At 43.9% G+C, this 141,981-nt stretch overlaps 4 protein-coding genes and 1 long non-coding RNA gene across 14 annotated transcripts; 2 read left to right on the forward strand and 3 right to left on the reverse strand.

The window, feature by feature from the left end:
- Positions 1 to 10,620: 10,620 nt before the first annotated feature.
- On the reverse strand, positions 10,621 to 46,123 carry SLC37A1 (solute carrier family 37 member 1). 6 transcript variants are annotated; one of them, XM_085586680.1, is made up of 21 exons: positions 45,961 to 46,123; positions 45,058 to 45,137; positions 41,554 to 41,819; positions 39,770 to 39,851; positions 38,814 to 38,934; positions 36,805 to 36,883; positions 35,859 to 35,994; positions 34,294 to 34,370; positions 32,331 to 32,497; positions 30,987 to 31,024; positions 26,546 to 26,629; positions 22,642 to 22,773; positions 20,999 to 21,089; positions 20,043 to 20,105; positions 19,115 to 19,200; positions 18,445 to 18,493; positions 17,553 to 17,626; positions 16,684 to 16,762; positions 15,621 to 15,718; positions 13,790 to 13,842; positions 10,621 to 13,150 (listed from the first exon to the last, which is right to left on the reverse strand). In XM_085586680.1, exons 3-21 carry the CDS (start codon positions 41,607 to 41,609, stop codon positions 13,135 to 13,137), a joined length of 1,581 nt encoding a protein of 526 aa, XP_085442806.1. In that variant the 5' UTR covers positions 41,610 to 41,819; positions 45,058 to 45,137; positions 45,961 to 46,123; the 3' UTR covers positions 10,621 to 13,134. The 6 variants fall into 6 exon arrangements, with proteins under 6 accessions (XP_085442806.1, XP_085442792.1, XP_077637818.2 ...); XM_085586666.1 differs by having other exon boundaries at positions 41,554 to 41,824; XM_077781692.2 differs by having other exon boundaries at positions 41,554 to 41,840; positions 45,961 to 46,100.
- Positions 46,124 to 56,792: 10,669 nt separating this feature from the next.
- Positions 56,793 to 64,218, forward strand: RSPH1 (radial spoke head component 1). Of its 2 annotated transcripts, XM_021540334.3 has the most exons (9): positions 56,793 to 56,866; positions 58,036 to 58,149; positions 58,263 to 58,368; positions 59,305 to 59,395; positions 59,631 to 59,766; positions 60,050 to 60,121; positions 61,594 to 61,723; positions 62,182 to 62,298; positions 64,031 to 64,218. In XM_021540334.3, exons 1-9 carry the CDS (start codon positions 56,816 to 56,818, stop codon positions 64,051 to 64,053), a joined length of 840 nt encoding a protein of 279 aa, XP_021396009.3. In that variant the 5' UTR covers positions 56,793 to 56,815; the 3' UTR covers positions 64,054 to 64,218. The 2 variants fall into 2 exon arrangements, with proteins under 2 accessions (XP_021396009.3, XP_085442837.1); XM_085586711.1 differs by lacking the exon at positions 64,031 to 64,218 and having other exon boundaries at positions 62,182 to 62,546.
- Positions 64,219 to 65,865: 1,647 nt separating this feature from the next.
- LOC146768832 (uncharacterized) lies at positions 65,866 to 66,266 on the reverse strand. The gene is made up of 2 exons (XR_014957126.1): positions 66,133 to 66,266; positions 65,866 to 66,004 (listed from the first exon to the last, which is right to left on the reverse strand). It is a non-coding gene; the product is annotated as an uncharacterized LOC146768832 (long non-coding RNA).
- Positions 66,267 to 77,381: 11,115 nt separating this feature from the next.
- Positions 77,382 to 98,826, reverse strand: UBASH3A (ubiquitin associated and SH3 domain containing A). Of its 3 annotated transcripts, XM_021540331.4 has the most exons (14): positions 98,574 to 98,826; positions 93,408 to 93,461; positions 91,897 to 92,083; positions 90,288 to 90,486; positions 89,437 to 89,606; positions 87,890 to 88,098; positions 86,996 to 87,122; positions 84,831 to 84,939; positions 83,701 to 83,823; positions 82,845 to 82,937; positions 80,834 to 80,978; positions 78,779 to 78,885; positions 78,162 to 78,268; positions 77,382 to 77,519 (listed from the first exon to the last, which is right to left on the reverse strand). In XM_021540331.4, the coding sequence occupies exons 1-14, from the start codon at positions 98,684 to 98,686 to the stop codon at positions 77,382 to 77,384; spliced, it is 1,881 nt and encodes a 626-aa protein (XP_021396006.3). In that variant the 5' UTR covers positions 98,687 to 98,826. The 3 variants fall into 3 exon arrangements, with proteins under 3 accessions (XP_021396006.3, XP_085442870.1, XP_085442877.1); XM_085586744.1 differs by lacking the exon at positions 77,382 to 77,519 and having other exon boundaries at positions 77,537 to 78,268; XM_085586751.1 differs by lacking the exon at positions 77,382 to 77,519 and having other exon boundaries at positions 77,538 to 78,268; positions 84,831 to 84,936.
- Positions 98,827 to 98,832: 6 nt separating this feature from the next.
- Positions 98,833 to 118,907, forward strand: TMPRSS3 (transmembrane serine protease 3). Of its 2 annotated transcripts, XM_085586780.1 has the most exons (13): positions 98,833 to 100,641; positions 101,942 to 102,086; positions 103,754 to 103,864; positions 104,745 to 104,861; positions 106,245 to 106,368; positions 107,370 to 107,495; positions 108,164 to 108,207; positions 108,942 to 109,107; positions 111,909 to 112,078; positions 113,446 to 113,541; positions 114,681 to 114,823; positions 115,967 to 116,119; positions 118,770 to 118,907. In XM_085586780.1, the coding sequence occupies exons 1-13, from the start codon at positions 100,624 to 100,626 to the stop codon at positions 118,788 to 118,790; spliced, it is 1,434 nt and encodes a 477-aa protein (XP_085442906.1). In that variant the 5' UTR covers positions 98,833 to 100,623; the 3' UTR covers positions 118,791 to 118,907. The 2 variants fall into 2 exon arrangements, with proteins under 2 accessions (XP_085442906.1, XP_085442898.1); XM_085586772.1 differs by lacking the exon at positions 118,770 to 118,907 and having other exon boundaries at positions 115,967 to 117,100.
- Positions 118,908 to 141,981: the final 23,074 nt, after the last annotated feature.

Here is a 141,981-nt window from a genome sequence, read left to right on the forward strand (position 1 = left end):
CAGCTTTCTAATAATATTTACATGTTTCTACTGGAGTTCTCATGCACTGTTCATGTCAATAATGATTGTTTTGCATTCCTCTTTGTGGGAGGAAAGAATTGATGGACTGTTGGTTTGACCAGTGTGGTTGGAGAGGTGGTAATTTCCAATCCACCATCACTTTTGGAATTCTATATATTGCAAGGTCAGAAATAAAATCGGCTCTTTTTCTCTCTTGAACTCACCAAGCTTCCATGCACTCATTTCGTGTCCAATAGTGACATCTAATCCCTCAGATTACTCCACAGGTGATCCCCATGGCTATTTCTGAGCAACAGCTTCTCCCACTTCAACAGCCCTCCCACACCAACCCCACTGCTTCTGTACACCAGTCAGGACCTCTGTGACCACCATTCCATACCCTGCTCTGCTAAGCACTGCCTTAATCCTGCTTTGCTCAGTGACTTGATTGACCCAGCAGGTTCCTGAGGAAGATGGCCACGATGACAAAAATGCAGCCATTTGGAAAGAGACAACAAGAACAGTCTCTGTGGGGGATGCACATGGGACATTTGGGATTGTAGAGGACAATCTGAGCTCTCCCACTGTGATCACCCACTCCAGGAGTGGTCAGGCAACATCACTGGTGCATTTCAGGATTTGATCACACTTCACTGAGATATCTAATGATCAGAGTGTCACACTGGTGAGAATCTACTTCTCAACATTTTTTGAAAAAAAAATGTGACTGGCTTCTCCAGCCAGCAAAAGGCCAAGCTCTGAAATCCAGGTGATGGTCCTAGTCCTGCCTCTCCACTGTCCTTGTCCTATCTACTCTCCCTGTGTGTTTAAAATTGTGTTTGTTAAGCTCCAGCACACATCCCCTTCTCCCTAATTACATTAATACTTCTTGGAAAAACTGCTTTGCTGTAAAACTGCTGACTGTTGCTCTTTTCAAGAACTTCATGTAGAAGTGAATCTTCAAAAGCTGAGCACTCAGGAATTATGACAAAAGCCTGATGGAATCACAGGCTCAGTTCAAGCCCATGCCTGAAAGGAGAGGAAAGATAACATTCATCAAAGAGAGTGTGCAGCTCCAGAGATCACTGCCTTGAGTTGGTTTAACCTTCCAGAGTCTCCTTATTTCAGTATACCCTGGGCAATGTGCAGCAAAAATTATTGGGAAGCATTATCCTATCCCAAAAAATCCTTCAAATCGAAGCAGTGCAGTGCCTGACAATGATTTTCCATCATTTACCTTAGAGGAATGGTTTGCCCAGCTCAGGGCAGTAGCAGGCTCTTGTGCTCCTGACCACATCAAGTGTTTCCCAGCTCTGCTTTGCCTCCCCTGTACACTTCCCTGTGTACACTCCAGCCCTGGAATGTGCCTTCTGGAGAGCTGCAGAGTCAAGCCTTGGCCACAGGGACCTGGCAGTGCCCCAGCCAGGTGTCACTCACCCCAGGGGTGCTCCCAAGGGGTGAAAAAGGCACTTCTGTCTCCCAGCCCTGGCGTCAGCCCCGTGTGGTGCTGCAGAGGCAGCTTTATTGGGGTTTCCAAGGAGTAACCAGAGGATGCTCAGATCCCACATTGCCCTGTGGAGGCACAGCTCAGCCAGGCTGGCTTTACATGGGCTGAGATCTCCCCCTGCTGCAAACCCTGCTCGGAGGGCGAGGGAGAAGCTTTAAGGATGAAAAGGGGCTGCTCAAGTCCCTCCATGCAGGCCTGGGGTGGGGTGGCACCATTCCTGTCCCCTCCCATCTGTGTCCTTCTCGATGTGCTGACACAACCCTCAGCCTCTCTCAAATCTGGTTTTCTTGCTGCAGTCAAGAAATTCAGTGCCCCTTGCAACCCGCTCTGTGCACATCCAGACCAGGGATCTTCAGAGGGATTGAAACCGGGTGAAAAGAGCCAGAAAACGTAAAACTTCCAGTGAAAGATTTCGTACTTTGAAAAAAGTTTGCCTAGAATTTAAAACAGAGAATAACATTTCTGTGAAATCAACTTTTTTCCATACCAGTTCCATATCTAAGCCTTCAAGTACTTTCTTTGCCTATTAATCCCTTCTGCTGCAGGTCCCTTGTGTCTGTCTGTCTCCGTGCCCCCACAGGGCCCTGTCCTGCTGCTTTACCTCTCCATGCTCCAACCTGCCAAAATTCCAGATTGCTCCCACAGCTCCTCTTCTCCCTACTTCACTCCCTCTTTTCATCCTCTTTGGTGTTTTGCCATTTTTGCTTCTCGGTGTTTTTTCCCCACAGACCTGAAGTCGTGCAGGAATTAACTTTCTGGTTTATGCTGTTAACAGCCAAATGATGGCTGTGGCAGTGGGAGCTCCTCCATGCAGAGCACCACTGACCTTTCCAGCCCAGCTCTCCCTCCTCTCCATAAACCCACAAAAAGAACGTGGTGTGCTGCACATGGAAATTTTACCTCACCTCTTTGCACATTTCTTTTACATCCTGCCAGATTTCCACAGGCCCAGTCCTGGAAGTGATCATATTGAACGTTAATTAGAGAATGACTGATTATTAACATTGGGACCTTTATAGGATTTGTCTGAACACCCTGAAAGTGGTGTTTGGCCCCTCCCCACTCAGCAGCAGAGCTCTCCACCTCACCCCTGCCTCCAGCCCCGTTTTTGGGTCCTGTTGCTCACCCCAGCCCCATCCCCAGTCCACGCAGTACAGCCACACTCACCGTCATCCTGGTTTCCATGGCAAACCCCCAGGAATGTGGGCTGGAAGGGAGCTGTGACATCTGACGTGGCTGGTCCGGGGCACTGGGGTGCAGAAGCAGAGCTCTGTGGGCGGGAGATGTGGGATTACTCACCCAGGAACCAGCTTTGCTCTTCCATCCAGCAGCGTTGGCCACCGCCGTGATAATACTGCCTTCACTCTCTTTGCAGCTGGAGGGAAAATTCTGGTGCCTACCAGTAATTCTTGCTGTGTCTCAACACTCAGAGGCAGTTATAATAAGCTCAAATCTTGTGGAAGTGAGAACAGCCATCCCTGGTACCTCACAAATATCTGTGTGTGTTGTACTGGCTTGGAGAAGAGCAGACTCAAGCCATGGGCAATCCTTCCATTTTATAAAGCGCTTGTCCAACACAACATCTGACATTTCTTGGCTTTTCTCTTTTGTCTATTGAGGGAAAAAAAAACCACCTTTTCCTCCTGCTCTGTGTTAGCAGTTTTTTCATTGATCTGTTTTCTACAACACTTGCAATACCTGGCAGGTGCCAGACTGGTTTCCTGATGGTCTCCCAGTGGTGCAGACCTGCTGCCTTTCCCTGCTGGGTGTGGAGGGAGCTCACTCTCCACAAGAATTTCCTTGCACTGTAGCAGGGGCACCAGGTCCTTGGCACAGCCCACTCTCCATCCTGATTCCACTTTCCATCACCTCCAGGAGCCACAGGACCTCAGGAACCTCCATGGCCCGTGCCATGCTGTGCCTGCAGAGCCCTGGCTGCTCTCCTTTCCATTGCAACCTCTCTGCTTGGCTTTCAGCCTCCCTGCCCTCTCTGCTTTCCATCTCCTACCTCTGTTTCCCACTGCCACCTCCTCAGTCCAGCTCTCTGTTCCTAGGCTTTCATTTAAAGTAGGAGAGAGCCAAGAATCCTGTCCCAGGCAGCTCTGCAGGATGTGCAGGGCAAAGCACACACACACACAAACACATACACAAACACAAACATGCACACACACACACACACACACAAACACACACATACACACACACACACGGCCCCAGCTGGCTGCTAATGACCCTGCTGCATCCCTGGAGCAGAGCTGCTGGGAAAGCCCAGCTCTCAGAGCTGTGTTTTCATAAGGTTATGGAAGAAATTAAGAGACCCAAATGGAACTTTCAAGAGCTGATGAGAAAAAAAAAGCAATGAAATTAAGTGTGCCTGGAGTTACCCAGTAGATCATTTAGAGGGTTGATGGCCAAGAAGTGGAAAAATCAATTCCCTCCACTGGGCAAGGCTGGCTCAAGCTCTTGGCAGCGAAGTCTGAGCAGGGGCTGCAGCCCATGATCCCAGACTGGAGGGAAGGGATAGATGGCTCGACTTGAAGAAAGCTGCCTGGCATTTCATGTGGTGCAGGAAAGTGAAGCTTCTTCAGATGCCTGTTTTTGAGAGGCTGCCATGTGAGCAGCTCGGAGCTGTGCAGTGACTCACTGTAAATCAGCTCCTCCAGCTCCCTGACAAGCAGATCTCAGACATCCCAAAGTCTTGGCAAGCCAAAGATTAACCCCAAGGCTGAGGGCTGCTGGTCCTGGTGCCAGCCTGATGCAATCTGTCCCAAAATTCACAGATCTGGGGACAGGGGGTGTCTGGGCCAGAGATCTGGCATGGGTAGAGCACGAGGTGATCTTTGCTGCGAGCCTGGGAGCCTCCTTTTCTGCTGATCAGCCCCTCCAATATCAGCACAGCAGCAGGAATGTCTGCAAAGGGTTCCACTGCTTTTCAGTGGGTGGGAGATTGTCCCTCAGCTGCATCACTTCAGAGCCAGTCATGTGGAATTCCTGGAGGGTCAAGCAGACTTTGCACAATTCTTTGCAGTACATTAAAAATTAGATTTTCCATGTTAACATTTTCAAAATACCAGTCTTCATGAATAGCTAGATAATCTCTCAGGCATAGGACATTTTTTTCTGTGAGGTAGGCATTTTCTCATTTTTGTTCTGTTTGTGCAGGGCTGTTTCCATTAACTGGCAGAAGAACATTTTCTCAATAGAAGAGATGAAAGAGTCTCTCAGCTTTCAGGGAGGGAGGCCAAAAAACCGTCACAGAATCCATGTGAAAAAGATGACAAAAGCCTCCAGGAGCACTGAAACTGTCTAATCTGTTCTGCCAGAACATTTGAAGCCAACATGAAATGGGGACATTTTAAACTAAATTCTCAAAATTACGAGTACTTGAGAGTCACTTTTCCTGGTAGTCACACAACTCTTCAGAACATTCCTACCATCTCCAAAAATCACAGGTCATGACCAAAGGAACTAAAAAGATTGGATGACAAATCATTACGAGTCTGCCTTCAAATAACACATTTGTGGCTCTTCTTTTTGGTTGTCTCCTCTTCACTGAGCCGGACTGTTCATCCATGTCAGGTACATAAGATTCCCTTTAGAACTTTGAGAGCCAGAAACTCTCACTGAAGGAAATTGAACTGAGATTTTCATGCAATAAGACAATCCAATTTCCTGAGGAAACAGTAAACATCATGGATTAATGGTATGGTCAGGAGAGAGGGCAGTGCTGAAGTAATGCAGAAAATGAAAGGGAAGTAGCTTATGGGGGGAGGGAGTGCCTCATACAGAACTTGAATTTTATTTTTGGATTACTTTTCATTCTGCTTTCTCCAGACTCCATTTGATTGGACACATCCCAGATTTTCACCCCATGCCTCCCTTTCCCTCCTGCACCCTTTAGTGAGAAGCTTCTTCCAGAGGGGCTTTGTTAGAGGCTGGACCCTCTCCAGTCCCAACACAGCTGAAGCCATGACTCCTTCCTGGTCCTTCATCCTCCTCTTTCTCCTTTTCCTTCATCTTTGAATGGATTTCACTGGATTTACACAAATTTATTTTTCCCCCCTAAATCCTATCCCCCTCACCTTCAGCTGCTTCCCCACAACCTGGACGCTGGATGGGAAGGCTTTCCTCTGCTTGGACCTTAGCCCCTGCCTAGAAGATTCCAGTAGGCAGGAAGGAGGTTTCAGACAAGAAACTGAGATCAGGAGCAAGGAACTGAGATCAAGGACGTACAGAAATAAACACACAGAAATAAAGTGAAAACCCAGGAGCCCTCCACTAAAAGGGGCACAGCGTTGTGCCCAGCTCTTTTCTTCAGCCCACCTTTTTCCTGCACTTTTGCTCATTTGTTTTCCCCTGCTGCTGTTTCACCATCACCATCATCTCCTCTGGCCAGTGCTCTGCTCCCCACTCTCTGCCTGGCTGTCTTCACTGCCAGGAAGGGGCTCCACACCTTTCCCCTGCCCCACTTCATCCAAGGGGTGCAATCTCCCTTCAATTTGCCATCCAGCCTTGTGCCAGCAGCAGCACCAGCTCTCTGCCTCCCTCTGCCCAGGGAATTGTGCCCAGGGGCAGCAGCAAAGCCCCAGAAGCAGAATCAATCACTCAGCAGCCAAGCAGGATTCCTGCAGAGGAACTCAACCCTGCTTCCTTTGGAGCATGTGCCTGATGCTGGCACTAGGGAGAGAGCCAAAGGCAACACACCACTTTGTTTCTCTTACTAAAATGCTGCTTTTGGTCTGTTTTATTTCTCCACACTGCTCTCCCAGCCGAGCACATCACATTCCTGGGGTGAGTGACTGAGGCTGGGGTGTGTTTGGAGGAGCTGCAGTTCAGTGAAGTGCCTGGGTTGTGTGCTGCTCTGGGAGAGTCTCTGTAAAGCTTGAAGGCATAACCTGCACCATGACCAGGCTTCCTTCCCCCTCAGACACACACACACACACTCTGAGACTGGTGGTGGCTCCATGAATTAAATATTGCCAGCGTGTTACAGCATCGCCTTGCAACAAACATCACCATTAGCATTGCTGAATATTAATTTTAGGAATTCCCACCGAGTCCTCTGCAAGGATACACAAACCTCCAGCAAGATTATGACGTTGGGAGATATCCCAACATTACCCAAGAGGAGCTCCACACTCTCCTCGTTGTCCTTGGGATTCAGTTTTTCCCCAGTGCTGCCCCTGCTGCTCCCTGGGTGCATCCACTCCGTGATCCCTTGGGATCCTGCTGGCTTCACAAACCAGCTCTGCCTCTCCCTCCAAAGCTTTAAACCAAATCAAATCCTGCTGGGACACAAAACCCATCACTCAGAATCATTTTCTGAAAGCAAGCTTCCCTTGGCATCCCAGTCCAGCCTCCAGCACAAGCAAGAGCTGCTGCAAGGCAGTTCAGATATCTGCACAGGCAGAGCCCAGCAAAGACTGCTCCAAAACAACCCAGGATTTGATTCTGGGTGAATCAAACTGTAATTCACAAAGTAATTGCTTGGGCAAACTTGCTTGAAAACAGACTCACGCCACAGAATACTAAACTTGCACGGAAGGCACACAGCACTACATCTTTTTTTTTTCCCCTCAAAAATAAGACCAGCAAGGCAGTTTATCATGGGGGTGTTTTTTGCTGCTGTTCCAAGCAGAATCCATTTAAGTGGACAATTCCAGTTCTGCTTGAAAAACAGACAGCAAAAACAATGCAGAAAGCAGCTCCTGATGCTTACAGACATGCATAAAGTGAATGTACCAGAGCTGCTAATCATACCTTTTGACTGCATTTATGGGTCTGGGAAGCCTAAAAAAACCCTGTGTATGGGAACCAGTCTGCATTTTGGAATAACATTTCCCTTTTGATGACACAGAGGAATGACATTTAGATGCTGCTTTGACAGATGCATTATTTCATTAGAGGATTTCAAGCAGACAAACAGGGGAGCTTTGTTTTCCCTGTTACTGTAAGGCTTACATCACCTGCAACCTTGCTACCAGGAGGTCTCATTTCAAATGACAGTGAATATTGTTCTGAGAAATGCATGTGTTTGTTCTGCTTCAGATGTTCACAGGATTTCATCCATTCTAGCTCAATTTCTAGGTGCTTTCCTGGTCATGGATTTCACCCTCCTCAGAAGGTTATTTGGTGACACCTGGGGTAAGTTTAGAGCTTCATGATATGCCTGACAGGGATTTGTATAGGAATTTTATCTAATTTAGCTCTAACATGGGTATCTGTCCTAAACCAAACATCCTTGGGCTTCTCTGCCTGCACCCCAGATTTGTCAGTCACCCTGGCTCTGCCTTTCTGGGCTGGGGACATCTATTTTGAGAACTGCCACTGTGAAAATCAGAGCAAGGAAACCCAAAGGTTTCTATTTTTCTCTGCTTTCAGCAACTGCACAGATTTATAGGCAGACACACAAACCAGCTGTGATAGTGGATTTCCCTTGGTGCCAAGCAAGTGAGCAAAATTTGGAAGAAAGAGTATGCTTCTGAGATTTTTTTTTTTACCTCTTTTGTTCTTTTTTACCATATTGTCTTCCTTTCAAGTAACTGAAAAGCTGCAGCTAGAGGGAGAGGGGGAGCAAGATTTATTAAGACTTTAAACAGCAACGGCTAAATGGAATCCCATTGTTACCTCTCAGTATAAAACTAAACCTGCAGATTCTGTCACAGAAGGACACAACATTCAGCTGCTTCTAAACAGAGGATCTGAGCAATTTAAGAATAAAATCCAGAACCTGCTGTACTTACTAAGCTGAAGCCTCATGTGGCCTGTGGTGGAACTGGGTGACTCAGACTCGAATAGAATACTCTGTCCTCACAGCAGAAATAACAGCAGCGTGCTTGGTGGAAGATACAAAGGGAACTCACCCCTTCCAAAGGTTTTGCCTGTGTCACTCAGCTGTGAGGGGCTGCCCACACCAACCACCCTTCACATCACAGCGAGGAGAGGGGAGAGCTCAGACATTATGGATGACTTTGTTTCAACATACAAACTCAGGTTGCTGCTTCCAGTTCTGGCCCCAAGGCTGGAGGCAGCTGCTGGTTTTGAATGACCCATGAAATTCAGACCACCTGTTCAGGGTTTAGGTACCAGATAAACTGAGAATAACTCCAGCCTTGTAACAGCATTCCGAAGTTCATTCCTACATGGCAGCACTTGTGAAGTCGGTTTAGTGCACTCCTCTGCTGAAACAAACAACTGGACCAAAGGGAATATTGTGGAAACGTGGGTATTTGTCAGCTGCTTTGTAAGAGAAGGAGGGAGAGAAACCCTACCCCAACATCATCCTGAGGTGAAGAAAACATCCTTAAAATCCTCAATATTAAGTACAGCATCAAGAGACTTGGCACAGATTTTTGTAGCTGATCTCCCGAGGCAGGAGTTGAACAGGATCCTGAAATATGCTGAAGAAAGTTTGGCTCTTATATTCCCAGTTTACAGAGCAGTCAGTGCTTCACTGCAGCCAAAGGGGAACTGGTAGACAAAGAAATTGCAGAGGGAAAAAAAACCAAACCAAAACAAAAAAAAAAAAAATGCCCCAAGTATCAACTAATCATCTCCTTATTCCAAACTGGAAAATAACCAAAAGAGGGGAGACAAAGGAGGAAACAACACTTTATAACCACCCAGTTTATTAAACTCTTGGGCAGTGAGACATAACCCATCATTTCAGGTCACTGGACATGAGGCTGAGTTATACCAGCAGTTAAACCCTCCCCTTCCCTCTCCCAGCCACAAGGATGACAGCCACATTTTTAACTCAGCATGGCAGCAAATGCAGTTCAAGGTCCCCAGAGCAACAGACACAAGCCCCAGGAGTGTCTGCAGTCCCTGCAGGCTGGGACAGCAGGGCAGGACATGTCCCCACCATCCCCTGCAGGCTGGGACAGCAGGACATGTCCCCACCATCCCCTGGCTGCCTCAGCAGACAGCAAAACAAAACCCAGCCAGCCTTGCTCCAAGGTGAAAAGGGCTTAGGTCAGCAATCAGAACATCCTGTCAAGAGGTTGGGACAAACCCTGACAATCTAATCTAACATTTACATAATACACAGGCCATTAATTTAGTTCAGACCAGAGAAGGCCACCACTGCCGATACTGGGCCTTGTCATTTGATGGAATTGTGATCAATCTTCCCCAAATTAATTCTGTATGAAATCCACCAGCCTCCAACAGCTCTAAACACCCTCTGGTTTAATTTACACCATCTTACACCTGCCTAATCCAGAGCAGCACAAAGCACCCCAGGCATCAATTGCTGCAGAAACCTTCCAGCAGCAACCAAAGAACCTGAGCCTAAACACGAGTTCAGCCAGAGTCTGAGGCAGCAGACACTGGCACAGCACACGTGGAAAATTCCCTGTTATTCTAAGGGTGTTATGCCAGAAGCACATGCAATCATCTCCTTAAAGGAATGGCAGAATCCCTTCAGGAATTTCCCTCACTAGGAAAACACTAGGATTAAGTCTTGGTGCACAGAGTGGCTCTGTAGAATTTACAGGAGTCTCAAAGCAAATTATGAACATAACACTGCTGTCCTTGCTACTTATCTTCTTCCCACCCTATAAACCCTTCCTACACACAGAGAAAACCCCCCCTGCAGTGTGACCAGCAACACCAGGGCTCTGATGAAAGATTTTCACAAGAGAGGATCCTGATGGGATCAGGCAGAACAGAAATTGGAATTTGAGTCTCCCTTCTTTCATAAGGCACCCCAGCTATAATTTGCCTATTCCTAGGAGGCACCTTGGGCACATTTTGATCAGAATTTCTGTAACCAGAAGTTGTTTTCCTTTCCAATCAGTTTTTCCCCAGTGCACCTGTGGTTTGGACATTGTCAGGCAGAGGCACAAAAAACCCCCTCAAACATTTTAACAGAATCAAGACAATAAATGTTGGAGATGATCAGTGCTAGAAAGGATGAAGCTTTTCCATGTCAATTCCATATACACTGAAGAGAAGCAAAGCAGACAACAAAGAAAGTCACCTTAAAAGTCACCACAGGAGCCCCCCTCAGCCCCTGACTCAGGCAAATGTCCCAGCAGGGATGTCTGTCCTTCCAACCAATAAATGGAGCATTTCTTCATGGAGATGGTAAAAGATAAAGTACCCAACACTTCTCTGTTTAGAAGATAATCTATTTTTAATCAACACAGGATGGTGAATGGATAAGATTCATAATAATCAGCATTAAGAAAACCAACAAAACCAACCCTACAGTCACATTTAAATTTGGCTGTACCTACTGGTCACTCACATTTTTACATACAAAATTTTGTCAGTCTTGCCCATTTCCAGCTATAAACACCTGATACTAACAAAACACAGTTTATTCACTATTTGGGGGACTTTGTTTTTTTAAAAGAGAAAAACAAATCTTTTTGTCCAATAAATTTCTAGCTTGGAGGAACTGAAATGTAATCTGTCATTACCCCGTTCCCAAGTCACTGCAGTGCAAAAGCCATTCAAATAAATAAATAAATAACAGCAGCCCCAACAAGTAAAACCCAAAACACACTTAAATATCTTCAGAAATACAATCCAAAGCTTTTTAACATCAGACTTCAGCCCACAGGGCACAGCTTCTCAAAATCTGAGCACAGCAGAGTTTGAACTGTTTCAGCAAACTAGTATAAAGCTCTACATGTGTTTTTGGGGAAGGGGACTGGAATCCCCAGCTGAAGTGGTCCTCCATCCATCTCTCCCTCCCCATGCAGGCACTGGAGTTGTGCCAGGACAGCTGTTTTGGGGTTGCAATGTTATTTTTGCCCCATCAGGGGCTGTTTCAGCAGTGCCCCAGGTTCAGCCTGGTTGAGAGAGAAGCAGTTTGGCATTCCAGGAGCAGTTTCCCACTCCAGGAGGATAGAAGTCCTTTCAAGTAACATTGCTGCATAATTCTGTCACATTTAACCACAGCCCAAGCACAGATAATTTTGAGTTCAGCTGTTGAGAATCTCCCCTGGTTTACTCAAAATGTGTGAGGTCAACCTTCCATCCAGGTAAGGGCAGGCACAGGACCCTCCTAGAGCTCCCTGCAAGGACTTGGCACCTTCCCTAAGTCCCTGTGGGGTCATCCCTGCACCTCTGCTCAACAAAGCAGCTAAAAACGAGCCCATTCTGACCCTGCTCAGGTCAAGCATGAAGCACATGCTGGATCAAACCAGTGAAGCAACTCAAAGACTGAGGAGGTATAAAACAGCCCTGGAAATTCAGTGTTAGCAGCAGCTGATGGGACATTCCTGAATATTTTGCAGGGCTTTTAAAGTGTTTTGCTAATCAAGTGTAAAGACTCTTGCACTGTCTCACAAAACTTAAGAGCATAGAGCAAGACAAAGGCCTAGAGCTTTAATAAATACAGATAACACACAGTTTAAATTACCTAATCTTTGTGATCTAAGTATAAACACCCCATACAAAAAAAGATTTATTTTCACTTTGTAGATCTTGAAAAAAAAAATCACAGAAACATTCTGTTTGCAAAGGAGACAGCAGTACAAAGAAATGATATGTTCTGAAGACATTAAACCATCTATTTTCTGGGTAGCACTAGGTACCCAAATGTTCTCTTACAAACTACCACCCACACAGGTAATTTTTCTTTGATATTCTGGCTCCAAATCTGAAACCCAGAGCCACTGGAGAGAGATTCCTGGATATGAAGGCCCAGATCTGACAATGACTTCCACATGCCCACAGCAACACTGGAACCCAACACAGACCCCTGTGCCAGTGGGCACCAAAGCAGCTCCCCTGCTGCTGAACACAGGACAGCTCACAGCTCTCTGCCACTCCAAAAAATACCTTCATGTCAGCCCAGCCCAGCAGAGCAGCACAATTCCATGATGTTTGCACAACCAGTTTATAATGCCTTGAAAAATAATTAGAGCCCCCACTGGAAATTCTGACTCATAAACTGCTTTTTGTTGCTTAGGACTCCTTTTTGTTTTGCATAATCCTAATGGAGGACTAACATCCATCCAGAGGATCTGTGAAAACTGCTAACTGCAGTACACAGCAAGAGTAAATTCCATTTTATAACCTACCAAAAGCTGGCTGCTGTCCTTGTGAAGTAGCACTGTAGCTAAAAACTAATAATACAGCCAGGTGATTATTGTCTGAGCAGCTTCAAATCCTAATAGCAGCACATCTTAGTAACCAGCTGATATTGTCCTCTATAAAGTGATGCTCTCAGTGTACACAAGATGACATAAGAGACACATTGCTCACTGACCCTGGGACAGTCACACACAGACTGTTAAAATTTCAACTTCCTCCTGCTCTAGCTTTGCCTTGATTGTTGGCAAATACACAGTTCATGGTTTCAATTAAAAACAACCTATCAAAAGAAATAAAAAAGGCACTTGGTATTCCTCTTTGGCTCAGTTGAGGCGTGCTGCTGAAACCTTCCCCAAGTCCCCATCCCTTCTCTGATGAACAGTGGCCATCCTGAGGTACTTATTCATGTGCAAAAATCAGAGCTTCAGGGATTCACCATGTCTCAGTCTGCTCCCAGCAAACCTGCAAGGCTCTTCACCACACAGAGACTCTTTAAATACAGAATAAGGTGTCCCGTGGAGTTTTCAGGGAGCAGCTCCATCCACTGGCACACTCCTCATCCCAGCTCTGGTAGCTCAGTGCTCTTTGAACCTGGGGAAGAAAAGAACCAGGCAGGAAAGGCTGAGGTGTGGGGCAGAACAGACACCAAAAGGCAGCATCCAGCCCCTGCTGTGCATTTTTCTATCCTCTCCATTTTACTTCTCCAAAATTCTACAATCAAGTGGCTCAATTTAGATTTTGTGTATGGATTCAGTGGATTTGTTTTTCTCAATTCGAAATACTGTAAATTCAGAGTCACCCTTTTCATTAAGGACAACTTTTGGAAAAAGTTACATTTTAAACTATTATTAAACACAGGGCAGGCAATTCCTCACTTGTACAATGAAACCCATGGAGGATTAAATATTTGGGAAGAGAAACCCCACAAACAAGAGACTGTGAGAGAGGTGTGTTTTCAGATATTTTTTTAAAGATGTTCTAAAGGAAAACCTCCATGGTTTGAAAACATCAAACTGAGGTTACTCTTTTAAAGCAGAATTAAACCAGACAGAAATAGATCTACATAAACCTTAACATGTCCAGTCTACATTTAGGTGTTATGGGACAAAGGTTGGAATTGATCTTGGAGGTCTTTTCCACCCTTAATGATCATTTATGGCTATATATGGAAGGCTTAGAAATGTGTTTTCAAGGTGTTATTAAAGAGCAGCAGCTACAGAAACCACTTACAGGGTGTGATCTGCATGACACTGAAGTTCCTTCTGGATAAGACGGAGTAAGAGCTGCAAAAACAATCACAAAATCTCCTTTAGTATCATCCAGATAAACAAGGAGCAGAATTATTCATTGTTATTTGGAGAGTTTCTCATTTGAAACATTACCCTGTAATGCTGAACTTGTTTAAAAAAAAATAAGATTTACAGATGCTCAGTAATGTTTGGCAGAGGAGCTTTCACAATAAGCAGACAAGAGGAAAATAATTTCCTTTTTGCATCTGAGAGATCAATTTCTTCCTAAAAACCACAAGGGTTTTCTGGTTTTACTTTACCAGCAAATGTGTAAAGAAACCAGCAGAGGGACCCCGAGGCTTCAAGAAAACGTGTCAGAAAGAAATTTTGGAGAGTGGAAGTATTTTAGCTGCTATTTACAAAAACAATTGTGTGTGAAAAGCTTTAATCCCACAATTAGTCAAGGTGAGTACAGACAGTCACATCTGCTTGTCTGTGCAGCATCAGGGATTTCAAGTGCACTTTAAAAGGGTTATTGAGATAGCAGCAGGAAGGTGATTTTACAGATACAATTTGATGGTTCTCATGTACATTAAAGACACAATTGGAGCTTTCGGGGTTCCTCACCATTTCAGGTTATGCTGTCCTCAGAATCTCACCATTATAAATATAAGTTTGCTCACTGCTGCAAAGTATGAATGTTTTGAGGAGTTAAAGATTTTCAGAAGCAGCCAAGAATGACAGAACTGAATGCCACATAAGAGGATAAAGCCCCCTCCAGGTATCCTTGGAGAAATAACATTTGAACCCAGGTATACATATGCTGCACTGCAAAAACCAGGAAAAACAGAACAATTATGCAAAAGGGGATTTATTGCAACTGCAGAGTCAAACCTCTCAAAACCAGAGCTTTGCAGAGGTGTTTTAATTAATTCCTCAAAGAAATGTGTTGGTTTTTTTTTTTCCATTTTAATCAATAACTGTAAGAGAAAAACAATGAGAACTTTATCTAGGAAAAATATGACAACCTCACTCTGCAGCATGAAACACCAAATATTGAAACAAGCTGCTGACTACCAGCAGCAACACACTTCAGCTATTAACTTACCTAATTTATTTAATTTCCAGAGAATTACTCCTAAACGTGAAAAAATTACTTTTAAAGTTGGTGTTTAAATTGAATTTAGGAAAAAAAAAAAAAAAAGGCCCAGTTGTAACTCAAGGGCTTTCTGATTTTCTAGTGTCAGGAAGGGAATGGTCTGACACTCTCAGCTCCTCTGTGGGAGCCCAGAGCTTTGGACCAAGCCACCACCTGTGTGCTCTTTCCCCAAACATCTGCTCCTATTGCCAGTTCTTCATCTAACTCAGTACAGCTGTTTCAAGGCCCATCTGGAAAATGTGATGTATTAACTTTTAACAGCTTCATTATCAGGGTGATTTTGGTGATACAGCAATGCAGGAAAACTTTTGTTATGGCTTTGACAAACTGGCTTTAAAGGAAACAGAAGTGATTCTTCTGTGAGTGGACTGTGAGGCAATTTCTAGGTCTAAATGTGAAGGTTTACTTGCAATTATGCCTGCTCTAAGCTGCTCAGCCAGCAATCAACAGCTGGGTATTTGCTCAGGAATTGAAGCTCATCAGAACTGATCTGCACTTTTGATTAAAATTAGATGAGAATTTCAAAACAAGCACATTTGCTGTTAGACTGAAAATCTCCTACACCACTGGAAGTCCAATACAACATAGAATATTGAAATGGCAAAAGGACAATTTGCACTTTGGGATAGTTTAGCACAGAGGAAATACACATAATCTAAACTTTTAGACTTACTAGCAAGGCACATGCATCTGCCACCATGAGCATGTAAAACACATTGTTCCAACCAGAAGGGGAAATAAGGCCAGCCAGGAGAGGCCCCAAAGCTGCACCTAAAACATAATACTGGCATTATATTTTGGTATTTTATATTACATACTGTGAGAACTGTGCAATGTAAGATTCACTGTACTGAAATGTAATTATTCTGAATTAGAATACCCATTTTTCCACCTAGTTAACTCAGTATTACCTGATGGATTAAAAAGTCCCAGTAAGTGCAAAACATTACTGGTACACATGGGAAACTGGAAGACTTAGATGTGTGACAAACATCTGCCTTTGGCTCAACAAAATGCTCATCCTGCATTAAGATGAATTTTACTCCTTTATCCCTTCTACATGGAGGCCATAAATAAAATATTCCTGAGCCCAGGATATCCCAGTGCCATCTCCTCTTGCTGTCTGTGCCCAGTATTAGTTGATTCCTAGAGAGGTTGCCTGGAACAGAGGCTGGACAGCATTAAAGGAATAAATTAGGGATTTATTAAAAAGGCTTTCAAAGGATACACCTTGGGCAGTACAAGAGCTACACCCAAGATGGTCACAAGTTTTCACACTTCTGTAAAAGTTTTGATCCATTTCCATATTGGGGTTAATTGTCCAATTACAGCTTCAGGTTATGAGGTCCCATCCTCCCAGTTTGCTCTCCTCAATTTGCTGCTGTTTCCAATTTTTGGGCCTGAAGCTGCAAAGGTTCTTGGGATGGAAAAGGATTGTTTTGTGTAAATAAACGGTGAGGAGAATTTGCTAACACTTTATAGGAAGTTCAGAGCTCTATACTAATGCAGTAGAGAATCTGGAAAATATGAAAGTTAAAGCATAAGGCATCACAGTGATCCCCCGCCCCTTCCTCCCACCCTCAGGGGTGGAACCACTGGAGGTTTCAGGTGACGTTTGGGCTATTCCCCATTTCCAAAACTGTTCCAAGTCCTGGTAAAATGTGACCTGAAGAGCCCATTTTTTGGAAAATGCTTTGTTTTAACCTGTTAAAGCTGGGGCAGGTGCCTTGGCTTACCCACAGATCCCGTGCCGTCGATGATCGCTGTCACTGTGGACAAGGCCCTGGCGTTCCCTTTGAGGCTTTTATGGGTACCCTGGAGGGACAGAGATAACTCAGAGCCAGTCTGGGCTGAGCTCTGAAGGAGTCCTGATGGCACCCTCCATCTGATGGCACCCTCCATCTCCCACCTCTCCACATGGGATCTGTGCTGGGGAGATGCCTCAAGCACCTTGCCAAGGATGAAATGCCAAGGATGAAATGCCAAGGATGAAATGGGCATTGCCTGGTGGTCACTTCGGTCTTGCCAACATCTCCAGGCCAAGGACAGGGCTCCAGAGAATGTTTGGAGATTTCTACCCTGCTCCTTTGTCCTTCTGAAGTCTCCATGCTGAGCAATGTTGATCTTTCACAAGGCATTTGTGACTTGGCTGGCCTGATCCTGCTGGAACTGCTGGCAGCTTAAGTACCTGGACTTTTTATTTTCACTTGTGCTAAAGTCTGTGCCAGATATAACTTTCTGATGGGAATTAAATCACCAGCTCATGTCTCACATAGGTACAGCTTCTCCAATCATTTAAAAATGCAAAATATAAAAGGGGACAAGGCACTTGTACAGAGGCCTGGCTTTGCATGCAACCTTCAGATTCAATCTGGGCTGTCACCCAGTCTTGTGAGTGGTCAAGAATAATTTAGATGCCTCTCACAAGCATGGCAGTCACTCACACTAAAACACAAATTCTAAAACAAATCTCAGTGGCTGAGTTCAGCATTGCCTTTTTCCTGCTTGTTCTGCTCTGGGACAAGGCAGCCCCTTCCCTGGTGACCCAGCAGAAGTCAAAGGCCTCTCTCTGGAGGCCAAATGTCACAGGGAAAGCCAAACTCACCAAGTCAGCAGAGACAGCAGTGGTGATCAGGGCATAAGGGCCATTCACCAGGGCTCCACTGATAAGCAGCATCACTGTTCCAAGTTAAAATAAAAAAGGAAAAAGTAAGTTGCATGAGAAACTGTTTACCATAATGACAGGAGACATCACAGCCCATGGCTCCCAAGTGGTTTAATCCTTCCTTGGCTCCCCTGAACTCAATACAGAGTTGGGGAAGGAAGAAAACCAACATCCATTCCTCTCTCTTTTTGATGCTCACTCCATGATGTGAATTCTCAAACATACCAGAAGATGGGGCTGAGACAAAAAGCTCTTCCCAGGGTCTTTACTGATCCTGGGAGGTCTCAGAAAAGGGAATCTTTGACCAAACTGACCATGAGTGCAGGGGTTGCTCAGAAGATAGACCCACAAGTCCCTTCTCTCCTTGTACAGCAGCAGGGGATGATAAAAGTGAAGGAGGCCTCCAGGCAGGTGAGACACCACTGCCAGCACTCCTACTTCATTTCTGGTTTGAGGTCACACACAGAAAGCCACAGGTGAATTCTGCCTATTCAAGTAAAGTTAATGCTGCTGTCGAAAGGACTACAGGCAATATTTAAATATGTCTGACATTTGGCACAAAGGATATAAAAAAGCCTGTGCTGACACAACAAGCTCCAGGAAGACTAATGCTATTAATTAGATCTGCTCTCTTGCCACCCCTTACTCATCCCCTGCCTTTCCACTTCAACCTGTAAAAAGCCTGAAAGACCAAATTTAAAGAATTTCCTTCCATACTTTCTCCTCTAAGGAAAAGATAAAATAGAAAACAAAGGAAAAAAAGGAAAGAGCATTGAAGATCATAAATGCAAAGTTCATGGAAAGCTAGGCAGAATAATTTAAAAATACTCACCTACAGTAGCCTCAAGGCCCATTTTACTGACTGCAGAGAACATGTATAGCTGTAAAGAGAATAAATAAACACTCAGAATACCAACATATGGATTAATCCTGGGTTCCCCATTTGCCCCATGTTAACTACAAGATATCTTAGCTGGAATTGCATGAAAGTTCCAGGTTTTACTAAACCCTTTCAGGCCACAGTAGAATGACTTTGATTGGACACAGAAGGGAGATAAGGAGTAGGATCCCATTCCTCCATGTCCTTCCAGAAGGGCTGTGTTATGGGACCACTCAATTTTAAACTCTGCAACTGCAGCTTCAACACAGCACAGAATACAACTGATGAAAAAAATCAAATAAAAATGTCTCTCTCATGTCCATCTGCTGGTCATCCAACAGTTAGAAACTTCAGCCTTTGAGCAGCTAAAATTCTGACTAACAGCTGAACATCAACTTTTACAAGAGAGTGAAACTTTCCATATATTCTGTAACAAAAAATTTATTAGACTTGTTTATTAAGCAAGCTTGTTAGCTTGTTTAGCCCCAGTATCTATACTTGCTCAACTTTTCATGCCAATTTTTAACCTGGCCTGGGCTCTTCACATGCAGGCTGGGAGCTGCTGCCTGCAGAAGTGTCCAGGGAATGGTGTCCCAGCTGTGGGAGAGGGGCAGGCTCTTACTGTGGGTGCTGCAAGCAGCAACATCATCCCGCAGGTTGATGCCCTCTTCTCCAGCCTGTCTGAAATCAGACCTGCTAAGATCCCACCTGAAAGAACACACAGAGGTGTGAGGAAAATATTCAGTGTGTGTTTTGCACAAAACACACACCGCATTTAATTTAATGCAACTGAACCAAATGGAGTTTACTGCATAGTTACACAATTCACACAGACATCCTCGTGAACCCAACCAGTTTTGACCTGAAGACAACAAAAGCAGACGTGTTCTTCCTCATTATTTATTTCAAATATCCAAGGCAAAAAGCCTTTTACCAGGTGCCACATGGCCCTACTGCTGGAGCTCTGGTATCCACTCACTGGTCTCTTAATTCCTCACATTCAATAGAAAACTTGGTTCTCCGTCCATGTCCCACTGCAACCAGGGAAACGAACTAGACTGGCTGCACTGGCATGAAAATTTATTCAGTGGTCACCCTGAAAATTATAAAGGAATAGCCTAGTCCTTATTATTATGAACTCCCAGTTTTATCACATACAGTTATAGAAGGCATCAAGAAAAAAACAAACCAAAACGCCTGTGGCCATTAACCTTTGATCCCAGGAAATCCACACCCCTGAACAAACACAGACAGTTCTCTAAGTTAGACTGACAAAAAAAAGTATTTTGATGGGTGGTGACCAAGACTCACGGGCCAGAGCTGATGGAGATAAAAGATTCCATCATTTGTCTATTCTGATCTGTACTGGACAGCAGCACTGGCTGTGAAAGTATTTTACTAGATTTTCATATTTCAACTCAGTTCAGTACCTTTACTGCTACTCTTCTTCAGTAGAAATAATGAATATGAACTATAAAATATGTAAGCTGTGTATACCAGAGCCTTTCCTGAACTGGTGTGATCAGGAGTGAAATAACATTAAAACTTACCAAAGATCCCACCCACATCAAACAACGTAGAAAGGTCCCCAGCTCTTTTGGCATCAAGATGCTCTGGTGAGAGAAGCAAAACAGTTGTCTCATTTCTGGACTATAAAACATGGAAATCTCAGCAGTTTTGAAATGCCAGGGCAAAGGCATCTTACAGCAGAATTCTTTATTCAGATAATCCACAATAATGTGATAAAAGAAGTAAGAACAAAAAGTAGGTGTTCAGCAATACAGAATGCAATTACTCTCACTGGAAGAGACATTTTACCACCTTTATAATCACAGAATTACAGAATAGTCTGGGTTGGAAGGGATCTTCAAAGTTCATCTAGCCCAGCCCCTGTGCCGTGAGCAGGGACATCTGCAATGAGATCAGGTTGCTCAGAGCTCCATCCAGCCTGAGCTTGAACACTCCCAGGGATGGGGCATCCACAGGTTCCATGGGCAACCTCTTGTAGCATCTCACCACCCTCATTGCAAAAGATTTCCCTTTTATATCTAATCTAAATCTACCCTCTTTTACTCTAAAATCATTACCCCTCCTCCTGTCACAACAGACCTTGCTAAAAAGTTGTTCAATCTTGCACTCTAAAGTCAAAACATCAGTACTGAACAGATAAACTCATTTACATTATTTTGTATATGTTTTGATAGGACACTTCAATCTTGAAAAATATTGTTAGAAAGTAAAACTTTTTGATTTGTTTGCAAGAGCCAAAGAGACAGCATTTATGCCTGGAATTGCTGAAGATAAGCCAGACACTTCTGTTTGTTTTGAAAATGCCCTCTCATAACACTGGATTCATAAACCTGCTTGGTGACTTACAATTCCCCTGCTACTGCAGCAGAAAAAGCCTCTTTCAGAAGCAGTAATGTTTATTTTCTTATTTATTCCAAGCTCATATTTGCAGGGACTCTGCAGCCACAATTCTGTACCCCTTTCCTGTAATACTCACCTACATTAGTGATGTAGAGGGGAAGCCAGAAGAGGAAAGTGTAGCTCACCAGCTTTGCAAACAGGAGGCAAAGGGAGAACTCCACAACTCCCTGAGAGAACAATAAAAAAGGGAGTTAGTAACACAGCTATTTGTTTTCACAGACCATGATGAAAATGGTTTCAAGGAAGCATTTAGGCTTTTCTTTTTCTCTCATGAATTCCCAGGAAGCATTTTTCCCCTAAGAGCACAAAGCTTGCACTCTGAGCAGACTGTGGTATTTTACTTACATGCTTCCTTTCAATTGTACTGAACTGCCTGAAGAGAGAACACTAAAATGGTACTGAATAACCTGAGCAGAAGACACAGAAATGAATGTGAAAGATTTGACACTGTTTGGGAACACCTGCATCACTTATTTCCCTTAAATAAAGTTGTTATATAGCATTATAAGAGGTTTGGAGCGTGTTTCAGAGAAACTGGCATCTTTTTGTGCTCTTTATGTCCTTCCTTCAGATGGGTTCAAGATTCTTCCCTTATAGTTCAGCTCCAAAAAAAGCCAGTAAACCAGTCTGATACAGTTCAGATCAGAATGTGCTAAGAGCACATCACAGACTGAGCAATGACCTCTTTAAAGCTCCAGCTTGCTCCACCCTCCTTCCTGCTGAGCACATAAAAGTGCATTTACTGCACAGAGCTGCAACTGCCAGATTAGCCCATCTTCATTCTCTTCACCATCTGATAACTTCTTGTTTGAAAACAGATTTCTTAAATCCGTGCTGTGGAGGGCTGCAGTTACCCTGAGGAACAGCACACACACTCCACATGCAGCTGTGACCCTTCCCAACAACAGGGAGAATAAATCCCACAGGGTTTCAGAGATCCCAGGTGGCAGCAGCAGCAATTTTTCACCCACTACTTCACTTTCCTACAGCAAAAGCAGTAGAGGACCAAACTGAACATGATGAGAAGATGCAGGAATACAGTGGTTGGGTGCAGGAAGTTTTTTTACTCTACACATGGTCCAAATCAATCTGCAAATAATCCTACTTCTGCTTTCAGCCTTCAGGTTGAGAGGAAAATCAAAAATGACAGGTTCTGACCTTGAGGAAACTTCCTTTTTTTTTTTTTTACCAGCAGTCCAAATGTTTGGGCTGCCTGAAACTTCTCAGACAAGAGATTTTAAGATTAAAGCTTTTTAAAACAATGCTGAGGAGTGTAAAAAGGGGAGCCACAGCAGGAATTTCTGACACACAGAAGTGCTTATGAAGTCAGTTTGGTTTTCCACCCTTAACAACTATGTGTCATTAGGTTCAGTCAACATTTAGAACAGACTTTAGGACAGAATAAACTGTTTCAGTCAGAAGAACATACAGCAACCACCCTGTCCCACTGCCAGAGCCCTTCAGGGCTGACACAAGTTGAAGCATGCTGATAAAGCCATTATCCAAATGCCTCTTGAACATTATCAGAGAGGAAGCTGCATGGAGCAGTGAGGTCCCCTCTCAGCCTCCTTTCCTCCAAATTAATCAAGCCCAAAGTCCCCTGCATGTTAAGACCTGTGATGCAAAGTTAACACCCACTACTGCTGCACCTACAACTTCATGGAAATATGAATTCTGAGGCAAAACTTCATTCTGAAGAGGAGCAGCACAGGCACTCACAGGAATCCTCAGGGCCCCAAGGAAGCTGATGGCTGATGTCCCATGCCTGCCTTCCCCAGTGGCCACAGTGCTGGAGCTCAGTGACATGCTGCAGTTCTCACTGTCAGTGAGTAAATGCTGCATCTCTGCATCCTGCAATGTGCCCCAGCAACAGGGAAAAGAAAGAACAAAGAAACAAAGTACATATCAAGAAATCAAACAGCTCCAAAATAATTTTAAAAACAAATGCCTAATTTGTCACAGAAAGTTAGAGCTTTTAAAAATGTCTTGGTGTGGACAGCCAGAGCATACAGAGAGAGCAGAGACTATATTCAGGATATCAGGTGGTATCTGTCTTTGTGCATACAGTCCATAATACAGCCAAGTTTCTGTTCTATTGAAGAACAATTTCAAGTTGCAAAACCCCCACATATTAAGAGTACGCTCAATGGAATAAAACAGTTTCCAATCTTCTTTCACCCCACCACATAAATGTGGTCTAATTAAAGCTGAGTCCTACAACATTGTGTACAAGAAATTTCTACAAGGATACATTTCTGTATAAAATCATGTATTATTTTCTTTCTGTACAAATACTAAGCCAGTTTTTCAGGTTCTCTAACATCATCTTATGGACTGATCTAAATACAGGCCATCTTTCCACATGAATTATGGACAGCAAGTGCTTTATGTTAAGCATTCACTTATTTTTTTTTTTCAAATCTGTTCCATTTGAGCACTGCAATCCTCAAATTATAAAAGCCTGGAGTTCACCAGCATTGCCCAAGTTGTGAATTCCAAGTTCTTTTCTAGTACTAGGAAGGATTTTATCCCAAGAATTCCACTGGCTGCTAAGAATACTTGTGGAGCAAGCTACCAGTGAACAAGAACAAGCCATCCCAGTGTAACTAGGAGGGTTTATGTTATTTTTAATCCTCTACCAGACTGAAGTGAACTCTCAGAATAGAATGGAAATTTACATCTTACAGCTGTACACAGAAAAAAAAAATCAGGTATAAATAGACCCCAGTAATTCTTTTCCAACTTGGAAAAAGGATGAGATGCAGCTATCCTCCCTTTCAGCTGCTTGCTTGCTGAGAGGCTTTACCAAGCTGTGCACTTCTCCTATTTATGTATTCCACACACTGTCTTCCTTCTCCTAATTCTTCAGCATCTGAACAAAGCCTCAATGAAGAATTAAGCTTCAAATATATATCTGACTGTAGGCTAGAAAGGATATAACAGCAGGCTGTTCCATTTCCACTGCTTATTGCAAAGATGAAAACTTGGATTAATATTTGCTAAGATGATGGGGGAAGAAAAAAAAAAGTGCTGGAAAAATTAAATCCTGCTATTTTACATTCAGTGATTCTAAATAAATTCAGTTTTTAAATAACATAATTTAGAAGAGGGCACCAGGGAACCATCTGGACACCTGAGCCCAGACACTCAGCACAGTTTTAGAAGCTGCCATGCAGCATCCAAAATTCTAGGCATGATTGTTAGATGGGATGCAGGACTTAGAGGAGTCCAGTGTCTGGGCTCAGGTGATAAAGCATTAACCAGAAGACAGAAAATACATCTAGGGACCTTTGACATGGCCCTGCAAACCTTTCTCATGGCTCAGGAGCCACTCCATCAGCATAAAAAACATTTACCTTCAGAATTACTGAAGCAACTTCAAAACTTGAACTATTTTAACAGCACCAATTCAAACTGTAAGTTATTAATTTTTTTAAAATATGAGAGAGAGGAGAAAAAGAGGGGAAAAAAGAAGGGTTTTAACAGTGAAGCTCCCCACTAGATTCTAGATGGTGTCTGAGTATCTCCTGACACAGGAAACCCAGCCAGGACTGTCTGAGGCAATTCCGCTCATTTCTCAGACAAGAAGCTCTCAATCTGTTTTAGAGGAGTGGGTAAATATTGCAGCAGAGGTGACCAAAGTCCAAATAACTTATATAAACTCATGCTGGAAACTTTTGTTGATGATTTCGGGGGTTTTTATGCTGCATACAGCTGAAGGATAAATAAACTCAGCAGTTTGTGCTTGGCAGAGATTACTTGTACAGCCTTGCCAGCTTGTCTCAGAGCATGATTAGGCATATGGCACATTCTTGATCTCTGGGGAAAGATTCATTATCCCACAATTTTGTGTCATTTTTAAGAGGCCAACCTAACATAAGCAGCAACGAAGGCACAGAGGTATTCAGGTCACGCAGCCAAAAACACATTTTGCTTTCAATCACTGCAGATCCTGAGCATTTGCTTCCTTTTTAATTGCAGAGGTCAATGAAAACCCAGTAAAAGCTGCCATTTCAGTGTGCTTGGAGACCAACCCATAAATGCAAAACATCTGCTGTTTGTGGAGGCTCAAAAGGTGACTGTGAAAATCAGCTCCCAGTAACTGCACCACAACAGGGGAAGATGTTCAGCTTGGCTCTGACAGGAAAAACTTGTTCTTCTGTCACTGGCAGAAAATCAGAAAGCCCCAAAGAGTGATAAAGAAGGGGTTTTAATGATTTTTTTTTTTTCTTTTTAAGCCTTGTTGAGACTCTCTATTACAAACATACCCTAGCTGGCAGGGTGGAGAGAGAAGGGGGGATATTCCCAGGATTGCCAGCAATTCCCCCAGCTCACTGTCTGTGCTGTCCCTCTGCCCTGCTCCCAAGGGACACCAGTCAGTGGGACAGGGGTACATTTTCCTCACCCTTTGCAAGGCAGACCATTCACAAGGTGGCAGCAGCAGAGATAAAAAGGAAATCTCTGCCGATTTCTGTGGTTTTTTAGCTCTGTCATCATGATTTAGAACCACAGATCGGTTGAGGTTGGAAAAGACTTGAAGATCATCCAATTCCAACCCCTTTCCACAATCCCAGGTTGCTCCAAGCCCCATCCAGCCTGGCCTTGGGCACTTCCAGGGATGGGACAGCCACAGCTTCTCTGGGCCACTCGTTCCAGTGCCTCACCACCCTTTCTTCCACACATTTAAAAGAATTTCTTCCCAAAAATCCATCCTGTCTAAAAACACCTGCTGATATTTTTACATCTCCTCTTACTTTCCAACTGGCTGTGAAATAGCACTGACAAATGGTTTCTGGGCTGGAGATTGTTGTTTGACATCTCTAAACTAAAATAATAAACTCAGTACAGAGGGGGTTTAAGGTGTATTGAAATGCTTCCTTAACAAAAATTTCAAAACTTTTTGACCAACACTGATTATTCCACCCTGTGAATGCTCATTATTATTCACCAGGCAAAGGATAAAGAGAACAGGAAGTTTCTATTTTCCTGGAAAAGTCTGAAAGGAGTTAAAAAAAAAGTTATCCTCTCAGGATGCAATGTGCCAAGTGTACTGAGTGCAAACACGAAATTTCAAATGGGAATTTTCAGTTCATGTCCATCACAAGACAAAATGGTATTTTGCCAACAAAATGGGCAAGTCCAGAATTCATTTTCTAGTGAGAAATAGCAGCCCTTATGGTTATGAGTTTTAAGCAAGATTTTTGTGAATCATTGTGTATATTTAGAAATCTCCATCTCCACATATAATCTTGTTAAGTACAGACAGCTTTTGAAAGGAAAAGGGAGAGAAGTGAGACTGTAAGGACGGGTCACAATATACATAATTTAAATATTTCAAGTGGGCTGCCTTTAAAGTATTTTGCAGTGCATTATTTTTGATGGAATGGTGTCAAGATCACAAAATACCCACAAAATTGAGCTAGCACTGCCATCTCACACAGCTTAGTTTACATTATTTATGGCAGTTAAGGCTTAGTTCCCTCCTCTGAAGTTACATTTGTGTGTGAAGATGGAAGCAGATTTCAGCATCATAAAAAGAGGAATCATCTTTACAAACTGCAGATGTTTCATGTGAGCCTTAAGAAGTCTTCCATGCTATTTTGAGCAGTATTTTATATTTTACCTGAGGTTTGCCATTTTCCTTAGCATTTAAGGTTGGCATCTGGATTCTGCACCGAGAGGCACCATTCAGGAAGGTTTTAGAACTCTAAAAAAAGAAAACAAATGCCATATTTCATATTTTTGCCTTTTTTTTTTTTTAAGGATCACATTATTGTCAATCATCTCTCTGGAACAAGTTTTTGTGCATTGTAACATGAACATGACCCCAACTGCAGCATCTTTAGTTTGATGACCGTGTGGTTTGAGTTTTTCAAGTGCTTACACAGACCTATGGCAATGGACATAAAATGCACTCACAAATTGATCTGAAGGCTTATTTCACACTGGTTTTAGACAGAAGAAGCTCAATTCAGAGCACAGTCATGCCCCTCTCAACATCTTTAGCTGCTTTTTCCTCTACTCAACTTACTGACATTGCAAACTCAGTTTTTGCTTTTAAGCAACAACTACAGAAGTTGGTTTGTTTCATGAAAACATTGATTTTTCACTTTCCTAATCCCTTTAAGAGAAAAGTTCATCCCTTTATCTTATATTCTATAACACTGTATTCTTTTAGCCCATTAATGCACTGAGTTCTTGTGGACAGGAGTATTGATAAGGAGTCCACCAAGTTCCAGAAGAAAAAATGAGACAAAAAGCTATACTTTAGATACCAGATGGAATTGCTTTTTATCCTTATTTATTAACAAGTACATTCCTTTGTCAGTTCACACCAAAATTCACCGGAAAACACCATTGGAATTCACTGCATTCACTGGAAAATGCCATTCTGAGATCTTTAGTCTAGAAAGATTTACCAGGGACATTCAGGTTTGTCTGCTGAATTAAATATATACAACTCTAAAGTAGGTTTGCAGTCAGGTATGGACAACCTATTGCTAAATCCAGAAGAATCACTGTGTATTCCTCAGGGATGAGATGTTGAAGTGTCTAATCACACATTGCACACCACATTGAAAAAAAAAACCAAAAAACAAGATAGAACAATAAAACCCCTACAATGACTAAGTAATTCTTCCTCCCCCCCCCAAAAAAAAAAAAATATGTATTTCAGTATTTTTTACACAAATTGCAATTCATAAATCAATTCCTTCTAAGAAGAAAATACACTTGTGAGGATTAACTGTGGTAATTCTGCAGCTCAGGACAGAGCTGAGGCACAAGCAGTTTTGGACATGCATTCCTCCAAGTAAACCAACAACACTCGAGCCTCCAGGGTCTGACAGAACAGATTTTTAAGTTTTACCTTACAGAAAATCTGGCTTTTGTCAAAAATGGGATTTACAAGAATCCACAGGGAAGAAAATCCATCACCTAGAGACAAGTCATCTACATTTTTAATCAGCAGCTCAGCAGAGAAAAAATGAATGACTTTTTCATTTGACCGTCAAAAATTAAAATTTACTATGGTAAGGAGAAAATGTCTAGGGAAAAGGACTAGACTGAGAGGCTGCACATTTAATACTTAGGCTTCTTCCTCTTTTTCAGGAGATAAAAACTGCAGCCAGGTAATTTTTAAATGCACAAGCACTTTGCAACAGTAGTTCAAGGGAGGGAAGTTTTCTGGGAATGCAAAGTGGAGACAAAGGAAGTTCTTAGAGTACAAAGACAGGTTTGTATGAACATGATGTAACTATGGGAGAAAAAAAAGGCACAGGGAGGAAAGATGAGAAGCAATAAAACCCACTCTAAATCACATTTCCCAAAAGGGGAAAAAAAAAGTTAAATCTCCTCTTCAACTTTCATAAAGGAAGTGCAGCAATTTTGAAGAACACCCACTGACTTCTTACTTGTATTTGTCATAGGTACAGCCCTTCAGAGAGTCAAGATTAAGCCTCCAGTGCCAGCATTTAGAAGCACTTTATTGTCCTCAATTATTTATTTGGAAACAAATTTCAGATGGGTAAATCAGAGCCAAGGTGAATCGAGGCAAATGAAGCAAAGCCCAGGAAACCAGAGAATAAAGAGAAAGAACCACACGCTCAAGGCTCTGTGCCTGACTCTCCATCTGTGGTTTTGGACAGCTCAATGAAATCAGATTACTCACCACTACAAACTCTGTGGAAATATTGGCCTCACCACCATGCTGCAAATAAACACGAGACCAAATTCATCCAAGGCTGACATCACACAGAGAGGACTGTGATCTCTCAATCTTAATAGAAACCCTAAGTCCTTCCCTCGTGCTGAGCATTTATTTTAGTGCTGCTTAAATTTAACTGGCCTCATTCTTCCACAAGGAGATTTAGTTTTTAGCACCAGCCAGCAGAGCTGCCTGCACCTGCCCAGGACATTTGGCCAAAATTTCCTGCCACAGCCCTATGATAAAAGCAAGTGTGCATGTTTAATGCATAAAAAAAAAAAAAATATTTCTAATTATTTGCAAAAGCACATAAAGTTGTGCAGGTTGTTACCAGAATGACTGAAGGAAAAAAAAAAAAAAAAAAAAGGACAGCAAGTATTTTACAGCTGACAAGTTCTATACCTTGTACAACGCAGATCAATTTTTTTTCTCTATTTTACTACATCAACCTCCCTTCAATTAGCACTCACTTTTCTTTACAGTCAGAAGCTGTCATCACCACATCTACATCTGGACATCTTGAACTCCTACCTAATTAATTTCCTTAATTTCTAAGGCCACCTGTCTGTGGTGAACAGAAGGTGTGAGCCCCTTCCACAAGGGTTTAGAATCCTTGTAGACCATTCAGGAGTGAAGTATTTGGGCAGCTCCAACGACATAAAGCTCCCCAGGACAAGGCAAACCTCAATCTGAGAAGGTTCCAAGGCAAGTGGGGAAGCCCTGTGATAAACTCCTCCCAGATGTCCAGATATGAAATGGGAATAGGGAAGGAAGAAATGATGCCTTTTGTTCTGCAGAGCAAGGTTTCCAGGGAAACAGGAGGTCAAATGCATCTCACACAGTGAGAGTGAGCCTGGGGCAGTGACCCTGCTGCTGCTGCTGCTCTAGTGAAGACTGAGTCAAATGCTCCTCCTTTTCTGCAACTGGGGAAATTTGCTCCTAAAATACTATTTTTTTTGTTAAAAGTATCATGATAAGTAGATATTCCAAGTCAGAATTTTCCACACTAGCTCACTGAGACATATGGGCAACATATGTCAGAGCTCTTTAAGTGTAGTTGAAACAAATATTTATTTCTATAAATCTTAGCTGGATATTCTGTAAAAACAATGCTCTGAACTACATAAAAGCTAAGTAAAATGGGACTCTTTAACAGCAGGCAATGAGAGTCACTTAAAATACTCTCATATTTGACAGAAGTTACTTGTAAGAAATGAAAGAGAAAACAAAAAAGCAAAATACAGAGCATAGTGTGAGCCCACCTTGCTCACAGAAATAGAACAAGAACAGGAGTTCCACAAACCATCAAAAGCATTCAGAAGCTTTATCAGAAGTGCTTCATATGAAGATAAAAAAACATTAACTGGAAAAGAAAAGAGAACACAAACTAGAAAAGTTGCCTTCAGCTCCTGTTCAAGAGCATTTAAAATGTAAAATACCATTGATTTAAAAACATTAGGTGGTAAAAATAGAGCAATCAACCCTGTACAATCTACCTGTGAGACCGGAAAAGAAAATGCACAGTTCACCTGAATCCACACGTACAGACAATTTCCATGTGGGATTCCCTTGGGACTTTGACCAACAACCCTGATTTGTCCTCAGACATGGGAAACCTCATGGCCTGCTCTGCCAATCCCCTCTACTATTCCAAAAAAATACTTGGAAATGTGGCAGACATGATTGCCCAAGGGTTCCTCGGAGCCCGGAGCAAGAACTGCTCCAGATTTTGGCTGCAGTAGAGACAAACAGAGAGCAGAGTCTCAGGGAGCATGAAACAAGATCCTGTGAGCACAATCCTGAACAGAACTGGGCCAGGAATGACAATTCTGTCATGAGAAGTTACACACAGCTGGTCTTCCTAATGCTCTCCTCATTGCCTTTCCCTGCTTTTTACTTTTCTCCAATTCTATTTGGATTGCCTTCCTCTTCTTGGGTTCACAGCTTTACAAGGCAGAAAAGGAATCATCTCACACAGTAACTCGGGATTTCCTAGGGAAATCTTTCCACCACTGACACCACTTTCTAAAATATTTAATTCTGAGCACCAAAAAAAAAAAAAACAAAAAAACAAACAAACAAAAAAAAAACAAATCAAAAAACAAAATATGAACAGTTTTTACTTGATTTACTGTAGGATCAAGTGTTCCAAAACAAATTAATTCACTTCTTGATTAATTTAGAGAGCAAATAAGCTCCTGGTGGTTTACCAGTGAAGCACAGAAGACCAATCATTGCCTCAAGCACAGTTAAAACAGGCTGGCACAAAGAGCCACACACATAATCTGATTCACAGAACCATCTTAATAAACATGCCTATTAGGAGGCAAAAACCAAAAAAGAAAACATATTTACTTACACTGGACGGTGTGCAGGAGCAACTGACATCTTTAGGATCTGAAATAAAATACCACACATAGCTAAGAGTGAAAAAAAGCCTAAGAAATCTCTTAAAACACTTTTAAATAGTGTCACTTACTGACAATAAACTGACAGTAGAGATAAGAAGTGCTACTCTGGCTGTCCAGCTAGTTCAGAATTCTTGTTGTATCTGCCAAAATTAACCTCCAGAGACAGGACAGTTACAGTAAAACAAACATTCACATCTCTGAGTCTGCACAGGGACGGGATGGGGCATTCCTCTTCAATTTCTAATTTAAAGTGTCAAAAGCTGCTCCCTCAGCTGATGGCCCAGAGGAGGATGGGGTGCGGGAATGGCAGCACAGGAGGTGTCCTGCAGCCACCTGGGACTTTCTGCCACTGAAGGTCACACTGAAAGCATTTCCCAGCACAGGGGCTGCTGACAGGACAGGGGCTGAATTCTGGAGTGTCACTGTGTCAGGGGACCAGAGCAGGAACAGCTGAGGGGGCTCAGCCTGGAGAAAAGGGGGCTCAGGGGTGTTTTATTGCTGTCTGTAATTCCCTGCCAGGAGGGGTCAGCCGGGGGGTCGGGCTCTGCTCCAGGGAACAGGGACAGGAGGAGAGGGAACAGCCTCAGGCTGAGCCAGGGCAGGTTCAGCTGGGATAGCAGCAGGAAATTCTTCACTGAAAGGTTTCTTAAATAATGCCCAGGAAGGTTTGGAGCCCCCATGGTGGTGTCCAAGGAAAGCCTGAACATGGCACTCAGTGCTCTGGGCTGGTGACAAGGTGGGGAGCAGTCAAAGCAGGACCTGATGACCTTGGAGGGCTTTTCCAACCTCAATGATTCTAACTGGATAAGCTCTTTGAAGGCTCTTCTCTACCAATCAATCACTAAGTAATTCTTCCTCCCCCCCAGAAAATCAAGAATATGTATTTCAGTATTTTTTACACAAATTGCCCTTCATCAATCAATTCCTTCTAAGAGGAAAATATACTTGTGAGGATTAACTGTGGTAATTCTGCAGTTCAGTACAGAGCTGAGGCACAAGTAGTTTTGGACATGCATTCCTCAAAACAAACCAACAACACTTGAGCCTCCAGGGTCTGACAGAACAGATTTTTAAGTTTTATCTTACAGAAAATCTGGTTCTTGTCAAAAATGGGATTTACAAGAATCCACAGGGAAGAAAATCCATCACCTAGAGACAAGTCATCTACATTTTCAATCAGCAGCTCAGCAGAGAAAAAATGAATGACTTTTTCTACCAATGTTCTGGGAAGAAGCTCTCTAAGCACGGGCACAGCTTGAGGAGTAGGAGCTCTCCATGGCTGAAGCACTCACGTTCAATAAGGAGCAGGAAACAAACAACCCCCATGACAGCCACGATGACCCCAGGCACCACAAAGGAGAGACCCCAGCACGTGGACACCCAGTAAGCAGCAATCAAGGATCCCAAGATGTTCCCCACTGAAGTGTGTGAATTCCAGACTCCCATGATCAAACCTCTCCTGCATTAAAAACAAACAAACAAAACACACAAACCCACAAATATTCATCTTCAGAGTTAATCTCTTGAGAAAAGTGTATCAAAATGGTCCTGCAGCTGTGGTGTCAGTGAAATGTATCATATGGTTCTTTAACTGATCATTTATTTATGCTACTATCTCTACCTGGCAATTTCAAGGCACCTAAATATTAATAAAACTGTTGTAAATACTCTGTGCATGACAGAATTTATCCTGCACTTACTGGCATTTAAAAACACCACCAGGGCTTGCATATTTCTGGACAGTTTCTTTGTTTAAAACAAATATGCTGATGTTGTGTAGCATGTGGACACCAAGTCTGATGCTTTTGGGAATAAAAATCCTCCTGCAAACACATTGCACCGATAATCTCATGCTTGCAGCACATGTCAGACTCTTCATGCAGAAGAAAATAAACTGTAGAGGATATAGAGGATATGTGGAGCAAATTCAGTATTTTCTGATCCCATTCTGGACTAGAAGATGACACCTGCACCAGCTTGGCTAAAACACACATCAGGTTCCCACACTAGTGTGGAAATCCCACACTAGAGCTGCTGCACATCAGCTCCCTCTGAGGTAAAGCACAAAAATCCCACTGAAGTCATGACAGCAGGGATAATTTTTTTCCCCTTTTAAGTAATGGGAAAACTGCCTTGCCCTCAGCAGGATTTTACCTGGAGCAGCCTAACTTGAACAAACCCAAATCTTTTCCATGGCCTGAAGACAAAATCTACGAGTTCTGCTCATGCTTCGTGGAATTAGAGCAGAATGCAAACAAGGACCAGGTCACTGACATTTAAACCAGAGCCCTACTCACCAGCCCACTGTGTGGCATCCTAAAAGTAAAGGATGTTGCTTTTGCACAAAGCAAAGCCTGAATAAATGTATTTATTTTGCACAGACTCCCCAGTCTTGTTCAATATTAAATGACAGCTACCATTCTCTGCATTTCCTAATGGAAAATTAGTTTGAGGATACATCTTTTTAACTATCCTGTGGTTTCTATAAAAATCAAACACTGAATTTCAGTACATCCTTCTCTGGAATTAACAATAATAGTCTACATATACAAGGGATGGTATCACAGTAGCATTATTATATGCTACATGCATCAACCGTTACCACAGACAGTGGGTTTGGCATGTAACTCTTGCAAAATTTATGGAAAATTACTTTATGGTGTGACAAAATAAACATCATGAGTGGTCACTGTGCAGGATTAAGATAAAAAACAAAAACAAAAACAAAAAACAAGCCAAGCAGATGATTTAAAGAAGGTGATAAAAAATAGGTTAAATCAGTTGTCATATATATTTTGTCTTCTAAAATAAGTTTTCAAGTTTATGTAAGTGTGTTAGAAAAAAAAGACATTACACAAAGGTATTTTTTACAGTTATGCCCTGGCAACTGTTTTGAAACACAAATGAAAACACAGGAAATTTCACATTAAAATGGCATAATAACAGCCTTTACTAAGAGTAGTTTTAGACTGTTTACATTTACAATAATTATTCTAATACAATTCTGAAATAATTAATCTGAAAAAGAGCTATCACAGAACAGTGTTTTGACATGAGGGAGACAGTTTCAAACCTATATATAAATTTAGCAGCATAACTAAGGAAGCTTCTCTCAAAATTCTAACTGCTTTGCTTCATTAAAAAAAAACCAAACAAAATACCATAGAAGCCTAAGAAAGATATTTAAACAGATTATAATATCACAGCTCAGAATTAATTGATCTGTACTTCCAAACCTTTGGATTATGTATTTACCTTCCTTTTCCAAACCAGTTGCCAATACACGTAACGACACTCGGCCAGCCAGTGGTCTGCACCAGCCCATTGGCTATCTGAAAGTATATTAAAAAACAATAAATAAAGTTTTCCTGTCATAAACCAGGTTCCTACACAATTCCTGCTGAGTGCTGCATTGAGAAAAGGAAGTCTATACAAATGCAATGAATTTAGAAATTTAGTGGGGTTTTGAAAGCATTTCTTTTCCCCTCAAGAATAAACAAGTTACAAAATTTTTGCAGAGATTCTTCTCTCTACTTACATCTTTATAATTAGTTTATGATTTAAATCACAGAATACTGTAATTCAGTCACATATTCACCAAAAATCACACTGCTCTGAGCTGAAAAGACAAGTGAATTCCCCACACTCAAGCAGCAGCATAACACTTATCTCAACTTGAGCATATGGCAAAGCATGTTTGCAATCAAATAAAGCAGAAAAAAAGACAACTTTAGGGGAGACTGGATAACTTTAAAATGCTTAACAGACATCTGTAAATAAACTGAGAGGAGGAATTTAATTTAATATAGTCAGGATGAAGTAAGAACTATTTCAGTCTCCACATTGTACAGAACATTAACTCATCTCAACTCCTGAACAGCTCCCTGTCTACAATTGCACCATAACACAAACATCACAATACAAAACCTCACATGCACAATGAGCATTTGAACATGCAACAAAAACCAACCTCACTCAACCCAACAAAAACCAATGGGGCTGGTGGTGCGAGACCCCCCCCCCCACCCTGGAGTTATAGGGCTCACTGACCACATCCCACAGGGCAGAGACTGTTCAACCCTAGAGGAAGCATTTCCTGTCCTGGAAAACCCCTGATTCCAGAGATTAATTGGTGACAATTAATCAGTGCTGTGCCAGGTTAGTATCTCTCCATGTCACCTTGCTCACTGCCAAGCAGATGTGCCAGAGGGGAGAGTGTTACTGCAACAACACAGAAAGCAGCAGTGCAAGGTGCAGACCTGAACAAAATGGCCCCAGTGCCAACCCTACCCTGCTCCTGACCTAAATTCCATTTTGGCCAATGGTAAAAATTCTTATGACACCTGATCAGAGCTCTGAAAAATCTCCCCCAGTGAACCTCGTTACATAAGCTGCCTGTTCCCAGCCACACCAGTGTGGGAGACTGCTCATTATTAGCAGTGTAAATGGAATTTTCCTGCAGAGAAAGCCAGGATGTGTCACTCAGGTCTTGGCAGAGTGACAGAAGTAAACACCGCTTGTTTCAAAACTCACCGGCATTTAAGCTTGCAAAGATCTGATTGCTGATTTGACACAGATTGAAACATATTAATTTGCTTTCAAAGATTTCTTTCACTAAAAAAAAAAAAACCCACCATTTTTCAAAAATGAAGCCTGGGGGTACCCACTCTGTCACTTCTGCCTGTCATCAACAAGATATCCCAGCATTTACATCCTCCCACCCAACAACTCATCACTGAGTGCAAGTGAAAAACCCCCAGTATTACCCTAAAGAGCAGCATGGGAGGAACTCTGAGTGTCCAAATGAACACTGTGCCTACCTGGGCCATGATGTAAAACCACAGATTATGCACATTATAGAAATAACCCAATCCAAACATTGCAGTGAAGAGTCCACTAGCGAGCATCCCCCCTGTCAGATAGTAGCGGATGGGCAGCCGCTCTCCGATGAGTCCACTTGGAACAGGGGAGGAAACAGAGAGAAAAGCCATCATTAAAAATGAGATCACACCCCAAAAGCCCTCACAAATAAAGGATATTTTGTGTTGTTTAACTCTGGTTGAGGAGAACCTCCGCTGGTAACTTCTGCTTGCCTTAGCAGCAGCAAAACAGCCATTTTTAGCACTTGATAGAGGGAAAAAAACCATAACAAAACACTTCAAGTTCATTAATTGCTAAGTTCTGACATCTGCACAAGCATCTTTCAGGAAGATACTCATCTGGAGCACATTCAAAGTCACTTACTTACAGAGTCATTTTCCAAATTATGTGTCTCCAGCCATTGAAAGTGAGACTTGTCTCCCTTGCTAACAACTCGAGTCATGAAGGTTCTGGCTTAGTCAATAAAAAAAAGCATCTCCAAACAGCAGCTAAGACTGCACACTTCAGGATGGGTTTGGTATTATTTTTAGGAGTTGTCTGCTCCCATTCTTTGACCAAAAAAGCCAGGACAATCATTTTAACCCAATCAGTGCAATTTAGAGACTGACTGGAGATTCATTGACTGATTCATTAACATTCTAGATGAAAAAAAAACAGGCTAGACTTCAACCTGGAAAATACTCCTGCACGAGGCAGTCAAGATTGGTGCAGGTAAAAATCTTTCAGTGTATCAGAGATTGATACCACTGGGGCTCAGAATCATGCTGGGTTTTTTGCCCTCAGCAATCAACTTCTCACTCTCCATCAGAACCTCTGCAGCAGGAAAGCACAGTATCACAAAAGTCAAACAACCATAATTAAACATCAAAGAGAGTGGGGTTTTACCTTAAATACATCCCAACTGCATATGCACACAAAAATGAGTAATCCAGTGCTCCCAGCAGCTGTTTGTAGTTGCTCTTATCTAAAAAATTTTCAAAACAAATCATCACTTTAATTACTTCCTAACCATTTTTACATATAACAAGAAAAAAGTTAATGAATGTGCACTGACATTCAATTTTCAATAGGCATATTTAGACTTCAGCAAACATTCTGCCAATGTTTTATTTAACAAAAAAAATATACCCTTTGGCCTCCAACATATTAGGAAAATATTGGTAAGTCCATCCTAAACTCTACCTTATTTAAAACAGCATTTTGGAAGAGAAGAAACATCAGTTATTAGCAAGGTGCCCTTTTCTTAAAAGGCCTTAGGCAAAAGAAAATTCAAAATCCAATTTAACAGGCTTGATTAGAAGTGGTAAGATGAGTTGCAAAAGCATGAGGTCTTAATTGTCAAAATGTCTAAAAAAAATCCACCATCATAGAGACTTTTAAACAATAAGCTTTATATATTTTAAAAAATATTAAGTTATTTAAATATTTAAAATATTAAGTTTTTTTTTTAAAGCCTTTTGCATCTCATTTTCCAACTATTCACAAAAAAAACAGAGCTCTGTGCTTTGTGAATAGTTGGAAAATGAGATGCAAAAGGCTTTAAAAAAAAAACTTAATATTTTAAATTGCTCTGCCCTGCAGAGCAAACAACCATAATCACACCTAAATGGGAACTGCAGACAGGACAGGGAGCAAAGGGGCTCCACCCTGATGGAAACACCAAGTCAGCTCTCAAGAGACTTGAGCTCATACCCAGGCAGCTTGTGCATTTATTTTGCAATAAATTGCCACAACTGCTATTGGCTTTGAGCAAGAAGTCACAGATATTAAAGCAAATTCCTTTCTCCAGTGTTTTTCTGGCAAAACTCACAGCTTTGCCAGAAAAATACCTGAAAGAACAAGTCTAAGAGCCATTCCAAAGGGGTAGCTTGGCAATAAAGGCCATGGAAAAAGGAGGAAATTTAGGCTGAGAAGTCTCCATTAAAAAGTCAATCAATATTTCAGACAACCAAACTCAATCTCCCCTTGGTCAAAGGACAAGAAACATTCTCCAGGTTTAAATGCATCCCACATGGGGGATTGAATGTTTTCAGTAGACCCTGCAGCAGGACTTCATATATTGGATTTTGTCCACAGAAACCCAGAAACCCCAGAGCTCAGATCTTTAATTATCTTTGAAGAGAGCAGGACTTTTTTTTTTTTTTTTAATTGCTAATTAAAAACTAATTAGAATGTATGGCTACACAGACTGGGGTGGACTGGCACATTGACAGAATGGGCTAATCTGTTTCACTGTTTCTGGTAGCAATAAAAGTGTCAAGGAATGATTCAAAGTCTCATTTAAAGTCAAATACAATTAAATTGAAATTTAGTTGTCCAGTAGGCAAATATTTTTTTCTATTCAAGTGAAAGGCCAGGTTCATAAACTATCCAGTAAGTTGTTAAGTCTCTCCTGCAATGAAGTCTCCCCTTTTTCTTTATTAAAATTGAGAAATATATTCCTTCAGGCAGATAAGGACTCTGCGAAGTTCTAATTTAGATAAGCACCAAGTAATTTCACTTAAAAGATTGATTGAATTAAACAAGCAGAAAATTATAATAATTGATTTTATTCTTCTGGGAAGAATAAAATACCCTTTTTTCCTAAGCATGCAGGCTAAAGACAAAACCCATTTTCTGAGTGAAAACGGATCTACTGAAACCATCTCTTAGATATAACAAGTAAAATAATATCACTTGTTTAAGTGACTTTAAGTAGCAAAAAAATGTAAGGCAAGTCACAACTTCACTTTCTGTGGAGAAATCAGTGAGGACATGGAAAAGAAAACACCCCTTCCATGCACATCCCTCACATGTGGAGAAATTGCTAATCATGAATAATTAATAATCGAATTATGAGTATCAGATCATTACTAGGAAAGAAAGATGCAAAGCCAAAGAAAGCCAAGCCTTACCAAATGGCTCCCATCCACACTGAGAGGCATTAAATGGCTTTTTGACAGGCTGGATCTGGGCAGCATATTCTTTGTAGGAGTCAAGTTCAACTTGACTTGCACAATGCTTATGCAGCTCTCCCTGAAACAGAAAGGACATTTGAAAATGGAAAATTCACTTGCAAGCTGGGGACTGATAACTCTCCTACAGCAAGAAATTTAACAATTCTGGACTTATATGTACCTATGTCAAACCTACCAAAATCAGTAAAATTGCTGGCCCTTATTAACTGCTTGGTATTTTACTGGGTGAAGCCACCATTACATGGTTAGAAAAAACATTCTACAGTGAACTGGTGTTTCTGACAGTGAAAATCTTTGAACTTGAGCAGTAACAGTGGGCAAATACTTAATGTAACAAGTAACATCAAGTACTTTGCCCACTGCTACTACTCAGTTTTATGCAATGCAGCACTGGGGGATTTGGTTTGTGTTTGGCAAGTTATAAACACTGAAGATTAAAGTTACAAACCCAGAACTGGAGAATTTGTGTCATCAGCTTCACTGGGAACAGCCACAAGGGTACAGAAAATGATGACCATGATGCTGAGCAGTACTGGGAACACTCTTGTAAATGCCACTGGAATGTTAACTCATCAGTTAAGAGCAACTTTTCTCAACCATAAGAATGCAAACCTCTCAAATATCTCTAATTAGATTCATTCACTTTAATTATATGTAGACACAGCTACTTCCAGCCCAAAACCCAGACTTACAGGCAATATTCTAGGTGTGGTCTCACTAAAGTTTATCAAGCAAATATCACTGTGTGCCAGCTTTATCAGTCTCTCATCTTGAAGGTATTTCAAGTTAAAGGTTAACCCTGTCTTTCACAACAGGAAATACTGAAAAAGACAACAACATCCGTGTCTGACAGAAGCAGGAGGATGTTTAAACAAGGACACCACCTCTCTTACCTTCACTATACTGATAGGCTTCCTTGATAGATGGAAGCTGGCATACAGCAGGAAAGTGAGAGAGAAAATGAAAGCTCTATACCTATGACAGAAAAGAAAAAAAAAATTGGAAATTATTTTATTTAGATTTTCTTTTAGCACGAAGTCACACAAAACCATTACACAAGTCATTGATAATATTGGAATAGTGGAAGACAAACTTTTTGAGTTCTCCAGCAGCCTGAAGACCCACCCTTCCAGTTATGCTGCTTCCCATCTGCTCTGATGTGGCCTTGAGAGGAGCCTGGTGGTACATGGGAAAAGGCAGGACAACGTGGCAGTGCCCTGAGCACACAGAGCTGACCTGCCTGGTGTGCAACCCTCCTCTGGGGGATATTAAATGTCAGCTCAAAATTATTAAACATCAGCTCAACACACAGAGTCAGATTCCACACCTCCCTGTCTTGCTGGGTTGGGTGGTATTGCTGGGACATAAGTGTTGGCTCTCTTAATTATCAGTTTGGAGAATTCCTTCTTTTCTTGCTGCTTTCAGGATTTTACTTTTGCCTTCCTCTAACAACAGAAATCAGTCATTTCCAGAGAGGGACAATGGGACTGACACTGCAGCACATGAACAGAATTGAGCAGCTTTGGGATTGGGAAGGAATTCTCCTTTGTGCCTCACTGGGATCCTTGGGTCTTTCTCTACAGTTCAGCTGAATTAAAAAGGCATCTTAATTTCACTGTCAGTGCAAGCATTAAACAAAGATAATAATCTGATCTATTCTAGTCCCTACCTGTGGTTTCAGTTGTTTAAGGAGAGCATTTTGTGGATTTGTGTTTTTAGAAGTACCTAAAGTGTGTCTCCTGGCTCCTTCTAGCCTTAATCTTAAAATTAACATCTGTAAATGTAAGTACATATGTATACATAAATATCTGATATCACACTGCCTAATACAGTCCCTGATTTTTAATTAACCTTTTCCAATAATCTTTTGCCCTATGAACTTTTACATAACCAGGGTTCCGTTTTATAATTCTGGCATATTCACAGGAAAGAAAGTCATTCCCCGAAAAGAGTTATTCACCCTCATGACTGAAAAGATCCTCACAAGGGATGAAACTGCAATTTGTTCCTGCTGCCCAACTAGTGAAAATGTCATAAAATGGCTCAGATGGAAAGTGCTCCATCTTCCATTTGTGGTGGGTTTTTTTTTGGGTTTTTTTTTTGTTTTGTTTTGTTTTTTTTTTGTTATTCACACACAATTGACTCAGTATTCTGTCTTGGGAACCACATGAACTGATGCCATAAAACTTCCAGGATTACTTTTCCTAATGCAAGGAGGATTTAATTTTTGTTAGGTTTTGCTAGGTTTTTTTTTGCTGTTTTTTATGTTCTTTTTAATAATGCAGTAGTGAGAACTAAAACTGTAATTCTACAAGTCTGTATCACACATCATATTACTGGGGAGAAAATACACTCTGGCAAAGAAAAGGAAGCTAATCTTGGGCACTCTTCCCACCTAGGATCTTGAAAATGCAATTTATTCTTTCAAATACATACCTTGCACAGAAAAGGACAAAAGGCTTTATTTTCTAGAATGCCTGACTAATAAGGGTTTGCCTGGATTTCCCAGCAAATTATCTCACTTTATAAATGTCAGCAATATTTATTTATCATACAACTGACTGTCTGCTCTTCCTCTATGCATTAAGCAATGAAAAAGCAAAAATTCTGAGCAAGGCAACAGTTACAGATTCACACTGTCCACAGCAAGGATCACCACCACCACTTCCAAACTTACCACTGATCTCGTGAGAATGAAGTGATGAAACGGATCCCAGGAGGAAGCTGAGCCATCGACACTACAGCTGCTACCAGACTTCAGGGGACACAATTATGGACGTGTGGCAGAGTTATTTGTTCTTCTGGAAGTGTAAAAAAGATCCCCCAAAGCCTTTGGATTCCACAAGTGTGGAATATCTGCTGCTGGGCTGATCTCCTTGCAGGTTTTTTTTTTTTCCTTCTACCTTCAGTCACGACGTGGCAAATCCTTCAGTCTGTTTACTGCTGATCTTCAAATAAGAGAAGCTGGTAAGTAAATAGTCTGGTTGAGTTATTTGGATTATTTTCTAATCATGACATTTGAATCAGCAATTATCCACTTTAGAGGTAAGTAAATTCACTAAATTTCACATCAAAAATGCAGTGGAGAATTTTAAGCCTATATAAATTGCAGCCTTCTCTGACTGTTTTATAATTTACTTTTAGAGCTGGGCATGGTAAAAAGCAGTGAAGACACAAAGGAAAGATGCACTCAGAACTTGATCCAAAGGCAGCTTATATCAGAACACTCAGCTTTTGTCCCAGAATGACTACAAACAGGCAACTCCCCAGCTCACAAAGATCTGTTTGAGCACATCAGAAACATTCATGAGCTTGCCATTTGCTGAGAAACGGCTGTAGTGTTTCCAGCCTGGAATGAGAGACTCCTCCAGCTTGAGAGTGGGTGCTCCTAAACAATGCTGCCAGCAAGGCTTGACCAGCTCTCCCTCTTCCATTCCCCTGGCGCAGTATCAGCACTGCACAAAGCTCCACATCGTCAGAAAGCCTTGGAAAAGGAAAAACCAGGTTTTTTCCCCACTTGAGCTCCCTACACCAGCACAAGGGAGAAGGCAGGACCGTGTGTGTCCTCAGAATACAGAGAAGAGCGAGATTGCGGTGGTTTGGTTTAAATTCTCACAAAGTTCCTCCTGTTTGTTCCAACGTGGGCTGAAGCCCCTTTACAACGAAACCCTCCCGGTTTATTCCAGATGCTGGAACAGGAGCTGGCTGCACTGGCAGCTGCCAAGTCAAGTGGCAAAAGGAGCCGTAGGCAAAAGGTGTGACTGAAAGTCAGGCACACAATCCCAGCAGGATCCAGGGACACTCCAGGACACACAACCCTCCTGGCAGCCCTCTTCAGTGCCAGCACAAGCCACTGCCATGCTCCTGATGGGAAGCTGGTAGGATTCAGGATGAGCTCTCCTGGTAAATAACAGGAGGTGAGCCAAAGCAAGAAAGCAGAACTGCCAAACCCACGTTTGGTGTTCACCTGGGAATTTTAGGGGCTGCCCAGGGCAGGTGAAGGTGTGAGACTCTCCTCTCATCTTCACTGCCCCATCTTACTACAGAAATCAAAACTGCATGTCCTCAGCCAGGTAAGTGACAACAAACAGGATCTGCCAGATCCAAGCTGGCAACATGAAAGCTTCACCACCTACACAGGCTTTATCCCCAGGAATAGAGGAACACTACCCCCTCTTTATATAACCGAGTATCCCACCAAAAGATCAAGGCTCTGCTCCTTGATGCTAACACATTTTTGTCATACCTCTATTTTTTCTACAATATCCTGGTTCAGCTTGCCACCTTTCTACCCTAAAAGTGAATTGACTTGCTAATCTCGTTTGGCATGTTCCACCCCCTCCCTGGCCCTGAATCAGATTGTGCAATTAATCAAACCCCATAATTATTCCCGCCCAACACAAGTTTCCTATCTCCTCTCTGAGGTTGCTGAGGTGAGAGAAAGTGCAACCCTACTCCCTCCTCCCAACTCCAGATAAAGATCCCTGGCTCCCTTGTGTCAGACCTTGTAGTCCTACAGCCATGGTTCAGGTGCCTGATCCATCAGAAATCCTGCCCTGAAGTACAGATGATCCAATAAAGAATATTAACTCATTCCATGGCCACAAAATGGCCACACACAATAAATCCAAGGCAGCAGGGGCATAAAGACAAGGATTAAAAACTGGCATTGCCCCTTACAGTCACAGGTGGCTAGTTAGGTCAGATTTCAAAATTCCAATTTCAAAACAATTATTTCTCATCAGTAATCTGTGTTTGGTTGAAATGAGACACATATAGCTCCAAGTGGGAGAAAAAAGTAAGGAGAAAAAGAGGTTGGCAGAAATAGCTCACAGCAGGAATTAATTTTGCCTCCAGCAGTAACAGATTCATTTCAGGGTGATCCCAAACCCCATTTATCCTCTCTTACAGTCCACTCCAAACATCAAAATGATTTCACCAACCACACCAAACGAGGTGACAGAAATACCAAGTGGGAAAAAAAAAACCTGAGAAGCCAGTAAAGAACAAACACCTGAGGTCAAATACCTCCTTAAACAGTTCTCTTAAAAAAGACTAGGGCAGGGCAATTATCATTATAGCAAAGCAATTGTTTAGCAGGTTACTATTTAACAGCTCTAGTGCAAACAGGAAAAGACTTCACACATCTTACAAAAGGTTTCAGTGCTCAATGGCCACGCCAGGCTGCACATCTGTGCACAGATCATACACCACCTCCCAGCAGTGTAGCCTCAGGATAAATCCCATCACAAGGATCCCAGCCACCCCCAGCAAAGATGACTGGACTATCAGCAGCACAGAGAGAACTGCAGCCTAACTCTATTTGACAGGGGTTGATTTCATTTTATGTACTGCAGGCAGAAACACCCGAGTTCTCATTTACATCTCAATAACTTGTTTCTGTCTCCACATATTTCTAAGTTCCTCTGACACTCACATGCATTTTAATAAACACAAAAAATATCCTCCAGATGATGCCTTAAGTTTTAGCTTTCATATTTTCCAGATTCTGTACTGCATTAGTATAGAACTCTGAACTTCATATAAAGTGTTAGCAAGTGTTTTGAAAAAAAAAAATTAAAATCCTTTTCCAGCCCAAGAACCATTGCAGCTTCAGGCCCAAAAAGTACAAACAATGGCAAATTGAGGAGAGCAATCTGGGAGATGCGAGTTCATAACCTGAAGCTGTAATTAGACAACTAACCACAATATGGAAATGGACCAAAACTTATAAAAGTGTGAAAAGTAGTGACCTGTCCTCCGTCTTGGATGTAGCCTTGGCCAGGCTCTTGAACTGCCCAAGGTGTTTCCTTTGAAAGCCTTTTTAATAAATCTCTACTTTATTCTTTTAATGCTGTCTAGTCTCCGTTTTAGGTGATAGAAGGTTGGAAATTTCACCTTTTACTGTAGATAAAAGCAGATTTTAACCAAGCTATACTTCAGAAATCACACTAAAAGGCTACAGCACATAACCAGTAGTTTATCAATACAATTTTTTATATTTCAGTTTTACTGCTGAAGCCCAAGGACAACGTCCCATCCAATCACTCAAACTTGTTTTACACTCTTTCGTTTTCAGCAACTATTTCTGCCGACAGCGAAACCAACCCCTCCACTTCCTCCTTGCCGTACCACATTGTACAAAGCCATGTTCTCGTATTTACTTTGAAACCATATTTACCTTCCAAACTTGGTATTGCTCCTTGTCTGCAGTGGCTGAAGCATACCTTCCTCCCTGTTTCAGGGAAGCGGCTTTTTCCCCTGCAAACACGGCAAAGGCGGGATCAGAGGCGCTGGACAGGCAGAGGGAAGGTCCTGCCCGGCACAGCGCAGCTCCCCCGGGGCTGAGATGAATTTTTGTGTCTGCAGAAACCAAACCAAACCAAACCAAACCAAACCAAACCAAACCCTCCCCGGGCTGTCCCTGAGGGCTCACAACGCCTTCGCACACAGGCGCAACAAATGCAAATTGTGCTTAATACCCGGCAGCTCTGCACCTGAGCCTGAAGCCGCCAAATCCATCACTCCGGCGCTTTAAATAGCCGCGTTCCTTCTATTTAAGTGGGGAAAGGGTTCAGCCACAGAGGAGCGAGCCGCAGGACCGAGCAGGCGGCTCCGGCCATCCCAAAGGTCAAGGGCAGCGGAGCCCAGCCGGGGACGGGGCAGGCACCGCCTTCCCCGGGACCCGCCGGCAGGGCTGGGCTGGGCAGGGCTGGGCTCTGCCCCGGGACCCACCGGCAGGGCAGGGCTGGGCTGGGCTCTGCCCCGGGTCCTACCGGCAGGGCAGGGCTGGGCTCTGCCCCGGGACCCACCGGCATCCCCGCGGTGCCACCCCCGGAACCGAGCAGCGCCTCCCAAACGACCCTCCCCGTCCAGCAGGATGGGGGCTCCGGGGAGAAACAAACGGGAGGGAAGGAGACAAAAGCAGGCGGAGCGGCGGTGGCCGGCAGGGTGACGGCTCGCCCGGCCCCTCAGCCGCCGCTCCCGGCCCGGCGCTCCCGAGCGGCCCCGCGGCCGAGGAGCCGCCCCCGCTCCGCCCCCGCCGCGGGCTCGGCAGGTGCGCCGGGCCGCCCGCACAGCCTACCCGGGCTGCTGCTGCCGCTGCCGCCTCCTGCTTCCCTCCGCTTCCTCCTGCTTCCCTCTCGCTGCCAGCCTGCCGAGCCGAGCCGAGCGGCCGGGCCGGGCGCGGCTGCGGATCGCCGCCCGAGCTGCGCGGCGGGGCCCGGCGGCCTCGGCCCCTCCCCGCCGCGGGAGGAGCCTGCGAGGGCAGCCTTGGCTTTGGGAAGGGCAGTGCCCGGGCAGGGAGCTGCTCCTGCGCCTCTCTTCGGACCCGGGGAAGCGCCTCTGCGGTGCTGTGTGCAGCTCTGGGCTCCTAAAGACAAGAGAGATGTGGAGCTCCTGTAGCGGGTCCAGCGGAGGCCACGAAGATGAAGGGGCTGGAGCATCTCTGTGTGTAGTAAAAGCTGTGGGAGCAGAGCTTGTTCAGTCTCGAAGATGAAGGGACTGGAGCATCTCTGTGTTGAGTAAAAGCTGTGGGAGCAGAGGTTGTTCAGCCTCGAAGATGAAGGGGCTGGAGCATCTCTGTGTTGAGTAAAAGGTGTGGGAGCAGAGGTTGTTCAGCCTCGAAGATGAAGGGACTGGAGCATCTCTGTGTTTAGTAAAAGGTGTGGGAGCAGGGGTTGTTCAGTCTTGAAGATGAAGGGACTGGAGCATCTCTGTGTTGAGTAAAAGCTGTGGGAGCAGAGCTTGTTCAGCCTCGAAGGTGAAGGGACTGGAGTATCTCTGTGTTGAGAAAAAGCTGTGGGAGCAGGGGTTGTTCAGCCTATAAGGAGACAACTGAGAGGACACCTCGTTAATGTGTATAAATAGCTAAAGAAGTGTTCCAAGACGATGGATCCAGGCTCTGTTTTGTTGATGCTGAGCAACAGGACAAGAGGAATGGGCAGAAACTGATGCCCAGGAAGTTCCACCTGAATAGTGACCAAGCACTGGGACAGATTGTCCAGAGAGGGTGTGGACTCTCCCTTACTGGAGATACTCCAGAACTATCTGGACACATTCCCGTGCCATGTCCACCAGGGTGGTTGGACCTGTGAGTCACTGTGGTCCCTTCCAGCCTGACCATTCTGTGATTGTGAACTGCTGCCCCTACTCTGGCAGGGCCCCAGCTCACCTCTGTCCTGCCAGAGAGGGAAACGATGTTCCCTTGTATCTGCTGTCCCCATCTGTCACCCCGGGAGCCTCTTCCACTGCAGGTGCTCCAGGGTGGTGGCTGGACCCATCTGCACTGCCCAGCACTGCCAGTGGGATCCCCAGGCAGGCAGCCCCCAGCCTGGCAGGTGTGCACAGCTGCTTCCCTGTCGGACACACATGAAGGTATTTCTGGTACCAAACATTCACAGATCATCTGAAAGCCAAGGGAAACGTTCAGCAGGACTTCATTAAAGAAGAAAATGCATTTACTTTAGTTGACTCCTGGTTTCATGATCCTGCAGTGTTTCAGAAACCCTATATCAAAGGTCAGTTTATTTATATAAATGCACACTTCCTGCTGCCAGTGTATTTATTCATCATGGCCACCTGACCAGAGCAAAAAACCCTGTGCTATTTCCTTCATCCAAGACTGAAAAGCTGCTGAAGTTATCTCACTCAGGTTTAAGTTTATCTGTGTAAGTCTGTCCCTTGTAGAGCACCACATGCCTGACAAGTGACTCCCTTAAGGCGCTCACTGAAGTGTCCAATGTTGTTCTCTTTTGCTCTCACCTTGCACTGCCTCTGCTGGGAATATCAATAAAAGAAACTCTGACTCCCAGTGTGATGTTCCTTGGGCCCCACATGTCAAACATTTAGCCACATGCTCAGCTTTGCTCCATGATCCCAGGGCATCTTTCCTTCACCTTCTCCCAGGCAGTAAAGGAACCCTTCACCCTTACTTTCACATTTGCAGAATCAGGGTTTCAGAGTGTTACCTGAACCATTGCAAATGCAGGTGGGTGCTGTAAAATCTGCTGCTTTAAAGCTTGTTGGTGACAAATGTTGATTCCGTCTTTCTTGCTGAGACTTGCAAGTAGTAAATCAGAGATTTAAAAAAAAAAATTTCCAAATGCTACAAATGTCCTACTTGGAAAGTTAATGCACTGCTTTTGATTATCAGCAGTCTTACCTTCTGAGGAGATGATTTGCATGAATCATGTGGCTGCACTTCTGCACCAACACCAGAAGAAACCCAGGCACTGTCTAGTCAGACACACACACAAGAAAAAATATTTGTCTTCTTACAGCAAAAAAGGTCAGACCCATCACAGTGCATCTGTATACATGGTTAGCCATCCCAAATTATCATAACAGCTATTCATCATCATGTCAAATCCTCATTCTTAAAAAAATCTCTGTTGCCTTGGCCCTTTTAAAATTCCTTAAAGAATTTAACCTTGCTTGAGTATCTTACTGTTCTGTTAACAAGCAGCTTGCAAAAAGCACGAGCTAAAGAGCCCCAGAAAACCCTGATATTTTTCATACTTAAAGTAGAAACTGCATCTCCCATTCAAATAAATGTTTCCTGTAATCCATTCCCTTGGCATCACTGAAACCTGCTGGCTGCCAGACTTGGCACAGCTGCTGTCTCTGCTATGCCAGCGTGGGTCACCAGCAGCTCCACTTGCCAGAAGCCATGAAATAAGTAGGAATACAGGGAGAGGCAGCAGCAGGAGCTCGTGCTGCTGCTTGCACAACAACCTCACAGAGGGGCCAGAGGTCGGGCAGAGATAAAAGGAGATCTACGTGGTTAAAAAAACAGAACACATACCCACAAGGTTTAAAATAACATGTGTAATGTAGAGCCTCACAGAAAATACAAACAGGAATCACTCTTAGCAAATTGCTTTCCAGAAGGAAGCACAAATGAAGGGTTTGGTCCAGAAAATTGTTGTGATGGGTAGAAAGCGTGGCAGTGGTTTGGCTTTTTAAGCCTGGCAACGTTCGTACCAGAGGAAATAGAAAAGGATGAGTTCTTGTCTGCAAAAGCAAACAGAAGTAAAGATGTATGAGTTGGCAGATGCTTTCATGTGCTTGTGATGGTGCTTCTCTCAGAAGAGATAATCTAATTTCCCAGTTGGCAGTAAAATTTTACTTTCACAAGTGGTGCTCTTAACTCCTCAAGTCCAGACAAAGCAAAATGCTTTGAAGTAAGTGGATGCTAGTGTCATCTTTCCTTCACTGAACAGGTCATGCTGGCTGAGCAGAGGTCTGGATGCCAACTCTTGCATCCCTTAGCTGATTAAAAGATTTATTTTCTTTACAGCAAATTGCATAAAAAATACCTTTTATTATTCATAATTGCACAGTTGGAAAAGATTATGTTTGGCCAGAGTGATCACTTCGTCTTAGGGGAATAAAAAAATTCATAACTTATTTACATAATAATGGGTTGTTAAATAATATTTGACTATCTAAGAATTGATATTTACTTAGACTTTATTCCCGACAAGTAGCAGGGTTCTGAGAACTGGTATAATCATAGTTTTTGGTTGCCTTTATTAGTTTTACAGGCTTTGTTTTCCCAACAGAGCAGCTGGAATATTGTATAAGCAGTTGACATCAGCACTGGGTGCAATTCAGATATAACCTGCCATTGAGCTTTGGCAGAAAAAAAAAAAAAATATATCCAAAGGAGCCAAAAAAAGAGAGGCTTTGAAGGCTGTGCCTGTATGTTTGGGAGTAGATGGGCACTTGGAGGGGCTGGAACCTGTCGAGCTGAGTTAGCACATTACATCCTGCCTGTTGAGAAAACAGTGCTGGCTCAGTGCCACACTAACATAACCACAGAATTTCCACAGTGGTACTTTCATTGCTTGTATCTTGCCAGAAATCCAGGAAGCACCAGCTGGTAGCTTTGGGAAAAGACACCAGCAGACAAGAGCAGTGGGCCAGGCTTTTCCCCAGGCAGAGCAGGGCAGTACCTGAGTACTAAAGATGACTTACAAAGAAAACACCCTGCAACCTGTGGAACACGGGCAGAGAGGGGCAGTAAAACTGTATGTACAAATGCCTACATAAAGATAGATACTGGTCAGCCTGGAGGAGACAGAAATAACAGCATTTATCTGAAACCTGTGAGTTGTCTGTCAGACTCTGACCTTCCCAAGGCTTTCCAGAGGGCTGGAGAGTGGGATGGTTAAACCACCTCATGCTGTCAAAGGAAGGATCTGTTTAAAAAGGGGCTGTAGCAGCAGTGGTGTTTTTTGGGGATCTGCTGAAGGCAGCCCTGGGCAGAGCTTGTGGCCTGGGATCCGTGGCTCCTGTAGCAGGGATGGAGGTTCCCTGGAGCAGCTCTCACACCTTCAGCCACCTGCTCACAGAAAAATGAACAGGAATGTTCTGAGAATGAAGAATTTAAAACAAAACCAACCAAATAACAAAAACACAACCAAAGCCAAAACACAAACCAAGCTGTATTGTTATAGATGGAATCTGTGAAACATCAAGTAGACCATTGTCTGTTAAAAAATGTGAATCTATTTTGAGGAACTTATCTTGTAGAATTTTATTTTGCTTCCTGCAGGAAATGGGATAGTTTTTCTTGTTATTTTGCCCTTATTTCTACTCTTAAATTTCCTGAAGAACTGGGTGGAAGTGCAAGATACGGCTACAAAAGCAATTGCTGGGGAATAAACAGTGAATTAGGCAGTAGGCTGCTGGCAGATTTCCCTTCTCCTTGCTTGCAGACTTGATCACTGATGGGTACTTAGATGAGGAGGGAGCACTGAGGCATATTGTAGCAGAAATCAAATATCAGAGCCATGGTAAAATAGAAAGCAGACCAGAACAGAGCTTGCACTAAAGCAATTGCCTTGCAAGTCATGAATAAGAAGAGGATGTTCAAAGGTATTCAAGCTGACAGGAATGAGGAGACAGCAGATTAGTCCCATCTACCTCAATCATTTCATTATTGTCTATTGAATTAATTCTGAATTATCAGATTAGGACTTCAGGGGGTATAGACAAAAGGATTGGGCTGCTTGAGCTTTATGTCATTACTAGCTCTGCCTGAATAAAGAAGATTAGGCTTGGGGTTTTATTTAATGTAAAAAAAAAAAAAAAAGAAAAAAGAAAAACAACCAAAAACACTTCCAGAGAAAAATAGAGAAAATTGTAATATTGATGCTGCTTTATTTTTATACTGACCATAAGGCTTTTTTTTCCTCTCATAAATGCCAACTGCTTTCTTGGTATCACTAGTAACATTGACTGTTGTCAAAGTCTTGAGAAAAGACATCAGCAACAATTTCCTAAATGGAACCAAAGGGACCTCTGTACATCCTCACTGCACTTTAGTGGAAAGGAAAACCCCTTAGGTAAAAGGAGAAAACCTGACAGTTTTCCCAGATGTCTGAAGAATGGAATGCAGCCTGTACTTCAAATTGAGCAGTGAGGTCAGAGAAATGGGAGGCAGGATGTAAATACAACACTTTCCCTTGGATAATCTGCAGGAGGGAAATGAAAGGTCATATTTAGCCAAGAGACTAAAAAAGCATTATCTGTATTTCAAGAATGGCTTTCACACAAACTTAGGTTTTTGAATAGTCCTGCCTTCAGGATATGCAATGTTAATTGTATTTAGAGGAGGCAGTTGTAAACTGAGTGGCTAGAAAGGTCATTTGCTTGTTCTTCTGACTTTGTTATGAGCACAAAAAGAGGCTATCTACTTGGCATACACACAGAGTAAGCAGATTTCATTTTGCCTGTAAAGAGCTTAAAAAGAGCTATGTGGTGAGAAGTTCCCATTTTGCAAAGGATTTTGACATTTCAAAATCTTGCTTAATTCTCAATTGGATTAAAAAAAACAGTATATGGAAGTTAGTGACAGTAAATTCCACTTTGTCCACTGTTTGTTCCCATTATCTCAGAAAATATTGAAAGTGTGCCCGATGATATTGCAGAATATTAAAAAGACCTGAAATGTATATTCCCAAACAAGAACTCCCCTTAGGATATTATTTCAATTTCATAATCCCACATTTTTCCTCCAAAAGGCTGTTGAAAACAATCTGGTTTATATTTAAGTGTCAGGAGGAACAGATCTCATTTCATTAGGTTTTTCCTGACAGTTCCTGTTGACACTTTGTTAATATCTGTTACCAGCCACGCATTACATTTTTATAGGGAGAAAGATGGAAATTACTGTCTTCTAACAGAGAAAAAATATTTCCTTGAAGATTTCTGTTCTTTAAGTCTTGTCAAAAGACATTATCCTGCCCAGGTCTATCTTACCAAAAGGGTCACCTGCATCTCTAATTGAGCCCAGAGCAAAACTCAAACTGACTTCAGTGCCAAGGACTGACCCTCCCAGAGTCACCAACTCTGTCAGGAGTAGTTGAGTAATGTGTGAAGTGAGGAAACCAACCTGTGAGTCAGGCAAATGATCACTCATCCTGGTAATTTTGATGGCAGAAGATGAAAAGGCAGCTCCCTAAAGCCCCACTGCTGGCAGGGTGGAGAAAAGCTGGAGCAGAGGCGCTGCCCCTGGAAGAAGGAAGCATGGTAGGACAGGGGCAGAGAAGTGAGCTCCTGGAGGGCAGGAATTCCCAAATGTACCAATTGGGAATTAAGCAGCATGCTGCCTTTACCACATCAGAGGCTGTGTGTGCACCCTGCTGTGGCAAGCACATTTCTCTCCCTCTCAGGATCTTTCATAGAGGTGCACAGAAAGAAGTGAAAGAGAAAACAATTTCTATTTCTGCTCCTTGTGTTTCCTATGTGGAATGTGTTTGGAGAATTGTTTACCTGGGCTGATTGTTTGCATTCTGGTGAGGATTGTTTGAGCCTGATGGCCAATCCAATCCTCCTGTGGCTGGACTCTCAGAGAGGGTCATGAGTTGTGTTAGGGTTAGAGAAAATAGTATGTAGTTTTAGTATCTTCCTTTTTATATAGTATATTAATGTATCTTAGCATAGCTATAGTAAAGAAATCATTCAGCCTTCTGAATTGAGTCAGACATAGTCATTTCTTCCCATTGGGTTTGCCTGCATTTACAATACCCTGCTGTATTTTTATCACCCCTTTGAAGCAGGACACTGAGTGTAACACAGAGGTCAACATATAGTCCTGTAGTTTTGAATGTCCATTGTGTGTTTTCAGAGCTTGGTCAGTGCTGGAAGGAAATGTTCAGGTTGTTTCACAGGCCTGGCACAGCAGAATTTTCCCTGCAAAACCCCTGAACTGCAAAAGTCTCCCCCTCCTAAGAGAGACTAAAGCCCAAGGAGTAACAGGAACATAACTGGCCTTAAAAGTACTTTTTGGCCATTTCTCTCTGCAGAGGAGCTGAAAAACAAAAGAGGAGCTTAAAATCAAAGTGAGGACCTGCAAGGCAGGATAAAAGGGCATCCAGGGCTTTCCTCTCCCATGGGAGGCACCTTCTGATATCATCATTCCAGCAGCCTTTTCCTTCCCCCTGTTTTTAAGCACCTCTGGCAGCAATGGCTTTGGGTTTTAGTGGAGCTCTGACTCCCTGTGGGGCTTCTGTCAAACTCAAACCAGGAGCTTCCTCAGGGCTACTCACAGCTGTGGCATTTTCTGCTGTCCCTGCCAGGGTGACTGGCAGGCAGTGCTGGCAGCTGCCAGCTCAGCCAGCAGCAAGGGCAGAGCAGGTAATGAGCACAAATTACCCTCTCAGGACTTTGGACAAAGGAAATTTGTCTACAAGATCAGCAGGACCTTAGGAATATTGGTTCTCTGACAGAAAAGGGAAAAGAACAGGAAAATAAGGATGATAGCAGACCTCCTTTCAGTGATGTACCTGAAGCTTAATTTTAATCTGACGTTGAAATACATCCAAATTCAACTAGAAGGCAAGAAACGACAAAATAAATTCTTCATGTCATTGATTATATAGAAGCTGTAGATGTCCTCACAAGACAATTTCTAGGTATAGAAAACTTTAAATGATGCCTCCCTCATTTAAGTAAAATGATCCTGTTGTGAAAACATTCTATCTGCCACTTCTGGGTGCTGAGCAGTTTAACTTGTATAAAGAAAGAGTTCTTAGTGCTTCTCCAGAAAAGTGAGCTGCTTCAGACCCTTTTCCTTCTTCAGAACTCTGAAACAATAAGCAAGAGCAGTTAATTATTATTATTAGTGGTCATCCAGGGGAGTGGCTCTGATGTCTTGTCACTGATATCTTGTCACTGCTTCCTGTTTGTGTCACAGCCGTTCCCTGAGCCACATCACCTTCCAGGCCAAAAGACACGTCTGGTTATTGTTGTCATCGAGTTTAGCAGGGAGCACCTCCCTATGCACTCCCAACATTAATTCCCTTGTCACTCTGAGCCTCAGTGGCTGCTTAGAATTAATTTACCATGACAGACCAAGTGAGCACTTTTGTAATTAGAGACGTTGCCTTATCATAGATAAAAGAATTTAGCCAATCTTAGGTGCAAGGGAGAAACAGAGGCCTCATCAAGATGTGCACTCATGTCAGCTCTGCAGGAGATGAGCAGAGCAGTAGTTTGCATATTCTGCAATTGCTTATTAACAGTACATTATGCAAATTAGGCTTCCCTAGTCAAATGCTGGGAGTGTGCAGGAAAGAGAAATAACCATCCAGTTTGGAGTCAATAAGTGTGTAATGTTCTGACAGCTAACAAAATTTAATTTCAGCATTGTTAACTGCTTCAAAGGCAAAGTGCTCTCAAATGAGTAACTGGACATTAACTCAAAAGCTGGAATGTTTCCTATGAACACAGAGGTATTTAGCAATAGTCTCTTCCTTTTCATCTTTACCCAACTGAAGACAAAAAGATTTGCCACAGAAGTGATAACTTTTTAATACGTTATTTAAATACTGGCTATTTAGATTCCTACCTATGAAAAGGAAGAAACCCACCTGAATATGGCGTATCTTTATATAGTGATGACCCTGTTTTTCTTCTGGTTTTTGTGGTGGAGCTGTGATTTAGGGCATAGGGTGACCACCACCCATTTTCCAGCCACTTACCAATCCTGTCTACCTCAGAAGCATCACCTGCTTTGCCCAGTGCTTGTCTAGCTCACTGCTTTTCACTAAGCATATCCTTCCTTGCCTGGCTCCTCTTGTGAATCCTTGGCCATTAAATTACTATGCAAAGTGATGGTAAGGTGGTTTTCCTGACTCCTGTATGAGAGAAAACAAAAAGTGTATCGTGGCAAGCACATTCTTCTCTCTCTCAGGACTTTTTCATAGAGGAGCTCAGAGGGAAGAAAGAGAAAACTGTTTCTATTTCTAGTTCTTGTTTTTCCTATGTGGAATGTGTTTGGAGAATTGTTTACCTGGGTTGATTGCTTGGTTGGATTCTGATGAAGGTTGTTTGAGCCTGATGGCCAATCCAATCTACCTGTGGCTGGACTCTCGGGACAGCATCATGAGTTGTGAGGGAGTTATATATGGTAGTTAGAAAAAGTAGGTATGGTGTTTTAGTATCTCCTTTAAATAAGTATATTAATGTACTATAGTATAGTTATAATAAAGAAATCATTCAGCCTTCTGAACTGGAGTCAGACATCATAATTTCTTCCCACCGGGTTCACCTGCATTTAAAATAGTATACTGGTAATTTGTGAACATCAGTAAACCCACTCAAAAATGAAAGAACCTAGGTGGAGGAATGGGTTTAAAATCTGAAATGTTGTCTTCAGGCCAGACCAGCTGAACTGCTGGGAGCTCTCAGAAGGCTGAGGGGGTCTCAGGTCACATCCCAGATGTCTCCAGTTTCAACACACAAAAGGCACTGGCTGGGAAAAGCTGACGGGGAGAGGCAGAGGGTTGGAGTGAGCTCTGGAGATCACCCAGTCCAACTCCCTGCCAAGGCAGGGTCACCCAGAGCAGTGACACAGGAACACATCCAGGTGGGTCTGGAATGTCTCCAGAGTGCTCTCCCTGGCCACCTCCATGGAAAGAAATTCTTCCCCATGTTGAGGTGGGACTTCTTGTGGTTTATTTCATGGCCATTACTCCTCATCCTGATGCTGGGCACCACTGAACAGAGTCTAGCACTATTTTGAAATGAGCCTGTGCAGCAGTAGTGGGAAATGTTGAGAAGATTTTTAACCTGTGATACAGTTAATGGTTGATGGGCAAACTCTGGGTGATGTCCATGTGTTAGAAAAAGCAATTAAGAGTTTAGGGCTTAACATACTTTGTGCTCTCAGACCTGGAGAAGGAAGTTAGCAAAGCCTGGGAGGGCAATTTCACAGAATCACAAAATCACAGAATAATGAGGTTGGAAGAGACCTCTAAGATTATCAAGTCCAACCTATGCCCTAACAGCTCGACTAGACTATAGCACCAAGTGCCATGTCCAATCTCTTTTTAAACACATCCAGAGGTGGTGATTTGGCCACTTCCCTGGGAAGACAATTACAGTACTTTATTATTCTTCTGGTGAAAATTTTTTTCCTAATATCAAACCTATACCTTCCCTGACATAGCTTGAGGCTGTGTCCTCTTGTTCTGTCAGCTATTGCCCGGTGGAAGAGACCAACCCCACCTATCCACAATTTACTGCTGAGAACTGAGCAGAATTTATAAAGCACATTACATAAAGCAGAGATGCCTTATCTAGGAAAAAGATAATAAAAAGACTGCAAAATGCAAACTAATTAGCATGAGAAGCGAGAAATCAATACGGAATAGAAGACAGAATGCTAATTAATGAGGAGAACGATGTGAATTGTAAGCTAATTAACATTAATCGCATTGCTGAAATAAATAGATAAGCCCTTTGATGACTGGCATGCATGTTGCGGGGAGCCATCCCCGCGCTCCTTTAACCCTGAGTCATTAATGCCGCTTTTAAGAAACAGCGGGGAGTGGGTTTGTATTTCCCGGAGCCGGGGCGCGGGCCGGCCGCGCTGGGGCGGCCCCGCCGCGCCCCGCCGTTGTCACAGCGACGGCGGCGCCGCCGCCATGTCGGACCTGGGCTCCGAGGACGCCGGCGAGGCCGCGGAAGGCATCGGGGTCCGCGGGGAGCGGGACGGGGAGAAAGGGGAAGGGAGAAAGGGGAAGGGAAAAGGGAAAGGGAGAAAGGGGAAGGGAAAGGGAAAAAGGAAAAGGGGAAGGGAAAGGGGAGGGGGAAGGGAAAAAGGGAAAGGGAAAAAGGGAAAGGGAAAAAGGGAAAGGGGAAGGGAAAAAGGGAAAGGGAAAAAGGGAAAGGGGAAGGGAAAAAGGGAAAGGGAAAAAGGGAAAGGGAAAGGGGAAGGGAAAAAGGGGAAGAGGAAGGGGAAGGGAAAGGGAAAGGGGAAGGGAAAGGAACCAGCCCCGCTCAGTGCCCGCCGGGCCGGGCAGAGTTGCCGGGGCAGCCCCGGCATGGAGCGCGGCTGTGCCAATGCAGGTGCCGCTGCAGGTGTCACTGCAGGTGCCATTGCAGGTCTCACTGCAGGTATCGCTGCAGGTGCTGCTGAAGGCGCCGCTGCAGGTGCCATTGCAGGTCTCGCTGCAGGTGCCGCTGCAGGTGTCACTGCAGGTGTTGCTGCAGGCGTCGCTGCAGGTGCCACTGCAGGTCTCACTCCAGGTCTCACTGCAGGTGTCGCTGCAGGCGTCACTGCAGGTATCGCTGCAGGTGCCGCTGCAGGTACTGTTGCACGTGCCACTGCAGGCGCCACTGCAGGTATCGCTTCAGGTGTCACTGCAGGTGCAATTGCAGGTATCACTGCAGGCGCCGCTGCAGGTATCGCTGCAGGTGCCGCTGCACGTGCCATTGCAGGTGTCGCTGCAGGTGCCATTGCAGGTGTCGCTGCAGGTGCCGTTGCAGGTGTCACTGCAGGTGCAATTGCAGGTGTCGCTGCAGGCGCCGCTGCAGGTGTCGCTGCAGTTATCACTGCAGGTATCGCTGCAGGTGCAATTGCAGGTGTCGCTGCAGGCGCCGCTGCAGGTGTCACTGCAGTTATCGCTGCAGGTGTCACTGCAGGTGCAATTGCAGGTGTCGCTGCAGGCGCCGCTGCAGGTGCCGCCGCAGGCTGCTGGCAGGGCCGGGAGCAGCGCATCCACGCCTTGCACCGTGTGCCGGGCGGGCTGGGGGTGCCGGGGCCTGGGGGCGAGCTGGAGCAGCTCTCCCCCAGCACCGGCTTTTCCCTCTGTGTGTTCGGGGTCTGGCGGCCCTTTGACGCCTTTCCCTCCGCCCTCGGCAGGAGTACGAAGGCGGTCGCGACGACGAAGGGCAGCGGCACGGCTTTGGGAAGGCGCGGCTGCCCAATGGTGACACCTACGAAGGGGAATACGAGCATGGGTTGAGGAGTGGACAGGTGAGGCACCGAGCCTGGCCGTGGTTCTGCTTCTGCAGTTGTGCTCTTTGGGCTCTGTGTTGAAACAAGCGTGAGAACTGACGGGTATTTCATCTGTACCGAATGTGTTTCAGGGGACCTACAGGTTTAAAAACGGCGCTCTCTACACCGGGAACTACCTTCAAAACAAAAAGCATGGCAAAGGTGTCTTTTTTTATCCAGATGGATCAAAATATGAAGGTAAAGCAATGAACACAACTGTAGTCAAAAGGACACATTCCCCCGTCGCTCCTCCTACCCCCGCAAATGAAAAGAGAGAGTGAATTCAAGAATGACTTATTTTAAGAATATGCAAGATATTTTCCAAAATACATTGCTACAAGATGTTTTCCTCTTATTCCCTTTTTAGTAACAGTACTGAGAAGCCTGGGGTTTATTTATGGGATTTTATGTTAGGACATTTATTATTAATAATAATAGGCTTCTTAATAGAGCCCTTATTTAGGGATTGGGACACCTGAGTTCCCCTGCTTGCTGGAGAGTACCTGAGAAAATCAGAATCTATCAGTTAAGTTTCAAAGGACACTATTTCACGCCTCATTTCTAAGCTAGGAAAGAAAAGACATTCACATTGTGACGGCGAAAAAAGCAGCCCAATCTTGCCTTGCAGGAACATATGCACTGAGTTTTTTGGGGGTTTTTGAAAATTATTATAAGTTTGATTAGAAGAATAATTAAAATAGAAACCATCTTGCAGCCTTCTGAATAGATGTGCCCCAATAGTGACAGGACAGCTTCAGCAAATGAGTCAATTTCAAGTAGCTCCTCTTTAAATTTGTGTGGAAATGTCACATTATCTAATGCAACTCTAATACATTACCCAATTCAAAGATAGGACTGGGTTTTGATGTGCTCGTAATGGTAACAGAGAGTGATAATGGAGACATAATTATGGAAAAATGGAAAGGGAGGTCAGGCATAAATACATGTGGAAAGGAACAGACTGATGAAAAAAGGGCAAGGGACTCTAGAGTAAGGAGTAGTGAGGAGTCCCAGCAGTGCCATAGCTTTCTTTTCCTTCTCTAATACTTATATGATAATGTTACAAACTGGCCACGGTATCCCACAGTGAAATAAAGCAACTCTCACACTGCTTTTATCCTTTTGTCCTTGAAGGAGACTGGGTGGATGACCAGAGACAGGGCTATGGAGAATATCTGTATGCAAATGGAGACACCTATACTGGAGAATGGGCTAACAACAAGAGGTTTGTTTCATTCTCACAGGGATGTTTCAGGTCACCCAATGGCATTAAAATGCAAACATTATTTTCAGAGCATGTCTGACTGCAGCAAATGAGGTCCAGGGGTGACCTTGGCAATTTAGTGCAGCTTGAGTAGTTTCAGCTACTTAATTAATACAGTTTTAATACCTTAATTATAACAACAGCCTAAATTATTAATATTCACTGGTATAAAACAAAATTACTATTTTCTCCCTAGGCATGGGCAAGGCACATATGTCTATAAAGACACAGGATCTAAGTATGTTGGTTGTTGGGTAAATGGAATCCAGGATGGACCAGCTGAACTTGTCCACCTAAACCACAGATTTAAGGGCAGGTTTCTCAATGGAAAGGTAAGTGTGCTTTCTATTAATCTGAATTGCCTTAGTATGACCTATTTCCAATTAAAATAAGAAGCTAGGCTTCTGGTCTTTTGTAGTATTTCCTATACCCTAAGTGTAACACATGAAACTGAATTAATCTATAAACACAATGCCAAGTTTCTTTGCAACGTTGCTTTCAAACTGCAGTGTTACTGACTATTGTATGGGATTTGTAGTAAAGGATATTTTACATTTCTGTGCTTAGAATGGATTAGCTGTTCAGTTCTCCTGATGTTTTTTTGTTTTTATGCAGCCTTTAGGTCGTGGCAAATTCATCTTTGATATTGGATGTGAGCAGCATGGTGAATACATACAACCAGTGGAGGTAAAAGAAATAGTGCAAGAGCACTCAGCAAATCAAATCTTTTGTGGAGGAATATATAAAATGCCTTCCAGACAGTGATGTTAAAGTAGATCTTATGAGTCAAAAAGGGTGAAAACTCATGCATTCTTAAGAACTAAATCATGTTTCATTTTGCTTTTCTAAAAATGTTTTCTACTGTGTAAGCTTTGAAAAGTACAAGGTGTGATTTTGCACTGCTTGCAGACATGAATCCTTTCCACTTAAAAAGAATCAGGATCTTCTCAAAACATTTGAAGCTTCAAATCACAGAGGAATATAGATATCTTTGTATACACATTTTGTATACACAATTGTATACTCTATTGGATTTTCTTCTGAACACCAGAAAATAATAAGCAATATTTTTTGTGTTTCTGTATTACTTGGTGCTACGATACAAATGGTTATTTTCAGCAGGGTCATGTTTGGGAAATATGTCCTATTGTTGTTCTGGTCATGTTAGGAGCTTAATATCCACAGCTTCTAATAATTGTAGGAAGTGGTTGGGATCAAAGCCTGTTTTCACTTCTCTTTGCATGAATATTTTGAAACATATGTGTTTAATATGGTGCAAAAATAGCTACAGAAGTAAGAAATATATTTTAATATTACTGTTTGATTTTTTTATTTCCACATTTTAGCTTAGAGTTTGCTACCTCTGTTGTCTGACACATTAGTTCCTGTTATACACTCTTTGAAAACTCTGATGCAGCAATTATTCTGAAGAATAAAATAACAATAATCAAAATCCTATCAGTTGTGATAGAGATATGCAATGCTTGGAGACTGTTTTGCTTTTTCTGGCTAAAAGCAGGTGATCCTCAAATTAAGTATTGGATTCCTTGGAGGATCCAGAGTAATGTGTGTTTCCTTAGTTCAGCTGGGAATTCTTAGATGACTTTTTAAAGCAAGGGACAGTCCTGTCACTAAAGTAAGATTAAATTTTGTCCTTTTGCTTTAGCTGAAGTAATTACAGAACAAAGCCAATTAAAAAAAAAAGATAATAAAATAACTAATAATACAGACAATTATTAAATTATTGACTTCTTCATATTTGTAGAAAAAAACATGATTTTTTAAATTTAAAAAATATTTTCACATTTCAAAACCATTAGCCCTGTGCACCACCTTACTCCTTCCTAGATCCTCTCAAATGTCCTCCCTAGGCAAAGATTGAGGCAGAAACAGCTGTTTTTTTCATTCTGCTTCTGTGTGAGACAGACAGTGCATCTCCCAGACAGAGCATCAGGTATCAATCATCAGTGATGGCCAACAGACTTGATCAGGATTCAAAGTGTAGTTCTTGTCCAAGATTTGCAGCTGCTGAAGTTCCTCCACCTGTAAATACTTTCACTGCTATTTTGATCCCAGATGAGGAAGTTTTAGTAGACTAACCCATCATCTTAGTTACTGTCTTTAGGGTGAGATACTGGATTTCATGAATTCTCTTCTAGGAAAAAGAGGAGGATGAAGAAGATGAACCCCCGCTACCTCTTGAACCAATATGGAAAGTATCTGAAATTACCAAATTAACACCCTGGTCTCCCCATGATGAGGAGTTACTAATCCCCAGAGAAGCAGCAGGTACAGTAGCTGAAGAGGAGAAAATTCCATCAGTTATAGGTTTATTCTGGAAACAGCTGAAACCTCCATGATTTGAGTATGGTGACCATTGTTTTACAGGTTTAATGTCATGTGATGTGAGAGGGGTTTTGAGTTTTGTTTTGGTTTTTGTATGATTTTCCATGTATTGAATGTTTGGAACTTCAGAGTCCATTCATAAACTGCACAATATGTATGTATCTGTTTTATTTCACATAGCATGAGATATAGCTGTCTTGGGAAGCCTGTGAGTTATTTGACTCTATATCATGGCTTGTTATACAAACTTGATTATAAACAGAGAAGATTTTGTGGGATTTCTCATGTGAACAACAACTGCAGCCTTTAGTAGGAGTTAGGAGCTATTACATGAAAACAAAGACTGAATGCAAATTTCTAAAATTGGTTTTCTTTGCTATTTCTAATTTCTTATATTTCAGTCACTGAGGAGGGTGAAGATCACCCAGCAAGCGATGCAGGAGGGGAAGGTGAGGAAAGGATAGAGGAAGGTGAGGGAAGGGCAGAGGAAGAAGTAAATCAAGATCAGGAGGATCAAGGTGAGAAATGGGGCATGCATGCTCATTCTTTAACTAGCAATCAGGGTTTGAAATTGTGGATGTCAATCAGCTGAAGCCATGATGTTGATGGGAGACCATGGGCAGTCCTCTGGAGAAGTAAACTATGAGAAGTTAAATTCATATACCACTACAGAACAAGCTAAAAGTGATACTTCTGTGCATATACATTTGACAACACTTGCAGAGCTGAATTTGTAAGAGATTGAATTTCCGAACTATTTTTTTTTTAACAAAAATGAGAGAAAATACGATCCTGAGAAGTTTAGGGAGTTCTGAGCACTTCACTTTTCTCTCAAGAATAAAACTGTGTATTCTTAATTCACACAATTGTAGTTCAAAAGCAGGCAAAACAAATATGAAGAAACACATTTTTGGTGTTTTTATGCATTCTGGTTTGACTAGTCTCTGGTTGGTTTGTTTCTCCTACAAACCAAGGAGATTTGAAATTCAGGTTCTCAGGTTTTCTTCCAGGCAGTTCAGAAGCCTGTTTTAAATACACAGTTACAAGAAGCAACAGGGATGAATCCATGGTTACTCATATTTAGCTTATAGGCCTTCAACCAATTGTGTACTTTGTATTTATTCTTAAAATTTACAAGCTTGCCTATCTGATATTAAAATATCAGATAAATTTATCCATTTTTAATCAGCCCATTTTACAATAAATCCAAGCCAACTACTGTATTTAGGGATTATAAAATATCTTAAACCATATGAAAATGCCTTGAAGTATGCATACTTCCTAAACATGTAGGTCAGCTCTTGTAGTTTTCAGTTTTATTTGCTTTTAATTTTCAGCTCTGAAGGTGTTCTCCAGCTTCAGGGCAGAACAAGCCTCTAGCTGACCTGGTGTGTAGGACTGACATCTTACAGGGTCTCTGGGCTTGGGTCAAATCCATCAGAAATATCAGTAGTTTATAGCTCTGCTTTGGATTTGGCAAATTGCATTGAGCCTGGTTTTTCTCAAAGACCCTTGGACTCAACCATTTGGACTGAACTTGATTCTAATAAATTTTCTGGCCCACCACAACAAAGCAGTTCTGGCTTTCCCAGTGGCTTTTCTAGTGTGTTTTTGAGAACAAATGAGCCCAGGTGTCTGTCTGATATAGCACAGAGGCAGATGCCAATGCCTGAAAACACAGCAAAGTGATTGATTCGAAGTTCCCTCCAAATCTTTACTTCCAGAATCAAGGAGTTGGATGATTTTAAACATTTTTCAGCATAGGTCTCCATCCATAATTAATGAGGCAACATATTGTGCCTCTTGTCATTAGGTTTAGCAAGATTAAGTTATAGGATAAGGGAATGATTTGAAGAAAATATGCGTCCTGTGAAGAGCAGATATAACCAAATCTGTTTTCTTTGCAGCCTGGTACTCCCTGCCCCTTTACCATCATTCTTTTTCCACACAGAAATCCCCTCTTTTTTCTTCTGCATTCGTTATGACATCATCTAACCAGGAGGCATTTTTTGGCTGTTCAGAGTTCAATATGGGCTGGCTGGCAGTCGGTGTGGATGTACTGAGTCTGTCTGCCAGCTGACAAACAATGTAAACAACTTCAATTCAAGTATTGGCATTGCAAGGCAGTGGGTGAAGAGGACTGAGGTGGACAGCAGAGTTCTAGAGTTATCTTTTAGATTATTGGGATTACTTTCCAGTGTTTTGTAATCAAATGCATCTCTGTGCCCTGTCTTTCCTTCTACTCCACAGAAATTACTGATTTCGGAGGATGAACCAGAGGAAACAGAGGAGTTTGGTATAACTAAAGGAAAAGACCCAAAAAATGAAATTTCAAAGTAGATGATTTAGTGTGATAAGCCTGCAATATTTTTATTTGTAAAAGGGTGTGTTAAGGTGCTTTGAATAAACATTTCTGTCAGTGTTCTGTTTGGAATGTATACCTTTTGACCTTTTATAATCACAGATTCTCACAGCAACTTCCTTTATTCCATGTAGCCAGTAATGAGGTGTCAAATCCAGTGTGGAAGTATTCTGGATTCATGAAGCCATGAAGCTGTGTCCTCACAACTTAATCTTCTACTCCTGGTGGTTGCTGTCTTTCTTGAACCCTGCCTCTGGGCACAGACATTTGGGAGTCTTGCTGGTGAGGACAAAGGCAGCACTGGACTTCCCAGCTCTCTCATTTCCCTGTCACTAGGGCACAATTCCAGGCCTACAAAAAGGTTTTCCTTGTTGATTTTGCTGTTGTCCTTGCATCTGTAGAAGCTCTTCTTGTTGCCCTAAATCTTTCCTTGCCAGTTGGAGCTCCAATTGAATTTTTTAATCCTAACACACTGGTGCAATGTTTTTAAATTCTTCCTTTTTAGGCTGGTTTTCCTTCTGCTTTCTGTATACTACTTGTTTGTTTTGGTTTGGTTTGATTTTGGTGTGTTGCAGCTCAGTCCAAAGATACTTCTTTACCACATCCCTTTCTTAAGCTGTTTCAAGACACTCAACTGATCAGGATGAGGGGGTGGCTCTGTAACGAATTCCTGCACTGTGCCACATCATCATAATGATCATCAGTGATCCACAAGCTCTTAGCAAAAAAATGTTGTCCATATACAGAATAGTTTCATGCAACTTCTTCACATGGAGGAAATTTTACCTTTTTGTTTTTATTAATGAACCCTTAATTCTTTGGAGAGCTGTGGTTATGTGAGCTGTCCCACTGTGTTTTTTTCCCGAGGATGTCACTGTTCTGCATATGAAACAGTTCCTAGTTCCTTCTTTTCCCAGTTTTATACATATACTCTAAGACAGGCTCCCTTTTGAGTTGTTTTATCTTCATGATAGATATGTTGTTACCATCATCCTGCTCCATTTATGTAGCAATCCTCAATTTAATTAATTCCTTAGTGTAAGCAGTTCTTATCATCCTCCAAGATACCAAGTCTCTCCACATCAGATTCTCAAACCTGCTGGAAAACACACTTTTACTTTGCTGCTCAAAGAGAGAGCCAGGGTGATTAAAGCAGAAGCAGGACCACCGTGCTCCTGTAGCTACTGAGGTAAAAGAGGCAGCGAAGGCAGCAATTCACCTGCCCTGCTCAGCTTTCCATCCCCTGCAAACCTGCTGAGGGAGAGCTGGATCCACTGTCTGTGTCGTGGAGGAACACATGCAAGAGCCCTGGGGACTCTCTCAGGAGGAAGCAGCTCCTGGGATGTCTCTGTGCTAGAACACGACAGAGATGGAAGAGGACAAAGCGAACCCCAAATTGCATCCACCCAGCCCCTTGCCCAGCTGGCCGAACACCAGGCCCTCAGCAGCCACTTGGTGAGGGCAGTGGGTGGCTCAGTCCTGCCCCTGCCAGGGACTGAGGGGGAGAGGGCCATTATCAGCATGGAGAAAAAGCGGGACTCTGATGTGGATCATGAGCTTTCCCAACGGGGAGATGTTAGGAGGCACCAAGAGATCTCTGACTGGGAGGAGTCTCTTGAGTGAGAGCTCTGCGAAGGAGAAGTCAGTAGCTGTGGAGAACTCTCTGTCGCTGTTGAGGCAGGACGGGGATAATGAAGACTCCAAGTCAGAAGCCTAGAAGAACTGAACTCAAATCCTTTATTTCAAATACATCACTCTTTTTATAGAGCACATCTTGCAGACCAATTTCATTGGTCTTAAAGTAAAAACATCTCATCCCATTGGAGCACAGTGTCTGAATGATGCACGGTGGCAGAATATATCTATAAACAATGTGAACAACAAGAGAGATAGTGAATTATTTACATTCCTTTCAAACTCTTTCCCAAGCCCAGCCTGGTAGAAAACTCTCCTTTTCTCTCTGACTGAACTGAGAATATCCATAACTCACCAACTGCAATGAGGAGAGCAGGAGCTGTCCCAAGGAGAAGCCCTTAGCCACCAAGAATTTTCCATGGGGAAGAATGCATGGAGCAAGGGCCTGTCCCAAGGAGCAGTCGGAAGCTCCCCAGAACCGTCTGACTGGGAGGACTCTGTTGGCCAAGGGCTTTCCAAAGAGGAAGACTCCGCTGGCCAGGAGATGTCCCAAGGCAATGGTAGCAGACCCTCAGTGCAGTCCAGCTGGGACAATGATGGTGACAAAGAGGCTGCTCAGGACAATTGGGAACATGTGAGTGTCCACAGCAATGGGGTCAAGGCCTTGCTGCAGAGAAGGACACGGCACAAACTGAGCTTCTTGGAGCTGAGTGAAGAAGAAGATGGGGAGCAAAGACTGGGAGTTTTTGCAGAAGACGGGCTCCCAGTGCCTGTCCCTCAGAGGCCTGGGTTGAGCACAGGGCTTCTCCTGTCTTCTAGGAGCAGGTGCCAGAGGAAGGGACAGAGAGCCAAAACAATGAAAGTTTGGTTTAAGAAATAGTAGTAGTAAGAAAAGAAAATCCACCCAAAAAACCCACCAAAATTCCCCCCAATAAACAAAACAAAACAGCGACACCACACAAGAGGAGGTAGCAGGAAGAAAAGGGCAGCTTGCATTCCGCCTTCAATAGGACACAGGGCAGGGGGAGGAAAGGTTTTGTGATCACTGTAGCTATTCCCACAGGGATGTGAAGGCTGATGCCAGAACCCCAAGTGTCACTTTAAGGGGTGCCTTCCTGCAGTTGTTGGGTACTGAGGGGAAGTGTGGTAATTTTATTCATTGGGATTTGTAATTCTGCCACAAGCCAGATGAGTAGGCCTCCTGGATACAAAGATTATGCGATCTTTCTTTCTGGGGGTAGAAAGCCAGGCCCATTGGTAGCCAAAGCCCAGTGCCCACAGGTGACATTAGCAGGGTTCTTTACTGCGTGAAAAGATGTGAGGGGCTGTTCACGTAATTCTGTAGTTGTTGCTTAGTGTGCAAACAGCATCACTCAGTAACACTGAGAGAAGGGGAAACCTTTTGTTATATGAAAACCTACAAAAACTGTGAATTTGGCACTGGTGTCTTTGGCAAGCTGGTGAATGCCTCTTCTGGCCCAGTGTCCCTAAGGAAAGTCCCCTCACAGGGGCCTGGGCACAGCAGGGGCTACAAGTGCCAGGTCTGTGGCTGCTCCGTGCTGCTTCCACTGCGGCCGCCTGTTGAAGGGATGTCGGGTGTGGCCCTTTGTGACACAGGTGTGCGTGCCAGGGCCCGTGGTGATGCAGGACATGATGGCACCCAGAGGCCTTTGTGACATGGCAGAGCCCTGGGGAGCCCAGAGGTGTCTCTAAGGGGCGCAGAGCCCTGGGGTGCCCAGTCCCAGGAGAGCCGCCCTGTCCGGAGGAAGCCGCTCCCTGGAGAGCCTCTGTGGCAGAGCACGATGGAGACGCTCACAGAGGAGGTGAACCCCAGCTCCCCCCCTGCCATGGAGTACCCAGGCCTGTACACAGAGCCCCGGGTGATGGCCAGCCATGGAGGGAGAGGAGATGGAGGGAACCGGGATGGGGCTGGAGAGCAGCTGCCTGGAGGACAGAGCCCTGGAGGCACTGATGTGCCAAGGCAGCCTCCTCCTTCCCCCGCAGCCGGGGCACAGAGCCAGGGCCCGGCTCCGCACAGCCCCGGCTGCTCCCCCTGCCCTGGCTGCTCCTCCAGCGCCTGCCCTGGGTGGCTGGAAACCCTCAGGGAGCCAGAGCAGGGGGCAGTAGGGGGGGCAGAGCTGCCAGGGCCACAGACTGTGGAGTGGGACTTGGCTGGAGAGGAGAGAGAGTGGGAACCCTACTTGGGCCACGAACTGCCCCAGTGGGGAAAGGAGAGTGTACAAGAGCTGGACCAGTGGGAATATGAGAGATACCAGGGGCTGCCCCAGTGGAGAGACGTGAGAGTCCAAGAACCATTCCCTTGGGAATGTAAGAGACACAAGGAGCCTTCCCAATGGGAAAATGAGAGTGTCCAAGAGCTGGACCAATGGGAATATGAAAGATACCAGGAGTCTTCCCAGTGGAGAAATGAGAATGACCAAAAGCTCTATGAATGGGAATATGAAAGATACCAGGAGTCTTCCCAGTGGAGAAATGAGAATGACCAAAAGCTCTATGAATGGGAATATGAAGAGTCTTCCCAGTGGGGAGATGTGAGTGTCCATGAACTGTTCCCATTGGAATATGAGTGCCACAAGAAGCCTTCCCAATGGGGAGATGAAAGTGACCAAAAGCTTTACCAGTGGGAATATGAGAGATACCATGATCTTTCCCTATGGGAAGGCTCCATTGACCACGGGCTGTGTGAGAAGGAAGTCAGACAAGACACAGAGCTGTCCCAAAGGGGACACAGGAGAGACGTAGAGAAGTTACAGAAGGGTTGGGAAGAGATCACCATCTGCACCATTTGGATCAACCCCAAGTACCCGCAGCTCCTGCAGGACCCTGATGCTGCTCCCCAGGACTCGGCCATGGCAGCAGCTCCTCCTGCCTTGGCTGGGCAGGTGAAGGCAGCAGGGGCACAGAGCCAGGGCCCTGCCCCGCGCAGCCCCTGCTGCCCCCCAGGCCCCTCAGCTCCCCAGCCAGCAGCCCAGGCCCTCGGGGAGCAGCCGGCTCCGGCCCAGAAACGCCCGTCCCGCTTCAGGCGGGCGCTGCGGGCGCTGCGGGCGCTGCTCTGCTGGCCCTGCCGGAGGGCACGGCCGGACAATCGGTGCCCGCTGCCAGCGCCAGGCTGCACCCCGCAGGTGACGGCTGGCTGTGGTGTCCAGCTGTCGGGGACATCAGTTCCCTGGCGGGAGAATGGCCTGGCTGAGGATTAGGGCTTGAGAGGCAGCAGCGATGGCAGAGCCCACGGGCAGGTGCACAAAGCCTGGGGAGAAGGAGCTCCTGCTCAGAGGGGACACCAAGGATGCAGGAGTGACAGCCACAAGGATACTTGGCACAACTTCCCAAATCAGGACAAAACCCATAAAGCCAAATCAGCAACTCTGCTGAAATCAGCTCCAGCTGGGGAAAAGATACTTCTGGCCCAGGGGAGACAGCAACCACTGACTCCTGGCCCAGTGACCCCAGAAACCCAGCTAGAAAAGAGAAGAGGCAGACTGAGCACAGAGAAGGACTAGATAACATAAGAAGCAAAAGAATCTTTAAACCAATCAAAGAAAAGTATCAATACTGAGATATTAATGCTAAGACCTTAATATTAATTATTAAGGTATTGCAAATTAATATTATTCAATAATAAAAGATTACTTAAGTATTTAATAGATACCAAACCAAAATACTATTATAAAATACAAATATAAATATTGTGTAATATTTAATATTTATAATGTTTATATATAATAAATATTGATAAATAATAGTTTGAATGTTGTAAGATAGTGTCATATATGCAATACATGATATAGAACATTAGTTACATATAATATAAATATAACATCTAAGTATTTAGATATGATGCTATAAAAAAAGTGAAAATAATTTAAACAAAAAATAATATATGAATTTAATAAGAGAGCCATATAACTGGTAGCCAATGAACATGAATGGATTTGTTTGCTAAAAAGTATAAATAGTGAAAAGTTTTGATAGCTGCTGTGCTGGCTTTGTGGATTTGTCCCCCCTGCACCTCCTTCTGTGCAGAACTGTAAATAAAGGAAACAGCTGAACTCTGTGTGGAGATTGGCTCCTTGCACACGGGGTGAAAGAATCCATTTTGGGACAGCAGCTTTGCCATGGACACATTGATAAAAGATGCTGCTTTTCCAGCCAGGCTCAGCTGTGCCTGGCCCATCTCGGGAGCCGGACGGGCGCAGGAAAAGCAGCAGAGATCTGAAACGGCGGCTGCGCGGTCGCTGTGGCCGAGACAATCCCACATCAGCCCCGAGAGCCTCTCTGGGAAGGAGCAACAAATCCCAGAGGGCAACTCTGCGAGCCGGCTCGAATCCCTGTGCTGAGAATTGTCCTCCAGGTGTCTGGGGAATCTGCTGGGGCTGTTTGGGCCAGCTGTGTCGTGTTCCCAGTGAACACCTGGCAAGCTGAATTCTCCACAAGGACAAGGGCAGCTGATTTCGAGGTGTCCATTTGTTCCTTAAAAAATCATTTGTTGGGGTCATCATCCTGGTTGGGTGGCCAAGAGCATCCTCCCACAATGATAATGTACAATATTCTTCTAACAGATGTCCAGAAGTATGGTCACTTCAGGTAAAGAAATGTCACTTTTGGATAAAGTGATTTTGATGCAATATTCCATGCTGAATTGGCATATGAGAGATGTTATAGACTTTACTTTCTCTTCATCATCTCTAGAACATCCATTACTTTGAAGGCTCAGGATGTTAGATTTACTACAGATAAACATCCCAAATGAGAAACCAAGTGGGCTTTCTTCTTCACAACCAAACATGGACCCAGCTCAGCTATGGAGAGGGCACATGGTCCTGTGGCTGCCCTTATTGCTGTGATCCTGAGAGGCAGAACTACAGAGCACACCACAACTTCCTCCCTTTCTCCTTTCTCTTCCCGCCATCCTCTTACTCTATCGTAAAAGTGACCCCAACGCCTGGGAAGAATGAACTCTGAACTCCATGATTTCAGAAGGCTAATTAATTAATTTATTAAACTACATTATACTATAACTATATTACACTATATTACACAAACAAGAATTATCCCTAACTAACTAACTAGAAAACCTGTGACTCTCTCCTGAGAGTCCCAACATAGCTGTGGATCCAACAGGTCAATGAAACCAAACAACCATCACCAGAATACAATCGAGCCATCGGCTTGGGTAAACAATCTCCATTCCACGTGGACACAAACCAAGCAGTGAATGAAATAAGAATTGTTTTGATTCTCTTTTCTCTGCTTCTCTCACAGCTTCTCTCAGGAGAAACCCTGAGAAAGCTAAGTCTCTCTCTGTTTTCAGAGGGCATGTGAATACCACACCACCAACCCCTTGGATAGATGATTTTAGAATATATTAGAACCTCTGCTCTCTCTGTTGAGGGATGTTTTTAAGTTAACTGCTGATAAACACAACATCCGTTTACTGGATATGATTACATGAAACAGTTGAATCTTTCAGGGCAGGAGCACCTTTACATTTCCTGCTTTCTGTACAAATCAAAAACCAACCAATCATTGACTTTTTGAAACAACCCAAAAACCTGAACTCGACCAGAGCCATTGCCATGTAAATATCTGTAGTTTGATGCAATTCTCCAGACAGTGTTGTAAAGCTGTCAGATGTACAAACTGAATTTCTTACTGCTAGGGAGTTAATTAAAATTCTGTTTGTGAAGCTTGTGATTCTGCTTCATTTGTTTGTCCTTCGGTCCTTCCCCAGGGCTCTCTGGTGCCATCACCAACAGCAGCTCTGGGCATTCCCACACCTCCAGTGCATCCAAAGCTCCCAGCAGTGTCCTGCAGGCTCACACACAGCCCTCACACTGACACACTGTGAACTTAGGTCTGAGCAAGGACAAGGGACATTTCTGCTGCTGTCAGAAATCATCAACTTCAGTAACTTCCCTCAAGGGTATCCTCCTCTGATGCCGTTGAGGCAGGACAATATGAAAGGAATCCAGATCAGAAGGTGAGAGAATAGAATTCTGATTTATTTCAAATACATCTCTCTTTTATAGAGAGTATTGTGGAGACCCATTATATTGGTCCTAAAGTAAAAACATCTCACCCTATTGGTGTGCAGTGAATGATGCACAGTGGCAGAACTTATCTATAAACAATGTGAACAACAAGACAGATAAAGAATTATTTACATTCTTTCTCTACTGCTTCCCAGGCTTCTGCCTGGTTAGAAACCTTCATTTTCTCCCTGATTGAACTGAGAATATCCACACCTCCTCCACTGCTCCACCCAGCACAGCCCCTGACATCCCTGTACCCCACGTTCAGGCTCCCACCTCTGTCGAGTTCCAGCTGATATCCCATTTTCCCTCCTTAAAAGGGAGTAGTCTGCACACCTCTTCCTGCAATTCCTTGGACATGGCACCAGGATCACCACACACATCCCCCAGGGAAGGAGCCCACAGCCTTGGGAGAGGCTTGAACACAAAGCCCCCTGCCCAAACCCCTCTAGGCTGTCACCAACGTGGTGCCAAGGGAAATTTCTCCAGGGTGCTGGAGATCAGGCCCAGTGGTTCTTCACCCACTGCTTGGAGGAGGGTTTCTGCCATTGCCCAGCACCCACACAAATTACCAGCAGCTCTGCTTGTCTGCTCCCATCTCCCAGTGGAAGAGGCATCCATACAGAGCAGACAAAGCCCAGCGGTCCCTATCAGCAGGCAGATAATTACTTAACATGCAGCTAATGCAGCTTTTTGAAATCAAAAATAAAAATATATAAAAATTTTTTTAATGCAGCTTTTTGAAATCACAAACCTGTCAATCAGGAAGTGGCTGGTAGGACACAGAAGCTGCAGAACCCTCCTAGAAGCTTCCAGAATCAAGTGGAAAGACATAAATAGTAAATTAAAAGTACAGAGAGAGGCAGAGCTGCGCAAAGTATTGTACAAGCACTGAATTCCACTGACAGATGGCTTTTTCTCTTTCTGCAGGTGAATAAAGCTGCTCTGAAACTTTTTTCCCCTGATAATTTGTAAGCAATACCTTAATTATTACGTATACCTGTCTGGTTTTAATTTTCTCTCTCATACTGCAGCAATTTTGGTATCAATATTAATGGGCCTGGAGCCTGAGGTAGAGAATTGCCAGCTAGTAGCAGTTGGATTTTGAAGTGAAACAACCAGGTTGGGCCCATTTGGGATGAGATATTTTACTGGTATTGCTGAAACAGGACTTACATTTCCTAGTTCTTCACCTCAGAGCAAGAAATCAGTATTAAATGTTTAGCTTAGCAGAAAGAGGAAAAACATTTCAACAATTTCCATTTCTCTACAACTCAGAATTCCAGCAAAAATGTATCTGAAAGTTTGAAAGTTAGTAATAAAAATGGATTAAGAGAAATTTGAGATAGGGAAAACAGTCCTATGAAATAGAGTTTATTATGTCCTTGCAATTTTTTTCTGTTGTCAGAAATATCACAGAGATAAAATTCCCATGCAATCTTTTTTATCCTATCTTACATTTTGTTTGCAAGTCTGGTCACACTGATGTCCCCCAGTGCTTGCCCAAGTGAACATTTTTAGATGAATTATCTTTTCCTATTTTTTGCTTTTTTTTTTGATGAAGAGTTGTGCTGCATTTCCATTATTACTGTAGCTAGATCAAAGCTAACTTGGTCTGCTAATGTTGTTCTTTTTATAAGAAAATTAAGATAATTAGTTTACTTGCTACTTTTGTCACAGTCTACTGTAAATGTGAGGAATATCTGCCCAACATAATTCCAAACTCGTTCCCATTTTAGCATCATCTTCAAGTCAAGCTGAGTTCAGGCTTGGATAGTTTAAATTACTTTTTCCCCTGCAGCACTGTTTGTTAGTACATGAGTGACCTCCAGTGGTATTCTTGAAAAAAATAAAAAGCCTCCTGCTTGGAATGCAATCAAGGAAAGCTGAGAACATCCAGAAATCTCCAGTGTGTTACAGGTTGCTCCTGAGAACATAACTTTCTCCTTTTGGAGATCTCCAGTAAGTAAAAAGAAGCAAAAAAATCCACTCAACTGTTTTATTACTCATCTGTGACTTAAAACTGTGCAAAAAATAGAAATATCTACTTCTCTGACTCAGCAGAATGGTTTCTTTGCACCAGTATTAATGCTGGCACAAGGGAAAAAGCTTTGGAAAAATCAGGAGCAGAACATTCATAGCATGTTTTATCTCATTTTTCAGAAGAATTTGTCTCAAGTGTCTTTCCAAGCTCCTCTGCCTATAAGTAGTCCCAAACAATACAATTTTTTGATGCTAATATCCTTTCAAAGGGTATGGAAGAAGCATTACTGTTAAAAAATATTGCTGCACTTCCTCCTCATCCCTCATCACAGCAGACTTTATTTAGCCATATAAAGCTGAGGTTGTTTTCCCACAAGGGGTCACCATAGATTAGCCTCACTGCAGGTCTTCATCAACAGAATTTATGTTCTCACATTTTAAGATACAAAAAAAACATTCAGATTTCCAAGGCAGTACTAAAAGCATCTATTGAAGCACATAACTTTGTAATAAAATTGATCCAGTGAAAGAAAACTGCAATGGAGTAAAGCAACAGCTAATTTTAGAAGTTGCATAAAAAACCCAAACCAAACAAAGAAACAAAACCAAAAAACCCAACCAAATAAAAATCACAAAAAATTTCCCAAGAAACTGGAAAATAATTTCCTATTTCTTTTGCTTACCACAAAAATAACTTGGAATACTCTGAGGATATTTTCTTCATTTCACCTGTGTTTAGTGATTAGTCTCATGCTGTGTACACATCACATTAGGAATTCTCTCTCTCTCCCAGGCACCAGATTGTACAACCAAGGAACCTTGCATGTTAAGGACCTCATTACAGCTCTGATTTTAAAAAGTGTTTAGAGTTAAATCTGTGCTCATGGGGTTCCAGGAAATCCAAAAGCAGGGTCCTTGTGAATAGAAGAGCTTGTCCTTGCCCTTCCATTATTAAGACAGATAGTGTCAATGGGTTCCCGAGTGTGCTGCCTGTTCTTTCTGTTCATGTTCTTCCTGTTCAATTGACTCAAACAGCAGACATGGAGAGGTCTTTATAACTTTAGTACAGTATCTTGTGACTAAGCATTTGTCCTCACCACAAAAGAAAACTTAAGTTCCCAAACCCTCTTTTAAACATGCTCTGAACTTTAATTCATTGCTTTCACTGAAGTAAAATTCATTGGAGTGCGTCTGTATAGAGAATAAAAGAAAAGCACAGTGGGATTCTGGTTTGAGTGTGTTAGGAATCTGCCTGTTAAGTATATTTAGCTTGTCAATAGTGTTGTCCATGCACTGTGGGTATCTGATTAGATGCCAAGATTGGGTAGAGCAGAAAAATCCATCTCCTGTAAGAGACAGACAGACAGACACTTCCCCCAGCCACATCGTTCTCCCCTCCTGTCACCTCCCTCTAGGAAGCTGCACACACTTATTAAGGATAGGAACTGGGTGGATAATAACAGGATTAAGGTGCCATTAATTGGCTTTCAGCAGCATTATTTCTGCAGACTAGAAGGACTGAAAAGCAAAAAGATGTTTCAATGTTATGTTATACGCAGTGGCAGCAGCATAGGAAAGCAGTTAAAGAAATGAAAAGATGCTGTTAAAGAAATGAGATGATGCTGTTCTTACAGGTTATTTTTCACAACAGACACACCCTGACAATACATGTGATTCCAGGGTGAAGGGAGAGATCTCACTTGGTATTTTATTTTGGTATTTTAAAGGAAGACACAGGTTCTTAAACAAAACTGGTGTTTGCAGCCCAATCTAGGATTAATGTATACATAATGTATAATGTATGGAAAAACCCCTTGTTATCTCTAGAAAGGTAGAAGAAAATTTCTAATTAAATATTTTATTATCACCAATACATTAGAAATGACCAGTCTTTCAAGTGGCTTTGCTGATTTTCTTGGGTAATACAGCTCTTTGTCAGCCAGACCCGTGAGTCACTGTCCTCCCTGCTGACCACAGAGGAGCCCAGCCAACATCTTCAGAGCTCAAAGCAAAATCATCCCTCACCACACCTGCCTCTCTTGGCTGACAGCAAGTGTGTGCTGAGACGTGGAGAAATAGCCAAGCCACAGTCCATTCAGTATTGCAGTGGCATCCTGCTTCCCCTGATTAAGAAAAGGTTGTGGCAACATTTGGTGTTTTTCTCTTTTTCTAGGACTGCAGCTGTAGTCACGCATCTCCTGAGCTTGAGTGCTGTGCCCTTGCTCATTAAAGAGCTCCAGTCTTAGCCCTGGGAACTTTGACTTTCACTGTAAAATTGCAGCACTGTCAGAAACCTGAGAGCTCAAGCATCTCCATCAGAGCTGGGAAGTCAGAATGAATCATTGCAGCTGCACAGCTGAGATAACAAAATCTCTACACCCACAGATAAAGGTGCCTGTCAGGCACTTCTCAGCCCCAAAGCTGGAATGTTGGGTGGGCTCCTCTGCATGCCCCGATGGCTAATGACATGCAGGGACATGTCACATAGGAGCAGGTAGTGAGGAGTGAAAATGAAAGCATTTTTTAGTTATGCTCTGAAAGAAATATTTTCATTTTTTCCTTTCATGGAAAGAAACATTGTACTTTCCTGGAGGCAGTTATCTGATAAGCAGAAAGGAAAAGCAGGAGAAAAACAGACAGTGGAAAGGCATGTTCCTGTTTGCGCATAAAATTTCAGGGCTACATTCTGTTAATTAAACACAACACCTAGAGAAGAGCTGCAGACACCTTCCAGATGACCCACTGGGAAGGTGGGTCACCATTAATAAATTCAGCACAAAGTAAAGCTGTGGTTCTGCAAGTGCCACCTCAGGAAGGGTTCAGAGTTAAAGCTGCTCATGTCACGGTTTTGTCACCAGTACAGTAACACAGGGCATCTTTCTTTGTCCCAGAAACAATTGGTTCATTTCCCTTCAAACATAAATAATTTAGACCCTTTGGCAATATGCATCACTTGAGAATTGCTGGATGAGGAGCTGATGTGATAGAAAATGGACTCCCTTCATAGAAGAGGTGAATAAAGAGTCAGTGTGGTATTTGCTCTCACAGAACTGATGGAGTGAACAGGAAATACAGTGGCTTTAGCTAGAACTGGTCTCCTTTTCTGGTAGGAGTTGACTTTTTTCAGTCTCAGTTTTTCTGTTGTCTGAAAATATCAAAGTGACTAAAGAAGATAAAAAAAAGGGAATTCTTGCCGGATGTAGTTCAGTCTTAAAAATACAGCATTGTTTACTTCAGTGCCTCTTGGAGTGGAGTTTATAATCAAGTAGTTAAATATCCATATTTATTAAACATTTTTATGCTCAGGAGAGGTTAAAAAGTGCTTACCTCACCACCACCAGAAGTGTTATTTCTCACTTGAACACCACTTCTTAAGTTCATTCTTCTCAGTCACCAAAATAAAAACAAAATCCAGGCACACCAAACTCAGAAGTGTTTTTCTGTGCTTTGACAGCTCAGAGAGGGCATTTCCCACCTCTCTGTGTCTTCTGGATGAATTGCTGGACTGTGATGAATCATAACCTGCCTTTGTCTCCTTTTTGAGAACTGCAAAGGCAGAGATGACCTTTTAATCTTCCATGATAGTATTTCTCCAGTTAAATGCTGCGTTTGCTCCATGAGTTAATGTCTTCACTGGTGGGTTGACCATCTGCCATTTGTTCTCCTCTTTCTGTTCTTCGCAGAAACACATGCCCAGGGAAGGGATCTGAGAAGGAAGTTACCAGCAGGGTCATTGCTTTGACTTGAAGGAGGGGCTTTGCTACAGAAAAGAGCAGCCCTGATATTCTGTCACTTCTGAAATGAACTGAAACCAGGCTGGAAGCCTGAGGGGTGAAAGCTGAACTTGTAAAGTACAGTAAAGAATTTCTTCCTAGCATCCAATCTAAACCTACTCTCTGTCAGTTTGAAGTCATTGTCCCTTGTCCTGCAACTCTAGGCTCTTATGAAGTTTCTCTCCATTTTTCTTGCAGGCTCCATTCAGGTACTGGAAGGCTGCAATTAGGTCACCCCAAAGCCTTATTTTCCCACTTTGAAAGGAAGGAGACCAGCTCCCAGTGGAGAGGTTTCCAAAAGTGCCTCTTGTCTGTAGGTTTTATGTGGTATTGACTTTCCAGATGAAAATCTTCTCCAAAGATTTAGCTGCCAGTCACATTCAAAGCCCCCAGAATAAAATTGTTCTCTTTACCTCCAGAGCTTTGCTAAAACTGTGTGAGGCTCCCTCTGGAACGAGAGAGCTGATGTCACTGGTGCTGGCATGCTGGTACACGTCTTGCTGCATAGGCACTCTCCTTATTAAAAACATAAAGAAACAGCCCGAAGGCTTCCTGATGGAATAAAATCCTCTTACCTTCTGCACCGTCTGGGCAAAGTCTCTGCTGTCCCTGCTGGGGAGCCCTGTGAGCGCTCGGGTGAGAGGTGCCAAGGAGGAGCCGTGGCCCACGATGAGGATGATGCCTGGCACAGCAGGAAAAGCAAAGAACCATGGTAAGTGAAGCTGCAGCACTGCCACGTTCCCTATCAGATAGAGATGAGGTGGCTTTGGGGCTGTTCATCTTTGCAGACCTTTTTGATAATGTGGCAGAGCGTGTTGTGATGGGCAGAAAGTATCTGGTGTGTTGAGCATGCCAGCTACTGAGAAAAGGCACTTCTGAGGGAAAGAGAAAAAAGCTTTCCAGAAAAGCATATTATCTTTTGCTGAGCTCCATCCTGATGTAGAAAGATGAAGAAAAGGATATACTTTTGCAATTTAGTACTCTACTGTCTCAGTTTTACTGTACTTTTTTCATTTCTATTCCATAAATTGCATTTATGTTACTTCGGTGTAGCCCAGGACAAGCACTGAGTCTGCCTTAAGCTCTGTGCAGTGCCAACAGCTCACATTAAATGTGTTTCTGCTGGCAAATCTCTGCCAGTTCCTGTTACTGCAAGGGTCTGACAGTATATTTAAAGACCTGACAGCTCTACCTTTGCAGGGGCAGGCACTGATGATCTGTTTTATGACCACAGAGCTTCTGCTGACATAGTCTTCATAACTTTCTGATGGCACCAGAGAAGAGAGCGGGAAGTTACTCCTGACAATAAAATCACAAATGTATGTTAATTTAGAACACACTCTTAGCAGCATTGAATGACTGTACCAGAGAAAAGGCACTTAGTTAAAAGTTTTATCTACTGTTTTGGCTGACATGCTGTTACCTCTGCTTGTCTGAAGCATTAACTTCTCTCTGAGAAATTTATATTAAATTTCATGGCTAAGTCTCATAGCTCATAAAGCACCAGATGCAGGGAAAACCAGGCTTCAATAAAACTTGTAGTTTACAGTGGAGATTATTTAAAGCAGGATTTGTGCCTAAGAAAAGCTTTGAGCAATTCTGCCAGCAAGGACCACTGCCCAGTCATGAGCTGCAGAGCTGGGTCTTCCAATCCTGACTGAGTTCAAACATAGGAGAGACAATAATGATGTGAATGCTTGCAAGATTTGGTACCTCAGCATTAATCTCCTCAATAAACCAAGCAAATAAAAATCTGCAATGAACGAGGCTTACCTGCGTTGCTGGGCAAATGGATAGTAAAGACTTCCACTGCTAGAGTTTAATAAAGAAGGTGTTTCCAGGGATAATAATCACAATGCATCACTCCAAAATACCTGAGCACTTCTTCTGAGACCAGGCATTCTTCTTTCTTTTATACACCAAGGCTTTTTAGGCACACAAAAAAACTAAGAGCCAAACCTTCCCACTGCTGTGAATCAGGGCAGCCTCAGAGGTTTGGTGGGGCTTGGGTGATAGACAGCTTTTGCAGTGGTTGGATTGGTAAAACCAGACCCTGCTGTTCCACTAGCTCAGTAGTCAAATGAACCTTGTCAATGAATTTTGTTGTGCTGACGCTTAATTTTCGCTTAATTTTATATCTGGTTTTTACTGATACCCTTTGCTGGTGATTCTTTAAGTGATCTCAAACAGTCATTCATAACACCTGACACCCAAGGATATTTTAGCCCTGCAACTGATGGGAAGAAACTGGAATTCTATGTGCAAGTTTATAGTTTATCCACCCTGGTTTTGCCTGGACTTGAGCGAGCTATGAGGGGCCTAAACACTGTAGTTAACATTGCCTTAGAGATTCACCTCTGAGCCTCCCACTGCTGTGCATTTGCACACTTTCTTTTGAGTCCAAGTGATTTTGTACCAAAAAACCTCTAGAGAGTACAGGCTGTTAGTGAAGAAAGACCTGTGCTCTAAAAAAAGAAGGATTTTGGAGACTTTATGCAGTCTCAAAGAGACATCCTTGGCTGTAAGGAATGCGTTAAGACAAGAGATGTTTCCTTTCCCCCTTTCTTGAATACATGGGAAATCCCAGAGACAGCTGAGCAATTTCCTGGATCTGGCTGTGCACTGCAAACACTGAGCAGCCTGGTTTGTGAGCAAGATGAGGAGCTAGACTGAATTGGAGGTTTATCATTTCCTGCCAGGCTGTGGTTTGCAAGTGCTCAGAAAAGGCATCGACCCTCACCCCACCAAGTTATGAGGGCTCCAAAAAGTCCTTGCTGAGCACAGTACTAATCTTTGAGCAACTTAAAGTGATGTCAGAAACATCAATTAAAGCGAAATGCTCTTATCTTGCCTGTCCTCAAAACCTCTTGCTGCTGCCCTGCAGACCCTCAGCCAAGGGCTGACAGACCTTATATAATGTCACATGTCTTTGTCACTGAAAATCAGGTTATTCTTCACATTATAAAGTGTTTTTCACATGAACCAAAGGTAAAAGCAAAGCTCCTGGGACCTGACATTAATGCTCATGTCAAGGCAACACCAGAGGAGGGTTGGTGCCATGCACAAGACATTTGTGCTAGTGCACCCATGTGCTGGTGACAGCATAACTTATTTTTATATCCTATTTTGATCTGAATTTGATCAGAATCACCCCAAGTTTGCAGTGTTTGTAATGATTTGTGACACATAAAAGGACAAGATAGCTCAGGGAAAAACCTCACAGCTTTATCAAACACAGAGCAATTACCTGTAACTTGTATCTATGTCGTAAGATGCCTCCACCAGTTCTGCTACAGTCATGAAGTTAGGGATTGCTCTGCTTGCTTCCCACTTGGTCCATTCAAACAGTCCTGGTTCCACCCTGATTCTGATTTTTTGATTTAATTTAAGCCCTGCAAGAACAAGAAATAGATCTTAGGAGAAAGGTACACTCAAAGTACAACCCTCAGGCTATACATTCTGCCTTGTTTGCTGTTGTAGTTTCATTAGTGAAAATTAATTACTTATTATCAACCAATTAATTAAAGGAAGCCACCATTATATTCTTGTATGATTAACAGAAAGGGACTACAAATAATTATCATCATCATTATAATGATCATAAATTTTGAAGCTCTCTTGTGATGCTCTGCTAGAAGGAAAAAACTCAGTTTGCAATGTTGCAATTTGAATAAACTTCAGACAGGAAATATTTTTACCATTTTTATATAGCATTTTCCTCCATGTTCCTCAGTGGAGCAGTAAATTATCCAAATTGTCCAGTATTAGAAATGGAATTCTTTTATAGAAAGAAACATTGTTTTTTGAATATTCTCAAGAGAGGTTACTGAGTGGCAGTGAATGCATTCTGATGTAAACATGGTAATAAACTGTGAACTTGCTGAAAGGAACAGGAGATGAAAACAGAAGAGAGGGAGAGGAAAGGAAGAAAACGATGTTCTGCAATATGAAGGATTAAAATATTTTGGTTCATAAAAGGAGTCATGGAAGCAGTCTTCCCTGATTCACCTTCAGATCCTTCAGAGCTCTGGAAACATCTGATACTTGGGTCAAAATATTTTCTGGAAGAGGTGTCAGTGATGATTTGATGAGCAGCTACTCATGTTGAATTCCAGCAGATATGAAACACCTCTGTTTTACATAACATTAGATTCCATTCTAACCTGGAAGGCCCAGAGTTACTGTGATATATCCCACAGAATGCACACACACCAGCAGGTCACAGAATCACAGAATAATGAGGTTGGAAGAGACCTCTAAGATCATCAAGGCCAACCTATGCCCCAACACCTCAACTAGACTATAGCACCAAGTGCCAAGTCCAGTCTTTTTTTAAACACATCCAGAGATGGTGATTCCACCATCTCCCTGGGAAGGCAATTTCATTACTTTATTATTCTTTCAGTGAATTTTTTTTCCTAATATCTAACCTGTACCTTCCCTGACATAGCTTGAGGCTGTGTCCTCTGGTTCTGTCAGTGCTGCCTGGTGGAAGAGACCGACCCCACCTGTCTGCAACCTCCCTTCAGGGAGTTTTAGAGAGCAATAAGGTCACCTCTGAGCTTCCTCTTCTCCAGGCTAAACAACCCCAGCTCCTTCAAACATTCCTCACAGGGTTTGTGTTCCCACCCCTCACCAGCCTTGTTGCCTCCTCTGGATGTGCTCAAGCATCTCAATGTCCTTCCCAAACTGAGGAACCAGAACTGGACACAGCACTCGAGGTGTGCCCTCACCTGTGCTGAGTACAGGGGAAGAATGACCTCCCTGCTCCTGCTGGTCACACAATTCCTGATCCAGGCCAGGATGCCACTGGTCTTCTTGGCCACCAAGGCACACTGCTGGCTCCTATTCAACCAGCAGTCAACCAGCACCCCCAGGTCCCTTTCTGCCTGAACACTGTCCAGCCACCCTGTCCCCAGCTTGTAACGTTGTAGGGGATTTTTTGTGGCCATTCTAACCTGGAAGGCCCAGAATTACTCTGATATATCCCACAGAATGCACACACACCAGCAGGTCCATTCTCACTAAGAAGGCCCAGAGTTACTCTGATATATCCCACAGAATGTACACACACCAGCAGGTTTGTTGCTGCCTGCATTACCAGCAGTCAAAACCACTTTGTCTTGCCTGCTTAAAGAAAACCACAGACAACCACAGAGTTGTGCATCTTCCTCATTGCTCATGTCAGATGCTTCACAGAAGTTTGGTGGAGATGTTTGCAGTGTGGCAGAAGCAGCTGGCAGGTTTTGCTGCCTTACCCTGCAGTATGTGCTGAGCTGTCTGCACGCAGCGCAGGGCAGGGGACGAGTACATGTAGCTGACTGTCACCTCCTGGTCCAGCAGAGCTTCCCCTGGATGGCAACAGCAAAATGTGACAGGTGAGAAATTACTACAAAACACTTTCTGCAAAAAAAAAAACCCTCAGAGCTTTGCAATGTCATCAACATGGCCTATATTGACAGTCCCTTTCTATCAATTTTCTTCCCACTATCTGCTGATTGAGCTCATTAGAAAGCTCATTCTAGTGGAAACATCAATTCTAAAATGAGCGTTGGAAGATAATTACAGAAGATTCACCCCAAATTTGCAAAGAGCAGTTATAGGCATATGGCTGTCTCCATATATCTGAACATCAGAAACAAGTAATTGCAGCAGACCAGCACTGTCACAGTCAAGCATCTTGCTCAGGGAGCACAACCAACTTCATCTGGAGAGTGAATAGAGTCAGCCTAGCCCACACCACCCATCCTCCTGCAGCAAGGTGCCCACACTGCTGACCATGGAGCTGCTTCCTCTGGCCAGCCCCTTCACTCCTCACTGTCCACTCAGGGACAACTGCATAAGACATTCATCCCTTGCAGACAAGCAGCAGGGCACAGGTAGAGCTCTGCTTCTTCCAGGAGCTGGCAGAGGAGGTCTCAAAGACAAGCAACAAGCTGTGTTCTCTATTTTACGATTTAGTAAGATCTTCCAGTGGTTGCCCATGGAGAATTGTGGCCACAGTGAATGCTGGCAGGAAATTTTTTCTGCTGCAAGGCCAGCATGAGCTTTGGTAGATGATGACAGGCTGCTTCCCAAACCCTTACATTTGCAGGAGGAGAATATCCAGCTTACCTATAAGCCTTGACTGGAAAATACCACAGCAAGATAAAGGAGGATCACATTCAAACTGCTTCATGTTGTCTTTCTGCCTTGGCAGGGAGGAGGGAAAGTTCAGATCTGCTCTGTAGTATTTCCCTGAAACAAAGCAGGACATTTTGCTGTGGCACAAGGGAGGCAGCAGCTGTGTTGTATTTGTTTTACAGTCAGTGTCACACTGATGAAAAGCAGCCAGTGCTGTTACCTTAAAGGGGTCATGTTTTAAGGTCACAACACTGGGAAATCATCTGTTCTAAGAGAACAGCCCCTCTTCTTCCAGCTCAGAAGGAGCAAATGGGGAGGAGGAGGAAAAGATCAGGAAATCAGGAGAATTTAGCTTTGCAGGACTCAAGAGAAACAAAAATCAACTTCCTATCTATATTCTTTTACAGTTGCCAAAATGACTGAAAAAATACCCATTTCCACTGAATCAAAATTAAATCAATGCATTGATTATGCAGCTATATGGTACCACTCTCCTCATCTGCTATGAATTCCATGGGGAATCTTCAGCATAGCAAGGCAGACTTTCAGCATAAAGCTCTCACTTGTGAAATCCCACCTTCTTGTTCCCCTCCTTCCTCCTGACACACATTTCCCTATTTTGGGTCAGTTTTCTTCACCTGAAAACATACCTTTTCCTTTTTATTTTTTGAGAGAAAGAGAGGAAATTCAGTTTTTAATTTATGTCAGTGCTGACATTTCATTTCCACAGGTTGGACTAGTGATGTAGTGGGACTCTGATCAAGAGCCTGTGATTCTGACTCAGGCCCGGAAAGGTGGAGGGGTCTGACAACCATCACCTCACGTAATGAGAGATGATGAGGGTGCTCCTGGGATTTGTTCATGTACCAGTGAGCCACCCTTCCATCAGCAGTAAAAGAGCTTTGTTTATCTGCAGAATTTAGGGAGCATAAAGATGAAGGACTTTAGGACATTGTGACCTGGTTATGTGCAGGTTGAAGCAGCACTGTGACTGACTTGCATTGTTATCACTTCTTTGTGCCAGCATTGACATTTACACAAAGATTGACTCTCTTCTACCATTACTGGGGTTAATTGGGTTTGGTCCTGGTTTTTGAAGATCCTCCTGTTACCTTACTCACCATCTGCAGTCAGGCACTGCTGAAGCCAAGATTTGCCAAAGACCTGATCCACTCTTTCCCCGTGGCACATCACCAGCACCCCTCTCCTCAGGGCAGTGTTCTGAGACTGCTGGGAAAAGGGAGTTTCATAAGGATGTTACCTACAACCTGCAGGAAAAGCCTGGATTCCTGGAGAAGAGACAGCATGATAGGTGCCTGTCCTTAGGACAGTGACAAGCCTGACTGGTTCTCCACTGAAGGCAAATGAAAGACAATCATAAAATCATTAAGTCTGAAAAAGACCTTTGGGATTATTGAGTCCAACCTTTGACTGACCAGCACGTTGTCAACTCAACCACAGCACTGAGTGCCACATCCAGTTGTTCCTTGTACACTTCTAGGTTTGGTAACTCAACACCTCTCTGGAGGTCTGTTCAATGCTTGACCATCCTTTCAGTGAAAAATTCTTCTTGATATCCGGCCTGAACCTCCCCTGGTGTGGCTTAAGGCCACTTCTTCTTGTCCTATCACAGGTCACATCCCTAACCTTCATGGGCTGCATGTTCTAATTCTGTGTTAGCACAAGTGAAAGGCAGTGCTGGTAACAGATCTTTTAACCTCAGTGTGGGAAGGAATCATAACTTTAATTTATATCATATGGGTGATATAAACAAAAGCCAGAAAATTAGCTAAGATCTGACTGCCAATGCCCTTTTTAACACCAAACTTCTCCTTCTTTTCCTAGTGAAAATACTACTTCTATGTTTTCATAACTGTGTGGCCAAATCAACAGTGGAACCCAGACCTACAGGGCCACTTTTTAAACTTAGACTGCATGGACTTAAAAATAAATTTGAAGTAGTTTGGGGTTAGTCTACAATGAACATTAAATACAAATGAGAAGAAGATAAGAAGAAACAAGGCAAAGGTTTTAAAACTTTAAAACAGTGTTACTGCTGCAGCACTGAATTAAGTGCTCTGCATCTTCTGCAACAGAAAGGGAACTCTTAAGAAGTTGTTTGAGGTTGATATTCATGCATTCTGTTAAACACTTGCAGTTCAGCCATGAAACACCCATCAGCTGCCACAAGATCAGAATACAGACCCAAGGTTTTGTGCTCTTCCTCCTCTCCTTGAGAGGAACCCAGAGGCCAGGGAAACTCTAGACTGGAGATGTGCCCTTCTGCAAAACACATTTCTCAGGCCAAGCCTTGGCTCTGCCACAAATCTAACCTGGATAAGAGAGGCCAAGAGGCAGAGGAAGGACGTGTGACTTGTTCAGAAAGTTCTTACAGTCATATACATGGTGTCCTGGAGGCCCCAGGATGGAAGTTCCCTCAAGGTGTCCTCATTGTCTCTGATGTCAGCACAAGCCAGCCTGGGGTTATTGCCCAGCAGGAAGAGAGGCCAGCAAGCTAAAGGGGTTTCTGAGGCATGTCTGTGCTGAAAATGCATTTTGGCATCTCTGACAGAGGCAGAAAGGCAAAGCAGGTGCAAATGTGCTGTAGGAAAAAATCAGAGTTCTTATTTGTTTTGCTCTTCCTACCAGAAGACCAGTGGACATGGAAAAAAATGATAGATTCTGGACCTGGGTGAAAAATGTGATACTACCAGTGCTGTTAACCACTCCAGATAGCTTATCTGTGCAGTTATCTTCACCAGCTAAATCTCTAAAAATAGAAAAAACTGAACATTTAAATGTCATCTGGGGCCATGGAAGCCTCCAAGATGACATCCACAGAATCCAGACATAAGAGCAGCCATGAACAGTGAGCCTAATTCTGATTTATTTACTCTGCCCGAAGCCATGTGGAAGTCAGGGGAGGTTATGTATGTGTCTCACCTGTCAGACTTGTCTGTGCTCAGAGAAACCTGAGCAGAGAACTCTGTGTTGTGCTATTATGACAGGAACAGTGAAAGATTTATGAAAGACAAGTGTGATATACATAATATACATTACAGAAAAATGCATGAGCTATTATACAATACAGTATCAGTGTGTATATATATATATATATATATATAAATGTACAACCATAATAAATAAAAGTGTGTATAAATGTACAACAAAACATGAAAATATGAGGGAGGAAAATGAAGATATGACTAAATTTACCAAATGTCATTAATTAATAGCATATCTGCCAAAGCATGGGGCAAAAATGAAAAATGGAAAAAACAATTACCTGAAGAGAAAGAACATTGGTTACACTCCTTGACATACTGAGATTTTGGGCTTCCCCATTCAGTTTTACACTGGGCTCATTTTCTGTTTTAGTGAAGGATCTTGAAGCTGTGTCAAAAATATATTCCCTGTAGAAAAACAGAAGCAACACACACAAACATACAGGCACACACACAAATAGAAGAGACTTTTGAGTCATGATGTTGTTTACAGGATCAGCAAGTCAGGATTCGTGTTCCATTCAATACTTTTTGCACACTTGCAATCCACCTCATAGCTTTGCTGTTCATTTAGAATATGCCCAATAAAAATGAGGTTAAAATACAAGGAACTGATGGTATATATTGGGTGCAACCCTGCCAAAGTGGGACCTTCAAGCAGGAAATAACTACCTGGTGGCCTCCTCCCTTTCTCTGAGACACCAAGAAGAGCACTAAAACTTCCCAGCTTAGAAAAATCAGCTCTAATCTACAAGTAGCATCAGCTGTACTGCAGAATGAAGTGCAGGAAGCCAGACAGGTGCCTTCTGATGCAGGGCACATCAACAAGATAAGGGTGGTGCCAAGGTGGTGGAGCAACTTTTGTGTGGTTTCATTTCAAGCTAACTTTACAAGCCCTTGAAATGAGGAGGAAAAAAAAAGAAAAGAGCAGAGAGCCAGGCTGAAGGCTGAGCCTGCCCTGGCAGAATGTGCTCTTTCAAAATTCATTAGGGCGTTCAGGTTCTTCAAGAGTGAACAGGGGTCATCCCTCGAGCAGCTGAACTTATGAACTCTGGGTGCCTGCAGCAGAAGATGTCCCAGCATCCCACCCAGACCCTCAGGATTCCCGCTCTACGCACAGATCCCAGCAAGGAGGAACTGCCAAAGAAAGCCACACCCATGAAACCCCAAACTACCTGTGCTTGACCCAGGTGTCTGACTCGTGGGCTTTCTCGGTGTAGTTCTCGGGGAGGAAGCCCCTGCAGCCGGTGCGGTGCGAGGTGCCGATCACCCATCCCTCGCTGGCAGTGCTCTGCTGCCTCGGGTCCACGTAGATCAAATCCCCAGCGTTGATCATCAGCTCATCAATGTTCTGGGGCTTGTACTGGAAGAGAGCCCTCAGCCTCTGCGGGGACACACAGCAGGGTCAGGGTGTTCAGCTGCTCAGGGGATGGCTGTTCGCCTCTCCTGGTCACAGAACCAGCTCTGTTTTCCACTCTGTGACCTGTTCCTTAGTGACACTTTGGCAGAGGAAAATTTTGGAAAGAATTCAAGATGGGACCTCTGAGTTGTTTTAGATGATGTGATTTTTTTTTTAAGGGTGAGTTTGGCTCATATCTTCACCACAAGACCCCCAGTTACAAGACCTTTTAAGGATTTATTGACCAATAAAACACTGCCAACAAGGATATTTACATTTTTGACCCAGTCTTAAATATTTCATCTTGTGGATAGATGCTACAGTGTGGATTTCTTAGCCAATCATGTTATGACACACAAACCTACAGTACTGCATTCTAAACTTCTTGTTTACCTTTGTAACTACTTCTGTTTTTTCTATATCGTAAACTCTAAAGCTCTAAACTTTCCTCTATTTAACATAACATGTCTCTGTCTTAAACTATAAATCTGCATTCTCCCTTCTAGCACCTAAGTTTGGAAGCCTTTTCCAAGGTCTCAGATCAAATCCTGTGTTTAATTCTAAGCTTTGGCTTCCAGGCCCAAAGTTCTGAGAATTCCCTGCATTTTGAATTCCAACAGAAAAGGAAGACACTATCACACCTACAATATGTGTAAAAACAGGCATTTGGTTTTCACAAAAATACTTTTTCCCCCCACTAACTGGTACAGAATTATTTGAAAGGAAACATAGATCTGACCTATTTTTGTGATTGCTGCAGCTCTCCCGAGTGTGACTAAAATCCAACATGAGACTTGTGACAAAGTGACTTACTGATCTGACAAAAAGCTGTTGAACATTCTGTAATTTAAATTTGGAAATGAGAACTGAAAGAATGGTGACTGGTTTCAACTAAGAGTCTGCTAAGCAGAAAATCATCAACGAGAACTGACCCCTGCTCACAGCTGCAGTTTTCATCATGTCTGGAACAATCAAGAAAACTAATTTTGCTTATGGGAATTTTACTGCAAAACTGTAAACTGACAAATCCTAGAAAATATTAAAGGATCATGATTTCCCGTCTCTTATTTTCTCATGTCATGCTAAGATTAGGTTTTTTTCCTCTGGGGTTTGGAATTAGATTTTGAGACATGCAGGTCAAGCAACTTACCAAAATAAAGGTATTATCTACCAATTCAGGAGTGCAGTTTTTCAGTTCAAAATGGCACTGGAAACAACCATGCTCTTTGAAACACTGTGCTTAGCAGGCAGAGATTTTCTTAAAGATGGGAAAGGCAAGATGATTGTAGCCAAGGAAATGAAAGGCTCAGGAAATGAAATTACCTGGTAATGCACAAAACGCATATCCCGTGAATACAGAGCAGCCACCCACTGGCAGGGCTCCCCTGGGTTAATGCATTTGGCCAGTTGTTCCAAAGTCTTCTGGTGGTGAGGGTAAAACCTGTGAGCCAAGGTAAGGTGGAACTGCTTCAAGGAGGGCTTCACGTGGCAGTCTAGGGATGAAACAATCACATCACGACATAGGAACAAAGGTTGTTTAAAGCTCTCTTGTTTTATCCTACACAATCTGCATGATGCAGGAAATATCATGGTAACTAGTGGTACAGTAGATCTACTGAGTAATGATTTTGAAGGGTGTCATGGTTTTAGTCATGCCAAAATCATTCACAAATGTGGACTAGATTTACTTCCTGCCTTCATCTGTGAGGAAAGTGAATGATCATGCTTGGATTTCCTCTCCCAGCCTGAGGTGCACTGAACTAATTTCTCCCAGGCAAAGCCGTGGTGGGGCTGTGCCCTTTCAGTCTCCACTGGTGATGCTGTTTCCCTTGGAAAAGGTTTTAGACCCTATTCCTAGGGATGCAGCCAGGCCATCCATCTGGACCACAGCACCAGGAGGGTGGAGATCTGGGGAGAGTTAAGTCCCTGCCCATCTTGGATATCCTGATCAATCACCTGAGTTGCACACAGGATCATTTCAGCTTCTAGGCAAAAGTGCTGTCTTCAAAGAAAAAAACATGCTCCTCTGGCTACTCTGCTTGCAAATCTGTAGGAGCACAGACTGTCAGGAAAACATAGTCTAAGCTCCTCTGGAGACACAGGCCATGTTTCCAGTACTGTGGCTATGCATTTGTGCTACAACCCACCCGTTTTACCTCTGGTGTTGGTCCTACCTGCCAGAGCTGAAGCCTCTGATGAGAATGCCACAGCAAACTCTTTGAGGACATTTGCCTGGCTGCCATCAATGAAGAAGCCAAGGTAGCTGGGAGATGCATGTAGTGTTAGGGAAATGGATGGTGGAAAAATCTGGGAAAAGCTGTCACCAACTTGCTTTAGGATGTCATACAACAATTCCACTTTCTGGTCTTCACACTGAAAGAAAATAGACGAGGAGCAGGCTTATCCACCAGCTCACAGCCAGTGTTGTAGTCTCTGTCATACAGCACTTGCAGAAAATTGTGGGGCTATAAACTTCCTGAGAAACACAAAATAACTAGGAATTTTTCTGAAATTCCTGACATTAAACCCAGCAGTATTTGGCAGCTGGATCAGCACAGTGTCCTGATTCTATAACAGGAGATGGATCCTTCAACCCAAGGCATATCTAGCCTGGGTAGGAAAAAGCCAAAATATTTTACCATCTGTCAGGGTGTGCAGAAACCAGACTGAAATGAGACAGGGATAATGATTTCCCTCTTCAATTCTAAGTAGGGATTTGTGTTATTGTTATCCTACAGTCCTTTACTGAGATGTGCAAGGTGAGGGTTACAATGCAGCCATCTCTTCCAGACAGGACTTTAAACTTGATGCCTCCCAGGAGCATGACATTCATTATTAATGAATGATTTTTGGTCTGTATAATTGTGTTTAATGGTCACAGAACACCACTCAGTATTTTGCAACAAAATAGTCTTATTTTCACTGTCTCTCCTTTTTGGCATAGTTGCGATGACACACCCTTAAGGGAGAAGGAAGCACTTAATGGTTTAACATAAAAGTATCATTAACAAATTAATTTTTGTCCTGCTCTAGCCCAAGCCTGTTTCAACACATCCCAGACACAGCTGATGCTCATGTGTTTCACCATCAACATGCTAAAACTGGATTCCGGGAGGCTCCAGAGTTTTTCCAGACTAGTCCAGTGCTGGACATCACAAAAGATTTCACAAAATCTTCAGCTTCAATGAAAAGGGTAAAATTTGGGACATGCCACCATAGCAGTGACCAGCTGATGGGGCTCTCTTGGGATGGCAAAACTTTTCCTGAGAATCCCACAGACTTGTACCAAAGCTGTCTGCATCCTAGGATGACCCTGTCCCTGCTGCACAGCTGGCTGATGACAGCCACTACTGCCCTGGCTGGGAAGGGTTATCATTCTAAATCCATGCAGCAATGGACTCATGGAAGTTTGACACTGCACAGGGCTGCTCTAGGTGGATCTACCAAAATGGCACTGGAAACTTCTTTGAAATACTGTGTTGAGCAGGTTTTCTTAAGGATGATGACTGTAGCAAAGAAAATGAAATGGTCAGGAAATGAAATAAATCTGATTCCAGTACCAGCTGTCAGCTCCCCCAAAACATCCCACTCAAACATGAACTGTGACCCAAACATTCAGCATCACCCAGGCGTTAATCACCACTCAAACATTAAGCACCGTGCCGGGACCTGGGTCACGTCATTTGACCACCACCAAGTTCTGGTGTCAGACCACAGCAGGTGGCCCAGTTTCACCACGTGTCACCCAGCTGAAACCCAAGCTTTGGGCTCTCCTTGCCTCACCGTGAAGAAGTCGCAGAGGGTGACGTGCGGGAAGACCTCGTGGGCTCTGTTCTTCCCGCACTGCCGCTTGCTCTCCCGCCAGAAGTCCTGCAGGCGGCCGTGCAGGCGGCCCCGCGGGCACAGGTAAAGGGCATATTCCTGGGGGATGGGGTCATCCAGGGAGGGGTCGTTGCAGTGGGAATGCAGCCTGAAATCAAGAGCGTAACACTGAGAGTAACTCCGGTTTCCTGTGCCTGAAGGCCTCCTTAGCATGGATCACAAAAAGGAAATTTTATTATTTTCTTTCAAATGAAAAGCTGAAGTAAAAGCTCATTTTTCTCTCCGCAGCACTAAATAACAAATTTTTTTCTGCTTATTTTTTCACTACTTTACATTTTATCATATGCCTTTACTTCTGTTAGTGTCTGAAAATGAAAGAAAACAAACAAAAAAACTTTTTAGGGTTTGGGGTTTTTTTCCCCTTTTTCATGACTGGAAACTGAGAACTGAAGGAGGAAAAAGCCAATGGGTGGAACACATTGAAGAATGACAAAATTAAAACCAGCTGAAGATTAAAAAACCACTCAAAATGAGCCTTTTTATTCAGCCCTAAGAAAATCCAGCAAGACAAATCAGTAACACACAAGGAAAGGTCAGAAATTTGTATGCCACGTGGTGATATTGTTCGCCATGTCTTTCACATGATGGATGTTTGTCTTTGCAGCTGTTGGATTGGGAATGGCTGTTGGGAAGTGTGGCAGCATCCCTGAAAAAATTATTTGGAAAGCATATGCCATTCTCAAATGCCTCCTCTGGCTTTTTACAACAGAAAACGAAAGAAAACAAAACAAAAAAAACAACTGAACCAAGGAAAATAAGGCAAAAAAACCCAAAAAGCAAAAGAGAACCCAAAAGAAAGTGCAAGGAAAGTCTGTATTTAATGTGAAGGTGAATTAAAACAACAACAAAAAAAATCAGTTATCAGCAAACATGAATGACATATAAATACTCCATGAGAGTCTTGGTAGAGAGGAGAAAACTCTGTGGCATTCAAAACTGAGAAGTTATTTAAATTGTAATAATACCTCCCTCTGACCATCAGCCTCTCACCTTTAATTTCTGGTGGGCCTTTCTGTTCCCCTTCAGCTGTTGTTTCTGCACGTGTTTGTAAGTGCAGTCATGGGTTTACAAAAATTTTCCCTGTTTCCTTGTTCCTTTCTCTCAGAAGGCTTAAAGCTGAGGAGGATTTTCTGACCAGACCAGCTAGTCCTGTGAACTGACTCATTGATAAAAGTAGGTTTTTTTTTTTAAATTTACCTGGACCTTCTGCAAGTTACCTTGTGTCCCAGAATAATTGCAAATATAAATATTTTTTTCTCTGAGTGAAATAAATGAAAAAAAAAAAATCTCAAATTCATGTTTGTGTTTTTTATGGCAGCTAACTTCAAATTCAATTACAGGATGAGCACATCAACAAGAATATTTAGGCAGGTTTAATGTGAAGGCACACCTTAGAAATCACAGGTACTTACCATTTTACTGCATCTTCTATTGTCTTTTGTCCAGTAGCAACCAAGGCTTTTTGCCTAGAAAAAGCACAAAATTGGTTCCTCAAAATTCTGAAAGAAAACTTTTATGAAGTAGAGGCATTCAGTGACTTCGGTCATCAAATCTATTTTCCAGGACCTTTAGCAAGAAGTTTTTTCCTAGCAAATGTTATTGTTATTGAAGCCTTCCAGATAGCTTTTTTCTCACTGCAGGTCTTTAATTCCTGGAAGATTTGTAACCTGTCCTCCCTGTGAGATGCTTTCCTTTGTGTTCTGGAGGTGTTCCTTAGCAGCCTTACTGACTGTAAGAATTTCCTTGGGCCTAGATAAACCATCCATCCAAGCACTGTAAGAACAGGATTTTCTTGGTTCATAGCAAAAAGGGTCTGATTCTGTGGGGGTCCAGGGCTTCCCTCTGGCTGCCCTGGAAGGTCTGGGACCCTGGCAGGGGTCAGGAACCCCCCTGGACAGAGCCCCCAGAGACACTGGCTGTGATCTCTGTCCATGGAAAAGAGTTTTCAATCTTACAGGATGAATTACCAGCTCTGAGTGTTTGATATCAGTAATAATTAAGTGTGGCACGGGTGCAAAAGTAAAATTTTCGGATTCTAGATGAGGGGTCCAAAGGGGACAAGATGGAGGAAATTGGGTGTGCCTTGTCCTTTTTCTCCTTCTTCATGCCCTCCATGTTTCACTGTGGTGTTGGCATTTTTCTGTTGGTTCAGGCTGGGGACACACTGTCCAACGTGGGTGACAGATATTGGCACGTTCTTGTAAATCCAGCCCAGGGAGTTTCTGGTATTTAATGTTTGTAACATCCCACTGAGGGCAGAGCCCCACACGCTGCCCTGCAGGACAGAGCTGGGCAGGGCAGCAGAACATGTTAGAGATAAACAGAATAAACAACCTTGGAACCAGCACAGACCAATTATGGCTTCTGCTTTGGCAGGGGGCTGACAGACAGAGACTTTCTGCAATCTCGGAATCATCAATTCAATCATCAATCACTCTGACATGATTTAAGATGCCAGGGCCAAGCCCATGCATTAAAACTAACCAAAATCTATATTGGGGTTTGGAATCTGGATTGAGGACCCCTCAGAGCCAGCAGAGAGCCAGATCTAAGACAGCAGCTCAGTCCCAGGTGAGGGACAAAAATCTCTCATTTCTCTTTGTTAATGCAACTTCCCTTCTCTGTGGTAGGATTTGATTCACGTTTCCTTTTCTAACTAGGGCTTTCAAAAAGGCAGCTACGTGTTTCACATGAGCAAATCTCTGTGCCTGAATACTGGGTGATGGGTGAAGGATTCCAGTGTTCAAGCAGCAGCTGCACTCATGAACCCCTAAAATGCACCTACAAACTTCCCAGAAGAAACATGAAGGGGATGTAGAGACAAAAGACACTGGAAAAAAAAAAAAAACCTACTGAATTTCTTGACATCTGCTGATGTTTTTCCTTCTTTTTTGAGGCCATCTTTTCTGGCCACTGGCTCCTGAGGGCACTGAGTTGTGTTGTCTCCTCCCATTTTTGTTCTTCATCCATCCCTGTGACACCATCACACATCAGCAGTGTGTGCACTGAGCTGCAGGACTCAGCTCATCCTTATGTTCCCTCCCAGCCTTCTGTCCTCTCTTCAGTGTAAAAACTACACTTGGGCTTGTTAATAACATTTCTATGCAGCCATTGCTGGCTCTTCAATGGGGATCAACAGGGATGAGGACAAACATGAGCCTTTCCACTCAACCTTTACCTTCTACCTCTCTTCTCCATAAAGTTAATCAGTTCCCGTGGCCAGAATGATGCACAACCAAGAGGTCCAAAGCCAGCCCGTTCCCTCTGTGACTGAACATTGGACATTTCCTTTCTGTGCCCCAGCTGAACCCTCCTTCTGTCCCTCTCCTCACTCAGCCTTTCCTGCTGTGCTGTCAGATTAAGCCCTTTTCTGACCCAGAGATGGGGCAATGGAGAGGTGTTTTAAAAGCTTTTATTCCATTTTCAGTCTCATGTGAAGGATGAGACAATACAGATGTTATAATTCACTCCACCACAATCAGAAGCCAACTGTTTCCTAATTACAACACACTATAAGTGTTTCTTGGCCTATCAGCTTTTGCCACACCACGTTGTAGATGCCTTAAAGCCAATCATCTAAAATTACCCCTCATGGGTCCCACTACAGTGCACCTTTCATAGTTCTATTTCTCTAAAATATCCAGTCTTATTTGCAAGGCCATCCTTTGAAACTTGTTTCTAGCTCCATTTCTCTCTCAACAATGTCTGTCCTATGTCACGGCATTTCTAAGTCAGCATTTCTTATCTCAAAGTTTGCACACAGGTGCACACTGTGTGAGCCTTCTGCCAGGCTTTGAGAATTCCCTACACATCCATCTCCCACACTGTGCCTTGTGAAAGTGTTGGTGGCAATGATGCCAGGGTTCAGAAGCACTCCCTGCACCTCCAAGGGAGTGTTTTAGCAGTCCATGCCATGCTGCTCTCCCACCTGGGCACAAGCTCTGTGCAAACAGCTCTGAAGCTAAAACCAAGCTTGGCTTCAGCTTTTCTTTACCATGGGGCCTTCAAAATTAAACGTGATAAGACAAGGGAGACGTGAGGCCATGAACTGCCATCCTGCTCAGCCCCATCTCATTGTTCTCTCATGCTCCTCTCCATACCTGTCCCACCTTTTGTCTCCTCACATGTTGGCTGTAGGATGATTTCCAGCAAGGTTTATAGAGCCCTTAGCACTAGGGGTGTGACTAATTTTACACTTCCAAGATGAGAAGGGAAAATTGAAAAATAATGCAAATAATAAGTTCTGCATGTACCAATTTCTCTCAGATAGAGAGAAGAATAAACCATTGAGAATCTGTAATAAAAGCAAATTAAAAATGCATCTACAGTGAGAGTAATCTGGCTCTTCCCTAAAACAGAAACTGCTGGCACAGTTTCTTGTGGAAATTTTTTATTTTAGGCTAGACTTGACCCTCACATATGTGAGTTTTGTTCACTGGGGAAATGCTGCTTTGGCCTGTTGGTTCTACATGATGGAAAATTTTGTAATACTTCCATCCCGCCTCATATTTCTCAGGCCAGGACATCTCAAAAGAAACTTTTCAGTACTTTCATTCATGGTTTAATTGAGGGACAACAGAGACGGATGAAAGGTTTTTTAAAAACGCAATCAGAATTTTGAAGGTCTTAACGTCAATAATAGGGAATAAAACTTTTTAAAATTGCTTTTTGATATTTTGTTATCTTACATCAATTTGCACAGTATTTCTGCTGCTGCTTCTTGACTTTGAACTGGGAAGCACAAAGTAATATCAGTAACAGCATTTGAAGGGGATTGGAAAAGAATCACATAAAACAGAAAAAAATTCAAAAAGTAGCGATTACTTTGAGCTGACTGAAGTTACAGTATTAACAGAGAAATTATGAGCCATATTTTCATCTAAAATCCCATTGTGCATCACTGGGAACAAGGGACTCACAGTTCCTTTGTGAGCTTTGCCCATCGTGTCTGATACTGATTGCTACCACAGCTGTTCCCAAAAAACAACACAGCACTTACAAATGGAACCTCTTCCACTCCATTTTCAGTCAAAAGGTAGAGATATCTTTCTCTTCTTTCTCAAATATTTTTATGAGGGTTTCTTTGATATTTAAATACTAAGATCTATTTTTTGAACAGTTTGAACCATTCAGAAATTGGAAAATCCTCCCCAAAACTTGCCTGTCCAACAGGAGAGATGTTTGGGGGAAGAGTGACTGGCATTTTTCTTTTTCATTTAACTTGTTTATCTGGCACCAGTTACTCTCTCATCCATTGGAGTTGCCAAGAATAGAGCCATGATTTTCGGAACAAGATCTTCATTCAAGACAGGAAGAAAAACTGACAGACTTAGGGGGCATCTTAACGAGAAAAAAAAAGTTTCCAGTGACACCATCCAGCAGGAGATTTTTGCCAGGCCTGAAAAAGCCTTTGGCTAGAAATTACACCTATGTTTAATTCCTTTATAATAAGAGTAATAAGCAGCAAAAAAATGAAAGAGGATGTATCCCAAGAGCAAACTATGGTCAACTTCTCAACGCATTGAGAAGCCTTTCAAAACTCAGGATGTAGAAGTGTGTGCATCTTTGGATTTACACAGTATTTTAAAATATTGGATATTGAGCAGATAAGTTTTGCTGTGTGGGCAATACACACTACATATAAAAATATATATATGAGAATATATCTCATATCTCATACTAGAGATTTAGATTTACACAGTATTTTAAAATACTGGATATTAAGCAGATCGGTTTTGCTGTGTGGGCAATACACACTATATGTGAAAATACATATATATGAGAAAATATCTCATATATCATACTATAGATTTATAGATACTATAGATACTATAGATACTATAGCTACTATAGATTTAGATTCACACAGTATTTTAAAATACAGATATTGAGCAGATCGGTTTTGCTGTGTGGGCAATACACACTGTATGTGAAAAAAGATATATATATGAGAAAATATCTCATATATCATACTACAGATTTAGATTTACACAGTATTTTAGATCTACACAGTATTTTAAAATATTGAATATCGAGTAGATTGGTTTTGCTGTGTGGGCAATACACACTATATGTGAAAATATATATATATATGAGAAAATATCTCATATATCAAACTATAGATTTAGATTTACGCAGTATTTTAGATCTACACAGTATTTTAAAATATGGGATATCGAGTAGATTGGTTTTGCTGTGTGGGCAATACATACTATATGTGAAAATATATATATATATGAGAAAATATATACTATAGATTTAGATTTACACAGTATTTTAGATCTACACAGTGTTTTAAAATATTGGATATTGAGCAGATTGGTTTTGCTGTGTGAGCAATACACACTAAACATGAGAATGTATATAAATGAGAATATATCTCATATATCATACTATATATGAGAATTTAATATATGAAATTCAGAGCAAGGTCTGATCCCTGCACAGGGACATCACCCCCAGGAGCAGCACGATCTCCTGATCTCAAAAACCAGGCTGCCCGTATTGGGATTTTATGGCAAACACCTCATATCTCAAATAAATCTCCCTGTGCAAGGGCAGCTGAGCACGCTACTCACGCGATATGAGCCGGGAATCCTTTGGCCAGGAGAGGCTCGAGGAGGGCAGAGGTGCTCCTGCCCCAGGGCTTGTTGGACACCTTTGCGTACAGCTGTGCCTCAGCCACCGCCATCTCCTCCGTGTCCTCCCCTCCCCGTGCGCTGACACAAACTGGGAGGTGGGAGGAGGGTGTGAAGGAGGGAGGGAGGGAGGGAGGCAGAAAATGAAACAGAGAGAGAAGCAGATAAAATGAAAAAAGTGAAAAAAAAAACAAAAACCACCAACCTTACACCCCTTGTGATCTTTTCTGACAAAACCTGACATCCTGTTTTCATAGAATCTGCACCTCTGAATTTTTGTCGTAGGGTGGCTGAAAAAGCAAAAGCTTTTCCTATCTGCCCTGGTGGAACAAGATGAGGAGCCCAAAGGTAACCACCACAGTCAGTGTGAGCTTGCTGAAGGTGCTGAGGTGGAATCTTTTAGCTTTTCACTCTAAACTGTCTCCCAAAAGCCACGAAATCCACCTGAGCTGCCACTGTACCAGGGGGAACAAGAGGGGCTGTCCTGCAGTGTGTAGGAAGTTAGTCTGGAGGCCAAAACTTTCCTTTGGGCTCAGTTTTCAAGTCCTCCTGCCCATATCTTATGTGGCTCCTGCTTTGGTCTTCTCAGCCTAAGGCAATGAACAACCCAACTGTGGAATACTAAACCCAATGTCACATCACACCCTGAGGCTGAGCTTGGAGCAGATCAGGGTGGAAGCAGGGAGCAGAATTTGTCCTTTGCAGTGGTGCCAGTCCCACTGTGGGAGCCTTTGCAGAGCTGCCCTGGCTGGTCCCCAGCCTTTCCAGCATGGCCAGAGTGGGTGAATTGGTTTGAGACAGTTTATTCTGTCCTCATTGCAAGTATCAGTGTTCCCTCTGGAGGACAGGACACCTCACCCCGTGGACTGGAAAGATCACTGGACTTCAGGTCAACTGGAATGAGCCCTCATCTTTTACCTGCTTTGGCTGAAGTTCCCCTTGGGACACCTGGCCAGCTTGAGCTGGTTCTCCAGCCACTTGGAGAACCTTCAGAACTATCTGAAGCCTGGTGGGGAGAGTATCTCCATTTCCAGGGAAAGCTGCTGAAAGAGTGACACAGGAAATGATGAAGGATTCTTGACGTCATGGCTTAAGTTAATAGGAGGATGAGGTGGTGTCCTCTCCTTTGGAAGTGCCAGTCTCCATTGTGCACAGAAATGGGACTGAAGAGCTTCTCCCATCTCAGCCACATTTCAGGGACATGGAAAACTTTCATTTCCTCCCTGGCATCTCGGAGTGTAACTTGTTTCACTTACACCCCTGTGGCTTTTTGCATCATCCTTCCTTCTCCTTCCTTCTTCCATCCTTCCTTCTAGCAGAAATCTCTCTTCTGAATCAAAACAACCCAGACAAATTTTTACTACCCTTGAGCATTCCTTGCAGCTGAACATCCGTTTCCATTTTCCAAATCCCAGAGTACAACTGAGCTGATCCTTCGGCAACATGAGACGCTGCTCTTTCACAAACCCCATGCAGGCAACACGGCGAAGGCTAAACCCAGCAAAGGAGGAGCAAGGTGAGCCTGTGAGCTGTGTGTGCTCAGAGATGAAGAAGAGATGAGGAGATGAAGAGATGAAGAGATGAAGAGATGAAGAGATGAAGAGATGAAGCCCTGGGGCTGCTCTCCCCTGCCAGCCACAGCTCTTGGTGTTCAGGGTCCTCACTTTTGGCAGAGGACGAGCAAGCGCTCACGTGGCGTTCGCGGGGCGCCTTTGCTAAGGGTTTAGGGGAAGGTTTGCACATCTCACAGTGTTGCCTGGTGTTTTTAAGCTAATTAAACAGCGTGCTGAATTTTTATCTGCCCCTTTCCGTAGCCATGCCAGCCGGGGCCACCCGATACCCCTCTCCAGGTTGGGTTACACGGGCTGCCCTCGATGCCACGCGCGGCGGCCGGCTGGAAACCTTCCCCGAGCACAGAGGCTCAGCAAACTCCGAGTTTCCTTTGGGTTGCTTTTGATAATGAAGAAGGAAAACAGTTTTGTTTTTAACTATGACTTCTCAGGAAGAGGTGAGTGAAGCTTTGGGAGCATGTGATAGCCTCTGAATGAGCGAAATGTCAGTGTTTGGCTTGCATGTAATTTAGTTCACAATGCTGTTTTGTTTCCTGATGGGCAAATTATGCCCCAGCAAGAAGGCTTTTTTGCTTTTAATATTCAACAATCATGCTGGCAGATTCTCTACAAAGTTTAATTTATGTTCAATGAAAAGTAGGTGAAATTTTACTAAATGAAAGAGCATAAACCTTATTACTGAAACGTAAAAAAATACTCCAGGCTATACTCCATTATAGATATAATGTCACAGGTAAAACATGTATTGTTTGCGTAAAATGTGTTATTGTAAGCATTTTCTGGGACTGACTCTGCAAAAATACTCCTTTTACAGCTTACTACCTCCAGTGCCTTTAACAAACCTGAACCTATTTCACATCACTCTGAGTTCAAATATCTGATTATTTTTGCCATTGTGCAGAACCAGAGTTAGAAATTAGCATTTCAAATCTATTTCCCCCAAATTCTAGTGTAGAATTCTTTAGTTTTTCCCTGTGTAGTAAGTTATCAAAAGTTTACTGGAGTAAAATTCCCCTGAATGAGGATCCTGTCAGGCGCTGTGTTGCTGTCCTATGCATTTTAGTCTTTCTCTTGTTTTCTGTTGCAATTATAGAGCAGGGGATGGATTCACAGCCCCAGTGTGAGTTATTAAAAGTAGCTCTGGTGCTTAGACAAATCTGATCAAAAACTAACCTCAGTAGTTTGCTGGTAAATTAATTAGAAGCGCTATTCTCATGAAAATTAAGTACATAACGATGTATTGTGTCCAGCTCTGAGGTCCCCAGCACAGGAAGGACGTGGACAGTGCTGGAGTGAATCCAGAGGAGGCCAGAAAGATGCTCAGAGGGCTGAGGCACCTCTATTATGAGGAAAGTTTTGGAGAATTGATGTTGTTCATCCTGGAGAAGAGAAGGCTCCGGACAGACCTTGTTATGGTCTTCCAGTACTCAAAGAGGGCTGCAAGAAGATTTAGATGAAATGTTAGGAAAAAATCCTTCACTATGAGTATGGTGAGGCCCTGGCCCAGAGAATTTCTGGATGCCCCTAAATCCCTGGCAGTGCCCAAGGCCAGGTTGGGCACTGATGCTTGGAGCAGCCTGGGACAGTGGAAGGTGTCGCTGCCATGGCATGGGGTGGCACTGGATGAACTTTAAGGTCCCTTCCAACCCAAACCATTCTGTGCCTCTAAGACAACATTATAATTATTATTTTATTTCTTTTATCTTTTTTTTTTTTTCCCCTCTTCTCTTGAGTCAGGTTCAAGAGACAAATCCCACTACTGGAAGTCTTGAAATCATCTCCGTTACAGAAGATGAACCACCAGTACCACAAATTCAGTTTACCTTCAAAAGATTTTTCTTCATACCACAAGCAAGAGTGGACCCGAGTGCAGATGGATCTGGTAGGGACAATCCACAGCCCTCTGACCTTTGCAATCCCAGTGGCCACAGCCCTCTGACCTTTGCAATCCCAGTGGCCAAGCTGTGCTTGCCCACCCAGAGCAAGCAATCACACTGAGGAGGAGGAAACACGACCTCCCTTCCCCAGGTGTGAGGTTTGCCAGCTCAGTGATGTGATGACATCTTGTGTCGACTTGCACGCACAAGCATTTTCCACACCCAGATTATTCACACAGAAGCAAATGCTTCCCCACCCTTTCCAGACACATTTTTGAATGGTTTGTTTGAAATTTTGCCAACCTGGAAATTGGTCCATTAAAAACCTGAATATACAATGCAGCAGCCTTGGAGGATTAGCATGCCTGTTTGCTGCTTTCCAGTGATTTCAAAATAACCATGGGTTCCAACAGAGGCAGGCTGAGCTTCCAGAATGAAAATAGAGCAATTTAATTTTCTAGTCCATTAGCTGCTGCAGCTGTCTAAGATTTTTGGCATCCCAGACACCAACTCCATTGCCAAAACCAGTTACTCAGCTGCTCCTGAGAGTCTGAGGGATCTGGGATTTACCTAGAGAGTCTATAAACCCTTGAAGACACTCCTTATCCTTGACTAATTGTATCTGCCCATCTCAATTATAATGCCTGAGCAATGGGAAAGTGAAGACCCGAATAAACTAAAATTAAAGACAAGGTTCAGTCAGTTCCTCTGTGCACTCATGACCCAGCTGTGTTTGCTATTTCCCCACAGTTTGCCCTTTGTATATCAGATTACATTTGAGACAAGTGAGCCACTCATTATTTTCAGCAGAATCTCTTGCTGTCTTCCAGACTGGCAATACCACTGAGTAGAGGTCAGCTCTGGAGGTGAGTGGTTGGTAAACAGATCCAGCTCATGAAACATGTTCTGCAATAACACTTGATGTATATTTTAACTTTAGATGCAGCTTTTTGTACTTGAAAACTCAAGACTCAGCCTTGAACCATCACTCAGTTCTCTTCTTGCTTTTATAGCAAAACTTTGAACAGATGACTTTTTCACAGTTTTTGAGACTAGGTAGAGGATCCTGGTGGGATTTTTGTTTTGTTTTTGTTTGTTTTTTTTTTTTTTTTTTTTTCAAATTTAACTTTCAATCATTTACAATTAACCTTGCTTCCAAGTCCAAAGGGACCAGAGAATTTCCTCCCTCTTGTCTTGAACTTCTATTTATGAGCTGCACACAGGTCTGATTACACAGACAGAAGAGGTCTGAATTTAATTTTTATCCCAGGGCTCAAGTTTTCAGCAGAGGTGCTCATATGCTAGAAAAGCTCCCAGTGGGATGTGGCCCATGAAAATGAAAATTTGGAGCTCACATGGTTGATTGCATTGAGGACAGGCCAGGTGCTCTGCAGGGGCACAACTTAGACCCTCCCAAGGGAAATGCTCAAGGGATTTGAGCATTAATAATAATAATAATAATAATAATAATAATTTAGCAGAACAGCCCCAAAACACTTGGAACTTTCTTATTCCCTGAAAAAGCAAATCTAAATCTCTTCTGGTGAGGTCAGCTCATGAATTATATCCAGGAGCTATTGATGATATCTAATTTAATGTTAGATAAATCTTTCTGATTGCCAGCTCAGAGAGGTTTAACCTCACAGAAGCTTTTTCTCTCTCTGTTTTCCAGGAGATATTGAACCACCTTCAATGTGCCATGCTCTTGTCTCCCTAAAATACTTCCCATATATCTGTGGTTTATTCCTTGCAGTAACCCTAGCAGTTGCCATTGGCCTGGGTGGTGAGTACCATTAGTTATTTATTAAGTTCTCACTTAGCCATTCAAATGCTCAATTTTTCATGAGCCTTTTACTGAGAATGGAATTAAACTGCTACTGTGGCTTGTTTGTGGAAGTAAAAAATCTTGTTGAGGTGATGGCTTTAAATTTTATTTACATGTAGGGATAAAATAGGTCTGGCACTCCTGAGAGGATTGGTGTAATATTTACAACACTGGGGAACCTGCAGCTTCAGGAAACCTTTCTCTAGAAAAAATTTTTCAGCTCCCCTCTGGCAATGAGCTGAGTTTAGAAACTGGGGGTAAAAAAGCTCCTGTGGGTAGCCCACACCATATTTTTGTCTTGTAATTCACTTTCTCAGTTTGCTTTCAAAGAATTAAAGAACTTCCCCTATCCAAAACAACTTCTATAAAGGAAAAGAAAATGCAGAATGAGTTTAGCTGTGGCTGGGAAGTGTGACCTGCCCAGGTCCAGGGGTTGTTGTGCCTCCACACCTGGAATAGGGAGCAGCTCGTGGGAGCTTGAGGCATCCCCCGGGGAGAGCGAGCACTGGATGTGTTTTCCAAGGGTCTCCCCAACTTCCTGCTGAGGGTCTGAGGCACCAGGCAGGAACTCACCCTCGAGTGAAATTTAAACTGTGCAGAGGGAGCTGGGAAGAGTCAGCACACACAGCAAGGCTGACTCCTCCTGCGAGTCATTACTAATAAATGAGTTTTAGCAGCACCACGTAGCAACCTCCAGGTTGTATTTCAAAAGTTCCTGGAGTACAGGAGCTGGCTTTTCCTTAGCAAGACTGAAATCTGGACAGATAATGGAATGCAGAACTGTTAAATTAAAATCCAAGTGTGTTTTCGTTGCCCTGTGTTCTTTCATTCCTTTTAGTCCAGTACAACTGCATTGGGAAATTTCGCTGTCGATCATCCTTTAAGTGTATCCAGAAATCAGCCAGGTGCAATGGTATCTTCAACTGTAAAGAAGGGGAGGATGAGTACAGATGTGGTAATTCAATTTTGATTATAAATCCCTCCTACCTCCTCCTGTAGAAGTGGCAAGTTATCAAAGAATGCTTGTTGTAAAGATTTTGGGTGAGACTAGAAAGACAGAGACCAATGGAATATCTAAATCACCCTTTCAGAGGAACAATCTCTCTGAGGTACTGACTTACAGTTTATGAAAAATCAAACTACTTTTTAGATAAATGTGATGAATATGGTTACTGCCATTTTTGATAATTTTCTCCATTAGAAGCCTAGATGCTTTTTGACTGCTCACATTTCTTCTTCCTGCAAGGTGTAACCCCACTGCCTTATGATGTGTAAATACAGAATACTCTGTATTCACTGGCACACCGTTGTGCTGTGTCAGTTTTGAAGATTGCAAAATCCTGGTGTTATCTTAAAGGATGTGGGAATGGGAGAAAGCAGCCTTTTGTGCATTCAGTGCTGCAGAATTTGCTGCTTCACGTGTGAGATGTATAACTTCTTTCTGAATTTCTTTATGTGGTAGTTTTGGGAATCACAGGGATGCTTTAAATTGTCTGTGTGGTATTCACAGGTGGTTGTCGTGTTCACAGCCCCTGGAGGGAAAGGATTCTAATGTTAAACAGAATAACTGGGTTTTAGCTCAGTGCATTTTTAATCCTGGCTCCTGTACCTACAGGTAAGGAGGCAGCACAGCTTTCCCTCTGTGCAATAGTGACAAGAACCACGAGGTTTTGGCCCCAGCTAACCCTACACAATGTGTTCAGCATTTGGAGAGCTTTCCCCAGGGAGGCTCGAGGTGTCTGTGGAGCCAGTGGCAGCACCTCTGCTTTTCCTGTCTTCCTTTGCAATTCCATAACACTGGAATCGTGGGAACGTGTGGGAAAGCCCTGTTCAGCAGCGACCACGTGCATGGCCTCCCTTCTCCCTCACAGATGTGCCCTTTCCCAGGTCCAGGACAGCTGGGCACAAGTGCATCCACCTGTCTGACAGAGGATGTGCTCACCACCTTCATCCCTTTCCCTCACCATGGGTTTCCTCAGGGCAAAGCATCTGCAGCTCCAGCTCGCTGCAGTCACCAAGACTTGCTTAAAGCTCACTGGAGGGCCAGGCAGCTTCCACCACCTGTATTAGAGCTGGCATCCCCATGAGCAAAGATTTTTTTTTTCCCCTAGCTGTCCTCGCTCAGAGTACCTTATTTCCCTTCTTTAATGGAAGGGGAAAAAAAAAAAAAAAAAAGCACAGAAAAATTCTGTCAAAGAATCCAAATGATGAGAAAGATAAGCAGTGAGCCAGAAAACCCAGACACCAGAGCGGTGCCTGGGCACTGCCATGTGCCTGTTGTGTGCCTGATGTTCATCTTCACAGCTCACTGAGGCTTTTCTTGTCCTGAATCCCAAAGTCAGGCTGAGTGGGAAGAGGGCAGTGCTGCAGGTGTTCACCTTCGGCTCCTGGCGCACAGTCTGCTCTGACGACTGGAGGGCAGAGTATGGCAACACCACCTGCAAGCACCTGGGCTTCTCCAGGTATGGACACCCCTGCCAGCAACTTCATTGGGCCTTAGGAACAACCTCTGAGGTCTTCAGTCTTTCTAACATAAACCTTGTGCTAGTTTGTGCCTTAAAAATGATTCGACAGTCCACCTTTGTGAGTCACATCATTGAGGAGATTTGAGATTATATACTTGTACATGGCAAATACCTTTTATTATTGCTATAAATCCTGCATGATGGCTGAATACAGTGGCTTGGATAAATCTTCCCTGTGTGATGCAGGTGTCCAAATCGTATTTGTCACTCTAGTGCCTTTTAGAGAGGCACTAAAAACATATGAGCATTTTCAGTTCTTTTACTTCCCCTGAAGGTAAATTGTATACACAATTCATGTCATGACATCTGATAGGATTTAAGCTCCACCTCATAATTAGAGAAGAACATGGCAAGGCACTTCTTGCTGGATTGATCTCATTCTGGAAAAAATACCATTAATTTCACAAACTTGCACAAAACAGAGAAAGATTTGGAGTCATGATTTGGCATAATGCTCTGTTATTTCTTACCATGGCATCATTCTGATTTCTGCTATAGTTAGCAGTATAAAGATGCTTTGTATAAATTCATGTTGCCTTTAGGATAAAATACATATCAATTTTTCAACAAAGAAGAGAAGAAAATATTAAAAATTATTCATCCTCCCTGCCACAAAACATAACTCTAGAAAAAGGAGAAAATGAGCTTGTATGTGGCTTAGGAAATATGCCAGCCACTTACAATTAAAAGCTTCATTGTGATATTACAATTAAACTTTATTTTCTCTGCCAGTTAAATGCATCTCAGCATGTGTGGCTTCCACACATGATTATGTCAAAAATACACGTACGTGGTAAGGAGCATAGGGGGAGGAAATAATTACTTTTATAGAATGCCAGCATCTGATCATTTTGGTTTTCATTAGCAGAACTGGTGAATTATTTAAGCAGATTGCTGCAATGCTGTCTGGGGAAGCTGTGTTTTTGGTTTATTTGCAGTTATGTGAGCTCAGGTGACCTGCCCGTGGCTGCAGTTGAAAAACAGTTCCAAAGACATTTCGTATCCCTCAGCCACTGGTTCTCAGCTGATCAAGGGACATCCCTGCACAATGCCACCAACCTCAGGTATGCCTCAGTGCTTCGGGAAGACAGCAATCAACAGAAGGGGACTTACTGATAGTTTGGGATTGTTGCTTTTTTCTGTTTTTTCAGTCACGTAGGACTTTGTGTTTGGTGGTGTTACACACGTTAGACTGAGGTTCAACAGCACTCTTTCTGGAATATAAACTGAGTCTCATCCAAGACCCATTAAAATCAACAAAGGCTTTCAAATGAGCTGTTTGAAATGACTGTCCCATGATGCCATTTTTGCAAATGCATTGGCACCAGGCACCTCTGTTTTTCCATTATGAAGCAGTTTGTTTCAGTTTGCAGACCATTACACGTTTCCCAGTGGGTTTATGAACCCTTTATAGTCCATTTACTCCTGATGAATGCTGGTTTTTCTTAGTTACCTTCCAGTGAAAAGGGAGCAATGGATCCAAGGAGACTCCAGATCTTCCCTTGTGGAAGAGAGAGCCCCTCTTCAGCAGGGCAGCAGATGGTCTTCAGCCAAGCTCCCAGTTTCAGTATTCCAGTTAAAGGTCCTGATTAGATTGGATGAATTCATGCCTTTGTACCTCTTTCAATAGATGAGTTATTTATGTTTATGTGCACAGGAAAATGATATAATATTGAAAAACCACAAGGTATTTGTGAATTGGAAGTAATGCTGTGCTGTCTTCTCATCTTAGGGAGGAATGCACTTCTGGCAATGTGATCATCTTAAAGTGCTTGGGTAAGAATCAGAAAAAGTGAAAATAAAAGCAGAAACTCTCCTTCTTTATCCACTGCACAGAAAGAGTTGGGAGCAACTGTGTACTCAGGGCATATTATGCTATCAGCTTATCACATCGAAGAAAAATTGTATTTTTTATGTAAAATTTGAAAAAAATTCAGAAGGTGAAAATAGGCTTGGAGGGCAGATTGGGAGCATGAGATAGTGAGAGCATTTCAGTGAGAATCCCAGTAGGAAGTGTATATTTAAGGACTGTGTGTTGAGTCCATGGGCTCACACTGTAATTCCAAGTCTTTGGCATCTTGGCAGGAAAAGGGAAATCCTGCCTTAATGGAATTTCCATCCCACACCTCTCCATGCCACCTAGTTCTCAGATTGAGATACAAAAAATCAAAATACAACAGCAAAATCACCACGAGGTGATGAGAGGAGATGCTTGAGCCTGCGTGTGTGTGACCTTGAGGATGAAGGAGAGCAGAGCAGAGGGGTTTCAGAGCTCAGCTGAGCACTGCACCTGCATGGAAGGGAGAGACACGGACCCCACAAACCCCAGGCCATGAGCAGGGATGGGAGGGAGCAGGAGAAACCTCTGGGATGTGGCCATGGGGATGGGGTGGGGATGCTCCAGCTGCAGAGACCTCCCACCCCAAGCAAGGCTGGGAGGAGAGGGGCTGGATGTGACCCAAACCAGGGCTGTGTTTCCTCTCTGGAGTGTAACCTTTGCTTCCTGGCAGCGTGTGGGACCCGGGCCAGCTACGGGCCGCGGATCGTGGGGGGCAACGCGTCGTCCCCCCGGCAGTGGCCATGGCAGGTCAGCCTGCAGTTCCAGGGCCACCACCTGTGCGGGGGCTCGGTCATCACCCCGCTCTGGATCCTCACGGCCGCCCACTGCGTCTACGAGTGAGTGCCCAGATGTGATCCCTGCTCCCCAAACCTCCTGCTCCCAAATCCTCCTGCTCCCCAAAACCCCTGCTCCCCAAACCCTCTGCTCCCCAAACCTCCTGCTCCCAAATCCTCCTGCTCCCCAAATCCCCCTGCTCCCCAAACCCTCTGCTCCCCAAACCCTCTGCTCCCCAAAACCCCTGCTCCCAAATCCCCCTGCTCCCCAAATACCCCTCCTCTCCAATCCCCCTGCTCCCCAAACCCCTGCTCCCCAAACCCCCCTGCTCCCCAAATACCCCTTCTCTCCAATCCCCCTGCTCCCCAAACCCCCTGCTCCCCAAATCCCCTGCTCCCCAAATCCCCCTGCTCCCCAATCCCCCTGCTCCCCAAATCCCCCTGCTCCCCAAATCCTCCAGTTCCCCAAATCCCCCTGCTCCCCAAACCCCCCTGCTCCCCAAACCCTCTGCTCCCCAAATCCCCCTACTCCCCAAATCCCCGTACTCCCCAAACCCCTGCTCCCTAAATCCCCCTGCTCCCCAATCCCCCTGCTCCCCAAACTCCCCTGCTCCCCAAGCCCCTCCTGCTCCCCAAATCCCCTGCTCCCCAAACCCCCTGCTCCAGGGATATTCTACTTGCTCTTAAAAATAACCTGCAGGACGCACTGCCTCATCCGTGGTCAATGCTTTAGGGGTTTGGCTTTTATGTTTTTCATGTTTGTAGTCCTGCAATTCTTCAGTGTATAGCTCTAGGCTCCATATAAGAGTGTTAACTGCTGCTGTCCCATTTTGGGCACAAAAAATTCCTCTCTAGACCTGGGAATCAAGGACACCCCATTGTCTTGAGCCTCAAGAAATGTAGACCAAAGTGTGTTGGGGGGGGAGCAAACGTGGAGTAAATACTTTATTACCTGAAGCTGTAATTGGAATATTAACCCCTGTGAGGAAATGATACTCGCTTCCAAAATTTTAAAAGGTTTATTAAAACCTTATCAAAAATACAACAGAAGACTGCATAGAGAAAACATTACAGTGCTGGGAGCAGAGGATCTTTCCCACCATGTGCTCATCCACACTATGGAGGTTTCACATTTGTAACCCTTTAGCCTCTCCCAAGGTTCTGTCCATCTACTCCTTCACCATCCAGTGGTGGAGTTCACTTCCTTAAATCTTTATTGGAGGTCAGGTGCTGCCATAGTGCCAACCCTCCCAAATGTCCCAAACCCAGGCTGTCCCATAATAACAATGCAAGGGGGGTAAAACTATAAATCTGTAAAACTTCTCTTAACATATATACATGATATTTGCCTTTTAATTGTGAGAGTCAATCATGGCATTACTCGTCTATCGCACCCCCAATATGCAAATGGACCAAACTTATAAGTGTGAAAATCCGTGACCTATATCCACTTTGTCTGCCCTAAACGTACCTAAAGACCCTTCAATAAATATAACTGCTTTTTATTCCCTTAATTTTGTCTGACATCTGTTTTTAAGGTAGTCCTCACAAAGGTATCAACATTTTAATGTTCCTCTCTCTTTGTATGAATCTTTATTGGAAAAAAGCTTCCCCAAAAAGTGATCTAAACCCAGGATCCCAGTTTCCAGATGTTCTGACCACTCCCAGCTCCCTGATAAAACATCTTAAAACAAGATTGAAGTGCTATATTTTAGGTATCCCAACCTGCAATTTCTGTAAATTGCATGTACAAAATTTGTATTTGACTTCTCTGATCCACTGGAGCTCCAAAATAAATTGCAGGATTCTTTTCAAGTTGACAGGATCAATCAGTGATTATAAGTCAGTTGTACTGTGCTTTGTGCCCTTTGCCACTTACTCACTGCTCCTTTCTATGCAGTTGAGGAGGTCTGCAGGCTGTAAATAGATGCTAAATAGTTATTTAAACTCTTCTTCTTTGTGTAATTACAAACATTTATAATGAGCTCTCTGGTTTTGCAGCCTTGTTTGATGCAAATAGTGCAGGAGCACCTCTTGCTCTTACAAACTCCAGGCCACTTTCACCAAAGACATTTAGACAGCAAAAATGGGATTTGTCTGACCACTTTTAAGCACCTATCACATGGATGCCTTCTTCTGAGTAAAGTCTTGTACGATGCTTTTATACCCAGTAGAGAGAAGAGATGAGATGGACAAACCCCACTCCTAATTCCTCTTTAGAGCCCTGTGTTGCCATAAAAATAATTACTTATGAATTCAGCATTTTAGAACCTTTGTCCTTGACTTTGTCCCCCCAGCCCAGGTGGTTGTGGTGTGTTTGAAGGGTGATGGGGATGACAGCTGGCAACACAAACCACATCCCTGGAGCCTTTTCCCAGGGGAGCGAGGCCAAAAGGAGAGGAGCTGCTCATGTGCTGGAGGCTGAAGGATGTGCCAGCTCATGAACTGGGGCAGAAACACCTTCCAGAAGGGAGGTTTCTCCTTGAAAATGCCTTGCCACAAGTGCTGCTGAGGTCTGGCTGAGTGCAGGTGTGCCAGGGTCTCACAGGATCTGTGGGGTCTCATAGGAGCACAGACAGCTGGCTGATGAAAAATTCAGATATTCATAGTAGGATACAAATAATTGCCCTGATAATGTACCAGTGACCCAGTGTCTTACTAAGATTAGTCACCCGGTGTCTTACTAAAATTACTTTTGCATTTTTAATAATTAGATGCAAAACACAGCCATTGTTAATAGAGAAGTAAGCCAGTACAGCAGACTGGAGTTATTTGCCTGTTGTATGTGTAAGCTCAGGGGACAATTAGAAAATCCTGAGGGTTTTCCTGGAGGTTTGACTCTCTCTTCTACCTCTTTGTTCCAGCCTGTACTTGCCGAGCTCATGGAGCGTTCAGGTCGGTTTTGTGACTCAGCAGGACACCCAGGTTCACCCACACTCAGTGGAAAAAATCATTTACCATCGGAATTATAAACCCAAGACTATGGGGAATGACATAGCACTGATGAAACTGGCAGCACCTCTCACTCTCAATGGTAATTTATCTCTGTCAGCTTGCATTTGACTTTCTCACCTTCCCAGCTAAAACACCCCTGTCCACACAACACCAGCAGAAACCCCCCAGGCTCAGTGTGAGCAGCTCCTCTGTACTCTATATCCAGGCATGGACAGCAGCAACGTGCTGCAAAATGTTCCCAGTCCACTCTGGTATTGATTTACTGCAGGCATTTATTAATAGGCAAACATTAACTTTATTCTTTCTAAATATTCTTCCTATCTAAAATAAACACCCTGCCTCATTCTGCTTGGAGGTCACAGTGATTTTTATCATGTCCTTTCTATGAGTACTGGGGGATTCAGAAGTGTCCAAAGCTGAAAATCAAGCTTGAATTTCAAAGAGAAGAGAAGGTAATTTGAATATAATGATGATTTAAATGAAAGCAGCTTTTATTTTTTCAATTGGATGCTACCTGCAGTTGATACAATGAGTTGAAATAATATCCAATAATATTGTATGAATTGTAATACCTGCCAATAATTCCTAATCACTGAGAGCTGGCTGCAGAGGGGAGCTTGTGCTCTTTGACACATCTAGGCAGTCGTTTTCTAAATCAGTTCTCTTGTAATGGATTAAAATTTCACTTTTAGTGAAAATTAATCTCAATTTTTTTTTGTTTTGTCTCTCAGATTTCTGCTGATTTCTTCTGCTCATGAATAACTTTGGGAATAAGGAATATTAAGGGATACTTAAGGAATAGGGAATAGTAGGAAGGAATAGTAAGGAACAGTAGTGGCTCTGCACCTGAGCACGATCCCACTGTGTTCCATGCTGGGGGCTTGATGCCTTGAGCTGGGATCACTGCACTGTGCAGAGCAGAACCACTGGGAGCTGCCCAGTTATATTGTGTAATTCCCCTCCCTTTTCTCAGCATCCATTTGTCCCTGCAAGAACCAAGCTCTGATTTTATCCCATGAAATCCCATGTCCCAGAGTGCAGAGGCACCAAAACTCTGTGAGCAGATGGGTGGGAAGCAAAGAATCCAAAAAGTTTTTTCCGGCTCCTTGTCTCACCCCAGCAGCTCTGGGGCCTCTGATCTGCCTTTCAGCTGCATTTCTTGTTTTCTTATTCTTCAATTTATTGACCTGCTGATACCTCCTTGTGTTGCTTCATACCAAAAACTCATTGGGCTACTGTGGGTGTTGTCTCAAATCCTCAGTGTTGCCCACAAGACAAAAAGCCTGCAGAAAACTGCCAGGCTATTTATGTGGGGAGTGGGTGGTGTTCATCACAAGTTCATTGCAAGCCAAATCTTCAAGTTTTCCTGAGACATAGAAACTTTTTTCTTTTGCTAAATTTTGATTCTCTTCTCTCTCCCTTTTTTTTTTTTTTTTTTTTAAATAGGTCACATTGAACCAATCTGCCTGCCCAATTTTGGTGAACATTTCCCAGCAGGGAAAATGTGTTGGGTATCAGGATGGGGAGCAACTGTGGAAGGAGGTATTTTAAATTGTCTGCTGATGATTTCACTACATGCACACATCTTACATACAGTAAATACAGGATTTGGTTGTGGTACTCTTTAACACTAAATTTTATGGAATATCTGGAGGGGGAAAGAAGACATATTACTAAATTTTATGCACAAACTGAACTGCAAAAGCACTGTGCAAAGTCATATCACAAGGAGTGGATGGATATCCTCTGAAACAGTTGAAAATTACACATATAAAATGTCCCCAGTGTTGTACTCAGCCTCAGTCAAACAGGATGTGCCCTTTAGAACTCCAAGCATAGGAGGCACAGCATGAATGCAAGAATTAACCATCCCTTTTTTTTAGAGAAAGAATATATGTATTTTAAGGCACATTGGCTGATGTAGAAATTGGATAAAACAACATCAAAAAGAAAAGGTTTTGGTTTTTTTTTACCATGACTCATGGGTCATGTTAATCAATAATATAAACTGAACCACCTTCACGTGAAAATGGGTGAATTGTCACCCATTAATTGTTTTTTATCACTCTGCATTCATGTCATTGAATGTGTTTCTGTTGTTCAGAGAACAAGAACAGAACATTACCTGACCCACAGATAACAGCCAAAGGTGGGGAGAAAATGAAAGCAAGGTTTGCCACATAAAAAAAAAACAGCCCTGAATTGACAATAGGCAGTGTGCAAATACTCCCATTTGTAGAAAGGACCTGTTCAGGCTGTGAATGAAATAAAACAAATATTTATAAAGTAAATCAGATGTTTGCAGATGATTTGTTGACTAACAGAACAGGTGATAAATTCAGAACAGGTTTTGGCACTAGTATTGAACACAATGTTCAACAAGCTTTTTAGTTTATTAGTGTCATTAATTGTGTAGTTTGAAGTGGAAACACACAATGTCCAGATTTCATTGTTGTTTTATACACTCTGATAATCCACATCTCTACAGAGTGGATAATTGCTGTGTTCTGTAAGTGATGAGACACCAAGTTGCCTCACTTTTGTCTTGGCATTTAACCATGTTTCTTTCCTCCTTCCTTGCCAATTCTTTGTATATAAAACATTCTCTGTTTATAAGTGGAGATTATTTTCAAGGACAGGAAGGGTTTTTTTCTGTTTTTTTTTTTCTGTTTTTTTAACAGGTGACACATCTGACACCATGAATTATGCAGGTGTCCCTCTGATTTCCAATGCAATTTGCAATCACAGGGATGTCTACAGTGGGATCATAACTTCTTCAATGCTTTGTGCTGGTTTCCTAAAGGGAGGAGTGGACACCTGCCAGGTATGGAAGTTTCCAAACTGCGACTGTGCTCATTGGAAATGGAAAAACATGAGTGATAAGCTATCAGGAGGCACTCCCAGGCTTTTCTTGGGCAAACATTTGGGTTTGTGCCATTTATTCTGCTTACCACAATTATCAATCACTGACCATGTGCATTCACACGCTACAATTTCCTTTTTATACTTCTTCTCTGGATCTTATCTGATACTTCTGGAGCCAAATTTGCTTAAGACCTATTTTGCTGCATGTGCTGCAGCACGGTGCCATCCTTTCTCTGCTTTGGCTGTGACCCCTGCACTGCACTGAACTGCACTTCCCTGCACTGTGAGCAGCTCCAGGGACCTGCAAGGTGCAGAAAGCCCATGGTGAAAAGCCAGATAGGGCTGGGGAGGAATTCCTAGTGGAAGATGTCCCTTTTCCAAGCAGGGGGCTTGGATCTACACATACTTCAATGTCCCTTCCAACCCAAATCTCTGTGATTCTGTGAACTTCACGTTTCTAGATTTGCTGCAACCCAATCACACTTGGGACAAAAAAAAAAAAAAATAGCAAAGGCAGTGGGTGTCTAGACCTGAATTTCATCCCCTTTTTGCACACAATCTCCTCAAAAAGGCACTTGGCACCAGCTCTGCCCAGGAGAGCTGCCCAAAGGCAGCGTGCTCAGCTCACAGCTCCACGTGACAGGAGGAGCCCTGCTCACCAGTGGGACAGCCTTGTTCCAAATTCCCTTTTTTCCATTGGTTTTGCTGGTTCTGATTCTTGTAGGACAGGAAACTGCTCCAGCAAAAATGGAATGGGAAGCTTTCAGTGCTTAGATGCGAGTCCATTGAGATGAATCTGCACAGCAAAGTGTCTGGGAAGGGCTGGAAAAGCAGGCAGGAGCAGGCAGGAGAGGAGGTGAGATGTGAGCTTGGTGCTGCAACCTTGGGTTCAGCTCAGCTCAATAGCCAGGAGCCAGGGAATGAAAAATATGGTCTCATACAGGTCCCAAAAGTCTCCAAGCCCTGCTGTAATGTGCTTTTCCCAGGACCCAGAACCTAGCAGAAACAAGAGATTTTGAATTACTGGACTATATCTCTCCCACACAGACAATCCCCTCCTTTTCTGGGACACTAAAATTTGTTTTTATTCTTTTTCCCCCAGGGAGACAGTGGGGGGCCTTTAGCCTGTGAAGATATGAGTGTCTGGAAGCTGGTGGGGACCACCAGCTTTGGAGTGGGCTGTGCAGAGAAGAACAAGCCGGGTGTCTACAGCAGAACCACCTCCTTCCTGGACTGGATCCACGAGCAGATGGAGGTCTGGGCTGGCCCTGCTCCTCCACCTCTGGCTGTCACTTTGTGCCACGCAAAGTGGGGTTTGGCCATATCTGTCAGAGCTGAGCTGTCCTGGGTGAAGACTGGAGGGGACAGGGACAGGGGACAGGGACAGGCCCTGGGGCAGAGCAGGGTGCAGGGGTTTGGGGACACCACAGAGGGGTGGGGAGGAGAGGACAGCACATCCACAGGGGTGGGAATCACAGGGGAGGGACACTGGAGCAGCACAGGGAGCAGGGAGGTGTGGAAGGGCTGAGTCAGGAGATGGGGGCCAAGGAAAGAGATCCCTGGGGACTGTGGTGTGTGCAGTTCTGGTGCCCCAAAATAGGAAGGGCGTGGGAATGGTGGAGCAAGTCCAGAGCAGGGACACAGAGCTGCTAAGAGGACTGGAGCACAGGCTGGGAAAGGTGTGGCTGCTCAGCCAGAAGAAAAGTTTATGTGGAGACCTCAGAGCACCTTCCAGAGTCTGAAGGGGCTACAGGGAAGCTGGAGAAGGACTCTTTGTTAGGAATTGTAGTGACAGGACAAGGAGTGATGGGTACAAATAGAAAGAGGGGAAATTTAGGTTAGACAGGATGAAATTCTCCCCTGTGAGGGTGGTGAGGCCCTGGCACAGGTTGCCCAGGAAGGTTGTGGATCCCTGGCAGTGTCCAAGGCCAGGTTGGATAAGGCCTGGAGCAGCCTGGGATAGTGGGAGATGTTCCTGCCCATGGCAGGAGAGGCTGGGATGAGCTGATCTTAGAAGTGCCTTCCAACCCTTAACATTCTGTCATTCTGTGACTTAGTTTGGAGCCCTGGGGCTGCTACAGAGAAGCCTGAGGAGTGGAGACTGCAAAGAAATTGCAGAGGGATCACGGTGTTGGCTGGAAGGAGAGCAGAGACAGGGAAGTGAGGGGACCCTGCAGCCACTTTCCCCTGACCCAAGGGTGGCCCAGTGACAGGAGAGCAGCTCTGCTGCTGCCAGCACCTCTGCAGTGCTGCCAGAGAGTGCTGGGCTCAGTCAGCTGGGCACAGACAGGCACTGTGCCCCGGGTGGGACTCCCAGGCAGGGCTCCTTTGCCTAGGCAGGGTCATCCAGAGCCATCCCAGGGATCCCAGGCTGTCCTGCCTGGCTCACAGGATATCCTGCAGAAGGATCTGCAGCTTGCCCTGGGCTGCATCCACCACCCATCCCCACGGGGCTGGCTCAGATACCCTGTGCAGGCTCAGGTGGTGCCAAGTGCACTAAGACACCTCAAGTGGCACCAGGCAGGGCAAGTGCAAGGCAGGAGAGCCCTCCTCCAGTGCCCTGGGAGGATTCTGGATGGGTAGAGAGCTGTGCACAGGCTCTTAATTGTTATTGATTAATTGTTTAATTAATTCTCCTGTCTCGTTCTGCCTTGCCCTGGCAGACAGAGCTGCTGTTCCCACACCCAGCCTGCTGGGATGAGGGAATGCATGGACAGCAGTGGTGCCATTCCAGCTCCAGCAATGCAGCAATGCAGCAATGCAGCCAGGTGCTGAAACCACCCCTGTGGCCATCTCACTTGTGAAATACGTGAGGCTTCCTCCTCAAACCAAACTGCCAATATCAAACATTCACAGACAAGCAAATGCCCAAAATAAGGTGATGGGTGCGATTTCAGCTCAGCCCACATCTGAGTACTGGATGACACACACTGTTTTTACAACCTGCATTGCACATGATGATTTGTGCTCTCACAAGCCTATCTGTCACTCAAAGAAAACAGGAAAACAGAATCTTTCTCAGTCTTCAACACCTGTAATATTAATTTATTTTATTCCCCCTGAAAATGTCATTCTGATTTATTTGCATATACAAACATGCCAGATTAAGAGCTCATATCACATGAAATCACGGCTCTCCATTATAAAGTGATCAAGGGAGAAAAAAAGTACAGCAAAATCTTTGTTGAGCCAAGTGCTAAAATATTATTGGACTTTTTCAGAAGGATATCCTTCAGAGGTAAGTTTATCCCCTTAGAAAGGATTTTCAGGTGCAGCATGGAAACATGGACACTTCTTAATAGACTCTGAAGCAAACCTAAAGAAAGGAGAACCAGTGTGCCTTTAGAAGTGGGGCCAAGGAAATGGCTTGTACCTGGCAGAGCTGTACTGGGGCATAGCCCAGATCAAACTGGAGCAGAGAAGCTTTGGGGTGACCTAATTTCAGCCTTCCAGTGCCTGAGGGAGCTGCAGGAAGGATGGAGAGAGACTATTGACAAGGGCCTGGAGTGACAGGACAAGGGGAAGTGGCTTCAAACCAACAGAGAGTAGATTTAAATTAGATGTTAGGAATAAATCTTTTCGCTTTGAGTGTGATGCCACCCTGGCACAGGGTGCTCAGAGGAGCTGTGGCTTCCTTGAATCCCTGGAAGTGTCCAAGGCCAGGCTGGACAGGGCTTGGAACAACCTGGGATAGTGGAAAGTGTCCCTGTCCATGGCAGGGGGGTTGGAATTGATGATCTCTTCCAACCCAAGCCATTCCATGTTTCTTTGATCCTGCTGGCAGGATCAGCTCCTGCAGCCCCTCAGTCCCCTTGGAGACCTGGGTGGGAAAACCCTTCCAGAGCTCCATGGGTGGCAGCACCAGCATTTGCAACAGATGCATAAATGGGTTTTTTTTTTCCCAGAGAGAAGAACTGCAGACCTGAGGGGAGTGGCTGTGCTCTGGGCTCCTGAAAACCCACATCACACTCCAGCCCCACAGAAGGACCCAGCCCATTCTTCTGAGCTCTGGACCTTCACAGAGCACCTTTGACTGTTTCTTTTGGTTACTGGCAACTGCACTTGGTGCAAACTGTTGCACATTCAGCCTGCTTTGGGTGCAAGAAGCAGATGGACGATGGATGATCAGCATGTGTGTTTACTGTCAGCTACAGATTTTACACGGAGGAAAAAAAGCTAAGACTGATAACCCTGGATGCTGTCACAATAAAGTTTTGCAGAAAAAGACTAGAATAACTATAGGTCAGTTGCTCACTGTTATTTTAGTGCTTACCTTCCAAGAAACAGACTACAAAAATATCTTTTCTCCTGAAAGTATTCATATAGGTTCACAAGAGGTCTGTGCTCTGTTGCACAGGCAGCAGCAGCTTCCTTTGAATCCAAAAGCAAGCAGGAAGCAGAAGGTTGGCACTTTGGACAAGTATGTTCAACTCTTAGAAAAAATAATCTCTGAATTCAAATGCATTATCATGTCGCTGTGAACAAAGGTCATAAAAATCAAATTCTTACGTGTTTTCCTGCAGAAAACAGCTCTGAAATGAACAACAGGTTGTAACTTGACTGGAAAATTCTGAGGTTACTGAACTTAAATGGAAGAGGAGCTTCTTTATGCCCTGCTTTCCCTCCTTTTCTCTGCTAATGGGACAATGCAGACCCCACACTCTTTGTGCCTCTCAGTGACATCAGTGTGTGGATGGACTGCTGCCAGCCAGACAAAGGACAAAATATCTGAAATGCTGCTGTGGTTTCCTGATTTCCATTTTAATACAACAGTCTCAGCTATTTTTAGGCTGGAAAATGCCTGATCGTTTGACACTTGCCCTTTGTAAAAATCCCAGGGTGAAAGTTGTCCATTTCAGAATTGATCGCCGAGGATGGCGTGGCCTGAAAAATGGATAATATTGTCAGAGCTTTCCAATATCAGCCCAAATTGATCTTATCATCTGATCAGGTGCTGGTGATCTGCTCGAGATGTGATTTTGGATGCAGTCTGTGTGCTTCTAAATCAGTGTTTCCATCACCACTGGTGCAGGAAAGCGCCGGCAGAAGCAGAACTTAATTTTTGCTGCAATGCATCGGGTCAAATCTGAGAGAAAACAGCAAACCCACACGGACTGTGGTTTGCAAACCTTGATATCACAGGACACTGCTTCAAAACCTTTCACCCTGACTGAAGAAACTGCAGTGCAATGGAAACTTCCCAAGCCTGCATGTTGTTAAAAAGAAGAGGGAATCATTATTGCAAAGCTGACACCAAAACTGGAATTAATTTGAACTGACAGAAGCATGACAGAACTACAACAAAGTATGTTGAACCCTTGTGTAGCTAAGACATTTTCAGAAGAGTTTTAATGTTCATTGCTTGTTATGATGACATTTTCACAGCCCAACATGGCTGATATTTTAGTATTATCAGCAGGCTGGAGATGAGTGTGCTGCTCTTGGAGCTGACAGTGTTGCTACTTCATATTTCTTAAAGGACCCCTGAAAATTCCTTTTGAACTCTCCTGTTTCTATAAAAAGACTGTATGATAAGTATCCATTGTGGTCTGCTTTTGTACTCAAGAGAAATCCAGTGTAAAATGTGGAAAGCTACTGAATTCTTCCCAACCAGAAGCCACACTGACCCCCAGATCAATGACAATCACTTCTGGGTAGACCCAGCCCTGTGAGCCTGCAAATCTTCCTTTTTTCTTCCTTCTGATTTTTGTTAGACCCCTTGCTGTGCTGTCTTAATAATCCACAGGCAGGACATAGAATCACAGAATCATGGAATGGTTTGGTTTCTAAGGGACCTTACATCATCCAGCTCCAACCCCCTTGCCACATAAAAGAGTCACTCCCTACAGCTGGATTTTCCTGCCCCTCCATATGCCATTAACATTCATGCCAGAGGCTTTAAAATAAATATAATCACAATATGAACATATTTATTTATATTAAGCCAAGTGAATATGCCTGGGGGTTTAGGACATTTGCTGTGGGTGGTGTTTTGTATGGACATTATGTTTTATTCAGGACTGATGAATTGGCCATCAGTATTACAGTATTTAACTGTGCACAGAAGAATAACTCTTCAAAGAGTTTTTAAGGCAGGTTAGCAAACTTTTCCTTTTCCTTGGGATTTCTTCTTTTCATTCAACAAAAATCATTTTCAACAGCACACGTGCAGGTACAGAGGGCTGCCAAAGCAGGTGGGGCTGAAGGCAGCTCTGGTGTAAGTAATCCTGATTAGGGGTTTCATGGTAAACACCTTGGGAGTGTTTAAGACCTTTATATTAGGGGAGTGTCTATTTGCCACGTTATTAAAGAAGCTGATGAAACAGCCTCTGGTTTGGGAGCTTGATCCCTGGTGTGATACAGGGTTAAATTACAACCACAGTAACATGTCACAGACTGTCAGGAAATTAATCCAATGTTCTCCACACTCTGGACTTCGTGAGACATGTCCAGCATGTGAAGAAAAATTCCTTTGCCATTCATCATCTGCTCCTGTCACCATGACAGTTTAGCCAAAAAAAATGAGAAAAAGCTGGGAACTTTGGATGAACCACAAGCGACTTTTATTCAATATGCAGTTTTCCCAGAGATTCTGAGAAATATCACATGGATGAACTCTCCTTTGGCCAATCCAAAATATTTTTTTTTTCCACTTCTGATGTACAAATAAGCAGAAAACTTCTGTTAAGAGGCAGAGATAAGTATAAAAGAAGAGCCTATGACTGGTGTCTGAGGAAGCCAAAGTGCCTTCTTAGAGGTGACATGCATTTAACTTGCTTTTGACATGCTTTTAACACATCCTGCACCAGAAACACCCCAGCACAGAGGTGGGGATCTGCCCAGCTCTGCTCTTAGGACAAGGTTCAAGTAAGTCTGTAAATGCAAATTTAAGAACTGCACATTAAGCTTAACAAAAACTTAGATCTGAGTGTTTTTAGAGTGTCTCCAATATCCAAAGAAAGCAGGTTGAAAGCTTTCACCCTAAGTGCTGCACTGTGCATCCTGCTGGTGCTGCTTCCAGCCTCGTTTGATCCCTGGGAGGTGCACACCCTCCAGCATCTCTGGGGGTGCAGCACTGGTTTAACATCTGCAGGCCAAATTTAATTCCTCCAACAAAAAGCCCTGTGAGAAGCAGTATCAGGGCTGTGGGCACCAAGAGCCCCAGATTACACAAAGCACAGTAAGAAAGGAGCTTACCTGCTGTGTTTGACTTTAGGGAAGGTACAAGGAAGTGTTTCTTATCTGGACTGAAAGAGCACACTCGATCATTGCCTCTAATCTCTCTTTTGATGTGTTTAACACGAGCAGAGGCTTCCAAGTTTGTTTTGTTGCTTTTGTCACGTGTTTTCTTGCTGGTGGAGCTCCAGCCCCTGTAGAGGACAGCAGGTTGTGGCCCCAGCATCGACACCAGGTGCATGAGTAAGTTTTTGAATAGTTTGCATCATTTTTGGCAAGGGAGAGGTAAAAACCTTACAGGTTGTCAAAATTCAACTAGACCAGTATTCCCTGATCAAAAGAAAACTGACTCCATCACCAGTTCATTTCCCTGAAGAGAGCTTTGATAGTTGGAGCAATGCAATGGTAATAGGCAATGAGCAAGAGAAAAAAAGATTATTGATTTGCCCACCTCCTAATGCTGAGTGTATTTACTCAAGGTAAATGCAGGCACAGGGCTGGCAGCTGAGCCAGGAGCCTGGCCTTGCCTCAGGCACCCACGTCAGAGCTCTGCTCTGAGGCTGCCAGCCTTAAATTGGTCCCCCTGGAGCTCTCAGGTGAGAGAGGGAAGGCAGGTGGGGGGAAAAATTACAAGGGAATAGAAAAGAACAAGAATGCCTTGAAGCACCACAGCATGAAGCACTTTGAGAAAATAATTTGCCCTTAAAATCACCAGTGAATCATAATTCCTTCCTACAGGTTTCCCACTGTTTGAAGGACATTTTGCACAGGGGGGTCAAGTGGAAGGGAGTTTTAGATCCTTTTCATGCAACTCCATGTGCCATTTATTTGCTCACCTTTATTCTAAGCAGCATTATCTCTGTCAGAAACAAATTTGAAATGCTCATAACCATGTGAAGCCCACAGCAGATGGCAGCATACAGCAAAATTTTGCCTCCATCCTCTGTTAAAAAATAAATAAATAAACGCTGACCAGTTCGTGCCTCAGCCACCAGCAGTGGAGAATGCAAATGCAATCACAGCACTTGTCACATTTTTGGCTGTTTGAGGAGAGGTTATGAGGAGGGGACTCTCAGGCACCCGGGAGTGTGGTCAGAGCATCCCCAGAGCTCCCCAGGTGTCCTCTGGTGGTGCTGGCCCCAGCTCCCCAAATTGTGTGGCTGCTGTGTGCTAGTGCTGCTGGCTTCTCATGCTGTGGGATGCCCTGGAAATCACAGCCTCAGGATTTTTCCTGCTCTGATATATTGTTATTTTGAAAATATTTTAAAAAATTTACAGTGGAATAGCAGTAAGATATCACTGCAGAGCTGCTTTGATCCAGAGAGAGCTGTTGAGCAGTTTATTATCCACATCTCCAAATACCTGTCTATTCCCAGTGGGGGCTGAATTTATAATTGGACATTAACAGTGAAAAAGAACCTTCTCCTTAGAAATTATTTTGTCACTCACCCAAAACAGAAAGAAAAAAGTTTATTTAAAGGTTTAGCAACCTTCCTTTTTATTAGCACTTTTACTAGGACTGGGATGGGATCACAACTTACAGGACTCAGGGAAAAAATATTTCTACACACATACCTGGTGCTACACACTTCCAGCCACGTACAGGTAACTGAATTTTAGGAAGCTGGCAGGGAAGTGGAAGTGAAACCTCCAGAAACAAAATACTTCATTGCACCATGGCTGCAATGAAGAGGGAAGAGAAAGGTGACACCGATTCAAGATTTCCTTCACCTCCTCCTCCTGCTTCTCCCTGCAGAAGGAGGGAAATGTGTCCATGGCAGCTGGAGATCTCCGTGTCCCTGTCACAGCTCTGCATCCCCACAGCCACCCACGCCACCATAATCCCTGATTTTTATAGCTCCTCCTCTGCAATACCCCAGATCCTCTCTGCCTCTCAGAGACCTTCTTGCCTCACAAGCCCTTTGCTTTCTCCACAGGTCAGTGTCCCCAAATGCCAACCTTCCCTCTGCTGGCTGTCCCCCACGTGCCCTGCCCATGGCACTGGCTGGGCAGGCAGCAGACCATCATCCCAGCAATGATGCCAAGCCAAACCTGCCATATCTCTGCTTTTCCCTCAGTGGGAACAGTCAAAAATTGGCACAAAACCTGTCGGATGTTGGTATCACCGTTTCTCCTGCAGTTTCTGTCTCAGATTCTGTCCAACAGGATGAGGAGTGTTGAGGTGTGACTCCAGTCCCACACAGCTGCCTCAGAAGAAGAATCAGAAGGAAAAGGTGAACCTTGTGGCTTGAGATAAGAACAGTTTAATAACTGAAAACAATCATGCTAATAAAAGCAACAACAACACTGAAAAGGAGAGAGGGAGAGAAATAAAACCCAAGAGACACAAGTGATGCCCAGTGCTCACCTTGCACTGAGCAATGCCCAGCCCAGCCCCTCACAGACATTCCCCCAGTTTCTGCATTGAGTATGAGATTCCACAGCATGGAATATCCCTTTGGCTACTTCAGATCACCTCTTCTGTCCCTCGTGGCTTCTCCTGCAGCTCCTCACTGGCAGAGCATGGGAGAGTAAGTCCTTAGTTTAAGGTGATCACTACTTAGCAACAGCCAAAACATCCGTGTGTTATCACCATTATTCTCCTGGTAAATCCAAAACACAGCACTGTACCAGCTACTGAGGAGAAAATTAACTCTATCCCAGCCAAACCCAGGCCATGGGGTGATTGGGGGACTGGGCAGCCCAGAGGGAGGAGGGCAGATGTGCTCCCTGCTTGCAAGAAGCAGGCAGAACCCCAAGGTCTAAGATCACTTCAAGCCTTCATTCCCACCCAAAGGCAGCTCCCTCTCCTGCTCCCCAGCTCCTCACCCCTCTTGTCACGCTGCCCTGTGCCCCTGTGACAGTCCCAGCCAGTCCTGGAGCATCCCTGCACTTGTCCTGCTGTCCCTGCACAGGTGCCACTGGCAGCAGATCCCTGTCCCTGCTCCTGTCACCTCTGGGCTCCAAGCACTGCTCCTTCCCAAGGGAACACAGCCCCACTGGCCACCCCTGCCAGCTTCCTAAAATTCACCTCATCCTTCACTCTTGTGGGACTGAGCCTCCTGTGTTCACAGAGAAAGGGGGCAGAGGAAGGAATGAAGCCTCAAACTGCAGATAGGCTTGGAAATAAACATAAGCCAGCAACCAAAAAGGGAAAAAAATGCCTTGGTAAAGTTAAAAGCTTGACATTTGTGGTTTATATCCAGGACCTTCTGCTCCCCCCTTTCACAGTCCAGGAGCTCCCAAAAGGGTGTGTTTGGTGGAGATTGGGCTCCACAGAGAAATTCAGGGCCAGGTTGGTGGCAGCAGAGGCAGAGCACACCTCAGTGCCTCGGGGGGCTGTGAGGAACCCGAGCTGTTCCCCTCCCTGCCAGCAGCAGGTGCAGCAAGCTGGGAGCATCCCAGTTGATGTGTTGACAAATGCCAGACCTTCCCTCTGGCAGCCCTGCCTGCTGTGCAGTGCCAGATGTGCTGCACCTGTGGATCAGCCCTTCCCAGCTTTCTCAGCCCGAGGGCAAAGTCATTTTAAACAAAGTCAGGACCAGCTTGGACCATGCAGCCAAATGACTTTTTATTTACAAGTAGAGATGCTTCTTTATTTATGTTTCTTCCCTTTCCTGTTCACCCATGTATATGCATAGGTATGTGTTCATATTGATAAAGTTTTCTTTTTCTCTTCTCTTCTCTTCTCTTCTCTTCTCTTCTCTTCTCTTCTCTTCTCTTCTCTTCTCTTCTCTTCTCTTCTCTTCTCTTCTCTTCTCTTCTCTTCTCTTCTCTTCTCTTCTCTTCTCTTCTCTTCTCTTCTCTTCTCTTCTCTTCTCTTCTCTTCTCTTCTCTTCTCATTTTTGGCAGCTGCTGTCCTGGTCAGCAACAGCTGTGGTCACCAACATATTTGGACTGGAAATTCAAAAATGCTGCTTCAGGTGATTAATTTATTCCCTTCCCATTACAGATGCTGATTCTAGGACCCAAAAATCCTAGTCCCTGCCTGAGATATGGATTTGCTGGAGAGGAGGGTGATGACTGCTGTTCCTGAGAGCCCTCTGGGTGCTGCCAGCATCCCTTTGTGAGCCAGCAGGGATGTCACTGTGAGACCTGTTCTCACAGGGGGATTTGTCACTCATGAGAATCACACAAATACCACACACAGCTCAAGTGTGAGGATTGCAGCAGGGCAGGGATGGAGCCAGAGCCATCCCAGGGACAGGGGAGCTGTTGGGGAGAGCTCCCAGACCACAGGGCATCCTTCCCCCAGGAGGGGCTCCTGCAGTCCTGCAAGGGCTGCCTTTCCCCAAAATCTCCCTGTTCCCCAGGGCTGCCTTTTCCCAAAATCTCCCTGTTCCCCAGGGCTGCCTTTCCCCAAAATCTCCCTGCTCCCCAGGGCTGCCTTTTCCCAAAATCTTCCTGTTCCCCAGGGCTGCCTTTTCCCAAAATCTTCCTGTTTTCAAGGGCTGCCTTTTCCCAAAATCTCCCTGTTCCCAAGGGCTGCCTTTTCCCAAAAACTCCCTGTTCCTGTTCCCCAAGGCTGCCTTTTCCCAAAATCTCCCTGTTCCAAAGGGATGCCTTTTCCCAAAATCTCCCTGTTCTTGTTCCCAAGGGATGCCTTTCCCCAAAAATTCCCTGTTCCCAAGGGCTGCCTTTTCCCAAAATCTCCCTGTTCCCCAGGGCTGCCTGCACCCAGCTGGTGCCTGCCTGGGGTAACCCCTGCACCCCAAAGCTTGGCAGGCAGCAGTGTCACCTTTTGTACCCCACTGACGTCACCAGCTCTGCAATGTTGACTGAGCCCTAATCAGTCCCTATGGATAGCAATTAATTACTGCAATGAGTGTAACATTTAATGACCTCTCTTCAGGCCCTCTGGAAGTTCCTGGGAAGCAACAGAAAACCACATGGGAATGGGGCTTCTCCCAGGCTTTTCTGCCAGTAATGGTTTTGCAGCAGAACTGTAGCTCCACCAGACCCATAATCCCAATTTCCCCCGTGCTACAACCTCTGCACATTATCCAGCAAGGCAGGGAGAGCCTGGAGTGGAAGGACTGCACAACTCTGCCTTTTAGCTGAAGGCACAGGTACCAAATCTGCCAAACACTGGCAAAAGAAAGGAGGAATCATAACAAGACCCTCTACAAATCCTGTCTTATTTAGGTATGCACATCTTTGCCTGGCTAAAGAAAAAAATTTCTTTCTTTTTTCCCCCCATCACTTGCAGCCCCTGTTCATTTTATCCCTTGGACTGAGCACTGCTTGAAGGATCCCCATCACTTGCATAATTTCAGAAGTAAATAGAAAATATTGCTGCACACACATATAAAAGCATTGATCTGGTGATTCATGGTATTGGATAACTTAATTAGCAGCTGGCAGAACACACACCCAGTGATAAATGAGAGCCAGGCTGGTGAGAATTCCCAGCTTGATGGTTGAACTTCTCTTTGCCCAGGATCAGCCTGCTTTAAATGTGCTAAAAACAAGTTAACCAAAAGTGATTTAAAAAATTAAAACAGTAACAAAGCTCCACAATTAAAATCAGCGTGTTTGAGTAAACACAACCAGTGTAAAATAAAAGCTCAAAAGGGATTTTTTCCTTTGGATACACATCCTGCCTAAAGCCTGCAGATGGACATTATCCTGAATCCCAGCCACCTCCTTGGCTGTGGGGCAGCATGACCCAGAGACAAAGCTCAGGAGTTTCTGTATCAGCACCCAGGAAATGTAAATCCAGCATCTGAAATTAGCCTGGGCTGCTGCATAACACTTCACAGGGAGCTTGCTTCACTGTCAAGAAATACTAAACATTGAGGAAATACTGTGGTTATTGCTGTAAAGTTCTGTGCAGAGGTGAAGTTCTGTGCAGAGGTGAAATGTAGCTCAGTCCAGGATCATGATGGACACGATGGGCACAGCAAATGAAGATAATCTGAGCATTGCTCCTTGGAAAAGGAGGGAGGGTAAAGGTTGGGACACCAATGATTTGTGTTTCTCCAAGCTCTGATATCACAGTCACACAGAGATCTGCTTTCCCAGCAGTGCTGCTTTTTGAGCAGATCAAAAATAATATTTTTCAGAATCAGATCAGGAATTATTGAAGCTTTTTTCTTTCTTGAGTTGGTAACAACCTGGTTTAATTTTTGACTGAAACCATTCAGCAGCTCAAGGGGAGCAGCCCCATTCTACCAGCAGAATTAGGGAGTAAAGCTGTGTTGCTGCTTTCAAATTCTGTATGGGAGCCTCTCACTCTGTTGTGTATGTTCCATCAGGAAAAACAAAGTGGTGCTGAGGACCTACCTCAAGGGCTGTCCTACAAAAGATCAAATCAATTTTCATTCTCCAAAATAACTGAACTCAAAAAACAACCCAATATTCAGAACGGAAATGAGATTTTCTAAATGTTTAGTTAATCTGCTAATAGCATGAGGTTTATTTAAATAAGTTTCTGTGGCATCATCCTGTATAATCTGTGCTGTAGGCAGCTCAGAAAGGTTTCTTATGGAGGAACCTTTAGCTGATAGGTTTCTTATGGAAAAACCTTTAAGGTTTCTTATGGAGGTGCCTTTAGCTGCCCTGGAAAAGGAGCAGCAGGAGAGGCACAGGGACAGGCAGAGCCTCTCAGGTGTTGTTTGGGCAATACTCTGTCTAACAGGATGGAAGGATTTGTGCTGGAGGTGTTGGTGGCCAGGCAGGGGGGACAAGCTGAGATGCCTCAGACCTTCTGGCTGGACCTCTGGCCCCTGGAGCATCCTTGGCGAGGGGGCTGGAGCAGAGCACTGCCAGGGGATGCAGGGAGAAGGGCTGGCTCACCTCAGAGCAGGCCAAAAGCAGCCACCAAACCCATCAGCAGTGCCCCCCTGGAGCTGAGGGGTTTTTCTTGAGCTTTTTGCTTGTCACATGGACCATCCTCTGCCACACGGACCATCCCTGGCACTGCCCACAGTCTCATGGCATCGCCCCCTTACCACACTGAGCCCATCCCCTGCCTTGACACCTTTGAGCAGCTGATGTTTGCAGCTTCCAGCACTGTCTGTTTGCACAGGGAAGGGCAGTGTCACCCCTCAGAGCTCCTCAGGGCCACAGCAGCCTGCACAGCAGCGTTTTGGCTGCAGGCATAGAGTGAGACAGATAGAAAAAAAATACTGCAGTGAAATGTGAAGATTAATATATTCTACTTCTGACAGCAGGCCAGGAGCATAACCTACCTCACTAAGCAGCCCTTTGCTCAGAGGACTGACCTGTGTTGGGCCTTTTTATAGTGGCAGTGCAGCCCTGAGCCCATGGCTACTTAAAATGCAGGTTTGGCTACCCAGCAGTGTGGCTCTGACAGGAATAGAGGGGTCAAGGAGAAGCTGACAGCACCTGTGGCACGGCAGGGGGTTGGAACCAGATGATCTTTAAGGTTCTTTCCAAGCCAAACCAGCCTGTGATTCTGTGACATGCAGGTTGGGAGGAGGCACTTGGGAATACCTGGGGGGCAAATGCCACTGTGTGCTGATGGCAGAGATCTCCTGAGCATGGCTGGGAAGCAAGAACAAGGGCTAGGAGGAGCTCAGGGTAATCCTGGTGCTGGCCCAAGCCAAAGAAAAACAACTCTATCTCGAGGTCATTAAGTACACAAATTAACCAGAAAAAAATCAATTCCTTTCTCCTGCAGCAAGCTCAGGCATGGATGTGCTCAGATGCTGATGGAAGGAGGAGGGAGGGGAAGGGGGACACTTGACCCCTCAGAAACCCTGGATGGGAATCTTCTAAACAAGCAGCACTGGCCCACCCGTGCAGGGCAGAGAGGCTGGGGGTGGATTGGGATGCTCAGGGACTTGGGCATACCCAAACGTGCTCAATTTGTGAAGAAAAAAAAACCCAAAAAAACCAACAGTTTTCCATTTGTAATGAAAAAATAAAAATATCTACCTCTGATAACTAGTCCCTTCACATTTCCTGTCCCATTACTGCTGAAGAAGAGGAAAACAAGGAGTTTGTAATCATCAGCCCTTCTCCTGCAGCCCTCAGGACTGGCTCCAGGGGTGCAGCTCCTTCAGGTCAGATCTTGGATGCCCCCAGATCCAGGGACAGGCAGGGTCCAGCCATGGGTGCTGCAGGTCCTGCCCTCCCTGTGGCCCAGTCAAAGCTGAACTCCTGCTGCTTTACCCCTGGACATTTGTGGTTTCAGGGAAAGTGGGGCAAAAAGTGCTGGGTTGTGGCTTCATCCACCCCCATCTCCTGCAGGGATCTCACGTTTCAGATTGGTTTTACTCCCATGACTTAAGCTCTGAATAATTAACCACACCCCACAGCACGTGGAGGAGATTTTTTTTTTTTTTTTTTTGACTCCGTGATCTCAGAGGTCTATTCCAACCTAATTAATTTGGGATTTCAAAACCAGTTTTGCTAACTTTTAGGTCCAGGATGCTTATGGAGGACTGGAGAGGAAAGACACCATCTAAATTTAGCTGGATGGCAAGGGGGTGAAGCAGAGAACCTGCTGAAAATTATTTCCTTCTCCTAAATCTCACCCTCCTTTGAGCTGTGTCATAAGGGAGGGATGAGTTCAAGACAGGAGTGGCCCAAACTTCAGTGAAGCACAGGATTTAAGGCACATCTGCTTTCTAGAGGTCTCTATGCACAAAGCCTATTGGATTGAACCAACTAAAAAGAGGAAGAAAGAGAGATTATTTAAGGGTTCATTTTCTATTAGTCCCACAGATTAATGACTCACATTTTTATATCCTAGAGGAACATAAAATGACAGATGGAGCACACAAAGCCTTTTGTCCTCATCCTATCCCCATTCACCCACTTTGCTGCCACCATGGCCCAGGAATTGGTCTCTCCAAGGACACAAGCAAACTTGTTTTCTTTCTTCCTGCAAAAAGGTGAAGTGAATGAGGTCAGGAAAGTCCCAGAAAGTCCTGTTGGCACTAGGATGACCCACCTAACATGAATGGGAGCTAAATGTTCATGCCAGGCAGATCCTGACCCTGGTGACATCTAAAGCAAATGAATTTCACCTTCCCATGTCCAGAGAGGCTCCTTCAAAAAGGGAGAAAGGCTTGTTGCCAAGGTTGCCCTTTAAAGACCTTCCCAGCTGTCCTCTCACCTGAAATCTGTTTGGGAGCTATTTTTCTGGAGCATTTCAGCTGAGGGTATCTCATCATTTCACAGCCTCTGTGGGTCTGTGTTTCCCTGAGGCCAGCAGCTGGGATCGCTTGCTTTGAACATTGCAAATTACTGAGACCAACGTAATACCAAGAAATTCACCAAATTAGGCCTTGCAGCGGCGATTATTTTGTTACATCATGCAGTTACAATGGCCAAGTTTAGTTCTAGCTTGGGAAGAAAACCTCTGACTAAAAATTCCTGACCGGTGTGTTCACTCCCATAACTGGTAGGGAACGTTCTAATCAAAGTTTGTATGAAACTACCCTTAGGAATAGCAAACAGAGCATTTACTAAATAACAGTTACTCTGAATAGATCCCAGCACAAGCAGCAGGGCTTGTAGAGGTGGTAACAAATAATTTAAATCATTGGCAGGACTTTTTTTTCTTACTACTAATGCAATTTTATTAAGTAAAAATATCTTTAAGGGGCAAAGGGACTGAGCCAGGGATTTACCTCCAGTGAAGACTAGAGGAGAGAATGAGGGGAAAAGCCCAAATCCTGAAACCTCCAGGTGAGAGTAGCTGGCTGGGGCTCCCAACTTCCAAGGCTTCATTCTGACTCACATAATTCCCCTCTCAGCTTCTCCCCTTGCAAGTGGCCCTTCTTAATGCAAACAATTAAATGGGCATTAGGTGAAAGTAGCTGCTCCTGCTGCCAAATGAGGAGGACATTCAGCAGGCAGGGAAGGGTTCTTCAGAAATCAGTCCCCCTTTTTTTTACAGGGGCCTCATGTTCTCCACATTTCCAAACCTCTCCTTTGTTATCGAGGAGATGAATAAAGAGGTTTTGAACCACTCCAAACAAGTCTAACCAGGCTGGGACTAAAATCCAGAAATAGCATTTGTAGAAGAGAGGAACGGTGGGTTCCAGCAACCAGAAACTCATAGTTCAGTTTATTAGCAATTAAACCCCACAGGTCTCCTGTCAGCATCGGGTGCTGCCACTGCAAAGCCTTTCACAGGACGGGTCAGGCTCATCTGGTCCCTCCTCCCTGCCCAAGCAGGGGCACCCCAGAACACAGAATTGTGTCCAGATGGTTCTGGAATATCTCCAGTGAGAGACCCTTGGCTGCAAAATGCTGTGTGCCTGTGCACTGCACTGGTGACCAGCTCAGAATTTAACACTTGGCTCTCCAAAGGTGCAGGAGGGGGACATTTGCCACCAATTAAGCATTTTCAGTGGGGCAGGGCTGCTGAAAGAGCTGGGCTGCTTTCCTTTGTTTACCTGCCTGTAATGCTGCACAAGAGCCTGTTCCAGCTTTGGGCAAACTGGTTTTACACTGGGAGAAAAGCAGTGTTGGTCCTGTGGCTGCTGAAATGAGAAGTGCTGTGCACTCCCCCCGCATCCCTCAGCTTTCCACGCAGCCCATCAGTGGCAGAGCCTGCTCTCAGCACATCTGTTTTTCCTCACAGATGCTGGTGCTGCTGCCCTTCCAGAAGCCTCAGTGGCTTTTTAGCACAGCCAGTGGATCTCACCAGCACGTTTTTAGGGCTGACACCAGCACCTCCCCAGCCCTGTCCCTTCCCCAGCCTCCCTGCACACCACCACAACTGTCTGAAACCATGCCCAGCCTGCTGCCCAGTTCTTTCTGCTCTCCCAGTTCCCTTTTTTTCTCCATTCTGACTTGCAGCCCTTCATCATTAGCTCCCAGAGGACTATCAGTAGCATATCTGTCTGACACAGGCAGTTTCACTGCTATAAATTCTCCACAGCCCATTGAGTAGAGATCTTTTAATTAGGTTTTAAGAATTTTCTCATTAGCAGAGAGACATTGAGAATTCAGGTCCCATTTATGAAAAGCAAAATATGTTAGAGAGGGAAGCTGCTTGGTTTACTGCAATATTAGCATTCCCCCCCCAGTATTTATGGGCATGGATTAATTGCTGTTTTGCTACTGTGGACAGAAATATGTTTGGCAATTCATTTTATTGTGCTACAAATGACAGATTTAACCCAGTGATCCAACATGAGAGCCCTCTTGGGCTACTGCATTGACATGTAGAGAAAATGTGAACAAAATCTTTCATCATGAAAATTTAATTGCTCTGTTATTTGCACCAAACTAGCTTTGTGTTCTCACTATCAAAAGGGTTTTCTGGCTCTCATTTTGCCTTGAAGATCTGAGAAAGGACTTCATATGAGATTGGGGAAGATTGAGTCAGTGCTACATCCTTGGCAAGTGTGGAAGGGCAAAGCTGTGCTGCCTTGAGCCCTGGACACACTTGGCCACAACAAGAGGGCAAATGTCCCCTTCACAGAATCCCAGAATCTCTGGGTTGGGAGAGACCTTCAGGATCATTGAGTCCAACCCAACCCCAGCACCTCAACCCAGCCCTGGCACCCAGTGCCACATCCAGGCTTTGTTAAACACACCCAGGGATGGTGACTCCACCACCTCCCCGGGCAGCCACTCCAGAACTTTATCACCATTTCTGTAAAAACTTTTCCCTGATATCCAACCTGTATTTCCCTTGGTGCAGCTCGAGGCTGTGACCTCTGGTTCTGTCTGTTCCTGGAGAAAGAGCCCAGCCCCAGCTGGGCACAGGCACCTTCCAGGAGCTGTGGGGAGTGACAAGGTCACCCCTGAGCATCCTTTTCCTGTGTCCCCCCAGCTGCTGGCTATTCCAGACTCAGGGAATTAATGAACCAGATGTGGTGGTTTTGGTGTTCTTAAAAGCCCAGATGGATTTTCCCTCCCAGGAACTGCTGCAAATGGTTTTTTGTTGAGGTGGCAAGGACCCCTCTTGCTTGCTGTCTGCCCTATCCCAAAACACCTTCAGGTGGGGAAGAGCTGCCACAGGGCTGTTCTGCCAACGCAATCCTTGCAGGCATCAACTTTCTGCTTCAATCTACTCATCCTGACTAAACTTTATGTTGGAGAGATGCCAGCCAGCTCTAGAAGCTGTATTTTGATCCTGCTGGGTGCATTGGATCCAGTTCTTGCTCCTCAGCTGTGGATCAGGGAGTGTTTGCAGCACTTTTCCTGGGGTTACTCCAGGTAAGCAGGACACAGCCAGGGCAGCCTCAGTGGCATTTCCTGTGCCGTGGCATCCTTCATCCCAGCTGGAAACCTCCAGTGTGCTCCTCTGGGCTGAGCTCTGCCTTCTGCAGGGCTCTCACCTGCAGTAACTTTTTATGAAAAAACACAGGAAAATGAGACATCCTTTTTAAGTTCTCCCATCTTAAGAGAAGTTTTTTTTTCTTTTCTGATTCTTGCCAGAACTTTACAGTTTACTTTGTATGCCTAGTCTCTTTAAAATCTTTAAACTGAAGATTTCAAAGGAATTTCATAGCTAGCCTTTTCTTTTTCTGTCAAAATTTCTATTTCTTTTCTTTCTACTTTTTTTTATCATTATTTTGTTAAATCCCTTGAAGAATTGAACTGAATAGATACAGTTTTCCCCTGAAGTAGCTCTCCCACTAATCATCATATATCAACTCTTGCTAACATTGGAGCTTAATATTTCTCCCTCTATTTTTAACCACATTTAATTGATGCAGGAGAAACTCTTCCTAGCCAATATTTCCTCACTTCACAGTCATCAATGAAAAGAGCAGTAAGTGAAACTTGCTAAAACCAGCGATTATATTGACTCCACTCCAGCTCTGTAGGTAATTTTTGCTATCAGCTCAGTTGAGCCAGCCCAGGTCACTTTTTAACCTCAATTCTTTTATAGAGCCTGTCACACTGTACATCCCTCTCAGCCTCTCCAGTCCTCACCATCAGCTGCAGGCAGCAGTTCAGACAGTTTATCTTTTTGCTGACTACTTTTGAAACCACTAAAGCAAAGCTTCTCTGAAATGACCTTTTCCTCCCACACAGGGTCTTAGGCTCACTTATTATTTCCTAATTCTTCTGCTTCTCCTGTTTCAGGCATTTCTCATTTGTATTTATCCCTTTAGCTATTTGTGTCAGAAATAACCTTGCAGCCTGCATTGCCTGGTTTTCAAAGTTTTGATCATTGTTCCCACAGTAGCAAATGAGAGCCATGATTTTTTTTTTTTTTTAATATCTCATGTGTCCCAAATAATATTCAGTCCTTGACATGTGAGGTGAAACCCAGAGCTCTCAATCTGCTCTAAGAAACTACCAGAAAACCAAAGGGGCAACATTTCCTTTTAGCTTGCAGGGTGAATGGCTGCTGACCCCTGCCTGCTCCTGTTTACACTGCTAATTGCTCTGACATTAATGAATGAATTATGCTGAAGTGATGCAATGTGGGCAATGTATATCAGCTGTTCCATGCCATTGCCCTCAGAATACCAGTGTTTGGGGCTGCTGGGTGATCTCAGTGAGCCCCTGTGCCTGTCCCTGTGTGCAGGTGGGAGGTGCTGGCCCCTTGCAGGTGATGCTCTTTCACTGCACCTGCAGGAATCCCTCCCTCCCTCCCTTCCACCAATCCCTGTGGAAAGGAACAGACCCAAAAACCTTTTCCACATCAAGAGTGGTGCTGGATTTGGGTCTTCCTTCTGGGAATCACAACCAATCCACAGCTGTGGATTTGCTTCAGGTTTTGGTGAGTTTCTGAATGATTTGTGAAGCTCCACCCTTCAGCATTTTCCATTCTCCAAACCAGGACTTTTCTACCAGATTCAGTAGCAAACCCAAACTAGATTACCTTAGCTTTGAGCTTGAAACTTTCACTGGATGATTGGAAAAGACGTCCCTGAGGAATTATGAAAATCAAAAGATGCAATGATAAAATCATGAGATCAGCCAAATTAATCCCTCCCTAGCCCACAGGAGTGCTCACAGGAAAACTTCAACAAGGAACAAAGATAATCCAGCCATACACCACGTTATTCTCATTTCCCAATCCTGCTCCATCATTTTACTAAATTCTTTGTCGTTGTTTTATTCTGAAAAATGATGAGTAACTTTTGCTCAAGTCCACCCAGCCACAGGCAGTGATACTTTCCCAAAAATACCCTTTCAGCCTCCAAGGGTTTGCAGTTGGACATTTCCTGAGATAGATGTGCAGTCTGGGGATGTAACAGCCCCAAAACAGTTTTTTGTTCAATGAGTTCATCCAATTGCTTTTCAGACTTGCGGGAAGTTTTAGCATCCTGTGGGTCTCAGATTCAGTCAAAGAAAGAAACTGAGAGTTTCTATCCAGGCAAAAGTCTGGGAAAGAGCTGGGAAAGAATGTAAATAATTCTTTATCTCTCTTGCTTTTCACATTGTTTATAGTCAAGTTCTATCACTGTGCGTCAAGCACTCTGCACCAACGGTGTGAGTTGTTTTTACTTCAGAACCAATGGATTTGATCCTTGCAAAGCTCTGTATAAAAGAGCAGTGTTTTTTGAATAAATCAGAGTTTTACTCTCAGCAGCCTTCTGAGTCAGAGTCTTCCCATTCCTGTCCTGCCTCGACAGCGACAGCATCCAGAGCTGAGTTGCATCATATCCCTGTGCTAGGATATGAACCATCTTCCTTCATGTGCTTTAACTTACTACTGAGACTTTTATGTTAGATGAGACCATGAGCTGTGCCTCCTGTGACCTGTCTGGATCTGGAGAGACCTGGTGTGCACAAATATTCCTGATATGGATGCTGTCTCACACTGCTGTCCCCTCCATGGGACCTTTTACAGGCTGGAGATTGAGAGCACAGCATGAAAAAGTAGTCACAGAACGGGTTTATAACATGGAAAAAACTTTGCAAATCTGTGATTCTCGATGCCTTGCCTGAGAATTGCTAATGTGTCATTTGCTTTTGTCACGGTTGCTAAGCACTGAGCTGGTGTTTTCACCAAACTCTCTGTCACCCTCCATGTGCTCCTGTCATCCTCATACTGCACTCACAGACCCCGAGGGATCACACCCAGCTCAGGGGCCTCTGTTGCAGCTGAAGAGGTGGGATTGCTCCTTTCCCAGGTGTGCATCACTCCACATTTCCCCATCTGGCCCGTGATAACTTAGTTTCTAAGATCCCTACACTCTTCAAAACATTTTTCCATAGCTCATTGCTCATTGCTCCTTTCCCAGGTGTGCACCACTCCACGTTTCAGGCACCATGCCTCCCATGACATCCAGCCCTGCAGTCATTCTGTGCTGCACAGTCCATCAGAGCAGCTGCCTCATGACCCCACTGCCACCCAAATTCCGTGTCACCAACAGATTTTGCCCTCTCACCTCCTCTTCCAGGTGCTTTGTGAGCCTGTTAAGCTGCAAAGGTCCCAGAATAATCTCTGCAGGAGTCCTCTCGTGACCTCTCCCCCCAGTGAAAACCATCCTGTCCTCTCTTGTTTTTATCCAGGAGAAAATTTCCCCATCTGGCCTGTGATGAGTTAGTTTCTAATATCCCTACACTCTTCAAAACATTTTTCCATAGCTCATTGCTCTCATGAGCCAGAGGGCTTTTCTCAGCATCTCTTCTAATTGCACTGTCTCCTTTTTAACTCAGGGCAGCCAGAACGTCACAAAGGGACTGGGATCATACCAGAATTATGTTTTCTCCTTGGTACTCCTTTCCTAATAACTGCTGAAAGCAATTTACCTTTTTTCACTTTGAATATTCAGCTGGTACATGCACAGTGCTGGGAAGCTGTGTGAGTGACAGTAGCTAATTTGCAGCCCATCTTGGTGATTATATACTTAGGTTACTCTTCCTCCATGCACTTTACTTTGTATTTCATTTACCATTTATCACCCAATCAATCTTGTAAAATATTTCCACCACTGTTCAGTTAGCTGCACTTAAAAAAAAAAAGAAAAATAATTCTGAATCATCAGCATATTCATCACTTCATTATTCACCAAATTTTCCTGATCGCTTATGATTATGTTGAGCAAAAATCCCCTCCACTCCCCTGTGATTGCTGACCTTTGCCTCCTCTCTAAAGTTATTTGTTTACTTTCCAGCAGTATTTTTTTTTCTATTTTCTTTATTTTACTTGGAAAAAAAAAAGGGGTCTTTTTTTCTTCTAGTAGCTTCCTTTAGTCTCTTATCTCATTATTCTGGGTCTATATGTGTGCCTGAGGACATCCTTCTCATATTTTTTGTTAGATGGTAAATATTTACCGAGTTTTTAATATTGTATCTTTCAATAGCACTCTGCTGTTTGCCAGTATCTCTTCCTTTACTCTTTTTTACACATTTTACATTCTTCACACATTTTACTCTTCCTTTAAGCCCAATGCAATAAATCTTCTTGATTTATTTTTCCCTTTTTAGATGGTAATAGCCAGGATTTGGGCTCCCTCATTGCCTGTGGCATGGTACACTGGGATGTATCATAACCATTATCATAACAAGACCTTTCAGTGGCCACATTTTGAACCAGATCATCTGCATTTCTCAGGAGTTTCTTCCTTTCTCTGTGTCTACAAATCTGATGGGGTCCAGAACAAAATACATATTTCCCTGCTTTGCTGGCTCCAGCCAGTGTGTCCTCTTCTCCAGGCTGGTCCCCACCTCATTTCAGGAATGATAAGATTTTTTGGGGTCATTTTGGTACTCACGGAAAATGATGGCAATGCTTAGATCATGGACTGCTTGGAGATCCCAGAAGCATTAAGGAAAATTACTGTCTCAGATCAGTATTTCTAAACTGGGCTTTGCAGTCACAATCAGACCTTTTTGTAGTGTATTGGATGCTGAAATTCAGGCTTTTAGATCTGACTCAGCTCTGAGTTACACATTTGATTCACTTCAGTAATTAAATCTTTCTTTTCACCTTGGGCAAGGGTGTTTGCCACAGAAATGTGACAAAAGTCCTCTTCCAGCACTGTCTGTGGTTTGTAGGGGTGACATATCCTTTGCTAAAATTCCCCTGAAGGAGTTTGAACTCACAAAGTTCAAGATGATTTTGACAACTGCATGAATACATCTGTGGTAGGGATCTTTATCAAAGCCATGGATTTCAGGGGTTATTTTGAACTGTCGGGGGTTATTTTCAAAAGGAAGATGTAGGGTTTTCTCTGTTTTTTGACCCCCTCAGTGTTATCTGGTAGACAGACAGATACTGTCCTGGTTTGAGGAATTTCATGTGCCAACTCAACACTTTTCTGTGCCTTGCACAGCTGGAAGGGGCAAATTGCAGACAGCCCTTTCCTTTGCCACTGATCATTTTTCTCTGTTATGATTTATTTTAGAGAGCACTTAAAACTTGGGATTTACTTTGTGGGCTCATAAGCAGTGATGTTGGCCCAGTGACAGATTTCTTCATGTCAGCATTCCAACTAAGAGTTACCACAAAGGAAATTCCCTTCAGGGTAAAACACTCCCATTGGGATGAAAATCAAAGTTTGCTTGTTAAGTGAAAAGAGATAGAGGAAAAAAAAACAAAAAAACAAACAAAAAAACCCCAACTTTATCCTTCAAAAATTCTGGATTAGGAGAATAACCAGTTGCAGGCTGCCACAGCAAGATCCAATACCAGCTGTGATTTCTCCTTGCTGGGAAGGAAATGAGAGCAGCACAGTGGAGCTGAAAGGGAGCAGGAGAGGGTGGTGAGGGAGGACAAGGAGCCTGGAGAAGAGGAGGGAGCTTGGAGAGAAGGAAGGAGCCTGGAGAAGAAGAAGGAGCCTGGAGAAGAGGAAGGAGCTTGGAAAGGAGGAAGGAGCCTGGAGAGGAGGAAGGAGCCTGGAGAGGAGGAAGGAGCCTGGAGAGGAGGAAGGAGCCTGGAGAAGAGGAAGGAGCCTGGAGAAGTGGACGGAGCCTGGAGAAGAGGAAGGAGCCTGGAGAAGAGGAAGGAGCCTGGAGAGGGGGAAGGAGCCTGGAGAAGAGGAAGGAGCTTGGAGAAGATGAAGGAGCCTGGAGAAGAGGAAGGAGCCTGGAGAGGATGAAGGAGCCTGAAGAGAAGGAAGGAGCCTGGAGAAGAGGAAGGAGCCTGGAGAGGAGGAAGGAGCCTGGAGAAGAGGAAGGAGCCTGGAGAAGATGAAGGAGCCTGGAGAAGAGGAAGGAGCCTGGAGAGGAGGAAGGAGCCTGGAGAAGAGGAAGGAGCCTGGAGAAAAGGAAGGAGCCTGGAGAGGAGGAAGGAGCCTGGAGAAGAGGAAGGAGCCTGGAGAAAAGGAAGGAGCCTGGAGAGGATGAAGGAGCCTGAAGAGAAGGAAGGAGCCTGGAGAAGAGGAAGGAGCCTGGAGAAGAGGAAGGAGCCCTCCAAGCCCGCTCTGCCCACGGGCACCTGCAGAGCCTGAGCTCCCTCACAGATTTACCGAAAGGTTTAGGCAGGTACCGGCCTCACAGAAGGAAACACATTTGCAGGGAAACCCCAGATAATTTTCAAGGCTTTGCTATATAAACATATGAAAGCTCTTTAAGTGATCCCCTGGCAGAAGGCAGGCAGCCCATTCCTTACACTGTGTTTGCTCTGAGATGCCAATCAAACGCTCTTTCCGCAGCGAGAGCTCGGCACCCGATTTGCCTTTGTGCCTGCAGCTGGGATCGGGCCCAAGAGGTGACAGCCAGCAGATAAGGGCTTAATTAATGTCCAGAAAGGAGCAGGGTAACAAACTTTATCTGCAGTTTCAGCTGACTCACACGATGGGCTGATAATCCCCTGAGAGCTCCATGGTCCCCCTCGGGATCGGGACCGCGGCTTTCCTCCTCCAGCCAACCTCACTGCCCATCTCTTTCCCAGCCTGGTGGGAAAGCTCCCCAGGACTGAAGGGAGGTTGCAGACAGGTGGAAAAGCTCCCCAGGACTGAAGGGAGGTTGCAGACAGGTGGGGTCGGTCTCTTCCACCAGGCAGCACTGAGAGAACAAGAGGACACAGTCTCAGCTACGTCGGGAAGGTTTAGGTTGGATATTAGGAAATTTTTTTTCACTGCAAGAATAATAAAATACTAGAATTGTCTTCCCAGGGAGGTGGTGGAATCACCATCTCTGGATGTGTTCAAAATAAGACTGGACGTGGCACTTGGTGCTATAGTCTAGTAGAGGTGTTAGGGCATAGGTTGGACTGGATGATCTTCGAGGTCTCTTCCAACCTCATTATTCTGTGTGATTCTGTGTGTGTGACTTCTCTGGGCGAGGCATCATGGTGGACCTTTGCACATGAGGATAAAACTGGATTTTAAGGTTTTTAGCCCAATGTTTTCTCTGATGGAGGTGAAAAGTGTGGTAAGAGCTGCTGAGTGATGGAGCTGCAGCAGCTCCATCTGCCTCTTCTGCTCCACTTCCCTGTTCTGCCTGCAGCCTGGGCTCTTGTGGCATGGAGGATACACAAAATATCTAATTTATCAGTTGTGGCTGTCAATGAGAAATGCCTCCCATGTCTTAAATAGGGATGGCTATAAATAGAGCCCATAAAGTACTGAATAAGTTAACCTTTATGAAAAAGAATCCTATTATTTTTTTTTCCCTTGTAGGACAAAATCCCTCCCACTTTGTTGAAAAATATTTTTTCAACAAAGAAAAATATTTTTCAACAAAGAAACTTCCACCAAAACACAACCATGGAAGCTGAAAGTTCTCAAACTTTGAGCTTTGCAATGGAAATATGCACCAAAAAAATATAATATTCAAAAGCAAGAAGACACAATTCTGTCAAAGATCAAAAAAGTGCATTGAATCCCTTTATTTAGGTGATGAACAGGAAGGGTTACCTGGTGGTTTTCCCAGAGGAAAAATGATGCTGCAGAGCACCCAAGGGGCTGCACCTTTGCTCTGTAGGTGTCTCCTGTGGGGAGATGGTTCCACCATCCCACTGCTTCTCCCCTCTCCTTGGCACTGCTCTGATTGTCTTTAAGAGTTGACAAGTAGCTAGAAGTTAAGAAATGTTACAGTAAATGGTAGAAAATTGTCCCAAAGGAAGATAAAAGCCTTCAGCAGCCCAAGTCCCAA

The sequence above is a fragment of the Lonchura striata genome, chromosome 1, assembly GCF_050655825.1.
Source record: "Lonchura striata isolate lonStrDom1 chromosome 1, ASM5065582v1, whole genome shotgun sequence".
NCBI classification, from domain to species: Eukaryota; Metazoa; Chordata; class Aves; order Passeriformes; family Estrildidae; genus Lonchura; species Lonchura striata.

Excerpts from the sequence above, each read along its gene's own strand:
- TMPRSS3 (XM_085586772.1), top strand. Across the intron at positions 103,865-104,744 it reads AGTTGCCATTGGCCTGGGTG|TCCAGTACAACTGCATTGGG; the intron begins GTGAGTACCATT and ends CATTCCTTTTAG. Across the intron at positions 108,208-108,941 it reads GATCATCTTAAAGTGCTTGG|CGTGTGGGACCCGGGCCAGC; the intron begins GTAAGAATCAGA and ends GCTTCCTGGCAG.
- UBASH3A (XM_085586744.1), bottom strand. The coding sequence starts at position 98,686 with ATGGCGGTGGCTGAGGCACAGCTGTACGCAAAGGTGTCCAACAAGCCC. Across the intron at positions 90,487-91,896 it reads CCCTCTGCGACTTCTTCACG|TGTGAAGACCAGAAAGTGGA; the intron begins GTGAGGCAAGGA and ends ATTTTCTTTCAG. Across the intron at positions 84,940-86,995 it reads CCAATGTTCTTTCTCTTCAG|CAGTCTCAGAACACTGCCCT; the intron begins GTAATTGTTTTT and ends CCCTTTTCCCAG.
- RSPH1 (XM_085586711.1), top strand. The coding sequence starts at position 56,816 with ATGTCGGACCTGGGCTCCGAGGACGCCGGCGAGGCCGCGGAAGGCATC. Across the intron at positions 58,150-58,262 it reads ATGGGTTGAGGAGTGGACAG|GGGACCTACAGGTTTAAAAA; the intron begins GTGAGGCACCGA and ends AATGTGTTTCAG. Across the intron at positions 61,724-62,181 it reads AATCCCCAGAGAAGCAGCAG|TCACTGAGGAGGGTGAAGAT; the intron begins GTACAGTAGCTG and ends CTTATATTTCAG.
- SLC37A1 (XM_085586662.1), bottom strand. The coding sequence starts at position 41,609 with ATGGCTCAGCTTCCTCCTGGGATCCGTTTCATCACTTCATTCTCACGA. Across the intron at positions 39,852-41,553 it reads TCATTCTCACGAGATCAGTG|GTATAGAGCTTTCATTTTCT; the intron begins GTAAGTTTGGAA and ends TTTCTGTCATAG. Across the intron at positions 31,025-32,330 it reads TTTCCTGCTCCTTATTGAAC|ATCCTAAAGATGTCAGTTGC; the intron begins GTGAGTGCTTCA and ends ATTTTATTTCAG.